A 143,475-nucleotide genomic window follows, 5' to 3' on the forward strand; every position below is an offset into this window, starting at 1 on the left:
AAGGAAATGGTCACGCTGTTGGAGACAAAGCAGGCCAAAGGAGAGTCTGAGAGGGGCTGGCTGGTCGGCCCGCTAACAATGGCTGCGTGCTCGGAGACCTTTAGGAGCACGGGCCACACAAAGGCCAGAGAACCCCCGCCCCTTTCCCCTCTCCCACATTGCAATGGAGCTGGCATTTCACACGGGCCTGTGAACAGCCATTCAATCAAACTACTGTTTAACCTGACCCCTGGCCTCCACTCAGACCTGGATGAGTCTGGTGGGACCTTTTTAAAGGTAACTGACCTTTAGGCTGAGCAGGCCGCCACTCCATACTGTCACTTTGACATTTTTTAAATTGTTGCATCTACTAAATAGAATACTTGATAAATATTTTGTTCCGTTCATAAGTGTCCACCTCAACTGTATGGACGCACAGTGTTGTCTACTAAATAGAATACTTGATAAATATTTTGTTCCGTTCATAAGTGTCCACCTCAACTGTATGGACGCACAGTGTTGTGTGTGGGATAAATGCTTTTGTGCAATAATTTTATACAAATTACATATGAACAGTCATTTTTTCACATTGATACGCTGTATGTGCTATACACTTTATATTAATATCCATTTGAATCCAGTATGCCTTGAAATAGGAGCGAGCGCTGCATGTATGGCGGCAGTAAACTCAACTCACTTCACGATAAGCAGTTTGGCAGATTGCAAAGAATTGTTTAAAAAAAAAAAAAGACATCAGCTTTTTGAATGCCATTTATTGTTAGTATCTTACAGCTGAGCTAACACAATGGAAAATGCTTTAACGGGCTTACACGTAGCATCAATAGTTGCAGTTGCACAACCCTTTATGCAACTGATATTGGAACACAAATGGTTGCACAACACGTTAATATGAGTCAGTCATATATTCTGTATCCTCTGCATTAAACAAAAATTATGGCAGCTTCTGAGTTACACTAGTTTTGAAACCATTCTTCGTTCGTGTATGCATGACAGCATTATACTGCCCCACGGTGGCCAAGACGTGCATACTTGAAGGATCGACTCAGTGAATCGAACTGAACCATTAAATTACGATGCACAAACAGTTTCATTCTTTACATTCCACTTAATTATTGTTGGCATCTGGCCAAGACCATGTATGTCCAAATTTGGTCAGTTTCATACTCTTGGACAGTCCCAACATGGGTGTGTTATTTTTTGGAATAAATGACCAATTTTGAGTGTTGAAAATGGCTTGCTGTGTTTGACAATGCAATGTTAATGGCTCAACAAACATGCCATTTTTTATTTTATATCATTTTATTTTTTTTGCCATTTCCTGAATATAGAGTTTTATTTGCTTTGTTATGAAGCACAAATTAAAGTATTGTTTTTTGCTGGAGAAGTCAAATATTTTTGTAGCCTGCTTTGCCCATTTACTACATATCGCATACCACCGAGCAACATCTTAATTCATTTATTTATTTATTTTTTAGTATTTACTTTATTTAAATTCTTACTCAATTGTGCTCCCTGTATTTGTTTTATATGGTCATTTATTACCTTTATTTTTAATACGAGTACCATTATTGCTGTTCTGAGAATTGAATTCCCCTCCCGGGATGACTAAATTATCTACCGTATCTATCAATAAGGTGTCTGGAGATTGGCCCGAGCAGTAAATGGCCCCCTCGAGAACAAGAGACAGCGGCAGACCCCTCGTCTGGGTCAACTACCCTCGAGCCGGGACTTCATGACCCTCTCTCCTTGTCAATGAGCTGCTCCTCCCCGGTACCTGTCCGCGGGTCGGATCAAGGTGTGGGGGCCGCATATCAAACAGGCCGGGGGCTCCCTTTGATGTGGATGGAAACACAAACACTGATTTGAGGAGAGTCGTAATAGCTTATTTGTTCCCTTTAGTCATTCATTGAGCTGCCGGTCGCATGTGTATGTCTTCAAAGGGAGGCTGAGCGGCATGCATCGGCCCGGCGGTACAGTAGCCGAGCGGGCCCTGAGAGCGGCCCGCTTGTGGGAAGGCCATCTGGCTTCCTGTTCCTTTAGATTTGATATTGATTTATTGGCTATACATGGTCAGATAAGGAAAGGTGGGGGGGACACCAGCTGCCACAAGTTCTCCACTGCATCCTGGTAGACAATAGGCCTCCTGGTTATCTACATCCTGCTAAATAGGTGATGTGTCATTCCTTGTTAGGATTTACAGCTCAACTTTGTTTTTTTTGGTTGGTAGGTTAGTGCTGTCTCCAAACTTTTACTGAGCCAAGGGACATATTTATGGTTAGTGATGTACCATGAGATTTTTACCAATGTAAAATGTCGCAAGAAATTGACAGTATGTCTCTTCTGACATCTATTGGAAGAGTATTTCATTGTCACGGAACATCTTTTGGACTGACACGAAAATCCTCATGCAAGCCATTTGCCGTTTTCTCAATTGCAATTACTATTGGTATCATTTGGCAAAGCCTCTTTGGCCGCCCAGAAATACGTGCAACATTGTGATACATCACGCCACATTGATGGCATAGATAAATGAAAAGTGATCAAATTATTTGTTGAAAATAAAGTGTTTTGCACCAATTAGGTGAAGTTGGGTAGATTCCCACGGCACGGATTGACAGCACAGTGGTTGGGAATCACTGTATTAGTTCAAAAAGAGCGTCGACTCTAATGAGGTGCAAAATGACATTGACTAATCATAGGAAGCCCTGACGGCCTTTCACAGAAACCATATTGAAAAGTGGTCTCTTTTGCATAACATGTCTCCCATTCCTGCTAAGTGAGCCGGGAAGATTGAGGGAGAGGGTCACGCAGGGTTGTTGGTAGAGGTGTCAACGTCAATTGTGCTTATGCCTGATTTTTCTCACCAGCGCACCACCCCCAGAAGAAGACACACGAACAGACAGACTGTGGTGTCACCATGCCGGTTTCTCCGTGCGACCCCCCCCCCCTCAGCACCCTCCAGCCTTTCTTCATTCTGCCCCTCCCCTCCCAACACAAGCCTGTGATGTGACTGTCTCAGATAATGAGGTGAGAATTTTATTGCTGCCCTCTGTGATCCTGGCACCAGTCTGTGAGGATGACAGCGGGCCTAGAGAATCCCCCGTCCTCCTAAACCCACAGGAGCCCCCGCATTGTGGTGCCGGGCACCCCCTCGTGGCCAATACTGGAACCGAAGAATTTATCCCGGTGAATCTCAAAGTCTGGTGCTCCCTCTAGTGGTACACAGAATAATCATTACAGTTCAGTTGTATTTAACATTTTTGTGTTTCATTATTTGTAAATTTCTATTGAGGTGTGATTTATAGTACCTACATTTTTCATTTTACTTGTGAGGCACAACTACACGTTGACATTTTGGTGCTACTATGAGGGTCAAGTAGGCTTCTAGTGCACTACACGTGTCTACAAGCTTTGCCTTCTAGTGTTACTAGGGTAGGGCCGTTGTTTATTCGTAAAGTTTAATTGCATACTAGTAGGTCAATACTCGCACTAGTAACAGAATACTTACTAGTAAAACAATTGTTCTACTAGTACAATGATTTGTCTTATTCGTGACGACAAAGAATTTTCTGGAACATGTACTAGTTCACTCTTTGCCCTCCCTAGTATTCAGTGAGCATTTAGACTATCCTTGATGAAGAGGCTACTAGTATGTGACATTTCTACTAGTTGGGCCAAGTAGTGTGCAGCACAGTAATTCACAGGAAAGGTTCAGTTGCACACTAGCAACCCAAACGTGGCACTTGTAGTCATTCTACTAGAGCCCTGAATTTCAATTGTGAGTGTAAAGAGCGTAGTGCTACATTTACTAGTATGTTCTTTATCCTCACTTGTCAGACAACTAAATGTTACTAGTGAGGCAAAACTGTGGACACTACTTGTCCTACAAGTGAAGCACTAGATGTTCATAAGTAGATTTGTTTAATGCCATTAGAAGCACTAGTGACACGCGGTTGTCAACTAGTGCACAGTTTTACCTCACTTGTAAAATGTAGTTGCCCTGCAAATATGCCAAAGTTGTTCATTCTATTGAGGACAAAGAGCGCACATGGATTTTGAGCTGGAAATTAAGTATTAAGAGGCTACTAGTGCATGATACATATCTAGTAGTGGGGGCATATTAGTATTACTAGTGTAACAGTAGTTTCCTGGTTAGTTTAATTGCATACTGGTAGGCCAAACGTGGCACTAGTAGTGGTGCTATTGTTTCTAGTAAGGCACAGTTGTTGTGAGTATAAAGAGCGTACGAGAACATGGATTTTGGAAACCAAGGATATGAAGTAAATGCTCAGGCAACTTTCCAGTGTGTCCGACACTTAGCGGTTAGCGCACTTCAAAGTGAGACATCAAGGGGGTCGACTTGCGCATGCCATGTGGAGAATGACAATGCCTGGTGGGCCTGAGCGACGTGCCGCTCCCCGAAAACACAAAGGCTCACGGTCTGCTCCCGCACTGAGGAAATTCTCATTCAAGAGCGCGGATATACATACAGGAAGGCCGCGGCCTAACTCGATTCTATACAAAAGATGAGGGACACAGGAAGGGCAACGTGCCACACATACAGACAGACTTTAGACATGATTGTCATACTGTCATGTTTGATTATTAAAGTTTTTATTGATAAGAAAGGTTACATCACAACACTTTGCCTTCATCAAGTGGATTTCAATCAGTGGCGGGCGGTGCATATTGACCGACTTAATCCACCTATTAATACCACCACTATTCATGAGTAATTAATGCAACCGAAAACATCCTTACAGATTTCTTTTTTTAGACAAAACTAAGAAAAAAATGTTTTCTTGCTTTTTGTCAAAATGAAATCCATCAATCAGAAAATACTGCAGATAGGAGGTTTTGTCTTTCGGCTAAAAATTTATTGTAGCCCATTTGCCTACACTTGCCACAAGATGGCAGTAAATGACAGCTTTAGTCAAAATGAAACTCCACAACTCACTTCAACATCGTTCCTTGGCACCAAGATGCCACGAGAGGGAGCCAAAGCAATATTGTTATTACACAAAACTACAAATAATGATTATTTTAAAAAAGAAAAATACAAAAATGGGTACATTTGGAAAAGGCCTGACCACAAATATGCAGCGACTTTTTTCATTGCATTAGTTCATTCACCTGAGTCAGCGAGACAAACTCCGCGGCTGCTCTCAGATCTGTCTTTCGTGGCGGCATCTTCAGACTCAGACTGGAGCTTATGCTGCTTGGGACCAGGTACTGTTGTGATGTGGCGTTAGCTATTGTGGTCCTAGTACCGGACTCAATGGGTTGACTTCTAATAATAATAATAATAATAATAATAATAATAATGCCTTTATTAGTCCCACAATGGGGAAATTCGAGATTCGAACCCAGGCCTCCTGGGGAGACTGGGTCCGGAACGCGGCGCCTTAGACCACTCAGCCATTCTGCTTGCTTTCCACCACTGGAACCTGTAGGTGGTTGTCTCTGAGGCCTATGATTCAGGCTCCTGTCACTTGTTTGCTGTGGATTCACACCAGCTAGGTCTTGCTAGCCGCTCTTGCTTCTAACCGGACATCCAGAAAGCACTCACAGTCGCTCACCGGCTTGCTCAGTCTCTCTCGGTTCACTTTATGCAACCTAGCAATTCTATAAAAAATGCAATTCTGTATAACAACACACGACCATGGCATGCATATCATCTAGATTCTAGAACTTTAGAATCCACATTATTATCTAAATACAATCATGTGTGCAGATGGCAACAGACGTGTTTTGCCACCTGAACTCGGCTGTAACAAATTTTTCTCCGACCAACCAATCAGAAGACGCAACGATGCTGATTTCAGCGAGCGCCATCTGGCCATGTGAGACTGAATTTGAAATCTGATTGGCTAAAGAAATAGTTGCACCGCCAATATAGTTTGCACTACTGATTCTGAAATCCCTGGGCATATCAGATTGCCATGGCAACACATACAGGCTGATATCTGATTGGACAGAAAAATCTCACCTCCATACACACGTATTGGAAGCAGTCCTACTGAAATGAAGAGAATAGACTGCTGGGAATAAATTAATGCAATTTCACGTGACAAATACTTTTATTCGCATTTACTGCTACCGTCATTTTGAAACAAAACGTGGGGTGGGTACAATGCATGCATGTGTAGTAAGCCCCTCCCTGCTAAGCCATCCAGCGCAATGATCTCCATCTGATTAGGCTCTCCATATGGAAAGTCAGGATCACACACATCCACCCCCAGCGAGCAGCGAAAGGGCCCGGCTGAGGTGGCCCGCCTCTCATTTCCTCTGGTGGGCCCTGTTATTCTACAAGTCTTTTGTGGAGGGGACCAAGTGGTGCGGACAGAAGAAGGTGGTGACACTTGCCAAAGGTGCGGAGAAAACAAACAAACAAGACGGCTAATCCCTCCTGATAAACACACAGTGTCCCAAATATCTAATTTGAAGGCACAGACAATTTCACCCCGAAGAGGAAATCATGAAATGAGAATTAAACTCATACTGTCACCATCATTAAACATGTATTAAGTGTATTTTTACAAAAAATAAATAAAAATGAATAAAAAAAAATAAAAATAAAAAAAAGTAAAACTACTCACCATTTGACGACACCTGTCTTCTACACATAGAAGTGCAATACTGACACCTAGTGGAGGTTCTGTAGGCATTGCTGGAGGGGGTTACAGTATACAGAAAATGGATGGAACAGAGGGTGTGGCACTTCACCTTGTGTTTAAGAAACTCATTTCAGTGATTTGTTTCTAAATAGATTAAATGTTGGATTCAAATTAATTGAATATTACCTCACCTTTATTTATATTTCTGTACATCTAAAGTAATGGAACATACAACAATTTAAAACAACATGTTACAACAATAACAGCTAAATAAATAAACACAATGTATTCATTTTTAAATAGACAATGTGTTGAATGTTTTGATTTTTCAAAGTTCATTCATTTTAAAAACTCGCGATTAATTTCAATAATATGCAAAAAAAATGTTCTGTCACATCAATGTAAATATAGTTTTATATAATTGTAGGTCTGGTCATTGCTCACTATATTGCATGGTTGGTGCCTCGCCATATAGGACATTGACATTTCTTGGGGCCATCTTTCTGCTACGGAGACTCGAAATAATAATAATAATAATAATAATAATAATATTCCCTTTATTAGTCCCACAATGGGGAAATTCGAGATTCGAACCCAGGCCTCCTGGGGAGACTGGGTCCTGAACGCGGCGCCTTAGACCACTCGGCCATCCTGAAAGAGACAATTACCAGATTACAAATTTTCTGGCTCAATGAATACAGCGTGAGTAACATATACAATGCACTTACTTATTACGTTGTCACTTGGTGGAATACTAAAAGTCGTTTGTGATTTTGCTTACACCACTGCTGAAGAAATTGGTGATAGGCTTGCAAAATGTCATCTCTCTGAGGCACCCTAATGTGCGTGCTTCAAAATGCAGGTGTTTGGAACAAAGGTCATGGCATTCTAATAGTTGACCACTAGATGGCACTAAATTGTGCACACTGTCCCTTTAATATAAACAAATATAGTGCTTAAAACGGCATTATTCAAATGATTTTAATTCAATTTAATTCATACATTTATCAAGTTTTGTATTTTTATGTATTAAAATAATTCGATTAAAAGTACAAAAAAGTCACACAAATAGTAAATCAAAATTTAAAATATTAAAAATGTAATAAACTTGCAGCACGCCAACTGTGACGCAGACTTTGCCGCATGGCGCCCTCTACTGTAGCCTTAACGCCACTCCGGCTCCGCTGATAAATGACGTCATTCATGTAGTAGGATCCGCCTTGGCCAGCGGGCTCCACAAATAGATGCCTGATGTCTTCTAAGCCGTGTAAACAAAGCGTTCGGATAACCAAAACCAGTTTCGTCTTCTAAGGGCAAATTATCAAGTTATGGGCACGGTTAAAAAGGACAACAGGTTGACAAGTTCGCAAAGCTTCTCATGCGTTGGCTTTGCCGGTTTATTCAGTAAAAGCGCCACGTCGCCTTTGGAAGTGGTGAAGATTAAAAGTCAGGTGGGAACATTTCACTGTAAAAAAGGCTTGGGACAAACATTTGTCCTCATCTACCAAAATGAGGGACTCAAAGGCTTTTGGAAAGGAAATCTCGTCTCTTGTCTTCGCTTGTTCCCCTACACCGCAGTCCACCTCACAACCTACAGAAAGTAAGTCGGTTCACTTAAATGGCATTAAAATGACAACTCTTTAGTCAGTGCGCACATAATGGTGGTTAGGTTTGACTCTTAAGCTTCTACTTATAGTTGTTAGTCACGCTAGAAGTTGGAGGTGACGTTGGTGTTGCGAACAGCGACAAAAGTACGGGGTTTATCATCTATGCGATTGACGAAATGCACGACCTTTGATAAACTTTGTATTTAATTGAGTAAAATGTATTCGTTTTTCGTAGAATTGGTTTGTTTTGACGTTGAGAGATCCTTCCTGTTTTCTGAGCTTCTGTTTTTATCGTAGCCAATCAGAGGACTTTATTTTGTCAGTCGATACGGTGCCTTCGTTCAAGGCCCGGATTTGGGCCCTGGGTCTTGACTTGCAGGTAGTCTGTTGTGGGTTTAAAAAAATTAAAAAAAACTTCCATTACTTTATAATTTTTGACGAATTGAAGACCAAACGATGTTATATTTGCCAAATTGGGTATTTGATCGAATACGAACCAGCATGTGATTGCATTCATGATTAAACGCGCTTTTGGTTCTTGGGATTAATTAAAATGAGTGCTTTGAACACGAGAACCGTTCCGATACTTCTGACCAAAGTGCCATATGTTCTAAGACAAGCACATTTGTCAAATTTTAATTGTGTTGAAAAGTAAAACATCATCTGTACCTTAGAGTTTGAAGTCTATGGATGTAGTGTCGCCTGAGAGGTCACTAAATGGGAAAAACGTATAGCAATTTTCTGTAGTTAGGTTACAATCGGACAAAACGTGACGTATTGGCAACCACATGGCTGATAAATAAACACTGAGGTGAATACGAATAGAGTAGTGGTAGCTGGTATCTGTAAAGGGTAGTGAAAAAAAGCACACCTGTCAGTTAGGACACGTGATAGTGCAAATACATCCACCCATCTGGCAACGCAGTCAGTCAGTACAAAGTGTTCCAGGAAAACAAGACCCAAACTTCGCTGTATCAAGCGCATTGTATGAGTAACTGTTTTACTCTGTGGTCACTTATTATTCGTTTTTTTTTTTTTTACAATTGAAAACAGTTCTTAGGTTTATGTATTTATAAATATATTTAATAGTATATATATATCTGTTTGTACATGTATATATCTGTATATGTATATGTCAAATATACACCTATTATAGTATACTATAATATACAACCTATTTTGGTTGGTGGTTGTTTGGGGAAATAAGCTTGTTTTTATTAAGTAACTTTCAATTTGTGTCCAGGATAGTTCACCGACACATGGATGAACTTGGCTTCATCTCCCAGGCAAGGGCCATCGTCGCAGGCGGGCTGGCCGGCGTAGCCGCCGCCCTGGCCACGTACCCCCTGGAGGTAGCCGAGACTAGGCTGATCATCCAGAACAGCAGGGAGCCTTCTTATGTCGGCGTTGTTCACACACTGGCCAAGATCCACAGCACCGAAGGCCTACTTGCGCTCTACAGGGGCTTTTCCCTCACTGTTTTAGGTATGCAGACACCAGGAAAAAGTGAAAGACCATTAAATATGCCAAGGAAAATCTCCAATTTCACCGAATTGATCCTAAACATCAAATTTATTTGGTATAGATTATGTATCTTTGTTTGGACCAAACTATGCTAGTGACATATATAAGGACAGAACAATTAAATGTTCTTCTATTTGACAGAATTTTCAATTGAACTGTCATTCCATCTCTTGCCAGTCAAACAATCAAATAATACCGCATAGAATTTAGCTGACCAGGCTAAAATTTCACATTTAAGTAAAGTGAGACAAGATCCCCTGCTTATTGTTGTAAATATAAGGACAGATTGCTGCCACAAATAACCAAAATCTGTGAGTGATTGATGTCCCCTGCACCAAAAGATTCAGAATTACTTAAATATTCCATAAGATGGGAGCAAAGCACTATGTTTTTCTAAATGAAGCACCCTTTCTCCCTTCAACATTGTTCCTTGGCACCAAGATGACATTTGCTACCCTTAAAAATAAATGGTTTACCGATGATTTAATTCAGATATGTACTAGAAGTGCTCGTTCACATGCAAATGCATTAAGAGCGCTCCTTAAATTCCACTAACAACCCAGACTAAACTTGGCTCCTCCCAGACATAGAAAGTTTGTCTCATTGTTTTCACATGAAAGTGATTTCCCGCTGCTGTATGTGCTTCTAGGCGCATTTCCCTTCTCCCTGGGATGCTACATCGTGTACACGAATGTGGACAAAGTGTGGCAGGAACCTCCTTTCCGCTTCTCGCCTCTGCAGAACTTCATCAATGGCTGCCTGGCAGCAGGAGTGGCACAAACGCTCTCCTACCCTTTTGAGACTGTCAAACGCAAGATGCAAGTAAGTCACTGAAGTGGGGGCGTGAGGAATATTTTTCCATGTCATTTCTCTTTTTATTTTTAAATACCGTATTTTCCGGACCATAGGGCGCACTTTAAATTCCCAAATCTTCCCCAAAACAAACGAGGCGCCTTGTAAAGCGACGCGCCCATTATATGGACTGAGCAGCACTCTCGACCATCAACTCTTCTACTCATTGGGCTGTTTGGAGTGCATGTTACCACACCCTGCTGGTCAAAGTCTGAGTCATCTATACTTCGAATTGACTGTGACTGATACATTATGTGACTATGGTGTTTGGGTGATGGTGTAGGAGAAAGCTGGACAAAAGGGCAGCTGTCCACAATGTTGTAGTCTGTCTTATCATTTATGTTATTGCCAGCAAGAAACGTCCCAGGTTTAGACAGCAGACTGCAAAAAGCCCAAAGCACAACATGCACATCTGAGTGGCTCCCAAGAAGCCATTGCTGTAATTGGCTAAGGCTGAGTGGCTCCCAAGAAGCCATTGTTATAATCTTTTTGTGTTATTTTTATTTCTTTTGGGTATATAGATGATATAAGAGATACATGTTTTGTGTTAATCTTATTTCTTTGTTTCATTGTTTGCTTGTATGCTGAGTTTTTTTGGTTTTGATTTGAAACCGTGACTCTAAGGAGTGTGGTGACCAGTGAAGTCCCTCCCCTGACGTTGTCTAGAAGATATATTGCCATGACACCTCTTATTGGTTAGAGTCAGTGTTATTGGCAGTGATTCCTTATAGTTTAAGGACATCTGTCATTGACTTGGGGTGATACCTCTGGCAGCCATCCCTTAAGGGATTGAGTATTGGTGAGCTGGCATCAGCTAGCGCGAGGAGCTGAACTGAGTTAGCGTGAGCTGCGCTAGCGCAAGCTGAGCTAGTGCGAGCTTGCGCCTTGTAGTGCGGTGCGCCTAGTATATGCATTAAAGTCAAGTTAATATTATATCATTAAATATGGAAATAGCACCCTCAACTGGTGTTGCGCCCTTTGATGCAGCGCATCTTATGGCCGTAAAAATACGGTTAATAAAGCTTTGCTGTGATTTGTGTGTAGTGATAAATTAATGTTAAGAAAAATAATTCATCATGCAATCGATTCCGGCTCGGGCCTTCCTGTGTGGCGTTTGCATGGTCTCCCCGTGCCTGCGTGGGTTTCCTCCGGGCACTCCGGTTTCCTCCCTCATTCCAAATATTATTGTAAGTAACTGTAATGTTATGCGCGATTTGACTATCAATGCTGCTCTAAAATATTTGAAAATTTAAAAAAAATCTATGATGATTCAATTAAAAATAATTGCACCTACGTAAATAAAGATTTTAAAAATGAAATCCATCTGTTCTGTACTTAAAAATGGAATACAACTGAACCTTACATTACTTAACAAATGTACTGGGTACAAATAGATAAATAAAGAAATAAATTGATCATTTTCAGCCACTTTCATTGTGTAGAGTTTGAACATTTAATTTGCCAACCACTAGAGGGAGCCTTCGCACCACATCACTTGATACTATCCAGACAGCTCCTCACCTTTTGCCCCCTTCATATTAGGTAGAAAAATATGTGTATCGCCTCTCAGTCAGTTCCACTTCAATGCAAATTTCACTATAAGCAAGTTTAATTAAACAAATAAAAAATAAAATAGAATCACTTTGTTGCTTATTTTCATTTTGCATTTGATTAATAGTTCACCATAATATTATAACTGTATTTGATCTGTTCAGCGTGACCTTAAAACTTATTTAAAAATAATATTGTCAATATTCGGCATGGCCATACGTTCAATTAAATTCTTCAGTTTTGTTATTATCATAACATCTCAAATCCAGTGGTGAAGAAATGCCATTTTGCTCCAGTGTTTAGGAGTCAGTTTAAGTTTAACACTGTAAATTCACTGTCCCGTAGAAATAGCTCAACACACAGCCACGCATGTCTAAACTGCAGGCAACAAAAGTAGGTACACCACAAATTGAAAACGCCCAAACTGGGCCCAATTAGCCAATTTCCTTCTCCCTACTTATATGTGACTCATTAATGTTCCAAGATCTCAGGTGTCAATGAGGAACAGATATGTTACATTTATCACACCCAAACGCTCATACTGGTAACTGCAAGTTCATGAGATGGATGGAGGGGTTCACTGTACTTATTTGCAAGGACACGAGGGAACAATGGCGACCCCCAGGACCGGAATACTACATCCGGTTCCATGCGCGTGCTATTATTATTTGCTGCTAGCAGCTGGGAATGCAAATGCATGGTGGGTCTGCAGCAGAAGCTTTAGATAAAACATCTAAAGATAGATGTTGACTCTCAGCAGCGGGCCAGCCTTATGTGCACAACTCTGGAAACGCTGTACGTGCCTTACAAAGGGTATCAAACTGCTTTGCAAAATTGCATGGGAAGCCATGACTAAGACACACTTGTAAAACAACTGTCTTACTGGTAATGTTTTTTTCCACCAGTAGTGGCCTTCAAGCACACAATTAAATCGCACTAGTAAATTACTGTACTGCACTAGTAACACTCCCAGACACAACTAGCAGGCATGAGCCCCACACTAGTAGCCTTCTTATCAATCCTTGATGTCCAATTTGAGGTTGGTGCAGTAATATGCTGCTTATCCTCCGTAGTAGGACAACATCGGCATATTAGTCAGAAAACCACAATTCATGTTACTAATTGCACTCGTCTTGGGCGCTACTAGTAAGAATTCAGCGCACTGGTAGAACAACTTAGTGATGTATTTTTGTTTTTTTTGCCTTACTTTGCCTTATGACATTTTTTCACTCAACTGGGAAAATTTTGACAAACTAGGTGGACGGCAAACCTTTGCACTAGTGGTCAATTGTGCTACTAGTACTACAAGATATGTTTTTGTTTGTAAAATTAAGACTTTATTCTCGTCTTACAACTTTTATTTTCGCTCTACATATTTTTCACGTAATTGTTGCAAAAAACAAACCAAAATTAAAAAAAATAAAAATAAGAAAGAAACATTTTTGCTGTACCTTCCACGGGTACCTAACTAGCATTTATGTCAGGGGAAACCATTGACCGTCAAGTTTCTCGTCTTTAGCCCTTTTCAGTTAATGCGTTTCACCACAATGCAAATAAAATAGTAAACAATACTGTTGAGTACTTACAAATTCAGAAAAAAAATATATAGGAAGTGAATGGATGTCTATTGATGGCTATGCATTTTTAATATTCATTCATCAGGACTTGTGCTTGAAAACATTCAGTGTTGATAAATCCCTTTTTAAAAGCGTCCTCTGAGTGTTTGTTCCCCAAATCCCGTGTGTCAGTTTACGATGCCGGCGGGTTCCGACTCATTTGCCTGCTTCTTAATGAAAATGAACTTGTTTCTCATCCGGTTAATGACCTCAGACGGGGAGCTAAGATCATACATTCCCGAGCTATAAAAAGCTCTTTTCCAGGTTCAAGTGGGTTAACGATATGGAGATTTTCCAGAGCAATGGAAGTAAATGAAGCGTTTAAATCGACTGTGTCTCCGTGATCCTCTGAAAGATTATTACGGCCATATTTCGCAGCTGGAAGTCGTATTGGGCCTCATCAGGATAACAAGTGGGCTGTGGAGGAAGGACATTATGTGGTTGCTAAACTTCTGGCTCCTTCTGTCGCTCTCTTTGCAGGCGCAGAGTTCCCGACTGCCGCATTTTGGTGGCGTTGACGTACATTTCAGAGGCGTGACCGACTGTTTTGTACAGGTGGTCAAAAATAAGGGCGTCCTCTCACTCTGGAGTGGCCTCACCGCCAATACGATAAAGGTACATAATTACTTGGCTACAACTGCTTAATAGGCCGGCGGCTTCATTGGCCAATATTAACTTTTTTAAAATTGGCCAATTGTTTTTTTTTTTAACCTTTTTTTTTCTTTAATTAATCAATTGCTATAGAGGTAAGAAAAGTCACAAAATATTGTAAAAATCTTTTTAAATTGTATGCAGGTCAGAAGTAATTCTCAAGGCATAAAGAGGAAGTCAACCTAAAAATGCTCTTTACAAGAAAATGTTGTCTGCAACCACCACTAGTCTAAACACGACAATCTGATTAATATTGCATTTATGGAATACGAGTTAAGCACTAAAATCTACAATTTTTTGTCCCATCTCAGTGGGCAGCCATTTTGCCACATCGCTGAATATGATGAAAATGAAAATGACGGAAACGACCAATGATGGCACAGCTTCAGAAAACAGATTAGCCGTGATTGGTTGTTACCTGAGCCCTGAGCAACTGTGATGTCATTTTTAGTCGACAGAAGTGACAAAAAGATCGCCCCCTGAGATGGCTAAAAACGGGTGGAAAGTGCTGCTTAACTCATATTCCACAAACGCAATATGAATCAGAATGCTGTGTTTAGACTAGTTAAGGCGCATAGAACATCTTATAATAATAATATTGCCTTTATTAGTCCCACAATGGGGAAATTCGAGATTCGAACCCAGGCCTCGTGGGGAGACTGGGTCCTGAACGCGGCGCCTTAGACCACTCGGCCATCCTGGCAGCCGCTTCTTCTTGTGAAGAACATTTTTGGGTTGACTTCCCCTTTAACCTTCAAGTTTTAAGCATGTCCCAAGTTACTGTGGTAAAAGTCAAGTCAGGTTAAGTGATGACTTGAGTTAAGCAAAGTCATATGAACTTGCTCCGTCAAACTGTGTTATTCATGAGGCCTGCTCCACTCCATGTTGAGTAGAACTGTCCGTCCAGCGCATGCACGTGTTGGTGAGCGTGAGATTCCGCGGAGAGAGGGGAAAGGGTGCCACAGGAGGGAAAGCTAGAGTAGCGGCAGTGTCCGCATGAGAAACAATGCAGAGCGAGTAATTAATAGCAAGCATATCACGAGTGAGGTGGGCAAAGTTCGCCTCGGGAACAGCGTGCTCTACTCTCCGATTTCAGCCGCAAATGTCAAGGTGGTTGCATGGGCTTTTACAACTACAAAAGTCAAAGTGGAACTCATTTGTGTGAATATGTCGACCCCCCCCCCCCCGCTCCTGTCCAGTCGTGTCCTGTCCTATTTGCTGTCACTGGGCAACAATCTGAAACAAAAAAATCTGTTGGGTTAAGATTTTTATGATGATAATTAAAATTGGCATGCTGATTATTATTATTATTATTTTTTTTTTCTGGCAAGTTTTTTTTCTCCATAATTTACTCTCCAGATAAGCAAAATTCCACAGATTATGTTACGAGTGGCGTCACCTAAAGCTATGTGGTAACTTGCTTGTGCAGTCACATTTGAGACAGTGCAGTGAGAGGTGTGTGCAGCTCCCATATATGCCAACTTTGATGGTATCATTTCCAGATTGTACCCTACTTCGGCCTCCTCTTCGTCTGCTTCGAGCTGTGCAAGCAGGTTTGCCTGTACCGCAACGGTTACATCGTGTCGCCACTGAGCAACACGCCGGCGCCCGGCGTGGACCAGAGCCTCAGGCCGGCTGAGCTGCAGGAGGTGAAACGCTACCTGAGGAATAGGCGCTTCGGAGCGACTGACCAGTCCACCATTGGAAACCGCTGGTGAAAACCTCCACGGGGGAGGAAGAATGATGACTATATTTTGACATTGTTTGCAAAAATACACCTGCACAAGCTCACAGGATCCAATATAAAAAGTGCCTTTACGGTGACCCTGAAATGTTACAGAACCAGCTGTGATGAAAATCTGTGATATACAGAGACCACATATTTCTCGATAGTTTTACCTCTCCCACTCATGCGTTTATATACTGCAGAAACCCACAAAATCAATCACTTAATAATATGCTAGATCGCAGGGACACGAGCGATAATCCACAATCCAGGGTGTTCACTGTACAAGAATAATATCTGCTGTGTTTTGAGACGTATTCATTCATTAATTTGTTACTGTGCTTTTTAGTTATTATAACACAAATTTACAAATGGACCCTACTGTGTTTAGTTATGAGCTCCTGCATTTTCACACAACTTCTAATTTATTTTCTTATTAATGCTACTTTTTATATTTTAATTTGAATGGGTTTTCACTTATCATTTTTATTAAAAAGAACATCTCTGCCTGCGTCAATCTAAAACTAAGTAATTATGAAGACAGATTTTTATTGGAGCTCGGAAACAATTTGCAATAATTGCCTGACATGGCATAATTACATGATGTATTTCTTCTACCTCTTTTTCCTGTCAGTGTTACAAGGAAGAACGTATATATTGTTTATATAGCACCTCTCAGACTCACTAAGAGGGTTAAAATGCAGTCACAAACAATGCAGTTAATACAAAAATAACTACTCCAAACAATTAAGTCCTACTGCGTTCAGCTGCGTTTTATGTGTTTTATAACCTCCTTATTTCAGGGAGGTCTGTTCAGTGCCACATCAGTGATCTTACACACAAAATCATCCCCAAATCTTCATGGAAGTGAGTTAAATGTAGGCGAGAGTGCTCTTAATTAATGCCTTCTGATTTTCTTAAAAGTCAAGTGCACATTGCCACATTGCATCATTCCTCTTGGTTACTACAAAGGGCTATTTTAGCATCATATCGTGCCACTATTGTTATTTATTTAGGTTATTACAGCAAACAATAACCTAAAAATGCTCTTCATTGCTGTAAATGGGTGCTTGATGAATATATGAGACTGCTGTACAATGTTGTGTGCGATAGATGATGTTTTGAAATGAATACTGACATTCTTTGGATTGATGTTACTTGAATCAATAAACATAATTTTCATTTCAGGACTGAAGTTTATTAGGGCAGTGATTCCCAACCACTGTGAGAGAAATTATGCAGTTTCACAATAATTGGTCTGGAAATTGAAATTTACTATAAAAAAATATATATATGTGTGTGTTCAACTCAACACAGATGAAGCTCCTCAACTCACTCACTTTTCATAGTTTCTGAGTTTTCAGCATGTAACAGAGGACATGGTAAAAAAAGAAATCTACAAATAATGGCGAATCCACACTTAGTGGAAACTATAAGTTTTGTCACATTTTGTTTAGTGGTGTACTATGAAAAATCTTACCATGTAAAATATGTGCATAGGCTCCATAAAGGTAGGCTAAATATGATGAGTCTTGGTAGGTTGAGTTGGTTATCTTGGTGCGTGGCTTGATACAAAAGTGGTCCGAGTGACGCATGTAAAGTGTGTGCGTGTGTGCAGTCAACTGATCCGGTCATGTCATCTACAAAACACACACACAGACTTTTCTGAGCGACAGCCAAAGGGGTGTAACAGATGGGGTGACCTTTATGCACCATAGCAGAGGCCTTCAGCTGCTCCTCGCTGACCAATGACATGGCTTTGAAATAATCATGATCACAAGTTTATATTGTATTTTAATCATTACAGCACAGGAAAGGAAGAAATCAGTTTGCGCTGACGAAATATTCACAATTTGCATGCAAATCAAAATACTGTATCCTAATCCTAACCTATCTTGATGCACTAGTGACTAATACAGATGTGTCACCACTCTAGTTAAGTGAAAATAAGGACATGGAGCATGGAGGAAACAGTCAGACTGCACTGAATGGTATAAGGCCGACACGATTGACCCTTGACGTCATGCTCTCGGCCAAACATCTTAAAGGTTATATCAACACATGAACGCTGAATGCAACAATGAACACTGTGTGCACGCGCTCGCGTGTGCGTGTGCGTGTGTGAGTATACGTGTGTGCGCGCGCGAGATGCATGACTTAATGACCAAATTTTAAAAAAATGTCTTCATTCTATTAGGTTTTTATATTTTGCAATGTGTACTATTTTAATTTAATATGAACACGCAAAAATGTGTGTTTTGGGGGGGGGCAAGTTTTAGGTAGTTTCTTTTTATTTCAATATTTATTGGTCACTATTGAAATTTAAACTTCCATAGTTGCATTTCGTAACCTCAAAACGTACGTCGAATGTCGATGGGGCGGAAATTCCCGCCCACTCTCCTTTGCTCTCCGCCAATGAGCGTCAAGAGCGGAAGTTCACGTTTTCCCTCGGGCCAGCTGTTCTTTAAATCTCTCCTGCTCCTCACAGACTTTGGCCATTTCAACTTTGGACGGCGAAGGGGCAACTGGACGGCGACTATTTATTGTTTTTTTTTGTTTTTTTTTGTACATATATTTTTTTCTTTTTTAGTTTTTGAGAGCCGGAAGGATGAGTGAGCAAGCTATTTCTTTCGCCAAGGACTTTTTGGCTGGAGGTATCGCCGCCGCCATATCCAAGACCGCCGTTGCCCCCATTGAGAGGGTCAAACTTCTGCTTCAGGTCAGCTTCATTCCTTAATTTAAATTAACTAGTTTTATAGCGCCAAATCGCAAAAAGAAAGTATCATTTGATCTATTATATTCCACTGCCATTCAACAGTTTGTGAACATGTCAACCAGCCGTGATGCCTTCAGGAGCTCTGCTGCGCAGGAATGATTAATTCTGTGTTTTCCCAAAAATAATTGCTCAAAGGCACATCTTTCACATTAGAAATATTTCTCGTAACACATCTTAACTAAAATGCCAAAGTTATGTTGAGATAATGAATAATAATACAGAAATAATATTAAAATTATATGCTGAAAGTAAACTTTTAAAATTGATCTTCATTGGAGACATGATGTGCCATCAATATCAATCAATTCCCCTAAATATGGCCACGGATGGAGAATATCTTGGTTGTCCAAAATTCTTGTCATCGAATATTCGCTGGTCCATGTTCTTTTCTGTTTGCGCTCCCTCTGATGAATGGAAAGATGCGTGTGAAATCCAGCTTGATGACTGAATCTCTGATGATGTTTGCTTTTTTCAAAATTCCAAGACAAACTCAGAATTCCCAATTGATTCATTTTCCTTAAAATGACATATTTTACAGATTATTTAATTCAGAAAAGTGCATGTGTTGTGCATTTATCAGAATCAGAAATCCCTTTATTGTCATTGTACTCAAGTGTGCAACGAGATGATACATTGATATCAATTGTCAAGCAAAAACAAAGTTTGCTAGCAAAAAAGTGCAAATGCGGCAAAGCCTCTCCTTTACTTTCACTAACACCCCAGACCAAACTTAGCTAACTCTAACCCACAACTTACATCAGTCAATATGTATCACTTAACCATACTTCCCTGACACCAATTACTAAATTCCCACAAGCCTGGTCTTTAGTGGCATTTGAAAGAGAAGAAAGAGGCAACTATGGTGACAGTTGCAAATAGGTTAGAGCGGGCGAATAATAACACAAATCTCTAAATTCCTGATTAACTGAATTTATGAATCACTTAATTCACGAACAGCTAACAGGCAGGGTGTATTGTTTATAAATAAAAATGATTTGGACCAATTATGTGAAATTGGGCGATTTCCCATGGGAGATGTCTTCCAGCAGAGTGGTTGAGAAACACTGGATTTGCTTGTTATGTAATGCTCCATCCATGGTCAGCCTCAGCTACTGTCAGACCAAACATAGAAAAGCAGCATGAGCATAAACATTCACTGTGCCCAGCTGGAGTGACCTGAGAGTTGGCTGCAAACTAATAGACATTGAAGGCACGACACATTTTATTTTATCGCAGCATTCATACACATGGCAAATCCATAATGCAGGGATGTCGGGATATTTTTTACTGAGGACCACTTACAGAAAACTTGAAGAACCAGGGGAGCCAGTCCAGCTTTTGTTTAGGAAACATCCTGAAACTAATTCTAATTATAATCAATTAAACATAGTTCAAGAAAATAATCTAAATCTAAGCTTGGCATTATCGTTGACAAAGCCAACATTTATTAATGCACTATTAGTTTGATATCTACCTTTAAAGAATATGTGTTGTCCTGTAGCATTCAGCTCTGCATAAATATAAATAGAAATAGTGTGGCTTCTTATCAGTTTATTTACAATAAAAAAAAAATCATGTGACGAATGATTCATTAACTATTTTAGTATATATTCAAAAATATATTTCAAATGAAAACATTCAATTGTTTTGCAGTTTTCATTGTAATTTTGAAAATAATAGTGTGTTGCCTTTTAAGATTTAAACCTTTTCACACATTTAGATACTGGCTGTGTAGTTATTTGAATTTGGAATAAAAAGAAAAATTAGATTTAAAAAAACGTGCTGCTAGCCACAAGTTGGACTTTGTCACCGCTGCCAAATCTCTTTACAGAGGCAAAAAAATAATGATTAACCTCAAGATTACTAAAAGGATGAAAATCTAACCTAACTAACCCTTAATGAACAATAATGTTTTGGGCCACGTTTGGAATGCATTGCGGGAGGAGGATAGAAACACTTCACTTCTTCTTCATGCCGCTGGTGATTCTTTCAAAGACTCAATCCTCGAAGGGTCCGAAAATCTCAAAAGGAACTAAAAGATTTTCATGCATTGTTATGTTCAAGACCATTCAAGACTTTGTAGATTAAGAGTAAGATTTTAAATGTGATCGCAAGAAGGTCACTGCAAGGTGTTGGATTAAAATGAGGATGAGGAGGGGATGAGAGGGTGAGGTGTGAATAGTTGGAACGCTTGCTTTCCAAATTGCACTCTGGCACGAAGACGCAAAAAGTCACATGAGACATGTGAAGGTGCCCTTGACCGGCGCAACGCTTTCACACTCACGCATGGCAGACGCCACATACCTACCTTTTTTTTAACATCTTAACGGATTGCTAGAATGGAAAAACAAAAACAATTAGCTATCTATTAAATTGTCATTCTGAGGTCGACCAAATAAACATGGAATAAAGTTGTATTTTTGATATTCACTAATTTAAATATGAATCATCCCTTGTTAAACTATGATCATAAAAATACCCAAACTATTTCTTGGAAAAATACCGCTTCCTTTTTATTCTGACAAAATACTGTCTTTGTTCCAACAAACATTCAGACCATTTTCTTGAAAAGATGAAACTGTATTCTCATAACATGACAAAGAATATTCTCGAATAATCTCAAATTAAATCCTATGGGATTTTGGAGCCCATTTGAAAAAATGTCTCCACTAAACGTGGTCATTGGGCCCACTAAATTTGAGAACTCCCAAACTAAGTAGAGAATACCTTTTCCGCTCAATAAGAATATGAAATAAATTTGTGTTCTTGAAATTCATTTATTCAAATATGACTTTCAGATGTAGTTTGACTCTTTAATTTATAATATTTTGACTTTGTGTTGGAAAACCCCAACTGTATTCTTGTAGGATTATGACTTCTTATCTTTACAAAATACGTCTTTGTTCTTTTTGTCATCACAAATCCGATGTTATTCAAACCATATAAGAACTTTTTTTATCAGAAAAAAATATGATTTTGTTATTGCCACTTGATGACTTTTCTTCTCAGCGTCGTAACCGTTATGCTCCGCCCACAGGTCCAACATGCCAGCAAGCAGATCTCGGTGGACAAACAGTACAAGGGCATCGTGGACTGCGTGGTCCGCATCCCCAAGGAGCAGGGCTTCCTCTCCTTCTGGAGGGGCAACCTGGCCAACGTCATCCGCTACTTCCCCACCCAGGCCCTCAACTTCGCCTTCAAGGACAAATACAAGAAGATTTTCCTGGACGGCGTGGACAAGCACAAGCAGTTCTGGAGATACTTCGCCGGCAACCTGGCGTCGGGCGGCGCGGCAGGGGCCACGTCGCTGTGCTTCGTCTACCCGCTGGACTTTGCCAGGACACGTCTGGCCGCCGACGTGGGCAAGGCCGGGGGCGGGCGCGAGTTCAAAGGGCTGGGGGACTGCCTGGTCAAGATCACCAAGTCGGACGGCGTCAAGGGCCTGTACCAGGGCTTCAGCGTGTCCGTGCAGGGCATCATCATCTACAGGGCCGCCTACTTCGGCGTCTACGACACCGCCAAGGGTCAGGCGACTCTCTCTCTCTCTAGCTGTCTATCTTGTGACTGTCTTGCTACATCTGACTATCCCCCCCCCCTATCGTTATTGTCTTCCTCTATTTATTCATCTCCCCCTTGCCATTTCCAACCTTGCATATGTCTCGTTGCCAGGCATGCTCCCTGATCCCAAGAACACTCACATTGTAGTGAGCTGGATGATCGCTCAGTCGGTGACGGCGGTGGCCGGTCTGGTGTCCTACCCATTCGACACCGTCCGCCGTCGTATGATGATGCAGTCTGGGCGCAAAGGAGGTGACTTACTTATGGAGCGCAGTAGTTTACTAGTATACTCTTAAAAACAGTTGGGTTAAAACTAATACAGTTTTTGGTAAAAAAAAAAAAAAATGGACCAATCCATTAATGGGACGACCCAACTTCTGGCGTTGTTTTGCACAAAACATAATTTTTGACACAAAATTGTGTTTTTAGGGTTTAATTTCAATGCTATCAAATACATGCTCAGAAACCTTTTAGCATTTATTATTTGATATCCTTGACAAAGAGGCTGGTCATTATTCTTTATTAAAAAACACCTGACTGAAAAAAAAAAGTGGTGGTTTTTGAGATCTGTAAAGAATTGATGGAATTACAATTCAATGTGAAGAATATATTTTGAAATTGATTTGATTAGTCGTAATTGTATTTTCCTTCCCTGTAGCTGACATCATGTACAGCGGCACCATCGACTGCTGGAGAAAGATCGCCCGTGACGAGGGCGGCAAGGCTTTCTTCAAGGGGGCGTGGTCTAACGTGCTGCGAGGCATGGGCGGCGCCTTCGTGCTGGTTCTCTACGACGAGCTCAAGAAAGTGTTGTAATTGTTTTCATTTCCACTCTCGCATATCTTGTACATTCGGATGGACTGCCATGCTGCAATATATTTATATGGGACCAACTAGTATTTGGCTACTAGTTGTGCCGGGGGGTGGGGGGAGGGGTTAAATCGGCTATGCACTGTTGGCCCATGTTTTTGTTTTGTCGCCTTGTGTATTTTGGCCCACACCTGAATGTCGTCCGCTTAATGCAGGACCTTTGCCTGAAGAAATAAATAAAGGCAATTTACTGAGTGAACATCCCGCCTGGTGTTGTTCGTTTTTTTAGCAGGCCACGGCACATACGAAAATGACATTCGTTGTTTTATTTCAGTGATGTCACGGGATATGAGCGAGTCAACTTATAAGTTAAAAGACGGTTTTTGTGCTTTAATTTTCAAGGACAATTTTAAGATCCGATCGCTTTAGTGTCAAAGTGTTAAGTTGGCGTCAGTTCAGTAGACAGAAAACAATTCTTCAAAAAAGAGGCTTCCGAATGCTTTCTAACTCAATTCCGCTATTTTAATGCTAACACATATTGGGGGAAAAAAAGGCAAAAATATTGTCTATATGCTTTGCAAAGAAGAATAACCGAAGCTCACCCGGGAGCTGTTTACACGATATAACAGTTAGCTGTCAAAAACTGTTTAATTTTTTTCACCTTAGATTTAGTGGTCATCAACGTATGTTAATAAATTCAACAAAGCAAAATCATGAAAAATCTTTGACTTGTTGCTTTATCGCCTTTTCTGCATGCGGCCCTTGCAAGTCAATGTTTGGACACCCCCTCAGTGTGTAACAACATTGGCACACACAAGTTGTATTTGGGGATGACCCAAAATCGGCCGAGAAGGTTGAGCCGCCGGATTGTGTGACATCCAAGACACTTTTGCACCTGTCAGTTTGCCAGAATGTCTGAATTTGCGCCGACAGATTTAGAGTCACGAGTGGCAAGGTCGAGATTACTTCGCTGCTATGTGGTTTATTTCACACTTACGAAATGCACTCTTATCTCCTGCCAACCTTCCATCAACCTTGTAATTTTCGTTTTTGCACATACTACTATTTATATAAGCGAAAACATTTGTATCCTAGATATCCTACTTGTCCTCTGGTGTTCCGCAAGGCTTGATTGTTGGTTTGTTTATTTTGTTTATTTATCCAGTGAAGTCAATTGTGAACATCTTTTTTTATTAACAATGCCGACCTGGCAGAAAACCATCATACGCATCCTCCTCCATCTCTGTCATATATTCTGTGCGACATCCATCCTCAATCATATGGATTTTAACACGTATTAATCTAAAATGTTGTCTATTTTCAGTCTTTTTAAATCGAATAATAGTTCAGTGTCTAAAATAGTAATTAGACTGTCCAGCACTCAATCTCTGTCATTTCCTGCAAGAAGAGACATACAAATTGACTCCTTGAAATTTTGACACGGATATTGATGTAAAACACATCTATTTTAATGATCAAATAATTAATTTCTATTATTTACAGTAAGTTAAGTCACCAATACAAAATGAGATGGATAAATGAAAAATGAAACAATACATTTCAAATAATCTTTTGAGTGGAAAAATTAATGAAATAAATATTATTGGAGTGATTACGAGATGCTCGATGGGCCGGATTAATGAACGGAACCATGTTTTGCCAAGCTCTTCTTTAAGCCTTATGAAATGTCATATCACGTTCCAAAAATGTCTTAATAAGGCTGAATAGAATCTTGACTGTATAAATGAGTAATCTGATCTCTATATGTCGCACTAATTGAGGACATGGCCTCATTTGAGCAATTTTCAGTACTACGCTTCTCAGGCGTAACATTTGACCCGCTGAAATTAGGCCAGGATGTTGTTTGGATTGTTGCACGGGAAAGTTTTTATCCCGTCAGGTGATGACAAATTAACCCCACAACCCCTGTTGCATGTTAAATGAGATGCTCCTGACTCTCCCGCTCTGAATTTGCTCAAGGACTTGAGCAGATTAGTAAAGGAGACGCTTTGGCCAACCACGATGTCTACTTGGACGGCTTGAGAGGTCACACGTTGCCAGCAGACTTTAAATGTGATCCCAATGGAGCAAAAATAACATAACAAAACAGTCTTTTTAAATTGATGACAGTGTGAGTTTTCATTTTTTAAATATTGATGAATAATTGGGCTCCAGTAGAAAGGGCACTTTTTTTTCATCCAAGTCAAAAGGCACCACTAGAATCCATCCATGCACGTGCCTGCTGGTGAGGCAAAACTACCCAAGATGTCAAACTAGACATCTTTGTGATACTAGCGCTACGAGCGAAACACTAGACGCTTATAGTAGAATTTTATACCCAGAATTTTCATTCATTTTTCACAATTTTCTTTCAAAATAAAAGCCGTTCAAGCATTTCTTTTATATCTTACTAGGGTGCTGATTTATCTTACCAGTGAGAACAGAGAGTGTACTAGCACATGGACCTTAACCTAGCATATAGGATAAGTGCTTTAATGGCCCTTTGAAATGGATTATAGCCGCGTTGAAGAAAATGTTTTACTCATGTAGGGTTATTAAAAGTCCCCTGCTTGTTGCGTAACGTCAGCTGTTAGACAAGAGTTGCGTCACGGGTGGGCTCGGCTGGGTCATGACCGACCGAATCGCTTTCCACTGTGCAAGGACCACATAGTGACACGGTGACATTTGTTTCATCCACGACATGTAGTAAAAAAAAAGTGGACATGGTGATGTGATTTTTTAAAAATATACACAATTCTAATATTAAGCGGTAGTTAATGGATGGAATTCTAATATTTATTCCATGAACTTGTAAGAATGTATTCCCATTTCTCTTGGCTGCGCAGTTTGCAGTGTATGGATGTAGAATGTATGTAGATTTTAGATTTTTTTTTTTTTTGGGCAATCATATTTCAGCTACTATGTGTTGACATGTCAATATAATTTGCCCAGGTAATGCATCAATAAGGCTGGCCCATCTAATTCAGATTACTTGTATATTAGCAGTTATCCTACGATCATTTTTGGGGGGGATGCCCTGTGGCATCAGGCTGCCTCCCACAGGTCAATGTTGGTATTACAGCAGTTAACCGGCTTTTAATCATGTACTCGTAGCCTGTTTGGCTTCACTAGTAAAACAATTCGACGCCCTAAAATGTTTTTTATTCCACTGCAGTGTGCCCAAGTCGGTCTACAGTACTCGTATGTGGAATTGTCTGACGAGGGGACAAAGAGCATCTTAGTACATTAAGATGGGTATCATGGATGTAGTCGTGTATATGCTCAAAAGGCTGTCGGTAGCTGGCGAGCATCAATCTAATCCAATCTGAGATCAATTAATCCAAATGCTCAAAGGAGCTCTTGCAAGGATCTTAGTGTATTTCTCCTCCTGGCAATTATAAAATAGATTTTTAAATGAGTGTATGGTGTGAGTGAAGACTCACAGCTTGATTTGTGCCAGTTAGTATTGCAAAGATTATCTGAGGTGAAAATTAGGGGGAAAAAATTGGATCTCTTCTGAAGCATTTAAAGACTGAAAGTCTCGGTTGTACATTAATCCTCTGCGAAATGTAACTACACTGCGTCATATTGTTTTCACAAACATGGGAAAAGTAAAAAATAACAAGAAAATGTATGGTTTATGTAAAACGGTATCAAAACTTTCCACTGGTCTATTGTCTGGTCTATTCCGCTGGGGGTCCCCCAGTGAGATTTCTTTGTATGGGCCCCAAAATTGCTGGCTGCGCCTCTGATAGCGCATTTCAAAACTGCTGTAACCGCAACAAAGTGCTTAACATAGAATATAACAAAACAAAACAAAAATTCAAAAATAACAAAGATGCTTTAACTTAATTACTTAAGAAGCGTGCTCTTAACTTGTGATTCAGGACAAATATTTTAAATGAAAAAAATCTCAAGGCACACCACCAATCAAAATTGTCACAAAATGGAGAGACACATGACAATTAAATACTTTTTCCAGCGAATGGAAGATTCTGTCTGTCACTATAAATTTCTGGATTACAGAGATGGAAAAAGACACATTATTTGTTAGAAATAAATTATCTATCTATCTATCTATCTATCTATCTATCTATTTTAGCTGATGAAATCTTCAGTCCGTAGTTACACGAAGTGACATGTAGGTGGCGCCTTCACCCTGAAGCAGACCTGGCTCAGCCAATCACAGCCCGACATTCAAGTAGCCGGGTTGCCAAACTTTGCTGCTTCTCCGCCGCCTGTTTTGCGTTTTCCGACTTGGGCTCAACAACGTCGTCTCTTCGCCACCTGTTTTCGCCATGCTGCCGGACCGAGGTGCCAGCATTCCGATCCAGGTTGGCGCTCGGGGCCGAGCGAGGCCGTGGTGAGGAGGAAAAGGGCGAGAAGGACGAGGAAAAGATGTTTGGATGGCGCGTCTCCATCGCGGTGACGCTGGGCCTGCTTTGGTACTTGACCGATTCGGGTCGAGCTCTGGCTCAGTATTTTGTTTGCTTCTTCTTTCTTTGCATTTCCGCGCCCGTTTTGCTGGCCAACAGCGGCCGGGAGAACAGCACGCAAACCGACGACGAGCCTCTCCAGGTGAACGGACAAATGCTGCGAGTTGTAATTTACGGTTCGACTTGACTATGGTGGCAAGTAACGAAGTAAAGGAGTGTCACAAGTGGCAAAGTACTCACCTTGGACTTGAGTAGAAGTACACGTTCAAAATATCCTCAACTTTCATTCTGGAACACTTTCACAACTGAAGCTGTAGTACAATCATGCATCACTAATGAGAGATGCTAGAGCTTAAGTTGTTAATTGACTTTTACATTTTCTGAAACGAACAGGTGCTAAACAGATCTAGCTTCAGTCTTGATTTATACTTCGGATAATGTTAAAATCACACAAAATTTGTGTAAAATCTATCCTCATTGCTTTGCTAATACCTTGAACTGATAACCAAAAATATTTTAGCTAATGATAACTGGAAAGAAAATGATATTGGAGTTGTACTTTTTTTCTTTGTTAGACTTTAAAAAACAAAACACTATCAGACCCAAAAAATAAAAAGACTAAAAAGCAAAACAAAGCACTAAAACAACAAAACAATTTTCTTTTTTGGGCTGGCTAATGATACTGTATTAGCAACAAATCATTCTTCATTCTTGGAGCCTACGTCAAACATTAATGCAATAGATGGGGAATAACTTGCTTCTCCAATTTTGTTTCCATTGCAGTCTCATGCTTTGTGGTTAACATTCTATATTGTTGCTGTCCCTGTTTTTAGACACCAAAATCGCTGTCAAACCTTCAAACGGCTAAAAGTACAAGCCTATTTTCACAAAGTAGGAGTAGAAAAGTACAGATATTCAGTATTAAAAGGGAGAAAAAGCAAAGTCGTGAGAAAAATAAATACTCAAGTTAAATTCAGATAAGTGAAACATTTACTCAAGAACTTATCACCAGATTACTTAAAGCAGGTCTTTGGTGAAATTGTCAGTTTGTTGGTCAGTTGAGCCATTTTTAAGGTTTTGGGGGAAAAACAAGTAAAACACAATAATTTCATCAGATAAGAAAATCCCAGCTGCCTTGATTTTGTGACAGTAAATTCAACATATCTTAGACTAATGGAATCATGAAGTGTAGATCAAGACCCTCATGAGTTTTTCTGTTCCCCAGGAGACTTTTGCTGAGCGTTTGAGTAGCAACTTAACTGCAGAAGATGACAACCCCGGGGGCTCGCTGGGCTGCCACTACCCTCATGTCAAAAGATCTCTGCAGCATGGTGGGTGTAATGCAGTTTTTTTTTTTAACTTTATTGAGCGTGGCTAAACAGGTTATACTAGTAAAATCTGACGCACAAAAAGTATCTAAATTGAAATAATGACAATTCTGCCTCAATTTACTCACAAATTTGCTTTGCATTGGTGGGCAACCATTGTTTTTAATGACGCTTTTTAATCTAGTCGGTTTGGTTCCCTTCTAGTTGTGTTATGGCAGCAAATGCAGTGTTATGTTGTGACTTGACACATTTTAAGGAGGTCATGTTCCTAATTAGGAGGAGCATCAGGCAAGAAAAAAGGGGGAAAACCCCACCTACCAAAAATATGGATCATATTCATAGATAAGCTTGAGCAGGAAGTAACATGCCTGCTTTGCACGCTTCACTGACGCGTGTTTTCACCGCCTTTAATAAATGTCTCTTTACGACTCGGCTGCAGAGGATGTCGTAACTCTGAGTAGGAAATAAGGGAGCTTGTAAGTTGCCTCGATTAGTGTACTTGTAAAATCATAACACTTGTGAATTTGGTTTGTTCTTTTGTCCTCGTGATATAGTTCTGCGCACAATGCGCGCGTGTGTGAGAGAGATGATTTACAGGGAAGTGTTAAGAAACTCACCTTATATTTCATTTGTTCATTTTTGATTGGAAAAACTCTATGATGCATTTTTTCCCCCCAATATTCTGTAAAGGAATCGTATTCTTAATACACAATATTTTGGACTTGTTTACAAGATCTTGGAAACTAGCACCACTATGAGAATCTAAAAGCGCATATTAATCATTTATTGTATTTATCACACCCTGGACTGGTTGCCTGTCTGGTTCACTTATATGCCTTTCTGTGACTCTTTCAGTCTCTTCCTATCTCTGTTGCAACCACGCCGTGCTAAGCTGATTGCCCGCAATGGCTAGACTTGATCTAGTGGCAGCAAAGAAAATGCCTCGGCAACAGCCACGCTTTCCTGCGTTTGTCATGTAACTCAGCCTGAAACGTGATGCTTGATATCAAGAACTGTTGTTTTTTTAGTTCATACATAAAAAAAAAAAAAAAATACAAATACTTCACAGTGCATCCGCGTTTCTTAGATCTAATCAGGAATTCGAGGCACAAATTCACTTTGAAAGTTGGAAGCAAAGAATGGAAAGTGAGACCATCCTAGCTTTAAGACTTTAGGTTGTTATTTATCGAACTTTAAAAGCGGCATTATTCACTACACTTAGTGTATTCTGTGGTCTGTTATGCAATAGCTGTATTTGATTTGTGAATGGTCATTTTTAAAATATGTTTTAGTTTTTACTACACAATATTTACCATGATGTTTTTGAAATCTTTTACGCAAGAAATTTACAATTTTCCAAAAACTAATCATAAAACCAATACGAAAACAAATAAAAGCAAAACTAAAATGAAGCATTAAAAAAAAAAGGGAATACAAACTAACAAGGCTGCTCTGAAAAGTAATTAAAACTAATGAAAACTAAACAAAATACAAAACTAACTGTAATGAAAATTCCCAAACTATTCTAACTTCGGTCTCCGCAGTGTTCCAGTGTGCCTACGCTCGGCTGGTGTTGCCATGGTATGACGTTCCCGAGCCGTGCGAGCGCCAGCCGCTGCGCCGGGTGCTGGGCGGGGAGTTTGATTTTGTCATCGACAGCGTGATCCAGCACACGCGGGACTTGGACGTGTGCCAAGCGGTGGTGGGCTCCATTCGCATTCTTACACAGCACTTGCATGACGCCAAGCAGCCTGACAGGTGAACAGAACCTCATTGAATTTTTGCGGCCGTCTTAGCATCGCCTCACGAGGTTATCCGTGATCATTAACGTGGTGTTTCGCCACCTTTATTGAGCCAAGGCACATATTTTACATGAGAACACTCTCAAGGCACTCGACAGAACATGAATGTCAAAGAAACAGGATTCAGAGGTTAATTACGGAACCTGGCGTCAAAGCACTACATGTAGCTCTGCAATTCACTTCAACATAGTTCCTGGTCCTGGCACAAGATGGCACTGGAGTGATATAATATATTATTTTTATGAATATAGATTTTCAATAAGTAAAGTAGGATAAGACCCTTCCACCCCCCCCAAAAAGCGAACTTTATCGACTGTATGTCATCATTATTTCAGTATGTATACAGTTTGTGTATTTGATTCTGGAAAATTTCAAATAAGTGCCTTGGAAACATGGCTCAATGAAGAAATGTGCTCTAAATCCAGACAAATTAAAATCCAAGTGTCGCTTGTCGTGCTGGAGGCTGTGCTGTGCATTTTTTTTGTTTAAAAAAAAAAAGAACACCTCCAATTATTGCTGCCTCAGCTGCTCTTTGCTCTCAATAATGTGCCTATAAATACCTCCGGATGTTTTACCGTCCATGAATAATTTACCTCGCTTTATTGGATTTTACCTGCAGTGATAGCTGTTTTTCCTGCAAAAAGATGTTTAAAAATTGGCATGTTGGAGATTTAGCATGTGATTTTTCACTTCCGCGCTGATAAATAGTATTGTAGGCCAATTATCAAACCCGGGATGTTTTTTCCCCCTGTGCTTTTGCTTTTCTTGTCATCAGGGAAATTTTGTTCAGCTGCCGTGCAGAGGAGATGGCGCTGCTCCGTGAACTCTCGGACGCTCTGGTACGGAACCTGCTGCCCGAACGCCTGTGGGGCCAACAGTTGGTCCGTTGTGCCTTGAGCGAGATTGTTGCATTAAAGGGTAAGGAAGCTTTCAAGGAAGACGGCCTCACACAAACACTCGGATTTATTTTGTTATATATATTTTTTAATGCTGTTTGTTATCAGTTAGCAGGATTACACACATACCCTTTTATGGACAGGTTGACAATATGACTTTTTAATGGTTGGTGCAGTAAACGCATACTATTGGCGAAGATAAGGTCCGAAGATTGTTCTAAATAGTGAATGCGAGAAATTGACGCTCCCCATGAAAATGTTCATAATTGCCTTTAATGACTGGCAGCCGTTTTCAAAGCAGAATTTCCCATAATGCCAGCTATCCACTGAATATTGTGGCCTTTAACAATATAAGCAAAAAAAAATACAAGAAGGGTAGAATCTCCTCATTCACCAGAAAAAAATGTTTACTTTATCGTTTAAATTTTTTCGCAATCTCAGTCAATGCAATTTCGAGTCACCTGTATTAGAATCAGAATTCCCTTTATTGTCATGATACTCAGTGAAAATCATAGAAAATCATCTACACAATATACACAAATATGCATAAATACAAAATTATACTGGACAGAAAGTAGTTTCTAAAAACTTGAGGAAGAACTGCCCCCCTCACAAAACCTCTTTGGTACCCTTTCATTATTACAGCAATAGCTTTTATTGTTTTTAATTATATGAATGCATTTTCTGTCATGTCTGTTAATGTCACTGTTCATTGTTAAGAAAATGGCTGATCAAATCGAAATTGCAATAACTGCCAGAAAAATCGCAATACAAATTTTTCCCAAAATCGGTCAGCCCTACCATACATATACATCATCTTTTGGAGTGTCACGTGCCAAAACATGTCCGACTTTTCTTTTCTCTCTTTCAGAGGTGCGCACGCCACTGAGTGTTATACGCTATAGTGTAATCCTTTGTTAGTGGATTTAGTTGGTTTTTTTTTTAGCGCTTTTGGCGTGAATTTGAAGCTTTTTTTTTTTGTCGAAGAGTCTGTGTGCACAGATTTATTATCTCCCTTGAGGGCTGTTTTGTCTTTTAATACAACAATATAAAATCTTATCTTTTGCAAGTTTTTGCTATTGCACTGCATTTACAATGAATGCTTTTTATGGCCATAATTGAAGAATTATCGCCCAAGTGCAGGCTGCTTCTATTCCTGTTGGCTTGCAATCAAAGAGGTATTGATGAGAAATTTTATTCATATGCCATATAATTGAGTTGGCAAAAATTGCACGGCAATTTAGTCCAACATTAATGCTGTTTCTTTCAGTTGTAATTAGCCAGCATACATTTGAGAGGACTTTGATTAATTGGAGCCCATAAAAATGTGCCACTTGTTGATAAATTGTTTATATGTCTATATGTATAGTCTGAGTTGTCACTTCACTCTCGTCTCACTTGTTTATTCCACACAAATGATAAGCTACCGTAAAATGAACTATTGATTTCCGGAAACTGCATTTGTTTTAAACTCGTACAGACAAATATCAAATGACATGAATTTGAATTATGAATGAACTTGGAGCCTCGATAATCTGTCCATTGGGGCTGGTTGATTGTATTTTCTTTTTTTTTTTTTTTTTTCTACCCCCGGCAAAGAATTTGTGTTTATTGCTCCAAATGAGCAATAAAAAAAAAAAAAGAGGAAATGAGCAATTTTTTTTTCTGCGTCAGAAGGTGTTCACTGCTGGCGCCAACAATGTGACGGCAAATAAAGGATCTTTTTGGTGACTTGTATAACATCTCTTTGAGGATAGGAAAAGAAGATTCCCTCGCAGAGCACCAAATCAGAGGGAACGTGTGCTTGCTTCAAGCTGTTTATTTGTCTCTTTTAGTTTACTGTTTAACTGACGCATAAAATCAAAGAAAGTTTGATTTAAATATTTATTTAAACATCATGTTCACCCACATAATGGCAAAACACCATCGGCAGGTTAAAGAAAATTTGCATAGACGTTATAGTGATTAAACCTTACAAGATCTGTGACTTTATACGTTAAAAATCTGTAAAAATAACTATATTGATGTAATGGTGGTGCAAACAAACAGTTAGAAATTTAACAAAGTAAAACCTTTCTCTGTAACTGTCTTGTCTTGAGTCTCATTGGAGGGTGCATATCAACTATGAAGTGTTGGTGTTTTTTTTTTTTTTTGCTTTTTTTTCCACTCTCCTCAGGTTTGGGCCTGTTGGTGACATGGCTGTCAGACCCCGACAACCTGAACCAGCTGGTGGTGAGCCAGCTTGACAGCGTCTCTACTAAAGGTTCTACGGAAGAACTGAGTGCTTCCGACCCGGAACAAGCCTCTCTGGCCTCGCAGGAGGGCGACAACGCTCAAGTGTGAGTTGCAACTGTCATTTCATGCACGGCTTGATTCCGTGCATCGTTATCGTCAGTAAGCGCACAAGCGAGCGTGTGTGGCAGTGACTGCCTTGTCTCTTTTTTAGGAACTTGGAGGGAGTGGAAGTGTCCACCAGCACCAGGACGAAGTGCAAAGGCAAAGGTCTGTTTGAAGTTTGGAGCGCTTTGGAGCGTTCTTCAAGCTTTTTATTTGTCACTCTCAGCTGAGATTTACTAAACAATCCACACAAAATGTCCATGAAAAATAGGAGTCAACCTTTAAAATTAAAACATCAAAATGTTGAACTAAATTTTTTTTCAAATGAGTCTTCCGCTACCTGAAATTTGCATAAATCTTATGGACATTAGCATAGATGTTTCTTGCGCAAGTGTGAAGTTTGTTTACAGCACAGACATGAGACAACGGCGTTGCAAATCGATTCTTTTATTTATTTATTTTTATATCGATGCATATTTTGAGCCGATTATATTGATATTAAATCGATTTTTCGGTGAATCTTTACATCCCTAGTGAATACTGTATTGTCTCTCGAGGTGACCGCGACTACAATTTCGTAGGGGGCCTTCTCTTCCTTTTGTATTGTATTGTGCTTTCTAACCTAAATCTAAAATTTCAAAATGAAGACATTTTACATATTGACCTACTTCTTCCCCATTGCTTAACCGATTCAAGCTTTTCCAGTTTTTAAATTTTCAGCTCATTCAAGACGTGTACATATCCATTTACCACATTTCCACGGTAAAATTTCACATATTTATCTCCTTCAATGTTTCTTGACCAATTCAAGCCTTTCCAACTTCAAGTCTCCAATTCTACAATTAATGAATTCAATTATTTCCAACATATTTGTACAACTATCTAGCATTCGAGTGTACTTCCTCAAAATTACTTTCTCTGTTTTGGTATAGATTTGCTTGACGTGGAAATACGAGGACGTGGTCTTAAAAAGAATGAGACATCATTGTCGTGTTCTTAATGTATAATTTGTGCCACATCCACTTTGAAATAGAAAATGGCATTCACACCGACAAAGACTGAAGGAAATATTTTCAGTATTTAATGAATAATTGAAGAGTTTCTTGTTGTTTGCCGGTGACTTGCGTGTCTCTATCTGGAGCAGACGATCTGTTTTCGAGATGGGCCGTATTTATGTTCCATTGCTCCTTTTTGTACCCGCGCTGTGCGACAAGTGCTATTGTTTATGTGACAAAGCATCGAACGAGCCGTTTCTTATCACTGCCTGTGTTGTTTGAAGTAAAGGCATCCTACGCTTGAAGTCCTGTTGACAAGCCGCTGGATGTGATTTAATGAAGCTTCTGTTGTTTTTAATTGTATGCTCCTAGCTAAGACTGACAGTTATCAACAACAGATTAAGTGATTGAAGGAATATTTTTCATTAGAATTAAATCTTGACATACCAGCCGTATGTTAGGATATAGTAAGATGGTCACTTGAATAATTGTTGAAGCCAATTGATTGTTTACATCCCTGCATGTATTCTGTTGGGCTAGACGGTAGAGTTTATACTTGGTACTGTATAAACGGCAGTTTTTGGACCATGGTTTAGTGAATTTTCGCTATGTGTTTTTTGTAAAAAGCCAACTATTTTTTCCCCTCCCCAAATTATCTCTATTTTTTTTCCCCCCAAATGTCAGCCAAAGCTGCATTTTTTTTTTTTCGTCTACTGAACAATATACTGTTACTTTCAAGTTCACCGTTATTTAAATGACATCTCTTTTGAATGGTAAACTGTCTCTTATTCCTTGAGTATTTGTACGCGTCTTACAATAATACACTTCTAACAAATTTGTGCAAATTAAACATAAAAATGTAAATTCAAAAAAAAATATCTCTATATAGTGTTTTTTTTTTTTTTTTTTTTCATCATGTGTGGAAAAATTCAACTCCAAATCAAAACGCACTGAATCCAACGAACGATTTCATTAAGTGAACAAAGCACACATCTTCAGCCAAGGATGACCTCTTCAAATCTTTAAATGTTCCCACTGTACGCTTCGCAATCATTATATCTGCATACACACTAGAAGAAGCTTGGTCATATTGCTGTTTTTCCTTTTGAGTACGGCACATGGTTCAAACAGGACTAGCACTTTAAGAAGAATAAGATATACCGTTTAATAAAAACTTGCATGTTTGGACAATCTTCAGATACATTTTCGGAACAGGCAGCTAACTCCTTTCTGCAATTGGCTGATGTCTCACCAATACAGTGGTTGCAAACATCTACGAGTACAGGAATGACTGTACTATCCAAGTCAAATATTTAACTGCTTCTTGGGTTCCCAAGCAAACTGAAACACATTTGAATTGAGCTACAAATCAATGTCGCTCTCGTGGTTGGATGAGAATGATGGGCAAGTCACGACAAGAATTGATTTGACACCCATTCCAACTTTGTGCACATTTCATTGAAGAGTTGCTTTCAAACGGGGAGATGGCTTTGACATCAGGAAGAGCAGATGGGGTCGTTATTATTATTCGGATCGTGAACGCGGGGACTGGTTTAATCAGCAGCCGTGTGGTGTTGTCTTTATTTGTGACATGTTTGTACCAGCGGGCCTTTCGTGCTTTAATTAGTTTCTCTGTTGTTTGTCCAAGCAGCTAATGTCAACTCATTTATTCGTCGTCGTCACGCCACCGCGCCGCACACGGCATCGATGAGTGAAATAAAGCAAATAATGATACGGTGGTAATGAGCCTTGTACATATTTATGCAACACCAGCTCGAGTTTATATGATGTGGACAAACAAGCGCCCTAATGAGATGTATTTGTACACACATCATGAGCAAGTCGGGTTGTTTATCAGGCATCTTGCTGCAAAGTTATTACGCATTGGAACACATTTATTGCTGTTGCTTCTATCAAAGGTCGAAATAGAATTCATTACTTATAATCTCGATAATAGAAGCACAGGAGCCGCTTCTGTTCCCCCCACCCCCACCCTCACTTTCGCATCCGTAAAAGTTTTCTAATCTGCGTCGCTCCCCTTCTGTCAGGCAACAAGTTGAAGGCGGGCTGGTCGAAATTTGTGGACAAGATGAAGACCAAGAAGGCCAAGAAGAAGAAAATGAAAAAGCTGGAGCGGGAGCTGGTGATGAGGATCATGGCGGCCCAGGGAGACGCAGATAACGAGGACGAGCCCAGCAGCCGGGAGGGCTCCGTGCACAGCCAGCAGGACTCCGACCGGGTGAGGCTTCCCCATCATTCCCCACTCTCTAATCACTAGATCGGGGATTGGGATTTGACTTTTTAGGTGACTAAAAATCCCTTTGTAGGGAGTAGGGACATTTCTGTTTGGTATAATGCATGTCTTGGCTCAATAAAGGATGTGAAACATGGATGTAGGACACTCTAATAGGAGTCAGGGAGTCATTTTGTGATCGGCCGACTCATTGTTGATTTGTGGCCAAACCCCATTAGGAGGACAGTGATCTGGAGAACTACCTGACAAGCGTCCAAGAGGACATGATGGAATTCAAGCTGTCTTATGAAATGTGGCGCGTTGGCCGCTGGGCTGTCAGCATCCCTCATGTGAGTTCTAAATATCACTGACAGTCTGGAATGTCCTGCGGGGGCCTGTTATTTGTCAGCAGAGGCTCTGTGAAAGCTGTCCTTGGAAGCCCGGCTTGAGTCGGTGTGTTCATATACATCCCGCCTCTCTCCCGCTCTTCCTGTCTGTCTCTCTGTCTGTCTCTCTCTCCTGTCTCTCTCTCTGTGTTGCAGGCTGAAAGGGAAAATGAGGAGCTAATCTTCACGGTTCACCTGGAGGAGAGGGACAGCCCCGAAAACCTCCAGTGGGACATCAAGAAGAAATACACGGATGTCATCTATTTCAGAAACAGGTGGCAGGTAATTTGGCATGCTACAGATCTCACTTTTAACACCAATCAGATCTCTTTCTTTAGTCTGTCATTGGAATTAAACCTCATTGTGTATTTCAAACTGAGAAAAAGGAGCATGAAAAGGAAATCTTGTGCTTTTTATTCCCACCATTCAAATTGCAATTCTTCATACCAAGCGATTGAGCACCACACACCTACCGACAGGCTGCAATGGGAAAAACTCTGACCCTGTTTAAGGTTTTGAGGAGACTTATACAATATACTGTACTGTATTAGTTTTTATTGAACCACATAAACATGGTGTGATTGTCAAGGTAAAAATGCATTGCCACAAAGACAGCAAACGGGTGAGAGTGAATTATCATCGCATCACCGTGCGGATATTGCATTTGTGCTTTTCAATGTCAGAGGCTCTCCACGCATTGCTTTCTCGCCATAGGTACAAGTTATGACTATAGTTTACCAGCGAGTCAAATTTTGAATCAAAGTAAAACCAATCAGCCAAACATTTGTGGCCAACTGCCTGACAGAAATTTGCTAATGTGCCCACCTTTGGCATCATTTGATGGCATCTTGCCGAGCATTTATTTTTAACTGAGGGGGAATCTTCATCTAGGGAGGACATTGGTATGTCTAATAGAAAAAAAAAGTGCTTTGGAAACATCTTGTGGCATCTATCGATAATTACAAACTTTGGGACCCATGTCAATAACTCAACTTAGTTTTTTTCATATTACATATTTAATGAGTTTTAGCATTCCCTAAGCTCTTCCCTCCATTTTTGTGACCGTCAGTGGGAAATGTTTAGTCATTCCTTCATGTTGATTGATGCTCGATTGTTTTTATTTTTCCCAGGACTCCACAAGCTTGCCCAGTATTTTGGAGGTCAATGAGCTGGAGGTCAGTGACGAGTCCAAAGAAGAAGCGAAAGTCTCTGTGGAGCGCTTTCTTCAGGTGAAAAGAAACACACAAACAAACCTCAAAAAATAATTAGATGCGTGACTCCTGACACAACATTTTGATGTTTGCCTTGCCAGGAATTAATTTGTGACACCCTGATTGGACACACACTACCAGTGTTCCAGTTCCTCTGTCCACTGGACAAGCTGCTGAATGAGGAGCAGCATTACGGAGGCGTGTGGGGCTTGCTGAGCGGCTTGGCTTACTTCCTGACACCTGGACAAGAGGATGAAGAGGTAACATTGTTCATTTCAGTTATTTCATGACAACTGCGGTCCAATGGCCAAGTTTGTGGTAAAAATGTACCTACACGAACAACCTGCTAAAAATTACGAAAAATAAAATAAAAATAATAAAATATTTCCCCCCCAATATAAATCACCTTAACCACTCTTGCTCATAACTCCACTAAACTCAACTTTGAAAATGAATTCTTTTACTACTACAGTATATTGAAACACACTTTATTGTGGCCGTCGCGTTCCAAACTCACCTACTATAGGTGTAAAATATTCGAATGTATATCAAAAGATTTGTTTGTGTATTTTTGTTTTTACCGCTCCTGCATACTAAAAACACTTGCTTAAGTATTCCTTAGCACCTCTTCTCAATGTGACTGTCTCACGCTCTTTTAACTTGCATTGTAGTGTTGTTCGTATGTGCTAAATGATGGTAAATAATAAGTTTGTAATAGATTGGGCAAATGCTTTTTTTTCGCCTGCACAAGCTCATCAATTCCATTACGAGAGCACTCACACGCCATAATCTGGCTTTGTAAAGTAAAAAAAAAAAAAACTCTTGACAATGCAAATCAAACATCAGCATTATCTTTGCAAAGGCCACATTTTTGATGGAGCTCTTGTATTGTCAATCTCATTAAGTCCAGTATTCATTGTTTGTTTTGCGCAAATGACTCGCAGTTGAGTGACAGACACTGTTCAATTTGTTCTGAACAAGTGTCTTACTTAGGAAGAGACTGCATCAAAGAAATCTAAAGAGCTGCTCATGCATGGACATTGTTTTTTTTTTTACAAAAAAATGCTTTTATTGTCCTTGTGAGATCCCACCTCGTATGCACACAGCGAAGAAGCACTGAAGGAAATTGAGTGCATAAAAATACAAGCAAATAAGCTGTCATATTTAGTGATGTCTGTAGGGGATAAGCCGTCCACGATGTGTTTGCATATTCAGTGGGCTGCGGCGGGAAACTGCACTGAACTGCTTAAGTCAAAATGGTTTCATCTCCAGTTATGAAGCCCCGATATTGTATTTTAGATCATATTTTTTAGGGTGAGATGCAGTCATCCACATTAAAATGCAGACATATTTTTATCAAATCAGTTTTTTCTCAGGAATAAGTTAAAGTAATAGAAGTTACACACCGAAGAGACTTGAACTAAAATACACTGAAAGTGAGTGTTTTTAAATAATAAAGCGTCAGTGTTTTGACAACTAATAAAAATGGAAACGTGAACTCACTCCTCTAAACATCAGACTTTTCTTTTGTAAGAGCACAATAAATGCATTTGAAATTTCATTTTAAAAAATGCAAATTGCAACCTCTACAATTCAATTCAAAATAAAATGCATCAATCTGTTAATAGAAAAAATATAATGCATGAAAAGAAGCAGGTTTAATGACTAATATTGGAAGCATATTTTGCTTTAATTCGAGCATAAAAGTGCGAGTTGTTTCCTAGTGCACGAAGTTTCCTCATAAGTAACATGTAGTTGTCCCACTAATGTGCAGTCGTAACCAGTCATTCCACTAGTGTGCAGAATTCTTAGTCTTACTTGTGAGGAGGATCAGAGTCCTGTAGTACACAGACCTTAAACGGGATAGCAAGGATTTCAATGGCTTTTCCTAATGAGTCACAATGTCTCTGTTTTCAACTCTGCTGCTTGAACCCAAATTGATTATATTCCTTCCAGAGCACTACCCCGCCGACGGAAGCCTCCAGAGAACTCATCATTACGTCTGCAGAAGGTTTGGGGAAATTCCCCGGCGCCACCGATACAAGCTGTGTCGCTAGTGGTGTTTCCGTTCCCACCATCGTCATCTCCTCATGTGAGACACCCGAGGAAGACGACGAGGAAATTGAAAAGGAACCGGTCCCGTCTTTAAGCTCAGACTCTTCCAGTGGAAGCTGTTCCCAGGAAAAAGGGGAGGATTCCGATAATCCCTTAACGCACTTTAAAATGATCCTCAAGGGACTAACCCGATCCAGATCGCAGGAGTCGCTGGCCTCAGTTAAAAACCACATCGACGAGGACCCATCCCTGTTGGAGTACACTGCAAGCTGCAGTCGCGAAGGAGACCTTCACGGGGAGGATGCCTCCAGTAGCCCATCGTGGTTGCATTTCAATGCCAGGTCGGCAACCCTTTAACTGCTTGCTTTGCAATTTTCTAGATGCCACACAATGGCGGCAAAATTTTATACTAAAATTGTTTTTGAAAAAAACTCAAACTAATAAAGACTAAACTAACCACCCGAAAAGCTAATTAAAACAACGTAAAACAAATGAAATTAAAAACTAACTATAATTTAAATTCCCAAACTATAATAACAGCCCTGGTAACAATACAAATAGCATAGCATCAGCACCGTCTGTGCATCTAGCATGAACAAATTGCACTATTGTTTTTTGTTCTGAATTTCCAGTGAGTATAAAATGCTGACTTTGTTGTATTTATTGGGAAGGGCTAAGAAGGAGAAGACAAGCCCCAGGTTGTCCTGTGGGACTAACAAATCCAAAGGGAAGGAGCAGGTGGTCTCAGCCAGGGGGGACGAGTCGCACTACACCAGGAGTCAAGGCACCTGGGAACAGCTGGAGGCCACCAAAGCCATTTTTGATCTGCTCAAAGAAATTTCAGGTTTGTTCCTTTTAACTGTAAAGCCCACCGCTGTACTGTCAATAGCGCAAACATTTTTATTGCATGCGATCTTCAGATATGCTGCTCCTTGGAGGGGGTTATCGTGAGGCTCGTTCAGTGATTATTGAATGGGCCGAACTGTGAAACACAAATACAAAATGAAAACACTTGCAAGGAGCTTCTGTAGGCCTCAACTCACACACGATGATTAAATGAGCATGTTTGTGTTGTCACTCACTTTGCCATGCCACTGCACACGTCATACAATTTATTATACTTTACCAAACTAGTTTGTCTTTAATTTATAAACGCTTTAATATTACAAACTCATCGTACATTTACCTTAAAAATAAATAATTAGATTTTGCATGCGTGCATGAAAATGAGCCTTCACATGCAGTTAAGAATCACTTGAACATAAAAAGCTCAAAAACCTCTAAAGGTGACCTTAATTTGACCTTTGCTGAACCTTTGAATTTACGTCTGACAGTCTACGGTTTTAGTACTCAAAAAGTGCTAAATATGCAAACGGGGAGGTTCAACAAATCGCTTGGGTGTATTCGTGAATGTTGAACCGTGACTATGCGGGCGATCCCTGTAGCTCATTTACACCTCAAAGGCACCGCAAACGTTTAGTCAGCTTGTTACTATTTATAGATGGCTTGATGTAAAACATGTTGATTGTGGAAGGTTTTGTTGGCCTCTGGCGACAAGCGACAGTTGGAAGTCAAACAGCGTCAAGCTGTGCTGTCAAAAGAGAGTTTGCGTAGGCGTAATTGCGAGTTTTGTGTTGAGTTTTGGTGACTCGCGCCATGCTGTGGTAAACCACCAAGAGGTGTTGGCTTTTCTGTTCAGTCCTAAAACGCAGGGACAGTGATCCTTGGGTACTACTACACTTGAACTACTATTGCTACTTTAACACAGAAACAGAGCATACAACAATACTTAAGGAAATATATTCTCTCTGCTGGGAATAACAAATATTACTAGTAGGTACATTCTCTGCCTCTTTCTATTGATATTGATTACGTTCAATCGACAACCAGTGCTGCTCAACATGATGTGGCGCAACATGGTACTGCACTCGAGGCATCACGATATCCACTAACCCTGTTGTTGTCTTCATAGGAAACTCCATTCTCATTAACATATTTGACGCCATTTTGAAACCCGTCATGCCCATTTTGAAAAAGTGAGTGGAGTCTCGACCTCCTGCTGGTTGCATCCCGCCGTCTATTGACGCCGTCGGTTTGTGCAGGAAAGTCAACTCCTTCCTGAACAAGATGAACCCGAGCGAGGAGCAGATGGCGGCGTATATCCAAACCCTGTGCGACAAAGCGTGGCCGCAGACCCCCGCGGCTGTTTCTCCTTCAGCACAGGCGCCGCCTCGCACTGATGACGAGAAAAGCGAGACACGCGAGCGAGCCCACAACCTCATCAGCGCTCGCTGTAGGCGCCTCACTGCCCCTAATTATGCAAGATCAGCAATCACTACCTATGTTTGCAATCATTCACTCATTCCTCATTTTTATATCGTGGATTATGTGTATCGATGGAGTCGACTCAAAATCTTTACGTAGTGATTAGAGTGGAAATAATTGAATGGTTTCAATCTTAATGTGATACCCTCCCTCTTGTTAGATTCACACTATCTGGTCCTCAAGAAGACGGACATGGAGAATGTTTTTAACCTCTTTCAGGACGCTGAGAAAAACAAAGCACTCGTTTATGTAAGTAACCGTTTTTTTTTCTGGTTTATCAAGAGAATGATGTTTAAAAAAAAAAAACAAATGTGCAATGTAAATATGATCCAATACTGAAACAATGTGTGCTGCAAGTCCAAAAGATTACTCGTAACCGAAGCTAAATTGGGCATGAAAGTGCAAACTGACATACACTACATACTAGCGTATGACCGAAATATATATATATTTTTTTTGGGGGGCGGGTTTGTTGCCGTAATTTTGATAACAGCCTAATTGGCCAATTATTTTAATTTAAAAGTATAAATAATGAATGGAAGAGCTTTGTTAGGATTTTGAATTACAGTAAGCACAGTTGACTGTTTTACAATATTTTCCTTTCCTCGATTGTCCTCGGTTACCTTTACAACAGCGAGAAAAATCAGCAAAAGTTAGCAGGTTTTTTTTCTCATGTTTTTATCTTTGTCTCATGCTGCAAAAACATAACATAAAAAACTGCCAATTTTTGTCGATTTTAAAGGAGATAATAGTGGTCAGCCGAGTGATTGGTCGGGCCCGAATAGATACTCCAGTACTTACGCTATTCTAATTCTATTCTGTGTTGAGCCTTCAAATGCTAATTGCGGTTTCTGATCCAATCAGGAATGTAATATTGAAGTTTATTGCACATTTTCTAAAATTTTTGTTAGGTTCAATAAACAACAGACAAAGAAGGATGACAAGAGACTTAGAGTATTTCTTGTGAATGAGAACGGAACAGCAATGTGCACAGTTACGATCTGATCTCCCTTCCGTTCTGAACTGAAGCACATTCTGCTGGAATCCTCCTTTTTTTTTTTTTTAATTTCCTTAGAGAGGTCCCAAGTTACAAAGCTGTTGCTGCTCTAAAGGTTGGGGGAGCACACACCAGCAATGTGATAACCTTGACGCGATACAAGTCATTGCACTGACAATAACGCAGACGTGTTTTTCTTCTTCAGCGCCAAAAGTTTCAACAATCAACCACTTGTATTGTGTAAGATGTTCCTGCTGCTCTCCTGTGGCAAGGACACGGCTCCTGCCCTTGCACCTCCGCTCTATTTCCGACAACTTCAATTTACATGATTCAATCAAGCTTACTTTGCTGAATAAATGCTTTACAATAATATAAGCGTAAATATGGGATAGCTTATGCACATTCCTTCAAACATTTTTTTTTTTTTAGTATTCTGGTGTGTCCCCCCCCCCTCGGTTTTCAGATGCTGCTGTCATTCCTCCTGCGAGAATTATTCCCTCACGAGCATTCCCTGAACCGGAGTGCTGCCGCCCTGCAGAACGTGACCAACCTCATCGCCTGATCTGTGAATGTCTTTTTAGTGCTGTTTTTTTAATTATATAATGTCTAATTATTTATTAAACATTTTGAAATGCCTTAAACTTTCAAACCAGTCAGCACTTTCTGATTATTTTTTACCTCAAATTAAACGAATGTGAATTTTGCATCAGGTTTTTTTTAAAAATGAATAATAGTGGGATTGCTGTTGCGACACGGTGATTTTTCAGCAAAAAGAAGACATTTCATTTCTTTCACTTTTTTGTTTTTTTAAGAATATTTTGGTGTCACTTTTTCACCCATCAGTCGGGTGACTTTTTGTATCCTGATCGGCAGGACTTATTTCCACCAAGAGATGTTACAAATCACAGCAGAAAACTTGAAAAATGTCAAATATGAACTGTATTGAAATGTCATTTTTAATAAAACTGAATTTCAACTATTGTTGTTGCCTTCATGAATTATATTTTGAAATTGAAGACAATATGGTTGGAAGTGATTACTTAACCTCAGGATAAGGTCGTTGTCACGGTTAAATTGCAATCCAATTAGAATTTGAACCACATCACGTTTCTTTCGTGCCACTGCCGCCTTTGGTTTTGATGCGAAAAAATCCATTTGACATGCCTCATAGTTCACCAGAGGAAACATTATGATTTATTTAGCACTTTTCATACCCATAGGCAATCCCTATCCAGGCGAAAAGTGGAACAAATGGTATGAAAAAATACAAGAAGTGAGCCCGCGTATGGAAGGGAGAAAACGAACCAAAACAAAAGCTTGCATAATTAATGAGCCAAGCATGAGCTCTTCTTACAGTTTGTTCCGACACTGGACAAAACCTACTGGCAATGTTTGATTTTTTTTTTCTTTCAGTCAGGAAATCCCTGGGCCAGTGCAGTCGTGTTTACGCTTTTTAATTATGTAAATGTATGAGATTTAATTGTAGGATTATTTGGGTTCAGGTCACTGGAGGGTGATTATCACAAAACAAGTCATTATTCATTTTTTTATTAGTTTTTGTTTGTTTTGCGTCTGTGATCAAGCAAACAAAATCCCAAGTTGCATTTGTAGACTTTCTGAGGGGTTCAAGTAATCATGTTCATGCTTTTGAAGTGTTCATTTGTTTACATGAATAATGATTACGTGAACTTTCAAATGCAGGTAAAAATTAATCACACACAGCGGTGTGTGTTTGACAGTTTAAGTCTCCATTAACATAAGATCCAATTGTCAAAACGGAACGTGATTATACAGAGCTTTTTCCCTTAATTAATATGTGGATTATTTTCCACAAAAGTATCGGAAAAATAAAAGAACCAAAAACGATATCACAATAAAAGCAAATTCAGCCACTCTTTCCTTTTTGGGCCACATGCAGATTTTTTATTTGTAACTTTTTCTCACACGCTTTTTATTTGGGCCGTGTTTAATTTCATTATAAAAAAATAACCAACGAGACATTAGAAAGCATTTAAATAAATAAAAATAAAATAGAGGAGCAACATTGACAAATGATGAATGAATCAATAATAAAGATTAAATGCCAAAAATGTGCAGTAGTCAACCCTTCCTTAACTCTATGCTTTAATTCAAATAACTGAATTGATAGAATTTAAAAGTGGTCAGTTTTAGTCAGTGGCATTATTAATTTGAGGCGTTTCAGATTTTTTAATTTCCCCCTTGACATTCTAAATTTAATACCAATCAGTGAACCATTAGAGAACGTAGCATGTATAAACACAATCTCCCAATCTTTAATCATCACCATCATAATCATCACATATGCCCACTTCATCTCCCAATAAATTAATTATATGTCCAGTGATGGGTTACTTAATGAAAATGCATGCACTTTTCATTATCAGGTTGCGTGACTGACATTTCATGAGTTCCAATGCATGTCATATTACATGAAGCACTCAATAGTGACCATGGAGTACAAATGTGCACATGAATTTAAAGCAGTCTGCGTTGAAGGTGAATAAATCTATCAAATTCATCTCTTGTCCTCATTAGGGTTGCGGTTTAGCTGGAGACCATCACAGTAATGACAGGATGTTTGAAACAGCCTTGAGAACTGCAAGTGTTTCCACCACACTTGTCCATGTTACACAGAAAACATGTTGCTTTTTGGAGGGTCATGGAATAGTCTCAAAAGAGCGTACGAATGTTCATACATTGAGAATTACAGTGAGCAAAGTCAATTATTTTCATTTTTCTAACTGAGTGCAGAAAAGATTTAGGGAAAAAGACATAATTTTCAGATGACGAATGGGCTAAACCGAGATTTAATTCGAATTTTGACATACATGGGTCACTCAGCCCCTTTGCCGATTCATCACGGGGCCAGCTGTAATTTCCAAGATGGCTACGCCCGTGAAACCAGGCTTCAACCTCTCACATAATAAACATCAAAAACTGTGCTTTAACGTTGACAGAAGACCCATAAAGTAAGTAATGCCTTAGTTTGGGTGCCAAACTAACTTTATTCATCATTTTTCATGAAATACTTTTGGATTTGATTGCTCAAGCACTAGAAATCGGAAAGTTGCAACTACTCCTCCCCGCCTGCGAGTGGCGGTGTAGAAACGAAAGACATTAAATAGATGAACGAAGTGCTCATCCAACATGTCTGCTCCCTGAAGAAGAGACAGAAACAGAAATAGAATCATTGTAAAGGCACGGGGTCGTCAAGCAGGTACGTCACCTGCTTCGGATTGTCTCTTTTGTGCCGTACTCTGCTCGCTTTTTTATTTTATTTTAAAGCATTCGCCGTTGGTTCATTTATTCGCGTGTAGTGAGTGTGACGGTGACGTCCTGCGTGTTGCGTCCCTTTGTCACATGTAACACAATTCTCATACTCACAGAGTATTAACATCTCCATCACCACATTGAAAAGTGTTTGAGCATTTATATATTCCGTATCCTCCATTCAAGGTCGTGTACTAGTATTTTTCCTCACGACCCAGAGAGTTCAGCACACTCAACGACTGTGACTTGCTAGTAACGTTTTCGCCACTACTGGTGACCTACTAAACCGCAATTACCATTTACCAGTTAACTACTGTGTTGTACTAGTAGCCTATCACGTCCAAGGCGCGTGCCACGCACTAGTAGCTTATTATCAATGATATTGAATAGTAGATGTTCGAGCGGAGCCTTCCTTAAAGCAGGAACAGTTATAATTTATTCATTTAATTATTTTTTTTTTTTTTAGGAAATCGATTTTAAAGCAGAGTTGTGTAAATAGTCAAAAGTTAGTTTGCTTATATTAATTAAATGTAATAGTTAAGAACAACATTTTTATTTCTAGTCTTTTCCTTCCATTTCCAACTACAGTTAATGTTGAAAAAATCTGAGAATTGAAGGAAAATTCTTGGTTGAATTCGAAAGAAATAAGGATTTTTGTGGCTAGGATAGGCGCCTGAACGCCCGCAACCCTCGTGAGGATGAGCGGCTCGAATAATGGTTGGATAGTGATTTTCATATCTCAGTTTATTCACAAAGGTATTTGGAGGGCATATGATCTGAGCCATAACTTATTCTGTTGTATAAAGAGACTACAATAAGCCTCTTGGTTCGAGATTTGCCTAATCATAATTTTTTGGACATAACTTTGTTCAACCTATCCTCTGTGTGTTGAGTAAAATATTGAGGCGCCCATTTGTTTGTTGTATACTCAGGCCAAACAAACAAAAGTATTACTTTGGCGTCATCTCATGGAATATTGGCTTTGTTGTTGTTGGGTTTAAATCGTTGATCATATTTTTTCATTTACTCCCATTATGCTGGTGGTCCCAAAGTGTTATTCTTTACCAAATGGTGAATTTAACGACTTAAATATTTATTTTTGTGACATTGGTTCATGATTGTGCACATGCTAGACACACGTTGATGCTTTATGATCCTCTCCATTTTATGTTTAAGTGCTTTGCTGAGTGTCTTGTGGAATCCATAGACAATTACAACCTCCTTTTTGGGGTGATAGGGGTGTTAATTATTTGTGGATTTTAGCAATTGGGGGAAGTGCTCTGACCCAATCCTCTGCAAATAGCTTATTGAGTAGCACCATTTTTTCCTGATTTTTGACTTTTCTATAATGTCTTTTTAATCTCCGACTGCTCTTGTGTTGTTTTTCTTCAAGGGAATGTGCTATCTTTTCATGCCATAGCCTTCTAATTTTTCACCAATTATCAGAAATCGCCCTCCATACACACACACACACACACACACCCACGCACACCTTGAATGCAGCAGTTCTTTAATGAATACTGTTAAGGTGAGCAATTGAAATCCTAAGAGGAGCGGCGGCGTATTTTATGTCGACTGGCGGCGGCAAGCATTTAAAAAGTTTATTAGACGCACTTGGAAGATTGAAAATGCACTGGGATGAGGCCAACAGGCAAAGCGGTGAAGCTTTAATACGTGTCGCTGGAGGACCCTGAATGCTGCACCTCTGTTATTATTGTTTATGCTTCACAAGGAGTTGAATACACTCAAGGCTTTTAAGTCGACCTCACTCGATCTCGTGAATAACACTATGGAAACATGGTTTCAAGCAATGATAATCAAAGCATGCAGTGGGCCTTGAATGCAACGCTTCAAAACCTTCTTCTTTTTCATCATCGCCATCAAGCCGTTAGACAAGCCAGATATGGCCTCCCCGTATGAGCATTTATTCTGTATCCTTAAAGTTTCCTAGTACGCTGTTTGTCCTCACTAGTAAGACAATTTTGCGCACTGTGAGAACATTCCGCAAATGTTATGGAATTCAGCGTTCTATGAACTGGTCCGTGGTGGAAAAAAGGTTGGGGACCACTGTATCAGTGTAACCTATTAGTTAGGCTACTAGTGCAGTAATGACGTTTCGCACTAGTAATCCCCAATTTTTCCTCTTAGTGTGCCAAGAAGTACTGCTGAAAACAGTGTCATTTGCGAAATGAAATGTACTTGAGACTTTACTTAAAATATTCGTGTCTAATAAAAATAACAAAGCTCCCAGAATGTAGCCCTGGTGCACACCACTGGTATTGTACTGTTGCTGTTCATGAGAGATGACTTACCAATGGTTTACGACTAATAATTGTTCCCAATTTTTTGACAAAAAAAAAAATATATAAATGCTGAAGAATATAGTGTTCGTTTTCAAACCACTTTTCATGCCTTTGGGGCTGCTGTCACATGTGGCCTGGTGCCTGGTGAAGAAGAACTCCTCCGAAGAGGGAACTTGATAATGTCAGAGGCTTTGTGTAGCCCCGAGATGACAGATGCCTCTCCAGAGAATTGAGTCATTGAAATGGGCCGCTGGATCACGCTTCATCTAACGCCGTCCTGCCTGAATATGTTCAAGCGTAGATAAACCCCGCTCGCTTCAGTTTCATCTTCATTTTTTCCTTCCGAGTAAGTTGTGCACCTTGTATCAATCTGTTTCCACGTGCAGGATTTATTCAGCTTATCCTGTCATGCATCACACGTTGAAGATGGCGACTATATATCAGCAACATGTTCATCTGCCTGAAAAATGCAGTCTGCAATGAACACTCGTTTATTATGGTGACACATTCCACGGAATTAAACTTTAATTTCCGATATTTTTAACCGAGCCATGTAATTTTATTTAATGAAAGTCTACTAGCTTAAAGCTATTATATATGAAGAAGTGTCCATGATGGGCTAATGGAAAATAGCATAAATGTGACGTTAATTCTAAAATATATAGTAGTGTGCTTTAAAAGGTGATAAAGTAATGACGTAATGTAGTGTAAAGAAATGAAACCGTTTTTGTCACATTTTATGCTCCAATTCAATAGACGTTCTGCACCTTCTGTTGTGCACACTGTGGCCACCCGAGGGCAGTATAACGCAAACAGATATACTGCACATGGAGACGGTTGCTCAGCTCCTCGGTAAAACGGAGCAATTGTCTTTCTTTGCAGAGGATGAAGAATATATTCCTTTGGGATAGCATAGTAATGATGCTACACGCTTCTCCGTGATGTAACATTTAGATGACATATTTATTTACTTTACATCGATGTTGCCATACTTTGAAATAATTGTATGCAGGCTGCTTTAAATGATGTGGCAGGTATTGAGTTTGACACCTGATATTTGTTGATGTTCCATGATCAAGGGTGATGGTTGACTTTATTTTCTCCTTTGAGGCATTTTCCAGAAAGTGTTGTTTGAACTACACTTTTCGGTGCGTTCAAATTTTGGTGGTTCAACAATCTTTAGTTTTCCCATTTGAGTGAAAGATGTGTCAGGAACCCCCCCCCCCTCCCTATGCTGCTACTCCACTATAGTTGCTGTTTGTCAAATATGATGGCGGGGGAGAAAATGTAATTCAACGAAGGCAGTAAAGAAAATAGCCTCCCCAGTGAGATCTGACGCCTGCATGGCTGCATCCTTGTTTGCACTCGGTATGTGCTCATGGGCGCCCAAGTGTTGCCGCTGTAGTCAAAACTTTTCACACAACTGTGCCGAGGAACCATACACTCCCTAAATGTTTTATTAACCCCTGCCGTGGTTTCCTAACAAGTAGCAAAGCAGTCAAATATAATTATACACAATGTGCACAAAACGGCTCTATATTTTATGATCGCTTTTTGGACCCGTGCAGAAGATGATGAGTTCAAGAGGGGGGGGGGGGGGGCGACCTCCGATAATGTTTTTATGAAGCCACGCTCAAAAGGACCCGTAAAACCAATTTTGCCTTGTGCCAAAATGTCTATTAGTTCAATCATGTTCCATTAGCTTTCACAGTGGCTCGAGAGGCAGTGGCTTGCAACAGAGACACTGACAAAATGTCCTGCCTGACAGCGTAGTTGGTGAAAATATAAATGTTTCTCGGTGTGAATCATAACAATGGAGTGACCCGAGAGACTGAACAGCGGTGGAAATATCAATCAAAATTCCAATTGGTCGAATAATTTAAAAAATTGATATTAACACTTAAACACTTTTTTTGTTGGACTCTATGCCTTTCCGGGTAAGGTAACCAATGTATTTGAAGTCTCTTTTAGTATGAGCCAGTGCAATCCCACACATTCCATCGGGACTTTATTACCAGGTTCTTCTTTTGAATATAGATGAATATCTAGAGCGCACATATTGGCCGTGTAAGAACATCTGCTTTGTGTGATTGGAATGTAAATAGTAGTGCGCCTAGTTTGGTGACATAACATTTTTTTAGCTGAATAAAGTGGTACCATTACTCACGAATCATAAAGTAGACATTTCTAGAGGTTCAGACCAAGCCTTTGCCTCAAATAACGAAACTTCACTGGTATTTGCGCGCAAAAAGGTTTGTAATTGCGTGTCGCTGCCACAAGATGGCAGCAAAACACTTTTTCTGACAGACAAGGCTATGGCCTGAACTAAACTTCAACAGAGGTCTGTGACCCCAGAAGACCACAAGATGGCACCGAAGCACTAGTTTTATATTAGACATGGCTTTGGCCGGGGCCTAAATGTTACCCCCGAAATCCAATTTGCTCCTTTATAGTCTCATTTATTGTCTCACTTATAGTCTCATATACTGATTGACTGGCAGCTCTTTTTAAAGCGGAATTCCCCATATTGCCATCTGCTTATAGGATGATCTTTCAATACCCACAAATGTTGTGTTGTGTGACAGTCATAAGCACAACGCATCTGTTGACTCCTTTTTCACCAGATGACAGTTGTTGTAGTGCTTTCCGTTGTTTAGCACTCAGCAATGATGCATGGGTTGGTTTCACCAAAAAAAGCAGAGGATTCAAAATTTGTGTGAAAAGAAGTGTCGCGCAAACGAATGCCTTTGACAATGTTTGGTTTTTGCGACACATCACACAAACAACCAAATCAAGACTAAGAATACATTGAAAAAAAAAAAAACACTCCGTGAGCAGCACTGACTTCCCCAAGTCAAGGTACCGCTGCATATTGATGAAAAGTAACAGTCGAAAGGCGCCAGAGATGGAGGGTGAAAGCAGGTCTTCTCAACCGGGACTCTTTTGAAGAGTTGGTTACGTTCGACTGCCCTTCAGCACCTGCCATCCCATAATCAAAAGCCTAAGCTCACATCCACGTGATGAATGCTAACGCAGTGGAACAGCGCATGATCGTCTTTAGCGCCCGCCGCCGTTTACAAGCGCTTTCCCAGAGGCGCCACCGCCAATCACGAGCCGCCACTCTCGCAAATATAATCCTTTCTTTGGTCAGTGTGTTAAAAGCTCGTTGCCCTAATTAATAAACGCCTGCCCTCTAAGCAAACGTGACTTCCCAGAATCCCCTGCTGCCGGCAGACATTTAGTATTCAAGGCTCTCAGTCAGTTATTGTGTCTCTAATGAGATTCAAGCATTTGTGCAAAGATGGGCAGGGACACGGGATTGCTTTTATAATTTTGTTAGTTGTTATTTTCCTACCGGTATCCAAGGACAACAGCTTGTCTCCAAGGCTTTTTTACCCCTTTCTTCTCCTCCCCATCCCCTCCTCCTTCGTTCTTTCACTGGCAAGTCTCAAATTTCCACTATTATTGTGTTGTGACTCAATCCACCCATTTCACTTGTCTTAATTCCCTTAAACAAAAATGTATTTGGGAGATAACGACAATATTGTGCCACTTTTCTTACCTTATCAATAAAATGAATTGCGGCGCGTAAATGGGTTCTTTTGGGCATGATTTATTTAAAAAGGTGACGTCTGAAATGGAATATACTGGTGATACTGAGTGGGGATAAAATAAATGTCCTTGAGCAAAATGCAGGATTGTCATTCGATAGGATAAAACAGAATGTTTTTACCAACGGAACTACAGTGAACCCCCATTTATCACTTGCGATAGGTGAAAATTTGCAAAATGGAGATCACGTAAAGGAACATGAATTCTCTCTAGTATTACCCCTCCTACATGCTTCTAATGCATATAAAGTGTGCTTGCTTGAAGCTGTTTAGCTGGTTGTAGCTGCCAAACTGCTGCTTGTTGTGACGTTAGTTGAGTCACCGCCAGCAAACGACTCGTATCTTGAAAAAGTCCAGTCAGCTGTATCTCACCGCTGCTTATCTAAACACCCACATTTTTATTCCAAAACATCATTCAGGAAGTCCATTACAATGCCAAATGCCATGGACGGGCTAACCGGAATTAAAACAGACATCACCGCGATTGTAAACTTTCTATGAACTGCTCTGGGGACAAAAGAAATAAATAAATAAAATTACAAAATTCTGACATGTGCATCGGTTGCACATGATTACATATGATTAGCCGGCTAATGAGTATTAAATTCAATTATCCAGGCAATGCATCAACATTGTTACGTGCCGTTACTTCACTGTCACAAACGATGGGAGTTTGCAAACTTGGATGCTGGTCCAGAAAGACGTATTCTCTTAGTAGCTCAATGCTAGCTTGCTGAGACGACAAAACGGGGATGGATTAAAAAAAAACAAAAAAAACACATCTTCGGTTCTGGCCACGGTATGGCGAGGGGAACGGGTATTTTCAACTAAAAAGGAAAATGCGGCTTTGTACACTATAGATAAGTTTTCAAATGGATGAATATGGGTTTTTTTCTAACATATTTTGGACAATAAAGTGTGTGGAAATACGTGCACTCCATTTTTAAATTGTATTGTTTCCATTTGTTGGACTTTGACATGTTTTGGGGCAAAAGTGCAATGAGCAACCCATTCGAGTTGATTTGGAACGTGTTTTTTTTTTTTTTATTGTCAACACAAAGCGTGCATTTGGAAATTAGGGTGATCGTCCGAGCTCCAGAAAAATGTCATGAAAAACGGTCCCTTCAAAAAAGATGAACAGCGATACAGTGAGAGTTCCCTTTACAGTACATCAATCGTAGATGCAAGATAATAGAGATTGATTATTCCAGCAATTTCACTGTCACGTTTAAGGAGGGAAAAAAAAACAAAAAACCCCCAGCTAATCTATATTTTTAATCTTTAAGGCAGCCTCTATTGATGAGTTTTGTAAGTATTTCATACAATGTGGATGAAACTTGCGCCGTGTGATTATTAATGCTGCAGAGCTGGGAAGCAAGTTTTATTTATTAAGCAGCACAGCTGGTTTCACCCCCATTACTTTCATGTTTTTGCTTTACATTTTGAGTTAGTCATCAGACAAAGAATTGGGACACATCACTGGGAACACACGCTGAGCACAGTGGACATCATCTCACCGGCCGAAAAGACTACTTTCCTTTTTGAGGCAGGGGGCAATTTTGTCCGTGTGAGTGGCATGTGGATTTCAGTGCTGTCCAGACCCCCTGAGGAAGCTTGCGGGGTATCCGGTCTTCAATCCACTGAAAAAGAGTGAGCAACAAGCTGTCTTGTCTTCCCCTTTTATGGATTTGTCCTTAAAGGTAATCCTTAATAGAGATGAAAGGGTAGGAATTCTTTTTCATATCATGATTATACGTTGTAGTGAGCTGGCAGCCAATTCAGGTTGTACCCCCTCAATGTTAGCTAATTTATTATAGCCTGCGGTCGCTGGTCACAACAAATTATGATCCTTCCACAGCTGTTCAAGGAGAGACACATTGTTCCCTTTCAATTGCTTAATTGAACAAACGGTAAGAATTTGAACACGTACTAAGCATGTTCGTAAATGAGCTGCGTATGACCACGATGCATGTCGAGTCACTCAACATGCGCACGTGCTAATGAATTAGCCAGTTAAGTGCTGGCCAACTCTACACTCTTCTTCACCGACGCCCACGTCACTCACCAAACCATACATGCTCAATGTCGCATTTACTGCTGTAGAACAGGACCTGCACCTGAAATGTACGTTATTATGTTTAGTAATGCAAAATCATTTTTTTTCCATTTAATTGATGGGATAATTTGACCCAAAAAAACAACCATTGATAAGTTTGTTGCCACTTAGAATTTTTTTTTTTATTAAGAAAATAACTATCGCCCCACAAACGTTTGACCTGCCGTGTATATACTGCATACAACATTGTTTGATGCCAAACGTTGGAACCGTAGTGGATATTAGCAGCTTGATGTGTTTGCACATTCTAAATCAGGGGTGGGCAAACTTTTTGATTGGCGGGCCACAATGGGTTCTAAAATTTGACAGAGGGGCCGGACCATGAGGCGATGGTTGGAGTGTTTTGGTAACCTCACTTCATCAGAGAAAAAAAATACTTGTAATTTTAAATGAAAGTGAACAAAAGCATTACAACAAAATATGTCTTTGAAAAACGACAGTATTTAGAAAATAAAACATGAACCAGGTTTATTCATTTAATTTTTTTCAAGTTTGGCGGGCCGGATTAAAACGTCTAACGGCCTCATGTGACCCCCGGGCCATAGTTTGCCTAGCCCTGTTCTAAATGATAAAGGGCATCAACCGAAACAGATGTTCACATATCTGCAGTCTTGTAAAAACTGAAATACGTCCACACTCGTACCCTAGTTTTCTGTCTAGGTGAACAAATATCATCATTATTTTTGCTTCATTCTGCCATGTCTGTCGTCATCTTTGCTGTCTTATCTTCCTTCTCTTCTGCCGACTGCCAACTCTGACAAATGTCAACGACTACATTTTCAGGACTCTGCCGCGAACAAAATATTTTCTTGGTCGTTAAATTTCACCTGAATACACGCAATTAAGTCAGTTTTCCATAATTACGTATGACCCTGTCCTCCTTCAAGCCTTGTTAGATTTTATAATGCTTTTGGATTGCTCTTGGCCGTTTCATTTTTTTAACCCTTCAAATTCTTGCACAGAGTGTAGGGTGGAAAACAACATCGCAAAAGTCATTTTGACATATTCACTGCTCTGTACTACCTTTTTTCTTGTCATTTTGCTTATAGTTTAGTATATTTACAATCAGCAGTTGAAGCGTCCACTTATTCAATAAAAGCATAAATCTTCTCCATGTGTCAGCTGAGGCTCTGTCCACATCTTCTAATCCAAATTGCATCACTCCTGTGCCGTCTGCCATTAAACGCCTCTTTCAGAAAGAGAGAATATTGCACAGAATTGATCACTTGTCCAATGATGACTAAATGATGTCGTCTGGTAGAAAACAAGAACGTGGTTTTCACAAGTTTCAATCGGTCAAAAGTGGCCACGGGAGAGCCAAAAGGTACAATTTGATGTAACCAGTATATTATTGATATATGTAAAAAGCAAAAGCTGGAGATGGCAAAATCTGACACAAATCCATCGTGCGAAGATAAATTACATTTGCATCAACACATCTTGGGGAGGGGTGCGATTTAGGAAGCATGGTGGACAAAAAAAGGCCAGCAGTTGTGATGATTACTGTTCTAATTAAGATTTAATGCGACAACACCTCCGTTCTTTTGGATCTAACGGAGAGGTCGTGTTTGTTCGTTCAGGCAGCCGTAAAGAGATGCAACGAGATTTCCTCCCTCGACGTCGCTCACAATTGTGCCGACGAACATCTGTTATCTTAAAGCATCCCCATGACTTCTAAATAAAACAACAGATTGACTTTGGTTGTTGGTCTCCTTGAAGTGGATTCGAAAAAGCGCCTAATAGCCCAAACAAGACGCAGCGGTAAGCCTCACTAGTGCAATTAAGCTCGCCGTTTTAAATTACGAGCTGATTAATCTCTCCAAAATGAGCCCTGTCCTTGAATTGAGCTGCTCTTCAATTAGTTTTTCCAGCAGCAATAGCTATTACGCTTGTGTGAAAATCCTTGTGCAATATTGTCCGTCGCTTGTAACGAATAGCTCGTAAAAAAAAAAGAAAAAAAAGAGCAACCTGTGGAGCAGAGCGCCCTACGCAAAGGTTTGTGCCGCGCCGAGTATATTGGCGACAGGTGCTGCGTTTCCCCGGCCGCCATCTCATTTTGCTGCTTTTATTGACTTGTTTACTTGGATCTTTCTGGCACCGGCGGCTTGACAATTGACTGGGGAGAAGGGCTGAATGATGTGGGAAAATCATTCACATTTTCATTTGGAGGTACAAAAAGGAGCAATTGTGCTTTGCGGCCGCACGTGCTGAAATCCATTATCAATGTTTCACCTTTTTAAGAATGTGAAATATTGCGGGATGAGTAACACGTCAATATTTGCGCTGCACTTAGTGGGTTGTCCCCGTGGTGTTGCCATATGGCTTGCACTGCAAATTACTTTCTGCAGAGTTTAAAAAAAAAAAAAAACACACAGTCAAACTTTCTGCCATACTGCCTCAGCGTTTTTTCCGGCAGCACTACAATATCACCGTTGTCAATCAATCACCTGGAATGTCCAAATATGGTCAAATTCACATTTTCTCACAAATCGAAACAAACGACCAGTGGCTGTGTGCTCTGTTATTTTCACAAATTGATCAAAAGTGTTGTAAACAGCTAGCAAATCTATAAAACTTTCTTGGATGCGTCAAATGTTTGGAAAATGTGATAGAACTCCTCCTCTTCCTGCACTCTGTGCTGCATTATGTTGCCTCACGATTGACAGTCCGGATATTTTTCGAGAATAGCAAGTTAAAATAAACACAGTAAAATAAGCCTATTTTGTTTAAAAGGTTTTGCTGTAACTCTTTGTTTCAAAAGGAACTAGTGAGCCACGGCGGTAAGTGAATGACGATAGAGTTTGGGAAGATGATGTAACCAAATGTTTGAGAGGTATTAGCACATAGAGGGGCGTGGCTACTAATGTAATAACTCAGTAATTACATTATCTTGAACATTATTATGGGAAGAAGTTATGTTAATGCTGGTGCACAACGTTATATGATAGCACTGGAAGGCATAATACCAAATCCAACTATTCAAATTGCCGTTTTTTCCCCCTGTAAAGTTGTTGTTCTGGAGATGTGAGCATTCTGGTCAAGAGCAGCAATACGCAATACGTCACTTATTTAGCGTGTTCCAAAACACAACCATTTAAATCCAGTTTTAGTTATATTTATTTACTTTAAGCCAGCATTTATGTCCCTACGACTCTGGCATAACCCTGATTTGTCGTATTATTGGCCTACGCAAACACGGTTGTAAATTCATAATGACAAATATTTTTGGGGAAAAACACCTCCATTATTTAACAATAAAATCCGTATGTTCAAAACAGTTCTTAAGTAGATCCAAGCTCCCACTCCCCCAACTACTCACGTTCATGTATCGTGAAAGTCTGGGTAGATGTTGTTGTGTGTGCTCCTCAAGATAACGAGAATCCAACATTGTGTTCAAACACAAAAAAAATATATATATTTATGTTTGCACTGGAGAGGGGAAGCTACACTGAGTACAAGGACAATAAAGCATTCTGATTCTGAGACATTCTGCCCTGTTGTAGTAGACGCATTACGTAATGTGCAGCCACATCACTTATTTACTGTTTGCTTTTCCTTTCATGGACTGAAAAGCATGTGCTCCAGCGATGCTTTTTTTTTTTTTTTTTTTATAAAAAAAAAAATAATCTGCAAGGAGATGCACTAAAAAATTTTTTCAAAATACGGTGTACTCTGAATTTCTATTCATCGCAGTGGCTGCGTAACAGACCTGCCTGAGAAAGGTAAAAAAAAAAAAAAAAAATTGGTGGTAGAGAGACCGGATCCAAATAAAACTTTATCACCGTTGTACCGCTCCCAAGAAGTTATTAAAACACACTTTTAAAGTGTTCCTCTGCTCTGACTTTCCCGCTGTCAAAAAATGGGAAGCTGTCTTATAACATCACTTTGTGGAGAAAAAAAAAAGGAAAGCACCTCACTTGAACAGTTCTCCATATAACAGGAAAAGCATGCTTGCTTCAAGTCATTTTTCTTAATACTGAGATTTAACGATAAATAGCATAGAAGTTGCGTTCAGTACGAAGCGTCAAATGAATGCAATTTATATTTAAACACACACTCAGCAGGAACACATTACACAAAAAATTACAAACGGATATTTCCACACAAAAATGTTCGACTAAACCATAAAATTATGTCCAGCACAAGTCTGCTAGCTTAACGCTAGCATATTTTGTTTGTTGCTAACATATTTTTATTTTTTTTTTCACAAAAAGCTGTTTTTCTCATGATATTTTTTTTTCTAGAAGTAAGTCTACTCATCTGGTAGGTTTGCTGTTTATATTGTTAGAGAACACAATATTTAGTGGGCCGCGAAAGATGTGTCAAAATGTTGAAAAACGGCCGGCAACATGGGGAAGTCTACTTTGAAAGCGTCTGGCCGACCGTTTGTTAGCGGGGTTCACTGTGTCGGTGAAAGCAATGAATTGTTGAGCAACCAAGAAAACGTGTGGGCGTTGCTCACTAAAAGCCTCGCAAACAATCGATGGCTTCCGTTGGACAGAGAAAAAAAACTCCACGCCATTAGAAAGACTTGCCATCAACTCTTTGCTAGAGAGACAACAGCATTTTTTTCACCTCCGCTGTTGTTCATAAGGCGGTAATTTATACGTCGACATTTCCATGCCTCGTTCATCAAACTGGTTTGGACAAAGTGCATTAACTCTGCACTTTCGCTTCACGGACGACCTGGCGGTAGCTGGCCGGCAATTGCCACGGGAACATAGCGTTGAGCCTAAAAAGAGTCTTATTCCGTTGAGATTCCCGCCGCTTTGATTGGATTCTTCCCCTGCACAACAGCTCTGATTGATGCTTATTTTGCAGCCTCAAAGCATGTTCGTCGCAAGCCCTTTATCCCTTCAATGTAATGTTAATTCCGCCGTTCCAAAGCGTGCTCCGAGTGCAGTTGCGCGCCGTCTTATGTAGGTCACCTCTTTACCGCTTCACCCGTGACGTCTCGTTTCATTTAGCGCCACGCTGACTGAACCCCTCACTTTTATCGCTTGCACTCTCAATTGGAGTTGCGTTAAGGCCCTTTTCCTATTCTCGTTTATTCCCTTAATTCCCATTTGGAATAAAATCGGGTTGAACAATTAATCAAAGTCCTATCGACATCGCAATATAGCAGAATGCAATTTTGAAATAACAAAGGTTGCATTTTGGAGAAGAGAAAAAAAATATTTCAGTCAGTCAGTAACCTTTTTTTTATATATATATTCTCTTTATTTATTTATGTTGTGTCTAGATAAATTCAGTGCTTAACAAGTGCAGTCCAAATGTTTCCATATAATCTTTTCATGAAATATAGATAAAATAATGGTTTGCATTATTTTTGGAACCTGATCGTGATTTAGCCCTGGGACACGCAAAAGATTTTTGGATATTTTGCAGACCCCACACATAAAGACAAAAAAAAAATCGTGCCTTTAACAGATTTGGTCGTATGGTGTGTCGGGTGTGCACGTAAAGCTTATTTTCATGTATTTTATGTTCATTCTTTAAGAATTAACGGAACAAATCCACTCTTAACACACCTCTGACATGAGGAATATCTTGTTGGACAATCTTCTAAAACAAAGTTGTTGGGCATTTGACGTCGTTGGTTGAGAAAAAAAAAATATGTACGAAAACCGCCCGATTGTCTTTGCGTGTGTGTACCCAGCTTTAGTGACTCGTGTTTACGTTTCAGTTATTCAGTAGAATTTTGTCAAAGTTGTCATAATGAACTCTTAAAAGGCCGCTTGTCCTATTGTTCAGTAAGTTTAGAACACTAATTAAAGTAGATAAAAATCAAATAAGCCTTTTAAAGTTCATATCAATTCATGGTTTATTAGCTTCTATTTTGGCTTCAGCCAAAATATAACTGAAACATTTATGTAAAAAAAAAAAAAAATCTGATATTGTTTATTGTAAAAAAAAAAAAAATCATGGAAAGAAGACATTGAAAAGATATTTAGGTGAAGAAAAACTTCAAAATTGTTCAGCCGTAGACTATTTGATGTTTCTCCGCACAAACCCTGCAGATTGGTATTTTTGCCCCACTTTTCTTTCACTGTGATGTTTATTTCCTGCAAGTTAGCGTTCGACACCTCTGCGCGGTCTGCTGGCAGACTTGATCCGAGCCGCCGCACACTTTTTTTCACTCAAGTAGCTGAGTTGCTAAATGGCGGCCGTGCGTTCGCATCTTAAGAAAATTCTCTCATTGTGTTCTCACCTGGAGTTTTTGTTGCTTTCTGTTCGTGACTCAATAACAGTAAGCGGTCCCATGCATCACGCTAGTCGCCGCTCCTCTGTTGATCTAATTGGATCCCCTCGGTTGCCCATGATGAAACATCACTATCACGCTTTGCCCCTCAACTACTTATTTTTATTGAATGCCCAACACCCCCCAAATTGCAAGGCTCAACCTTAAAACTTCTATTTGTCCCCTGGCTCCCATCATTGATCTTTTCTTTTTTTTTCCCTCGCTTTCTCTAGCCCCTGCTTTTTTTTTTTCGTACTGGCTGTGCCTGTAACACTTTGATTCCATCAGAGGATTACGAGCGTGCGTTTATGTGTTCTGCCTCCCTGGAGAAAGGCCACAGGTTCAGGCTTTTCTCTCCGCTCGACTAATTGACTCCTAATTTGCTTTTCGAAGTGCGATGGCGGGAAAAAAAAACCTCCCTTGGGTTCAGGCATGACAGAACTGACACTCATGCTGCCTTCATATGTTGGTATTGTTACTTCAAGGGACATTTACACGAGAAAAACTGAAACATTTTCACTTTTTGGCTCACAACAACAGGTTTTTAGACACGTCAGTTATTTGAAATGCTATTATTGTTCCTGATTGAGTGCTTAAAATACTTTTAAACCAATTAAATCATACTTGTTAAACACACTAAATGTATTTGAACAAGCATAAAATGTATGGAAAATACTGTGCATATTGTAGAATCTGTGTAAGATACATGCATGTGCCTTTAAGAGGCGGGGCCTGTTGGCCTGGCTCATAAAGTTATCATGTCTGCATGTGAGTTGTCCAGTGAGAGCAGTGGTCAACAGCATAACTGTACGAGTCGTGGCATTCTCTAAGTGACCTCACTGAGAACAAATCTTTGCAAAGATCTTTTATTCTAGATGAGAAAAGCTGCCTAAATTAAAAAAGTTGCCTGTATTGTGAGGAAAAAAGTCAACATAAGTTCTTAAAGTTAAATAACTGGAAGAAAGATATTTTAACACTTGAATTTCAAAAACTCAGCTTTATTCTCATATTATTTCTTTTATTCTGGAAAAGACATCCATTTTCTTTAAGAAAAATCTGTCTGTATTCTTGAAAAATGCATTCTTTTGTTCCATAATAAAGCTTTAAATATGAACTATTAATTAACAATGGGGGGGGGGGGGAGCATAATTTTTAACCTGGATTTAAAAACATGTACTCTGTTTAATTTGCGTGCAGCATAACATTTAAATGCCGCTTCACCATGTTTGCTTAGAGACTTTAGCTCCACTAATAGACATGAATCTGCAAAACTCAGAGCTCTACTGGGTTTATATTCAATCAGCATTTCCTGAATGTATTCACGGCCCAAACCAACTGCTGGTGTAATCACTCTAAACCAGGGGTGGGCAAACTTTTTGATTGGCGGGCCACAATGGGTTTTAAAATTTGACAGAGGGGCCGGACCAGGAGCAGATGGATGGAGTGTTTTGGTAACCTCCCCTCAACGGAGAAATAAAATACATTTAATTTGAAATGAAAGTGAACAAAAGGATTACAACAATATATATGTCTTTGAAAAACAACAGTAATTAGAAAATAAAACATCAACAAGGTTTATTCATTTCATTTTTTTCCAAGTTTGGCGGGCCGGAATAAAACGTTTAACGGGCCGCATGTGGCCCCCGGGCCGTAGTTTGCCCACACCTGCTCTAAACGGTAATATTAGTAAAGTATTAACTGCATACTATATGTTTTTGAGTTTACGTGAAACTTTCCTGAACTCAAACAAAATAACTTTCCAATTTTAACTTGACGGTTGTGGTGTTAAAGTTACCTTTTATCCTCCCACGTGCTTGACACTTAACCCCCCGCTGTTGGAGTTTAGCTGTGACACATCTCAAAAAACGAGGTGAGGCGTTTTTGGCATACGCCCCGCGGGTTTCAAAGTTTTCAATCCCGCCGTCTGTCTGCGGCATGTGGAGAATCTCACGCTGCCGCTTATCCACACCTCTGCCACCTCGGGCACCTTCAGCCTTGAAGACAAAGATCTGTTTTTTTTTTTTTAATTACTCACTCGCTGCAGCAGGATGGCAAGGCGACGCATTCGCCTGTGGCTTTCGCTATTGACGTTTTTGAAGTTGATGATGTTTCAATGAGCCCTGCGTGTAAATCAGTTAGTGCGCTTATGTTATGAAGCCATGCTAATTTGCTGTGCTGTCATTTCAGTGGCTGCGTTCTCTGGTTGTCTCAGCGGCCAGCTGGAAACATGTCAAAGATCTCCAAGGCGGCCAGGGCCGTGAAGAAGATAGATGCAAGTGGCGTGATCAGGGCTATCGTGAGGTCCGGACAAGCCGCCCCCGGGCCACCGCTGGGCCCCGTCCTCGGACAGGTAATCTTTAATTCTTGTCTAATCAACAGGGATGTACTGAAGTCCAGTGAACCCCCGCTTAATGCACCAATATGTTCCTGACTCACTCACAATCTGTGAACTATTTTAGCCTTGCGGCACACTTTAAATGTTTTCAATTATTCCTTAGCACTGACTCGCTTGTCAAGAACTGGAAGACTTGTATAACATCTCTTTCAAGGAAACAAAAAGACTAATTTGCTTGCATTGTTCCCTAAATTTAGACTGACTTCTGGTTTGTTGTTTGTCACTCCCAGTAGGAGTTAGTCTAAAACGGATCCATAAAACTAGATTGTTTAAATTGTATGTCTAAACACCGAAGTGTGAAGTCAATAAAAATACACTTTGGTTTAACATCAGCTTGCTAAATGCAAACATATAATGCAAAACGCCATTGATGTTATGGTAATTATAAAGCGCATATAGCGTGGCTTCATTAATATACGGCAGTTGATCTTAACTGTGGAACAATTTTCAGTTTTCCAATTTTGCAAATCACACAGTTGTCTTAGCCTCCACTTGGTCCTCCTTCCATAGCGCTCTCCCTACTGCCATTCTTATTCCAGTCGCACATGTTCTTTGTGCTGCTGTGTGCCTCCATCTGACACAATTCCCTCACACTCTCTGCACCCGAGACACAAATGGCACCAGTCCGTATTCCTCTCGATACACTATACTTGACACATTAGAAAACCACTCTCCTTTCAACTACCTGTCTCTCAAATGTTTTTCCCCATTAAAACAAATGAAAATGCTCCATCACTACCAGAAAAAAACAACAAACAAAAATTAGAACATAGCACATGAGAATATTGTACATTATTAAAATAAAAAAAAATGAAAATTATTGACTAATAACCTAATTTAATGGGATAGAACCGATTGTACATCATGATGTCAATTGGCATTGCGCTGCTCAGTCTACGGCGTGCTTTGTCCACAAGGGGGCGCTATCATTCACACATTCATTTATTTGACGATGATCCTTTGATGACATTGGCTACTTGAATGGCTAAGATGTTTTATGCACGACAGTATATTTTGTGTAATGTGATTCTTGTGCAAATGTCTTTTTTAATGATATTCACAACAAGCGCTTTGTAAACTTCTGCACTATGTACATGCAAATGAAAATTGCATTACATTATGGTAATTTTCTTGAACATTTTGTGTCATGTGTCATGAATGTCATGATTAGACTAGTGAAGGTACATGGAACATTTTATTGCAAAGATTTTTGGGGGGGGGGTTGACTTCCCCTTTAATGTACTTTGGTTCAATATAAAAATTTTAATTTTCTTTGTTTCATGTTTGGTTTTAAAGTATACGTCAACTGAGTGGAGTGGAAATGTCGTGCTTGAAGCTTTCAAGAATTATTCATGATGTGTCAAACTTTTTGCCACCTTCATAGATGGTGTTCTGAGGCCAAACTTTTGCAAGCAACTCAAAATAAAAAAATATTTCTGAGCGAGGGAACAGTTAACCCATATCTCATCAGGTCAGGTGGTTTTTAGCGGCGCTTGTGTAGAATTATTTTGTTTGAAACACAATCCGGGTGTAGTGAACTGAACTATACTGCTTGCTGCACTGATTTTTAAAAATTTTTAATTTTTAATTTTTTTTTTAAGTGAGATGAATAGCTGCTGAAACATCAGCCCGTCACCCAGACAGACCCGTCAAGCTTTTAGAGCATTTTGGGCTCTTTTACACTATCACTGTCAGAATTTGTTATGCCCTTCCAGCCACTGTGAGACGGGCTGCGTAAAAAGCACTCAGCCCTCATCTGTGGCTTTACTCCTTTAACAACTTTGTTGGCAGTTGCGCCAAAACACAAACAAACCCAAAAGAAAAAATAGGCATCCTGCTGTGGACCATTTGTGCTGCACTGACCAAACATCGTTATTTTGTGCTTGTATCTCACAGGCAATAGGGTGGATTGAATTTTGTGTTGTAAATTCTCTTTGAAGAAGACAAATGTACTGTAATAAGGAGTTGCAGCTCTGCTTTAATCGCGTGCAATTTGCACCGCTTTTATCCCTGTTGAAAGACACACTAGTGTGGTCACTTTATTAGGGGCTTCTGCAGTCATTGCCACTTTTATGAAGCTTATAATGTTCCTGTTTTTATTGACACTGTCGGAAAGGTTGTAATTCTTCTTTATGTTCGTCAGTGTGGCCTTAATGGGTGGAAACGTTGCTCCGGAGTGAATTATATTGAAAGGTGATCCGCGCTCGTGCATGAAAATGGAGTGGACAAAATATTAGGAACAATGTAGGGTGAACCCGATACAGTATGAATTTAATCTCATCTTTTCTTCACAGTTGAATGTAAAATCTTGTTTTTTCCTGGCGATAATTTTTGCTCCACTGTTTAAAATTTTTAGTGATTTATTTGCTGCAAGAATAACGTCAATAGCCTTTCTTTTGAATCAGATTAATCCCTTTTTTTTTACCTGTGTCCCCTTTCAAAGGCTTGTACTGTTGATCCCAATTTGTTTCCCTTTTCCCCATTTCACCGACAACGCAACACCAGAAAGTGAATGTCATTTTGAAAATCACATGATTTGAGGTTAGTTTGTCATGTTTTTCAATACACACCGTTCCTTATACCAAGTAAGAAATGGGTGCTTATGTGACAGCAAATTGCTTCGGCGAGCATCAAACTGCATGGTTCAAAGGGCACAATTCCAAATTCATTTTTTTTTACTCTCATTTGGTATACGTGCCCCTGCTTCTGCACTAACATCATAAAAACATTAAATACAACATTCATTGTAAATCCAAACTACAGCAAATTCATTTGAAATATTACACATTTGTGGTGTGGCCATCATTGAATAAGATGAAAAATTGCAGCCATTCAAGTAATGCGGGCGGCGGTTTCCTTTATTGAAATCAGTGAAAGGGAAGAGACAGCACTGGCCATGCGATGTTTATATATTTGTTTATTATTGTTTACTTACTAAGTAATGCCACTGTCTAGTGTTGACGCTCGTGCAGTTAAAGTATTTCCATACAATTTGGAAGTCTGCAAATGTGAATTGCTTCAAGGGATGTGTGCCACTTGAAATGTGCTGTACGTGGAAAAAGACGACCCAAAAATATTGCGTATTAGGATTACGATGAACGTTTGTTACGTGTGATTTGTTTCAGGCCCTTACGTAATAGGTGAAAATATGCGACTCCCACAAGCTTTAAATGCATTTCAACTTCATAAACACACTCAAACCTATCAAAACACACTTTTTTTGACGTATTCCTTCGTGTCTCTTCCCACTCTTTGCTTGCACACTTCTCCAAATAAGAGGCAAAGGCCTCTTATTTGCACTCTTATTTTATTTAGAACTGTGCTTGCCTCAAGCTGTTTTTACCACTTGCAGTTGGAGTTTACGATAAAACTGACACATAAAATAAGAGGAGAAAACATTTTCATATCTAAACACTTGAATGTTGGACCAAACCAAAAATGCTGTCAAATGAAAGTGTGATGAGTGTGATGCCAAGGATTGTAAAGGAACTCCTTAACTTTTGTCGTTGTTTAATCGGGTTAATATGCATAAAGATCTTATTGTACCGAGTTGCGTTGCTCATTTATTTGAACAAAGTTACGCCACGCACTCTCTCGTTCTGTGTATGATGCATGCCCAAGGGCACGTTTTGGTGTTTCTTCCTCGTTTGTTTGGATGCTTCTTCTTCGTTGGTTTAAATGCTTCTTCGTATTTGGAGGATGCTGCGTGCTGCCCACAAGACGCACATTTCTGTGGTCAGGGAACAATGAACTTCACTATATTAGGACAAAACCATAATTCACGATTCTACATTCTGACCTGCTGTGAGAATCAAGCCTTGGAGTTAAACTTGTGCTTGATGCTCACTTTCGTTGGCTCCATATTCCTTGTGTGTTGCGGTTGTTTTCGAAGATGTTTGGCCTCTCATTGGAGCGGACTCCATTGGTTCATGCACAGAGTTCAGATTGGGCAGCTTGAGCCGAAGTGGAAAAGCCAATGATTTATTGTGAAAGTTTCTGTAAAGTGTTTGAAATTTCACATATCACAGAGAAGAGTTTTGTTCACAACCCTGACGAATCTCGTCCATTGAAGTACTGTATATACAGTTATGATCAGGCATCAATATCGTAAAAAATGAAGCTTTTCTCTCCGCTTTCATGGGTTAAAACCACAACCCCGCTCAACTGTCAACTGCCAACTTGTTACTAAATGCTTTTTTTCCCCCCTTTAAATTGCGCCCTCCTTGCTCCCTCCATTTTCTACATGATGTGCGCGCACTCACAGCCGACAACAAGGCGCTCTAAAGCAGCCACGACAGTGAACCATTCAAAGCAAATAAGCATTTTCCGGGCGTCGGAATAGCTAGCTGGATAACTGCGTGATGCAATTGGCGCCGCGTAACTGCTGATGGCAGACTCAAAAGTGTGCCACGTGGCGTGGTAGCCTTGAAACGACAAAAAAAAAAGGGAAAATTGAAATAGTTTAATTGTATACCTCCACACTTCATTGCTGCAAAGTTATTAGTCTTTGCATGTTCATCTTAAACGTGTGACAAATTTCGAAAATAATCTCTAAATTAGCTTTCTGTCATCTTTAATAAGTTGTTTTCCATTTTCATGTTTTTTTTTTTTATGTATGATTTACGCAAGAATATTTAGCTGATATTTTGTCAAGTGGATCAATTAGCATAAGAAATCATCGTTTAATTGTTTCCCACAGCCGTTTACCGTATGTCCCTTGCTCATTTTGGTTAGTTTGGGCAAGCGTGTTCTATCATGCTCGTAACATAAAACTGACTGGAAGAAAAACAAATTAAAGTTCCCTTCTGGGTTTAATATTATTACATATTTTTTTTAATTTTTTGCCCCCCTCCACCTCCACCCTCTCCTTACATTCTTATTCCAGTCGTATCGTCTTCCTCCTCCCATTCTTATTCTGGTCTCCTTTGCGCAGGTGGGTGCCACAATCTGCCACAAATTCCCTCACAGTTTCTGCACCCGAGACACAAATGCCTCCTGTCTGTATACATCAGCCTCCATTTTACAAGTCAATGGGCCAAATGAAGTTGAAGTTGGTTTTACTTTTGTTCTACAAAATGTCTTCATTAATTTGCTCTTGGGGGGGGAATAAAGACTGCTTCATTGTCTATTGTTCGCGCAGGCACCACGTAACGTCACACTGCCAATTGCAGAGACCAATCAGAATGCCCTTTATTGTCATTACACACACGGGAGCAGTGTGCTTTTAAAAGCGTCTCTTTCAGGTGAACTTTGCTTTGCTGTGAATCTTCCTTGTAGAAGTTGAAATATTTTCCCAGACACTTTTAGCTCAAGACTCAATTTTGAGAGCTTTCAAGCTTGTTTGGTTTATTTGGTGAATCACATAAAAAAAACATTCAATTGAATTTCCCTTGTTGTACAAACTGGTCAATGCGAAAGTAAGAGCTGGAGTTGTTCAATACTTGACATTTCAGTTTGGTTAGTACATTAGTTTCTAATGTTTTATAGATGGTTCTGATGACAACAACCAAAGAATATAAAATCTTTTATTCAAGCCAAAAATCAACCCATCCATCTTAGATTCGCCTTTTGGCAGCAATTGAAATGTAATGTGTGAAATGGAATATAGTACGTTTAGACAAATCTCATCAGATCCGGCTTAATTAGGTGTGCCAGCATTCAGGATCTGAATCAGATTGTAGTTGCCTTGGCAGAGGCCTCCGCTCTTGTCACATCTGCCAACAGATTTGTTCTTTTGGTCTTAAAATCAGAATGTTCCCTAATTGTTGCTAACCTACACTAAGGCAGTTGTGTGCGTGCGCGCGTACATGTGTGTGTGTGTGTGTGTGCATAGATGGTGTGTGTTTGTGTGTGTGTGTGCGTGTATCTATAAACACTATACACTATTAGCCGAGTGTGGCCGAATTGGAACGCTCCATTGAGTGGAAAACGCGTAGAATAAAACTGCGCGTTGCAGTAACGTCACTTACAGTCGAAAAAAAATCCTCTTCCAAAAAAATGTGCAGGTCTTCTCATTCCCACTTCAGTCTCTGTCAATATCCCGACTGGTGGTGCTTTTATGCTGTGCGTCCTCACCATGATCAGCAAAGAAGCAATGCGCAGCGTCCTAACCGTATAATCCATGTACCTCTGCTCAGATCCACATTTCTTCGTTCTCATATAAATCAGCTACAGAGAGGTTAATCCTTTCGGGGCCTTGTCCTCCTTTAAAAGATATTTATAGTATTAAAAAAAAAAATAATGCTTTTTTTGGGGGAGGTTTATTGGGGGCTGGCAGTGATCAATGACTTTTCAAGTCATTCCAATAGGGCAAATTGATTTGATACACTTGTAACATGAGTTACATTTTTGTCACGGGATGAGTTAAATTTGTAAATTGAAGTAGCACTGTCGCTGTCTGTAATCATGTGCTGACTGCATGTAGGAGTGTGACACTACTCGGTGTCCGAGTCGTTTGCATCAGTCCCCTGCTGGCTCGCTGCCTACTTTGAAGTCCTCTCCGCAGTGTTGACAACGTGCGCTGTGATGAAAGATTTAGCTGCCAGTCTGTCACTTCATGTGGGCGAGCGCCGGAAGGCGCACGGTGGCTGTCGCTGCGTCGCCAGGGAAATGAGGTGACGTGGTTGCGAGTGCGCTGCTGCATTGAACAAAAACGTGCGTTCGGCGAAAAGTGATCAGAGTGTTTTTGTACAAAAGTGATGCGTTTTGGACTCTTTTATCGTTGTTCTCAAGGCGGCTCACCTTGAGTGTGAGTCAGTGAGTCACAAGTGTGTGTGTGTGTGTGTGTGTGTGTGCAAGTGTCTGTGTATGCTAGGGCTGGGCATTTAATGGTAATTTAATTGTGATTAGATTTTGGCTTCTCATGATCATAAAAACATTATAATTGAAGAAAAACAATGAATGTGCCGAACAGCGTGGTGTGTATCCAAGATGGCAGCCGTTGTTGGGGCATCTGGGGGGGCCATGTTCGTCCAATTCAACTTGTAGATTCAGGTCGGGCTGTCGGGCATGGTGTGGTACTAATTCTCACACCTGAGCAGAAGGCCGTAGTAGTTGGCGTCTCCGTCAGCTTTTGCGGTTTGTTATTTGGTCATTTTCCCGTCCGATGTGCCGACCTCTAGGCCGACGCGACAGCTGGCCACGACGGCCGATGTCGGATTAGAGGCCATTAGTAACACATGCAAACGGGTAATAGAACAATACGGACAGACTCATATGCTTCGGACTCTGTAAAGAATTTGTACTTTTTATTTTAAAGTATGGCTTCGTCCATGGATGAACCATGAACTTTTGTAATCGAATAATCGTGTTCTTCGTGATTTCAATATCAATCAAAATTATTGTGATTATTTTTTTGTTTCCATCAACACCTTGCCTTCGAGTATTCATATTACTGTGTATGCGAGTGTGTGTGTTGCATGTGTCAGTGTACATGCGGATCGTTGTCCAAGTCTTTGGTTGTGTGTCCCCCTGTGTATTTGTGTCTGTGGCTTTGTGTACGGCCGTGTGTGAGTGCGTGTCTGCGCGCAGCAAACGGTAAACAAATTGCAGTGCGCCGGCCGCAGTTTTGCTTTAAGCGGTGGCATCAGGTCTTAAATCTTTGGCCGCCTCCCTCTTAACCCTCCTTGGCTTTCTTCTCCTTGCGTGCAACTAACCACTGCTGACAGGGGAAGTGCACAGGTGTAGGAAGCACGTCCACTGCTAGGCAAATTCAAACAAACGAGAGACGTAAAAAGAAGGAGCAGTAGAATAAAAAAAAAAAAAATGACAGTTTTGGCTCTGGAGAGCAATTACCGGCTAGACTGAAATTAGCACAAACGACGACAAAGAAGAAAAGCGTCTGGGAAAGGAATGGAAGCACAAAGGGACTCAAAGGTGTAAGAGTCTACGGGGAGCTGGGGGAAAATACTGCAAAGTGTATCCAGAGGTTAGTAGGCACGACCGATTAGAACAGGTAGCTGCTTTTGTGGAAAAGAAAAGCATAAAATTACCCAAGAGGGAACACATCTAAGAAATGTGAGACGCAAAGCGTATCGAAAATGTTCCTTTCAAATGGAGTGCGAGCTCGATGAGATACCGGCTTGATGGGAGTTGGATGCCGTTGATTTGCACGACTGAACCCTCGAAGGTGTACACGTCGAACTCGAGGCCCGGGGCCAGTTCTGCCTCCTTATATCATTTAACTCATTCACTGCCAGCACAGTTTGTCATATAGTCGTTAAAAAACATACTTTGAATGAATGATCCATAGATAGGCAGAATGCAAAATGGTGTCAGCTGTCGGTGACAATTGATCACTCTGATTGGCTGTTAGCAAGCTAATCAGAAAGTAGACTATGAGAGAGGACTCAAAAGCAAAGAAACAGACAGGAAAAAAGCATTAGCTAAAAAAATTCATCTTGCTTTGTGTGTTGGACAAAGTTTTGTGCATGTGTGCATTTTGTTTCACGGAAGCCTGTGGCCGTGAATGGTATGATTAAAAAAAAACGACTTTTCGGCCATGTGCGCTGTGTGGACAAGGCAGCTCTTGAAACCTGTGAGTGATGAAATTGCACGCATTTTCATCAGAGGGCTGCCCCATAGTGAGTCCTCGTGTCACCCTGGCTACCCCACTGAAAAGATTCTGCCTCTTTAGCGGATAAACGTCTGCAGACGCTCAAAATGAATTCCCCTTTTTCCAGCCGTGTGTGCTCATTAGTCTAAATATGTGCTATGAGCGTGGCCGGTAAAGCAGTGAGGCAATAACTGCCCATATTGTGACAAATGGCCCCACTTGAACCTAATGGGACCGTTAAAGCCTGGAAGAGGTGCCGGCAGGGCGCGCCGATATGTGCGTGACACCGTCGCGTCAAGACTTTTGTCTGCAGCCTTTAGCATAAAGGCGAGCGCACGAGAGGACACTCGAGGATTCCGAGTGAATTCGCCGGCGTAATTGTGATGAATGGCGGCCTTTTGTTAGCGCGACATTCTGCCAGGGAAATGGAACCGGCTTTTTCTGGCGTGTTGTATTTACATGCTGTCGATTCACTCTCTCCTGGGTGTATGCTGTGTGTGTGTGTGTCCGCGTGTGTGTGTCATTTACCTGTGTCTCTGTGTTCATGTGTGTCCAGTGTGTATATTTGTGCGTGTGTGTGTTTGAGAGTATTAGTATTTGTTTGTGTGCCCATGTGTGTGAATTTGTGTCCATGTGGGCGGCCATTTGTGCAGGTGTCCTTGTCTGCCTGTGTGTTCATGTGCGATCCGTGTAATTGTCCATATTTTTGTTGTTTTCTTGTTTGTGGGTGTTTCAGACAGTGTTAGTGTTTGTGTGTGAACGTGTCTGTCCGTATATAAGTGTGGTCCGTGCTTGCCTGCATTTGTCTATATTTCTGCTTTTTGCCCACGTGTGTGCGCATAAATGTCCACGCCGCTTTGTTTGTATCCGTGTGTCTCAGAGAGTGTTTGTTCATTTGTGTATGTCAATTTGTGTGAGTCCGTGTATATTACGTGTGTGCGTGTCCGTCCGTGTGTGGGTGTTTGTGTGCATCATGAAATGGAGTCTGATTGACTATTAATAAAGCTCCGAATGTGAAAGCAAGTAGGCCCTTATTGGCCTTGAATTATTTTCAGTACTTCCTTTGTGTGTGAGGATGACAGGCTGCCAATACTTGCCCGCATCATGCCCCATGAAGTGTCAAGGCGAGCATGAAAAATGTTATTTTTCTCAGATTTCATTCCATCTTGGAGGCGTGGAGCCCACAATGGCCACGGACTTCTTAACTGTCAACTATTTTCCCCCCACCGGGTCCACTCCAGTGTACTGAAATACTTTATAGGTATACTGCTGTAAGCCATAATGCTCTATGATGCAAAAAAAAATAACCCAGCAGTTTAGTCGTGATTGTGAGTGATTGGCACCTCCTCCAAAAAGATTTAGTATTGCCTTTCGATGCCTGTAAAGCTTTTCACGAAAGAAAGACCCTCACTCCAACACCAAGAGGGCGCTGAAGTAATACTTTTCCATTCCTGTATTTGCTACCAGTCGTCATGTAGCTGTAAACTAAAATGCAACAAACTAAATCCCAATATTTAAATAAAAAAATAAGCCCATTGTGATAAAGTTGCTGTCAATTCAGTTTAACAACTAAGTTCATGTTCAAATAAATACTTCATGCAAAGCCATTTAATGGCTGTCATTTTATAAAAAAATTTTGTCTCCATGTTGCAAGCCGAAATTTGAGATACAAGCGAGCTTTTGTAACATCACAACTCAAGTGAACCACAAAAAAGGAACAATGAACTCATTCACTCCGGTGGATGTTTCTGTTCGTCTGCTGGAATCCAACCGTTTCCTGCCACCAACTTATATTTGTCGAGTACATTTTTTTCAATGGGTCGGCGTGGAAAAGGGTCTCGCGCAGCTTGTCGGTGAAATTAAGCTTTGTAAACCACTGTTATGTCTAACAGATCCCTATAGATGGCGATGTTGCATCACTTTGGATGAAAGATGATCATAGCCTTTGAGTTGAAAATAAAGGTTAGGCAATTAATTTCGGCTTGTCGCGTCTATTACGTGGGAGAAAAATAAAAAATATCGGAAGTCGGGCAAGTTAAGGAACCTCACACTCAGAGTATGTACATGTATGGTTCATGGCGTGAATGGTGAACGCCATGTTAGAAAGCCGCAGATATTCAACTCGAGCCGTGCAGTGAGTCACAGCGTGCTTCCTATTTATATATCTATAAATAAATGATGATTTTTTTTTTTTCAAAAGCCCATTTTCAGACTTGTTTTTTCCAATTTTGAATATTTCCAAATTCTCCCATTTTAGCTTCGAGTGGAAATGTTTCATAAATGTTAAACCTGTTCCAAACGCTATCAAGATTAGCACCAAAATGTAATCAGGTTAGATTAGGTTCCAACCTTCGATGTCCTGCACTTTGAGTTGTCCTGTTAACTCAAATGCAACTGAAAAAAGATCCTGCTTTGCACTCAGTAATTCACAAGCGGTAACGTTTTTATCGCAAAACAGTGCTTGAAAGTCGTCCTTTATGAAAGTACTATCTTGCTTTTGTTTCTATTTCTTTCTGCTAAGTTCTTAATGGTGATTGCCAACAAGCACTTCTCGATTATTGGAACTGACTTGCAACAAAACAATCTGATCAATTTTGCAAGCAAGCTCATTTTGTGTTAGTAAAAAAAAAATAAATAAATAAAAAAATTGCTGTGCTAAACAGTCCTTGTGCGTCAATGGCAGGAAAAGCGACATCTTAAATTATAGTCATTTCTGCACTGTGGTAGCTAGCCGATAGATCAATCAAACACGCTGACGCCCCATCCCATTCACCGCCTGGAAGAAAAAGAGAACATTTTGCCATTTCCCCAAAGACCTTCATTTTCTTTCTTAAACTGAACAATACAAAGTGATTTAGCAAAACACAGTTGAAGACTTCTCAGCAAAGAGACATGATTGAATGTGATTTTTAGATAGACAAATAAGTTAATTGCAGCCGTCTTCCCTTTCCCCACACAATTACTTGACGCAGATTGCAAATACACGAACAGTTTAAAAAGCATTAAAAGTTAGAAAACTCGGACGAACAGAAAATCCCATCTAATAGCATAATTGCCCAAATCATTTTTAATTTACCATCGGTGCATCAATAATTTTATTTTCCTTTGTTTAGATTCCCCGTCAGCCAGTTCATCCTAAACCATGAAGTTTGAATCGTAGCAACTCGACTCTTCTTGCTTCATGATTTTTTTTTTATGTCTTTGTTCCTGAAAATATCAGAAAAAAGAAGACAGGCAATTATGCTATTAGGTTAATGAAATTGTCGCTGTCGGGCAGAACCCTCGCATCTCCAATGTGGAAAAAAATGTGATCTAACTTGAGTTACCAAAGTCACCACATGCTTCAATTGATTTAATACGCTAGAAAATCGATCCAATAGCGATCCATTTGAATACAACAGGCTTGGTCAAATGTATACAAGCCAACTAATTTCACTCGTCTAAAAAAAAAAAAAAAAAAAAAAACATCTAATCCAGGGATGTCAAACTCTTTTCTTTTTTTTGTTTTTTTTGTCATGGGCCACTTTGTAATTACGGCGACACCAAATTAAAGTTTAATCATCTCGAATTTATTATGGCATGTACTCAACCAATTGATGGATTACTAGTTTTGAAATGAGAAGTCACTGATAATATTTATTTATTTTTTGAGTTTGTGTAAAAAAGGTAGCCCCAAAAAAAAAAAAAAAAAAACTTGCTAAGTGTCAACGTTATTACAGAAGATTTAACATTTTGGTACATATTTTAAGCAAGTATCATGGAAGCTGACCCGCAAAATGATGTGGCGGCCCAGATCTAGTCCCCCGGCCTTGAGTTTGACATCCGTGATCTAACCTTTCACTCTTGAGTTGCAGAGCCAGAAAAGTTGAGTTTCTCGCTTCTCCGACACTTTAGCGTTCACATGTGAATTAATTTGTCATTATTAACTCCCTTTTTTTTTTTTAATAATGCGTAAAAATAACAGATAATGTGGGACAGACCAGTAGTATCTAGTCGTGAAAAAATCCAACCATATTTGGACGTGCAAGGTTTCTGCACAACGTCAACCCTTTGCAGAGGAATGAGCACAAGGAGACATACATTCTCGGAAAAATCTTTCCAGTGTGAAGTAGATTCCGTGTTGACGCCCACAAGCAAACAAACACAGTGATCCAAGTGTGCATAAATCCAAGCTTCACAGCATCACATCCATTGTGTCCATCTGTTTGGCTTGTCAGGGTTTTGGCCGTGGGTGTGCATAGATGATGCACACTGTACATTTGTGCGCGTGTGGGAGTGCATCTAGAGTTCATGGGAGATGAAAGAGGGTGCCAAGGGTGACTCTGCGTGTCCCGGGCTCACGTGGGCGAGTGCGTGGCTTTGAGAGCGAGACAGTGTGTGAAAGTGAGCCGAGGAAGTTTTCCCTTGAGGCTGGCCCTCTCCCTGCTCCGAGCCCTGACTCTGCAGCGTAGATTCTTCGGCTTGACCTCCAACCGCCGCCCCGGCCCCCCCTGGACCGCGGTCCTGGCTGTGCCTCTCCCAGGCCGAGCTCAGCTTTACCACCAATGCCAGAAGGTTCTTGCCCAAGAACACCGTGGAGACCCTGGGGTCCCTGTACCACAGCATGCCTGCGCCCCTCAGTCCCAGGGTGAAGATGTTGATGGTGACCAGGCTGAGCCAAGGGTACAAAGCCTCCTTGCGGGGCCCCCTCTGTCCCGGTAGGCCCGTGGCCCCCAGTTCCGTGAGGGCCACGCACGGTAGCAAAAGCAGGAGGGTGTAGCAGTAAAAGAAAACCAAGCCCTCGGCCCAGATGGGCAGCCGTTGTTCAGGGCCCGCCGCCCCTCCTTGGGCCTCCCACAACCCGGCCTGCAGATCCAACACATCCAGTAGGTCCACCACCACCCACAAGAGGCGACCCCGCACCTCCTGCTTCCTCCGCTGCGGCGCCATGTAGTCGGCCCCCGTGAGGATCAGGAACAGGGACGGAAGGCAGATGGAAAGCAGAAGTGTCAAGACCTTCCTGGCGAGCGGGTCGGGCGGCCGGCGCTCCTGCCTGTAGTTGTGGCAGACGAAGAACAGCTTGAGCTGGAGCAGCGACAGGAACAGGAACCAGAGAGCGTTGGCGAAGCCGCGGCGGGGCGACCGCGCCTCTGACACCACCCCTGCCGACACGAAGCGCAGCGCCAGCAGGAAGCCCGCGTCGCCCAGCAACACGGCTACGCACTGCCACACGCTGGGTCCCGGCAGCCCGCGAGCTCCCAGCATGCTTTGCTCCAGCAGGTAGAGATCCACCACCACCATTGTGCTCACTGTGACCAGGGTGGAGACGCACACCTGGGGCGTGGGCACCATGCCTGGAAAGTAACAGTTGGCATATTAGTTGAGGTCAGGCCTGGTACTCACACACGGGGATTTTTCAAATCTTTCAAGATCCTTTTTTTCTGTGACAGAAGAAGTGACGACGATAACAGTTTTGTTCGTATAGTGTGTGGTTTGAGCAGATTATCGCAACACAGATCACCAGTAAAATGATTCTGTTCCTCCAACAATCTGGAAGCAAAGTCCTCCAAGGCAGAAAGCTCACACATGATCCCACAACAATATGTTTTTTATGCAAAAAAAAAAAGGCGCAAGATTTCTTCTTTGGTTGATTACGTTCACGGAATCATTGACTCGCAGAGATGTCGGCTTTCCCCACACATATGGAGATTTTTGGACGGATTTATTGAACATGCTTGAGATGTAATTAGTGTAAAGACAGTCGGCCAGTTTTTGTCCGTATTTCCCCCCCTTCCCGTCCATTGACATCAAATGTCTTAATCTTATCACTTAAGATTATCCTTCAGTGTGAACTGTGTTAAGAGTGATTTGTCCCGGTAATAGGGTCAGAAGCGGGTCAGGCCGACAAGCTTAAATATTAAATGTGTCCGTTTCCACTCAAAAATCTTTGTCTGTTTGGGTAAGTCGAGTCTCCCCAAGTTAATGACTGTGAACTGTGAGGTTGAATGGAATGAAGCCAATCGGAGAAGCACTACTTAGTGGCTTTTCATTTTGTATTTGTTGGTTTGACTTTGTGTCCCGTTCAACAACCCGCTGAAAATGGATTCGAATCTTAAGGGCACGTAACTGAAGTTGTAGCATTTTTTTCAAGACAATAGTGCACACCTAAAAAGAGGTTAGACAACACAGGTTACACAACAGTCGCTGCCTGAGGCTCACCACTCACGACATCTCATTTAGCAGCCAGCTGATTGGCTGAGGCTGAAGCACTCCCAGAATGCTTTGCAGCACTTGGGATATGAATGGCATGAGAAAGTTTTGTGTTAATTGTATTCCTTTATTCGTTGTTGCGGTTGTTTCATTGTTCGCGAGTATGCTGTTCGGTTGATGTCGGATGATAGTTTTGGTTTTGGTTTAGCACCGTGATCATACATTGTGTGTTGAGTAGTGACTTGCCTACATCGGCATTGTGTGATCAAGCGACTTTGAAGCTAATATGTCTGCTTGCACTGCTGTTCGAGTTTTCACATCATATCTGAGGGGCTGCGCGGCAGCGAGACTGACTGACTGACAATGACGAGAGGGAACCTGCCGTTTTAGATGTTCATTTTCTGATACAGAAGACAACGGGTTGATGGATTTGGGGATGGGGACTGATCAAAAAATCAAGTCAGTACATTGTTAAATACTTCCATAAAGTACAACCAAACTCAGTTTTGCTTCCAGTGCCTTTTTAAAAACGCATGCTAGCATGCATGCTAGCTCACGTTTTAGCGTGCATGCATGCTAAGGTATGTTTTGACATGCCCGCACCCAGTGATACAGCGCGCCTTATGTAGCCGTTAAATACAGAAATAGCTGCACAAAGTGCCGCACTCATAGTCAATCAAGGTAGCACTTTCGCCAACAGACCTCAATAAGCTTAAAAAAATATTTAATTTCTGGCAAGAAGCACCTGCAGTAATCCAGCAAGAGCGGCGTACGCAGTGGTTGTTCTAATAATACTGGTCTGAGATTCTCTTCTCACGTCATTTATTTTTTTTTTTTAATGAACCAGATGAGCATTAAAATCCCTTTGACAACAACAATCTGGCCAGGCAAGGCAGGTACACATTGCAGGCAAGTTATTCAACACATTTGCATCTTTTGAAAGAGCCGCTCCAAGTGTAACTCGTCCTGGTAATTTAAAAAAATGTCAAAAATCTGTTTGTATTTTGGTCTGGAAATGTTTGTAATTTGTGTCCTTTGCCAAATCCCAAAAAGCAAACAAGAACAGGGCTGCTGGTTGCTATGGTAAACAATGTTGTCTTGCCAGCGCCTTCTCATCATTGGCCTGCTGTGAAGATGGTTAATTTTCAGAAATATCCTTCCTTTCATTGCTTCCTGTCTGAGATATTACGAGTACTGCGAGCTGTTGTTTCACCTGCAATTTGCTATCACTGTATTCATAATTGATTCACTTGGCTCCATCCGTCTGTGTCGTTGCTTCTGTTATCTATTTTGCCAGCGGTGGATAGCAACAACGTACAAATTTATCGTTACTGTACTGCATTTTAAAGCAGACATCACCTTCTACTTCTTGTTTTTCAATCTCCATGGCTGATGATGTGCGGTCAAAACAGGGTAAATAGAGAGTGATCAATTTACCCGCAATTGAGATCTTGATTGAGTTAATTTGTGTTTATTTTTTATTTTAATTTAATTTTTTTTAAAATAATATAGCTGTGCCAGGTTATCAAAGTGGCTATTGTGTATAATTGACTGTAAAATGTTATTTTTACTTTTGTCCCAAGTGACGATTAAGCAGTACAGAAACAGGATGAGTGGGTATTTTTTTTACTTTTACCTAACCTTGAAGCAGTGCGACATATTTTCAATTTACATACTTAAATATTTTACAAACATGCGGATGTACTTTTTCTACTTAATAGATTCTGTATTTCTTTTTTTTTTTACTTTACCTCCACTTTATCCAGTATATGTTTAGCTTTTCTTAAATACAAAATGTGATTACTTTTGCCACTTCGTTATTCTGCTGCCATCTAGAAACCTTCTTGTTCCAAAAAAAGAGCGACAAATAATTTTTTTCCGTCCTTAGCGGCCACGCTGCCGCTCGCTGCATAAACCTCACTATTGATTGCGGAATGAGCAATGATCATTGGCTTTACAGTGATATCTATCCCACGTGTCTTTATCATACGGCGCAAAACGGACTACTGCACTGTCCCCGAGGGTGTTAACCCTTCACACTGATCGTTGTGATTATAATAGCGGACAGTGAGCCCCGCAGACGTGATGCAGCCAGATGCTGTCAGTGCAATTGCAAGCCTCTGAGTAACATGCGCCATGGAAATATGAGTACAGACGACTCCGGTTCGTTGAAGTGGATACATTACCGACCCACGTGATTTGTGAAAACTGAGAGAGTGAGACCATATTAAAACAACGGCAAATAATAGGTTAGTGTTTGTTGAAGTTTGTCTTCAAACAGCTTATGTTAACAATAGTAGAAAGCTCTGTTGCATTTTATAAGTTAAGCCATGATGACTTCCGGCGACCGTGTTGCTGATTCGTGGGTTTAAAAGTCCATGAATCCACCAGGATTGTACCTTTGGTTCACATGCACTGCGGGATTTTAGGATAAAAATGAAAATTTAAACGTAGTTATTAGCCAATGTTCCATTTTAATGGTCCGCTTCCGGGTTCGTAGATCACCTTCCTCTCACAGCCTGCAGCTTGGTATTGATTCTTCATTTTGTGTTTGTTGTGTAACAAGTATTTAGAAGCTCCGGAACCACATTGGGTGGGATCTGAACGGCATAATAGAGGAGTAAATCACCTCAAAATAATATTTAAAATAATAATAATAATATTTATAGAGTTGGATGGCCCCTCCCTGCCTCCCTCCTTGAAACAGTAAAAAGGGGCTTTTGCTGGCTCCTCTATGCCATCTGACACATTGAAGATAACTGAGAAACTCAGCTGAGTTACAAAAAAGAGGTTCGAGATCTTCTGTGTGCGAGTTTGAAAATTAGCATATGACTCCAAGTGAAAGATTAATAGGCCTCTTGGCTTTCTGCCTAATAAAGTGTTACTGCATGATGTTAATAGTTCATAAATAATCTCCAAGGGAGAGGGGTAAAAAGACACCAACGCAGATATAAAGTGACTTCCACACGCTTAAATGAAGGCGCTTCTTCAGCTTGGCGCGGATGAATGCGAATATATTCATCACAGTCGGCGTTGGAATATATCACAGACTTTTTTTGGGGGGAATTGTGTGAATCAAAGCGAGGAGAAGTGTTTAATCTGCTCGTAGGCCGGCTGTGTGGACACAAGCGGATCACGCCGGCGGTTTCCTCGTATCTGATTGTCTCCGAGCCCTTTTATTTCATCACCCTTTAAAACTTGATTATTGCCAGCCTCAAATTGGATGAATTTGAAACATCGCCCAGAGGGCGAGCAAACCTGATAATCTGCAAGATGGCAGGCGGCGGTTTTATGTTTTTTGTTGTTGCGTCGCCTCTTCAGTTATTCCACCTGCACATTATACACGGTGGGGAAATATCCCACTTGACTGACGGTGTTTGTGTTGCGGTGGCGTGTCAGTGTTGTGCAGTTTGTTGTGTTGTGAGCGGGGGAGCGTGCTGATGGCCCACCTGTCCACCGCGCTCATCAATCACGGGCCAATTCATCACAGAAACACCCTCCTCCTTGTCTGCTCGGTGACAGTGCTGTTGACAAGGTGAGGCAACCAATTTCGCTTTAAGCATGAGTAATGGTGTGTAGGCAGGTGGGTAGGGGGCTGTTATTATTGGGCTCTTGTTGATCTTTTTCTCTTACAGTCACAGAAAGACATGTTCCTTCATTGTAATACATTTTTTTTTTTTTTAATTCATGAACCATAGTTCTGTTCTTCCGCTGATCCTTAATAGGGTGACTGGTGAGCAGTTGCCTAGCCCACCTGAATTTTATATATATATATATATATATATATATATATATATATATATAATATGTGTATATATATATATATGTATATATGTATATATATATATAAGTGGGTTCAATAGTTTCATTTACAAAAATAGTGCTTAGGTGAAATCTTGTGGCATCTTAGTGCCAAGAAATAATGTTGAGGTGTTTCAAAGTATTACTTTGGCAACATTTTGCAGTACCCTGGTGTGAAGAAACTATTCTTAGGCTTATCATGAAACCAAACGGGATGAAGGGGAATCGTATAGGTACCAAACAAAGGCTCCCACTATAGCGTTGTTTTAACAAATTCTAGGACAATGTGTGTCATGATGGCAAACTAATTGAATTAATTAGTGACCACGCAGGAGGTTAATCTTTGATGAGCCATCACTTCCATCACACAAGTTCAAAACATCTGTTGACTTCTCAGGTAGCATCCCTTGGGGAGATGTTTGTAGCACTCACAGTGTAAAATGTGATTTTCTTTGAGCCCCTTCTCATCAAGATCACCAACTGAAAAATCTATTAAAGACACCTGTTTCACACACGCCTAGGCAATGAGCAGAACACGGGCGTGCGTGGCAGATAGTAAAGTGGAAAAAAGATTGAGTTACCCGAACCATTCGTCTTTGCACCCCGGTGCTCTCTCCGATGCTTCGGGCTTGATTTACAGCAAGCAGTGCGCGGCGGTGGCGGCTCGTCCGAGCAGAGGCGCTGTCTGTGACCAATAAAGTGTCTTTTTATTTATTTTTTTTGGTTTTATTGCCGCCGATCAACCCACTGACGGAGGCTCACGGTCCGAGCTGCGCGTCGAGCCTGGCTGTGGGAGTGTGCCACAAGCGAGTGGAGTTTATCACAAGAGGAAGAAGAAGAGGAAAAGCGAGAAGAGCATCTCCCCCGATGCAGATCCGGCATGGCAGATGGCTTTGCGGAGGATTCGAGAGGAGACTGATCCAATCACCACGCCGCAGTGTCGCTTCGCCAAGTGGGGCAGCGATGCCGTGCAGAGCCGCCGAGCGAGGTGCGTCCGGAGTGGAGCAGAAAGAAGGACGGAATGGAGGAAGGGAGCGCAGCCGCGGCGGCGATGCGCAACGCCTCCCACAAAAAAAGAAAAAAAAAGAAAAAGAAACCAGACGGGGGGGGAAAAAAAAGAAAGTGGCGTGCAGAGTGCGTGAGTTTGGCCCCGGCACGATGTTCATTTGTAAGCGGGTTACGTGCTCCACTGAGGACCACCCACACGAGCTTCCCCCTGCCCCTCCTCCCGCTTTATCCTCTCCCCCAGACCTCAGCTGTGGGAAGTTGACTCCGAGGAGTCGTACGGAAAGCCGTTGGAGTGTTTATCCTAATGACGTGTTGGGGTTTTTATCTGGTGAGGCACTGATATTAATGTCACATTTACAAATTTGCACGTTGAGTGGAGTCGCTGCTTTCCAAGTCATTCACTGCCAAGTGCTTTCAGAGCATTTTTCGACTGAGTGTTCAAGAGCCACGGAGTGTTGTCAGAGGTCGAGAAATCCAAGCTATTATCGCTTGATAATGCACAGATGTGAACTGAAAGTCATTCCAGGTCGTGCAGCATCATCAACATCATCAAGCTGAAAGAGAAAATACGAACATGTGCAATGCTGTTATATGGGCAAAAGACGCCTTTTATTTTGATTCTTTTTTTTTTTTTTTTTTTTCAAATAATCCCATCAATATTTCTTCTTAGTTGAGTATTAATCGTGCAATTTTGGACATTAAAAAAAAAAAAATCAACACTGTATTAGCGGGCGTTTTCAAACTTTTGACAGGTACGGTACGCCAAATCGACCAAATGAATTTCTGCCTTTTTTTCCATTTTAAAGTCATCAGCAGGAGAACTTTGGAAGGATTTACAAAATTCAGCCATTTCTACATAAACCGAAGTTGACAAGTTTCATTTAGACAAAAGTAGTGCTTGGTCCAATCTTAGTAAGACAACGGACTAGTCCATTTAGGAGGAAGGTGGAATTTGTAAGAACGACAATTAAAACTAAAGCAACAATATTCGCTTCCAATCGAAGAAAATGAAACTAATCTGCTTTTATGGGGACGTCTTAAAAACTGAGCCCAGCCAAATTGCCTGTTTGCCAGAAAGCCTTGCTATCCAACTTTGTCATCACTACTAAGACAATTCAGCACTTGTAAGATTTTTTTTCCCCCACGGCCGCTTTCCCTTGCTGTACATTATGCCAATTCTGCATACATGTAGAACATCTTTGTTACTTGTCTGCCAAAACTGTTCAATAGTTGACCTCTGGCCGCTAATTCAATATTCTTGATATCCATCTTAAGGTCCATGTACTCGTACACTCCTTATTCCTCATGACAGTAGTAAGTAAATTTCAGCGCACAGGTTTGAAAGACTAGGTTGCACTAGTAGTGTAAAGTCAAAGACATTATTCTTCAGTCGTTTTACGACTGCACCTTAGGCTTCTCCGTCGCCGCAAATGAGTTCATTTCATGACCACAAATTGCCATTTTGTGCACGTTCAAATCTATATTTTGGCCACAATTGAATTTTTTCTCCCCATGTCTGCGGCGCCATATATTAGTTTGCGCCTTTTTCTTCTTCTTCCTTTTGTGTAAATTAGCGGCATTATCAAGGAGCAAGCCTCCCCATCTTCAAATGAGGCGGGCGAGGAAGTGGAGCGAGAGATGCTCGTAGCCTGTAGACGCATTTAGAGCAGCAGGCAGATGATACAAGTTTAATTAGAGCGCCTCCTCTTCACTCACTGCAAGCTGTCTTCATGCTGTGTGCCGCTGCAGCCAGCCCACTGCACGCTTCCCACAGCAGCTCTGAGACTTTCACGGGCAGATGGGTGCAATTGAACGCAGCATTTTAAAAGGGCGGGCGGCACACTGGACAATTGGTGTGCGCATCTAACTCGGAGTGCTCGGCTTCTGCGTTCGAATCTCTTGCACTGTGGAGTTTTTACGTGTTCTCGCCCTGCTTGCGTGCGTCAAGCAAGGTTGGCTTGAATCATTTTATTTGTCACTTCCTGTGTCAGGTTTACTGTAAAACTAACCCAGAAACCGGGTGAAACACGATAAACAAATTAGCATAGATGTTAACTATGATTAACCTTAAAAAATGCGACTTTAAGTCACATGGAGCTGACACATAAAAACAGAGAATACAACATTCCGTTTTTCTGCTCAGTGGGAACAATGACTATGACTGGAGTATAGATGGGGACCTTCTCTGCCTCTTCTTGCTCTTAATAACGCCGTATCTCATGGTACTGCACTGAAGGTGTGTCACCCTCAATTCCGACTTGCCTGAAAACACCCATAAAAGATTGCTAAAAATGTATTTGTGATTGGTTGTAGTGGGGTTTCATGTATCCGTTGTGTTTGTGCGGTAGTGCTGCTAGCATCACTCTCCAACTCAGAATGTTTTGCCCTGAGGCAGTTTGGGTGCCCGGGCAGCGCTTAGGTAGCATATTAACGTCTCTCCATCAAGCAGTCACAATATGCACCCTACATCCTTTGCTCCCTGAGCCAACTCCTTCCGGTCTCTGCCGCCTTGTTGATGTGTGTCCTTCTTCGATTTCATAGCTTTGCTGTGTCCGCCGGGTCCTGTGGACTCATCTGCCGGCATTTCACTTTGCACTTAGAGTAACAGCACAACACTTTGAGTGTGCTGGGCTTGCTTTTCGAGTGACCTTTAATCAGACCAGTGCGAAAAGGGGACGGTGACTCATCCTTCTTGTCACATTCAGCAACAATGCACGCCGTCGGCTTGCCGACGCGCTTCTTCCATTCCTCACACTTGTGATCGGGGAGTGTCTGTTGTTTCTCCACTTCTCTGGACTGACGCTGCTCCCTCATTTTCCGCTCCCGTGGGTATGGTTGAAGGTCACGCCTGCAAACTTGATCTCCGTCAAAGGCGAAATGCATGGCGGCAGATGATGGACTTGGAGTTTTTCCAAGTCTTCGGTCATCCATGCATCCATTATCTGTACCGCCTCTCCTCACAAGGGTGGCGGGGGGTGCTGGAGCCTATCCCAGCTATCTTTGGGCGGTTAGGCGAGGGACACCCTGAACTGGTTGCCAGCCAATCGCAGGGCACAGAGAGACGAACAACCAGCTGCGCTCACACTCATACCTAGGGTCAATTTTGAGTGTCCAATAAATCTGCCATGCATGTTTTTTGGAATGTGGGAGGAAACCGGAGCACCCGGAGGAAACCCACGCAAGCACGGGGAGAACATGCAAACTCCATACAGGAAGGCCGGAGCCGGAATCGATTCAGTTGTGAAAACAGAGCCAAGGGATCTGTTGTGATCCCACAAATATGGCATACTATTTATGTTTGATACAAGGAAGTCTAAAGCTCACATGGTGTGTTGTTTAAGTTTTTAGTGGTGTTTCCAACCCCTAAAACCGAACCTCCTCCCCTCGGTCAGCGTTGAGTTTCAGGTGACTGTCGTTCAGGCTGCTTGGCTTGCTTGCCGCTGCAGCCTGAACACGTGATTAATCATGTGAGGTGGCCAGAAGCACAACACTGTGTGGGAGACCTAATGGAGTTGAAAATGGAATATTTAGGTGTGCGATGCCATCCATTTTGTTTCCCTCCCCCCACTGCCATCCAAACAGGACATTCTTCTGCGTCTTCTTGGTCGCCTCTAGCTAGTGTTGGCTTTTATGTAACTTTGTTTCAAGTGTAAATAACCATCATGTGGAGTCTTAGTTTTGGTGGGTTTAAAAATTAGCCACAGGGTTTGCTCTCCATCTGCTTACTTGTTCATCAGCTTCATCACACTTGACTGCAGACTGGCAGTGAGAGTGTTTTTCCTCAGTTTTTTTTTTTAGACAGAGCTGCCAATTTCAGTGTGGAAAATCGGGTAAAAGGCATGTCCAGAGTGAACTGGATTTTTTTTTTTTTTTTGTGCTGCGTGCGGTGCCGTCTGTTGGCCCTTTCCAGTTGGCACCGCGTGGATAGCATGAGAGCTGATCAGATGGATGACGCTCTGGCAAAGGTTGGTTGTGATAAAGTGGCGGCCTGGCAGGTGGACCTAAGCCATCTCTTAAAACTCCCATCATGCCACATTTGTGCAAACCACCAATACTATACTGCAATACAATATAATATCATACAAGTAATCCATGTTTGAGCAGTTCCCAATATTTATCAGATGACATAAACCTAACAAAAAGTAAATACAATTCATGATACTCACCAAAGGAGCAGAATATTAAATTTATTCAAATGTACATGTGGCTTGAAATGTATTTTGCTTGGTGAACGTTTTTGCTCTGACCAACAAATCAGAGGAAGAAAAATGCTGTCTTCAAGGTCCTTAAATTGTGATTGGTCAATGATTCATTTTTGTTGCAGACCAAGTTGTTGTTAAGGTTTCCCTCAGAGGGCCGTTACGACTGTGAAGCCTTATGAATGTTTAATTGTCTCATCATATTAATAAATATGAACAACAAATTGATCAATAGCTCATTTTAAAGTCAGAAGTCAAGGATGATAGTTATAAAAGTTCACACATTATTCAATAAATAAATCTTCCTGCATTTTTATTTATTTTTTTTACAATGCATAAATTTACCAATTATTATTTATCTATTTATTTATTTTTTGAGTAAAAAACTGCATTAATGCGGTTAAATATTACAGACTACTTGATAATATAAATGATTGGTTTGCACCAAAGCTTTTCTGTGATCCATTTTTAAACAAAACAATCTTACTCAAATGAAGCTGACCTCACTATTTTCAATCTTCAGGTGACAAAATGGTGTAAAGGAAGAGGCGGAATTTTCCGACACTTCTCAGACTGTTGAAGAGTGAACGGGATTTAATAGATTTGCGCTCAAGATATTTTCAACTCTTTAAATTGGTTAATAATGGAAAGCGCTTTGTTACAGCTCCAGCTGTTGTGAAATGCGCTATATAAATAGTTGTATTGTATGTGTAAAAAAAAACGGAACAAAAAAAAACTGCAATACAATAAACTAAAAAAAATATGTCTACATGGGCCAAAAGTATCAATTTCAGAAATTTTTTTTAAATTGACCAAATTTGGACCGATAATTGCTTCTGATAGTGTTTAGGGCTACGGAGGAGGCCTTTACTGTCCGTGACCCCTCACCACAGTGTAAAACGAAGAGTGTAAGGCAGACTAAGTGTACAAGGTAATGAAGGTAATGAATGAGTGTTTCCCTCAGAGGGATTTAATGACCCTTGCCTCCCACCACGCTCCCAAGTCCTTTAACGTGGCGGCCTCTCTATCGCGGCAGCGCTCCAGGTTGCCTTACGGCGCAATTAATCCCCCGTCTTCGTCTGCCAGGGGCAATTAATCCCGCCTGGAGGCCCTTCTCCACACGCGTGCCCTTTATCTCCATGTTTGCCACGCTTCCATAAGCACAATACATCCCCTGACCTACCCGCTCCTGTCTCCTTGCCATCTCCCGCCATCTCTCAGGCAATTTCTGTTGCCGCTCAGTTGGCTGCGATGCGGACACACCTGCGACCACACGGGGCGAACGTTTCCCATTCGTCAGCTCTCCCTGGCAGCTTAATATGCACTCGCATCCACTCTTCAACAGCTAGTCCTGTCGGCTTGAAATGAGGTGGCGGCATTCATGCATAAACAGTACCCCCCACCCACCGATAACCCCCACCCGCCCCGGACCCTCCGCCACGCCGCTCAGCTCGCTCAAACAAACGGCCGTTAATTGTTCAAATGTTTACACTCGCCGGCTACTTGGTTGCACCTCGGCGGTTCCTCTCGGGTCGCCCTCCCACCGGCCTCCCCGAGTATCCCCCCCCCCCCATCTCCAAACCCCCACACTTGTCCAAACGCCGTGCCACTTGAGTGCGTCGTCTTGTTAAAAAGGCTTCCTGAAGCTGAAAGGCCAATCACATTAACACCCGGGGAAGTGTCAAGAAAAGACTGCAGAGAATTTGCCGGACGGTCCAATCAAATATAGTCAACCCCAACTATGGGGCAGATTTTTAAACCCTTTTTATTTTTTTTATGGGTTTTTACACATAACTTTTCAGCCAAACCACTTAATAACGTGTAATGGCTTAATGCTAGCATATAATGCCAAACACCGTAGACTAGCCAATGAAATTAGCATCGCGCTTTTGGTAATTATAGATTGTCAAGCAACTGCTATTTCAACACACCTCTGCCCTCCACATACGTGTTTGGCAAGTAAGTTTTTTTTCGGCTTGCGAGTAGGAGATTGAGAGGAAGGGGTGAATCTCGGCTCATCACGTAGATTATGAGGGAGAGAAATGCCAACACGGAATTAGGACAAAATTAGGCACCTCCCACTCAAATAATGTGTGTTTATATGGTATGAAATGATTATATTTCATCGGAGATAGAAAGTCTGTGTGGTGATCTTGAGAAAAGCCAGTTCATGGAGTGAATGACGAACAGCATGTTTAAAAAAAAAAAACAAAAAAAAACGTTCTCTTACGTTCTACTTGAGCCATGCTGTGAGTGAGCATCGCTCACTGCACATTTCTCAGTTGTGTATCTCTAAAACCAGTAATTATTTTGCCATCAAAGAGCCCTTTCAAAAGGCTTTTGTTGTTCCAAGTGTCACAAAGGCAAACATTCTTAGGGTCAGTCACTTTTCTGTTTGACATTTCTTTTCACAATAAGCTTGTTATAGCCCGCTATATGAGCAAAATGGGCATTGGCTTTCTTTATTTTCTATTGTCACACAGAAGGCCAGCAGGGAACAGTCAAGAAAAGATTGCAGAGAATTTGCAGAAAAGGTCCAATCAAATAGGCCCTTTTTTCCGAACTTAATTGCAAATGTGTAATTGCCCCTGTGATTGCGAGGAACAAAAGCGTGGGCTGCAAGGATCACGAACACATCACACAGCAATTACTCAACGTTGTTGCCGTTGGATTTAATGGCGTGGAACATTTTTACGAGATTGATGTTAAATCCCAGCGCGGGCGTGCGATTTTCAAGGTCCTTTTCAAGACTCGTAGACGCAAACTTGTTGTCCTTGTCAAGCCGCCATTGTGCGAGGCCTCGCTTCCCGTGATGGGTCGCAGCCATTTTTCTCCCGGAGATCACGCCGCCCCGGTCAGTCATGCGGAGAGGATTCATCCAGCAGCTGGAGCTGCGGGATGATTAGATGCTTGAACGCGGCGAGGCGAGTTAGCCATTTGGCCGGGCCGCCATTGCTGCTTTTGCCACTTCAATAAATGTGATAAGAAGTGCAAGAGTCAACCTTGAAGCGGACTTTCTTGACACGCTCGCCATCTGCTACCTTTAAAGGAGCATTTGCAACATATCTTACTTTTTGTCTTGACTGTGGTCACTCTATTATGTAGCCAGCCGCAGGCCAAAATGAATGTCGCGCATGCGGTCATCAACAGCGGCTGACAAACCTGAATCACTTAATTAAACTATTACTACCCGTGTCTGGTGAATATCTTTGTTGGGAGCTCACGGCAATTTGTGTGTTTCAAAATGCGATGCGGTAATACTTTGCAAGTCCACATCTGAGACGGCTGAAATATAATGCCGTGAAAAATAACAATGTTGCTACAAATAGAATAGAATAGAATAGAATGGCTTTTATTGTCGCTATGTACAGAACATGTGCAATGAGATCGAAGGCAGCTACTTCTGTAATGCAGACATGAACAATTTGGATAATGGATGCACAGCAATATGAAATATTTACAACAAAAGATAAAAAGTAATGCCAGAAGATAACGAATGGAATTGTGCAGTATAATTAGTATTGCCCAATAAATGGATTATTGCACGGTGTTCAAGCACATTAAATATTGCAGACACATTATGGTTGTTGTGCTGAAGTTGGTGAGTAATATTTTTTTTTCTGATGTCCTTTTACTTTGACAGTCATTTTTTTTTAATTCAATTTCTAAATTTAAATGTGTTTTATTTTTTTTTAATATTGTGCTTTCACGCATGAGTACATTTCACTTCATATTTTATTACTTTTACTGAAGTACAAGAGTTGAGTCACTACTTGAGTTTTACCCGGTATTTGTACTTCTACTCAAGTACAACTTGTGAGTACTTTTGTCACAAGTTTGCTAGGTTCCCCCCAAAACCTCCCCCCAAAAAATAAAATTCAGCTGTTCTAGTAGGCTTTTTCTGACATTTCTGTTGCCACATCCTACGGCACAAGCCACAGCTTGCCGAGTGACCTTCCATAGCATCAGAGAAATTTCATTGTGAGTCGACCCTTTCACCAGTGGTTTTCTGAAGCTCGCGCTAATCTTCACACCCAACAAAACTCACTGCGGCTCTGATTACTGTCTATGTGGCCATGCACGTCTTTCTTATTTTCCCAGAGTGTTTGCCTTGTTTGTCCGAGCCCTTTTTAAGCAGCCGACTTCTGTTGAGAGTCATTTTCTCCGTCTATGTTTAGCAGTGGCGCTCCTTTGTCTGCGCTTGAGCACATTCACATGCATGGGACCGTTATCTCCAGCTCGCCTGGTCGGTGCGGGGGGACTTTTCTCGGCTTTGTGCGGCATGAAAAGGAAGCGTCAGTATCATTAGATGATGCCAGGCGTGCCGAATGACAGGGATGAGGTAGCTACTGAGTGAGAGATGATGCCCCAAGCTTTCTTCAATTCACGCGCTGCTTCATATGAATCTTTTTTTTTTTTAATTAGAACCCCCGCCCCCTTCTCCTTGTTGTTTACTCGGGTAATGTTGTTTTATGGGATGCGGAGTGAGGGAAGGGCACATATACAAGGTAGTCAGGTTGACGGGGGAATTCGGTTAATAAGCACAGCAGGGAATGGTAGGTAGAAACAAACAAGGGCTCTGGGGGATCTCATTATTTCATTTTATTATTGCAAATATATTGGGGTGGAAATAATTATGGTGACTGTGAAGCAATAGGGAACTTCATTGTTTGCCAACCTTTATTGACTTCAATATTTTACATTAGAAAAGTCTTGTAGCACAAAACCAAAAAAACATGTTACAAAAAGTAAATACCGCCGATCAAGTTCCATTCCATACATACAAGCATCCATTTATAAGATTCGTTTATTTGTTTGGACCAGTACGTTAGAAAATAATGATCGTCGTTGTCCAAAGTATGAATGTTTGCCTCTCAACTATAAAAAGTTTGCGTCCACTGACTAGTTCAGAAATACGAAAAAAATCTATATACATGAGTGGGATGCTGAAATTTTAACGATTTGAAATATTTTAGTTTAATTTAAGTCTCTAAACCAGGGGTGGGCAAACTACGGCCTGGGGGCCACATGCGGCCCTTAAATGTTTTAATCCGGCCTGCCGAACTTGAGAAAAATTAAATGAATAAACTTTGTTAATGTTTTATTTTCTAAATACTGTGGTTTTTCAAAGACATATACATTGTTGTAATGCTTTTGTTCACTTTCTTTTAAAATTAAATGTATTTTTTTTTCTCCAATGAGGTGTGGTTACTAAAGCACTCCATCCATCTGCTCCTGGTCCGGCGGCCCCTCTGTCAAATTTTAGAACCCATTTTAGCCCGCCAATCAAAAAGTTTGCCCACCCCTGCTCTAAACTATTAATCAATTGTCAAAATAGGTGTTGATTCATTTAATAATGGTCTGTATTCTTTTCATTTTAAGTCAAACTTTAAAATCTTTTTTTTTTGCCTTACCCACGATATCTTTATTTATAATTAAGTATCAAATGCAATTTCTTCTGCCACCTCTGCCCATACAGTATCAGTATTGCTCAGTACTGATAATATGAAATCATTATTAGCATTCATAACGTGCTTTTGAAGCCTTTAGTGGACTTAAGAGAACTTTCTAGGCCATTAACCTCAAATGAACGCCTCCTACGCCCTGTCATCGCGGAAACGTGTTGGGATGACTGACTTTTCATCAGATCCTTGATTAGAGTCGGAAGGTGCCTCCATTAAACTTTTTTTTTTTTCCCTCTCTTCATCTCAGAAATGATCGTTTCAATCACTGCGTTTGGATGGATGGCGAGCTGGTGGATGGGGTGACGTGGGGTGAAGGCCAATTTAAATTGCAGCACGAATAATTAGATTCATTATTGGACGTCGCCTGTTGAATTTCCGCGTGTGGCGAGGAGGCACGCGCGCGGGTTACATGTTGACTTAATGTCAGCCATCCATTTTGCTTTCACTGCGCTTGGGCTGCAGAACGGGAAGCTCATTCATCACCGGCCTAGTGTGGCTGTGGGCGCTCGCACAACCGAGTGACAGACGCACACATAAACAATGCAGCACACACACACACACACGTGCATTGCACTGTGAATTTAACAAGGGGCCTTATATCCAATATAAAAGTGTCAGCCACTCAAATGACACACACACACACTTGACTGGTGACATATATGCAAACGCAGCCTGTCACATGCACATTTCCTCGGCTACCCGTGTGCACGCGCGTGTGTGCGGTCTCACCTGTCAGAAGGTTTGTGATTGATGGATGGCGGCGGCCTCGGGCAGTAACGGGCAACATGCAGCCTCCTCCTCATTCATTTTAACCCTCATGGCGTCTCTAGTTTTCATACACACATTGTAACATGTTCCAAGTCAGGTCAACTATTTCTTCATAATAATTTTCATGATGAAATTTTTCAAATCTACTGTCCTATAGAAAATATCCAGATTGATGGCATGCACCGATTGCCATAATTATCTTTTATTGAACACACTATGGGAAATCTAAAATCCATTTCAGTAGACAAAGTCGGTGTAGAACCTCACCAAAATAATGTGTAATTGTTTTTTTTTGTGTGTGCTTTGAATGCAAACCATTACATTTATTCTGTTTTTATTTCTGTCAAATCTGACTTGAACAGTAGTGTATATAAGCCTTTTCCTGTTTTTTTTTGTTTTTTTTCTCTGCCCACCCAGAGAGGAATCCCCATCGGGCAATTCTGCAAAGACTTCAACGAGAGAACCAAGGAGATGAAAGAAGGCATCCCTCTTCCGATTAAGATCAACGTGAAGGTACGCGTGTCCTCCAAACACCACTTGACCTCCTTTCACTTCCCGCCCCGCCCTGACCCGAGCCGCCCACCTGCGGCATCGCTTAATTCCGGGAGCTGAAGAACATTTACAGAGCGCTTCCATTATTCATACTCGGGCGCAGACGTAAGCCTTTTTTTCATTTGCATTCATTAATGAAGCAATACCCAGAGGAGGGCGCAGTCAGGCGGCATTAAGTGCCAACAAGACATGCCAATGAGTGAAAAGAGCTTGTTCTTTGCCCCCCCCCCCTCTTTACCACCATTCTCTCATATCACCACTCATTATTTGACTTGACACCCTCCCACCTCAAATTCCACTATCCAGCAGCATGTGAGCTACTTAAAGCTCGTCACTGCCACCTACAGGTGATGTCAAGTGCACGCGTGCAGCCTTTGCCAAGCCATCCTTCATTTTATGTCAGCAAAATGCCATGATACCACCCAGCAAAATAGGACAAAAATCTATGTACTGAAATTATTATCATCTCGTATCATTTTACTCACAAACTGACTTCAAAAGTCAGTGCAAAACCCGCAGAGTATTGTGTTCTGTGACATGACAAGTACCAAACCTTCCAAAAATCAGCAGCTGAGTTGCTTCTTTATCCAGAAAAACAATTTTCTTTCGAGCTTTTTCTGTTCCTTTGTAATCAGGAGTACAACATGGGTTTGTTTCACCAACAACACTGGTTTCTGATCAACAAGCTGAGAACATTTACTTTTTGCCAAGAGTCAAGCAGACCAATGACTTTAACGTGAGTGTTTTTAAGTGAAACTTAAAAGTGTAAATGAACAAAAACAAGTCTCCCTAATGGCATTTGATGGCAGAAAAACAAAAAGAAACATTTATTTACACACCTACCTTGAGTGACATTGACACACCACATAAGTGGCTTTTTTTTTTTTTTTTTTACATTCACTCCACAAACTGCATCATTTTTCTCTCTGTGTCGCGGGCCACTTTTTACCTACGGCGTCACATATTTGCATCACATATACACACACTCATTGTGTTGACATTCCCCCTTCTTCATAATTGACGTGATAAGCCAATATTCGTCGCATAATTTGTGTTTTCTACTCAAAAGCACAGTAGGGGGATAAAAGTGACGCAATATCGCCATCTATACGGGGATCTGTTAGTCATTACAGTGGTTGATCAACCTGAATTTCACAGACACAAGACCCTCTTTGAGACCTATTTGTTTAAAAAAAAAAATGCACTTGATGAATGTCGACGTTGGTGGTGGTAAATGGTTGGATTCCGTTTGACGAACACAAACGTCAATGGCAGCGAGTGAGTTAAAGCAGAAAGTTCAAATCCCCCAAAGAGGCTGTCTCAGTATGCGGTTCCATCTTCAGTGTCTGCTATGAGACTCAACAACACCGTCGTTAAAAACAACGCACACCACACGAGTTGACTGTTCCCCGCTAATGACGACTGCCGCTTTCTTGTTGACTCCTGGAGGTGACACCTTCCGCTAATTAGCTTAGCCTAGCATCAAGAGCAGAAATCTGGGGATTAGCCGCCGCACCCAGCACTTGTTGCGTCTGTTTCATCCTCAAAAGTGCACGCGGGCCTAATTTCTTGTGGAGAAAATACAAACATAGTGTCAGAATGACTGCGCGGGAGCCGACATTTGCATGAATCCACCTTGTAGTCTTTTAGTAATGACTCTTTTCACAGCACTCGTTGTTACAGTTGTGCATATTATGCAGATAATCGTTGCACAATTTTTCCAAGTGACCAGTAGCAGTTCATGTAATGCAACTTTATAGTTTACAATTATGCAAAAAGTCCTTGAGCGCTTTAACGCGTCTATGTTGCGCAATATGATCAACGACAGTTGTTCAAGTATGTAGAGAGCTGAAGCTACAATGATCCGCGCGGTAATAATGCCGCACAGGGGGTGTGCAAAGTTGGCAAACATTTGTGAAAGGCCACTATAAAATTTGAATCAACTGTTTAGGGAGTTAATGACGAGAGGGAAGCTGCTGTTTGAATGTCTGCTGGTTTCCATATGATTTGAGGGTTTATAGTTCGTATACCATTCATGCTCATTTCTGTTAGCATATCGATGGTGACTATTTGGTGTTTAAATATACAATGTTAAATAATGTTTTAAGTGTCAGTTTTGCAGTAAACCTCATGACAAAAAGCTTGAGGCAAGCACGCTAAGCCTCTTTTTTTAATAGAACAGTGTGAGTGATAGTCTTCTACTTGCTTCCTCAAAGTGCTGTTACACGGTCGTCTCCCACTGACCGAGTGAGACTGAGAATGGGTGATAAGTAGTGCTTTTTTAAACGTGTGTTCTAATCAGCTTCAATTCCCAATGTTTAAAGCATGTGGAATGTGTAAATTTATTTAAAAAAAAAAAAATCTCATCAAAATATATGGTCTCTCATATTGCAGATATTCCACATATCACAAGTGAGTCCAGAATGTTTCCCTCGCCGTATCTGAATATGATTTCAAGCCGTATTTTCATCTGACAATACTGAGGCCTGCAGCTGCTAAATTAAAGTCAAACTTCTCAAGGACTTTTTGTAAACTCAAGCAGTTTTTCTGAAGTTTTAAAGATGTTTTTTTTTTCTCTTTTCTCAGAGGCTTTGTTTTGTTTTAAGCAATCTGTGCAAAAAAGAATCTTCAATTATAACAACTGCCAACCTTTTGTGTCGGCAGCCTGACAGGACGTACGACCTTCACATCGGTCAGCCCACCATCTCGTACTTCCTCAAGCAAGCGGCGGGCATCGCCAAAGGCGCCGGAAAGACAGGTGAGACGTTTGCATCCTTCGCTCACGCCTCGAGGGCTCACGCTGCCTTTTGAGCTCGCCTCGACTGATGTTGCTTTCACAGTTCGGGCAGCTCCGACGGACCCTCATCTTTGCAGTAAAGAGAATGGCTAATCCCTTCTCCGTTCAGAGTTTGACTTCTAACGGCCAGCTCTACCCTGCTGTCCGTTCGCTCTTGTGAGAAATACAAAAGAGAAATACAGTTAACCCCCTTTTTTATTTATTTATTTATTTTTTTTGGCGAGGGGATGTGTTCAAGACAATCCAGCGATTGTTGTAAAACTGCAGAGAGAGACTAGATAAACATATAAATGAATACTGTTCATTGAGGTGTTATGAATCCCAATCCTTGCCTCGTTGCTGCAGCGGGACTTGAGATGAATAAAGACTCTCATCTCCTCTCTGAGATCATCAGTTTGGCATTAATATTAGTCATTCTATGCAGAGGATAAAGAGTATATTACTGTGGATGTTGTTGCTGAACCATTTATGTTCCATTCGTTGCTTGAAGGCGGAAATAAAATAAATGAATGAAACCCTTCACTGTAACTTTAATGAATACAAGTCAATAATCCAATCTTCATTGCATTTGAAGGGCACGAGACGGCGGGCTTGGTGTCGGTGCGAGCCGTGTACGAGATCGCCCGTGTGAAAGCGGAGGACGAGTGCTTCAAGAGGAGGAACACGTCGCTTGAGAACGTGGTCAAAAGCATCGTTGGCTCAGCACGCTCGCTTGGCATCAAGGTGGTCAACCAGTAAGTGGCGCCGGTGTGGCGCGACCAATCATATCAGTCGACGCCAGAAGCTTCAAGATTGGTCAAGTCATGTCAACATTTGATTATCTCTTATGAGCCTAGGCAGAACTGCACTTACCCACGAAACAGACAAGGCAATATTTATTCTAAAATGATTGCGCAATTTTTTGAACATCAAATATATTTGTGCATAAAAGAAAAAAGTGGTATATTCTCGAGATAAAAATGTGAACATGGCTTAATGTCATACATGTTTGTCGATTACACAAATGAACAACACACTGCAGTAGTTCCTCTTCCCTGATGCCCCCCCCCCCCCCAAAAATAAAATAAATAAACAAATAGAAAGCCAAAACCCAGCATCCCCTAATCCTTCTTTTTGTTTGTGTGTTCAGCCTCTCCGCTGACGAGTACAAAGTGTTCTTGGAGCAGCGAGAAGAGAAATTGAAGGCGGAAGCAGCAGAGGCGGCTGAAGCTGCGGCTGCAGCTGAAGCGCCTCAAAGCAAGAAAAGATAAAACGTCGCTTTACTGCAGCTCTTTACTGACACCTGCAGGCCATGTGTGGTGCAACACTGTCGCCCATGGGAAAAAACAGATCGTCTATGTCCTACTACACTCTTTGGCCTCATTGGTAAAGACATTTTTTTCTCCCATTTCTGCACAATAGCGCCAGATGCGAACTTGTAGAATGTTATAATGTCACTCATTGTAAATTAATACACAATTGACCTCATTAGTAAGATGTAGAATGCTAACGTCCAACAAGTAAACAAGCAGCGTTCCATAAAGCTGTTTGAGCAGTACTAGTAATGTTACTAATGCAGCACAGTAGTTCACTAGTAAAGTTTTAATGCCTACTGGGAGAACAAAAGTGGCACTAGTTGTGGTTAAAAAATACATTAATTTTTTTTTTGTTCTTTCTTGTTTGCTGTATTGTCTTACAAGTGAGGCCAAAGAGCATACATGTGCATCGGGATTGAGTTGGCGATATCAAGGATTCAAGATTTCCATACCTGCCCATTCCTATTTATACTCATTGTATACAAGTACCAGCACTTGAATAAATCAATTCAACTCTTTGGCATGTTTCATTGGACTTGAAGATTGGGGTTATGTCATCTGTCTTCCGGGCTCCAGCAGCATTTTGGACCAGTTGGAGATGCTTGACTCCAAAGTAAATTACAGTAATCTAGCCTACTGTCACTAAGTGCTGTTGGGAAAGAAAACATATGCACACACAACTCAGACGTTGAGGGATCGATCCCAGACCTGTGTGACCATGTCAAAGTGTCCTTGAGCAAGATTCTGATCCATCAGTTACTTCAGAGCAGTAGGTGGATGAGGTGACAAGTGTGAAGTGCTTTGAGTACCAAAGGAAGAATCTGAATAATTTTCTTGGCCAAGTGTTGAAAATATTTACGTACTGCAGAGGTACAATTGTGCAGTAATACCCCCCCCCCGTGATAGCTGTACACGTACCACAAATGTTTTCCACATTTCAGCCTCAAATTTCAAAGGACTGTTAATTTTTTATTTTTTTTCGGTGGGGGTGAGGGGTCGTTGTGGGGTGGGCAGACTTTTTTTTTTTTTTAACCCTGGCATTTGGTGCAGTTTCTATTTCTATCAGAGGATGGCAGCAGTCGACTGATCCACTGAAGATTCCTCATCTGCTCCGCTCTACTGCGTCTCAAAGGTTAGTCAATTAAAGTAAACATTTTTAGAGGAACTGCACAAGAAATGTGGGTTTACTTGCAAATGCCCTTCGTTGTTCAACGAAAAGCAGCACTACAGTAATCCCTGCTATATTGCAAGTTGATCGGTCATAGTCTTGTTAAAGTAAATTGGAATTAAAAGAAACACCAACAAAATATCTCCAGTGTGTTTTTTAAAAGTGTGTTGAAACAAGATTCAATGTGATTACAGCAGCTAGGAAGGATAATGTAATTCAGTTTGAAAACTTTAGTTAATATTATAACTACCATATCTATTTTGTATACAATTTCTGCTTGCAAAGTTGTTGTTCGTTCTACTGCCTTTACCAAATGTTTTAAAGATGTGTTTTAATAAGTTCACATTCGTTAATTACAATTAATAAGTCATCACTGCAAAATTTGAGATAACAAAAGAATTAGGAATCCACAATTCCTGTGTACTGCCCTGCTAAAAGAACAAAAAAGAAAACAGCAGCATATTTGCTTGTCAAAGATGCTGCTGTTTTGTTTTTGATCAAAACCAGCAGGAAATCAGCAACATGCTGATCTTGCTCGGCGACCGTAGCTCATTTTGTGATGCAGGTCGACTAGTTACCGAAGGTTCGACTGTTCGATTCCCGCTTGCCCTTTTGTGCTGATGACACCAGCAAGACTCGCATGAAAACGCATCAACATCCTCCTGGGTCACAATTTGGTAAATGTCTTTTTATTTTTCACAAATCTTTGCAATTGATCAGTGCATGCATGTAGGTATTGATTTTATAAATTACTGACCAATGTTAAGTGTTGAAAATGCTTGTCTTTTTTATTTTCGACAGGGTGGCATGTGTAGAATTATTGATTCAACTCGTGTAATTAATTAAAATACTGTGAGTTACTGAAATATAAAAGCTAAAATGAAGTTAAATAAACTTATGTCAGCCCTAAAGGATTTATTGTTGCCGACAAATGCTGCAGAAAAAAGGAATCTCCTCATTCACGTTGAAATAATTCCCTTCCACCAAAATGCCACAAGATGGCGCTGTCTTACAAACGTTCCCCTTCATCCTTGCAGCGACTCTTCTCTCACAAAACGGCTCTCAGACAGAAACCTTCTTCACATGACATCGTCTGCACAATGTGTAACCCAGCTGCATTCTTCTATCGCCCTATGTCTCCCTCTTTTCCAAACTCTTCTGGAAGAAAATGTTCACTCTAACCGTTTCCATGCTTTTGGCAAAGTCCACCACTAACTGCCTCTCTATGTTCCTTTCCTGGAAAGCAAATGTTCTCAGCATTTCTTCGCCACGCAATCCAGGGTCTCTCCCCGCCTGGGATGCTCAGAACTATTTTGTCTAGTTTTTCTTTCTCTTCTAGTTCACATCCTACCCACATTCTTAACCAATGATGACTTAAAACAGAACACCTTCGATGTCAGATTTCAGCCTCATCACTCGATCTGGCGCTCTTTTAACTTCCGGGACTCTTCTTTAAGATATCCCCTACGACAGCCGTAGGCAAACTACGGCCCGGGGGCCACGTGCGGCCCGTTAAACGTTTTAATCCGGCCCGCCGAATTTGAAAAAAATTCAATGAATAAACCTTGTTGATGTTTTATTTTCTAAATACTGTGGTTTTTAAAATACATATATTGTTGTAATGCTTTTATTCACTCTCATTTAAAATTTAATGTATTTATTTTCTCCGATGAGGTGAGGTTACCAAAACACTCCGACCATCTGCTCCTGGTCCGGCCGCTCTGTGAAATTTTAGAACACATTAGGGCCCAAAAAGTGTGCCAATCCCTGATTTAGATTGACTTCCAGGATCCTTCGCCATACTTTCGCAAACGAAAAAACCCAGGTTCCCCTTTTTGGCCAATTTTTAAATCCATCTGCTTGCGTCGTGCCAGATGCAAGCGAGCACTAAGCCAACCTGAGTATTTTCGTATTTCGCCTCCCTTGCTAGGACGGCTTGAGAGGCCAACAGCGAGTAAACATGGTCTGGGGGGTGGCATAGGAAAACAAGAGAGAAGATGTTAGACGGTGGGGGAGAGGGAAAGGAAAAATGACACTGTCAGCTCTGGCGCACTTGAAGTTGTACTGGTGTACGTCCAGCAGTAATCAGTTATATTCTCGTGAAAATGTTTGTTGCTCGTTTGCCACTTGGCCTGATTCATTCTGCAAGGCGACAATACGGCAAGCATCCTAAAATGTGAGTCTTGCCACCCAAACATTCCTCTGAGACGACAATAGGAGGACACATTCTAGGTCAAATCCGAAAATTCAGATCCAATGTTCGTTTTAAATGACCAATTTGCTTCTCCAGTTGACTCACCAGCGATTCGTGCGCAGCTCTGGTGAAAATGAAGCTCCTCAAGTCTCTTTTCATGATAAGTAACTCCTAATAACACCGGGCAGTGTTAAAAAAAAAAATCTGCCAATTGGCGAATTTGAGAATGCTGAACCACAAATATGAGTGTGAATTCTGTATTTTTACTTGATTACTTCCCACCGCCGTTGTGCACGTACATTGATGCATATGTGACACCGGTGTTATGTAACATTTGTGCTTAATTGAAAGGGCGGGAATGCTCCAACAGTATGTTAAACGATTGGATTGCCTTTGCAGCCTCACTTTGTCCCACTTGCCTCATTTTACTGTACCTCTAAATTTAGCTTCCCCACACTCCCCCTTTTGTCTCCCCCCCCCCTCCTTCCTCTCCTCTCCCCTCCTCCTTCTTACGTCACTGCAGACCCCCCTGGCCCGATCCGCTGAATGGATGCTGAGAATAGAGCATGGCACCGGAATGCCTTTATATGGAGCCCTCCTCGTCGCAGGTATGCTGAGGCAATGAGGGGATTTGTAAAAGGAGGCGTGTGCCATCATCATCATCAGCAGCGTCAGCGTAGGAGGGAGGGCGCACGCCGGTACCCACAAAGCCGAGCTCGTGCGTCACTCTGAGTCAGATGGCGTCTCATTCTGTCTCGTCACGCATGTGCGTCAGCGCTGTTGCCGAGCGAACCTCGCTCGGGGGGGAAGAAAAAGGAGGGCTGCCTTCGACGAGGAGGGGGATGATGATGACGATGACGAGGATGCGGGTGCTGATGCTGAGGAGCAACCGACGACATGTCGGCCATAGAAATCTCTCTCCTCGTACATTTCACGTGCACAACCTTGAAGAGGAACGACATGCTACGTTCACACGTCGCACAGCACAAAAAGAGCACTACTAGAACAACTCGTCTTTACTAGTAATGAATTTTCACTTTTGCTGTCCTGTGTTTTCACACACTCGTCGCCTCCTCATCAGGGATATCAAATAAATGCTCAATGGTTTCTCATAAAGCCAGATGAGCATTCATTTGATGTCCTGTCGCTAACTACTGTGGTTTAATTGTATTGTAGTAGACCACACGTGCCACTAGTTCAAAAACATTACTAGTAAAACCGTCATCCGCTGCTGCCCTGATTTGCCTTCCTGCTCAATGTTCAAATAAATACACAAAGAGCTTTCCATAAAGCTGCTTGAGCATTTGATTCAATAAGGTACTAGTACATCCTTTCGCCTCACTAATAGCGCAATTCAGCGCACTAGTAAAATGAGAATGTCTTACTTCCACTACAATAAGACGTTTCTGCACACAAGAGCGTATTAGGAGAATGACTTGGGCACATGTTACGAGTGAGGAAAAACTGCACTAGTTGACATCCGCTTGCTACTTGCAAATTTCCTAAATGCTCATCTTGAGACGTAACGACACCTCCGTTGCATTATAAGTGCACTTTATTATAAATGCATTTGTCCACATTCAAATACACTTATAAGCAACACAATAGAACACTGGTCCACAATGTCCAGTCTGCAGTTTTGTATACTTTATATATTCATATTTGATGCCATAGAAATCTCTCTCTTCATATATTTGTTATGTACAAACCTTCATAGAAATGTTTACAACCTTCTGGAAAAAAAACAATATATTCAAATGTCACACATACAGTAATACAAGTGTACACGTGTATATACGTATTAAGTTAGCCGTTTAATAGCTGGAACGTAGGAATCAATCCTTTACTTGACCGTAGACAACTCTACGTGAGCGTGTCGACACCGTGGGAATCGGAGCGTCCTCAAGCCGTGTCGCTTGGTAAAGTCAGAGAAAGAAAGAAAGAAAACAAGTAGCACCCACCCCGTTCGCTAAAAAAAAAAAAAAAAAAAATCGATTGTGCCTCACTACGAAACCCCCACATGTCACTTTGTCCCAAGAAAAAGGACAAACATGATAAGTACGTTAGCGGCTATAAGCTGCCAGCATTGCAAATAATCAGGGTTGCAAAATTGCGGGAATTTTTTTCATTGGAAATTTTTCATGGGAAGTATAATGAATTAAATAAATAATTTACAATTAAATCACGTGGGAATATATATATATATATATATATATATATATATATATATATATATATATATATATATATATATATATATATATATATATATATATATATATATATATTTTTATATATATATATATATATTTTTTTTTTTTTTTTTTAGCACAAAGGACGAGTGAGCTTCAGATATGCTGCCACTTGAGTAATGTGGGGAAAAAAATGGAAGAATTAATGGACAATGAGAGGGACCACACTGTGTTGCAAATAGCGAAAATCTCCAAGCATTTGGCCTGTAAGAAGCAAGGATTTGAGGTTTAAGCAAAAAAATAGACTTTCCATGAACATCTCCCTCCATTCCAAAATGAATTCCCATGAAGAATTTACAATTTCCTATTTTTCCCAAATTAAAATCCCGTGGAAAATATCCTAGAAAATGTCCACCCCTTTGCAATCCTGCCGAATATAAATCCAACACTGATCCGTCCGACCTGAAGAGTCCACATTCAGAGTCTAAATGTACACAACGAAAGAGCGCATTGGCAGCATAAGCCAGCATCTCTTTACATGCTTTTTTTTTTTTTCCAGTTGTTTGTTGCACATCACAAAGGTCAACACTAGTTGAGATGGACAGACACATATGGAATGTTAAAGGTTTGCAAGCCGCACACTCAAAATCCAGAAGTCGAAAGCGTGCGTTCAATTCCGAATGTGTTCAAAATGTCACACCGGAGCACCTTTTAAATTTTGAGATTGCTGCACGTCAGGCAAAAAAGTGCTAGAAGTCATAAATCAACTCTGTTAAATAGCTTTTTTTTTTTTGTCCATGTTCACAACAAATATTTTTCACTACGAGTGAATACAAATGCATGTCTGTAAGTTAAACAACGCTTAACGAGTTCAGATGGCCAATCTGAAGCGGCAGACACCACATGGACTCAGGACTCAGTCAGTCGGGCGTCCATGTTGTTCTGGTTCTGGTTGTAAATGTCGCACCAGCTTTACTAGTATACAGCGTCATGATGGAACAAAAAATAGAAAGCCCATTTTTTGTTCTCGGGAGAGACATGTAGGCGTCAGTCCTTTATACATTATGTATATTTATACACTTAGGTATGTTTTACTTTGCAGTAAAAATATGTCTCCACAAAATATGACAATATGCCATACTTGATGAAGTAAGTCACAGACTTATTTTAGAACGGAGAGATGCTTCCACTCCCATCTGGAAGACAAAAAAGAAGAAGAAACAAGTCAACTCTGTGCTCATGTTTGGAAAAGGAGGCTCGTTTAGAATTCAAATGATTTAACATGTTGGAAAATAAAGGCCTTTTCACACTGCACTTAGCACCACGCTGCGCACCTTCAATGAACCCATTAGTTTTTTTGTGACAAGGGCTCAAGAACCGAACACTGTATGTTCAATTTGAAAGAGCTATCGTGGTGACATCAGAAGGCACATCCAATTGGAGGGCTGGCGGAGTGATTTCAGAGTGCAAGCACGTCCAAATTTGGGCAAGCCTGCATCGGGAAGCTGTCGTCCTTGCACGTTGCCAAGCGATGCGCACCCGAGACACCAATTTCAGCGTTAAAAAGGCCCTTTGATGATTAACACTAACCTGATGTTAAAGTTATTACAAAATCAACTGGAGCCATCCCACCGATGACAAATATACACAACAGTCTAATCAGTCATGAGTCACTCTTAAACAATTTAAATACACTACTCGCAAGGACTATTGAGCTATGAGGCAAACTTTCCAGATGAACCTAAAATGCAGACCCGATATTTGTGAATGTAATTTGAACTTCCTGTTGCAATTCTTGACGTTAAGTTTCTCATTATCGAAAAGTTTCAGTGCATTGAAAGGTTGGAGGAAAGTTGACCTGAAGGTTCTACAGCATTTTCGGTAAATCCGGAAATTGCACCTCAAAGTCTGATAACCCTAACCTTTTTTTGTAGGAGTATCAGTCAAACGAACGTTACGTAAGAACATAAAGAACTGAATCTAACCATCCGAATCTCACCTTTGTGGAAGCACGGTGGCGATGGATGACACTGGAGTTGATACAACTCAGGTTGTTGCCCTAAACCAGGGGCGATCGAGGCACCTGCCCCAAACATGGGCTCCAGCACGGCCAGTTCCTCCAGGAGGGACTGAGCGCAGGAGGCGGCGGCTGCGGGGGACGCCGCCGGCGTGGTCGAGGCGACGGCGGCACTGGCGGGACTTGGCCTCGGCGAGGCGGTGAGGATAAGCGGAGGAGAAGCCGGTATGGAGGAGCACGAGGACATGGGAGATGACGCCACCTCCATCTCTGCGACATCCTCCGCCGGCTCCTCCTCCATGGCGGCCTCGTCACACTCCCCGCACCCGTCTGCCGAGTTAGATTGCGCCGATTGGACGCTACAGAATTGGCCTGCTCCCTCAAACCGGGAGGCTTGGTGCCAGCACACTGGTGTTGGAGGAGAGACCGGGCTCGAGGGGTCCGGGATGGGAATGGGTGATGGGGACTCGGGGGGTACGTCTTGGAGGAGGGTGTCTAGGATGCTCTCTTCAAACAGAGAGGTGTCGTCCTCCAGGAACATGGGAATGTCCAGGCCTCGCCATGCTTTGATGGGATAAAACTCCCGGAGCGCTTGGACCGAATCGATCGTCTCGGCGGGAGCCAGGAAGGGGGACGGAGGGTTGGACATGGGGGACATGGAAGGAGGGGACAACTTGGACAGGAGCGGGTCCAGATAGAAGCCCTCAGCCAGCGAGCTGATGTGCTGGGCCAGCAGGGAGATCTCCGCCCTCTCCTTCTCCCGCTCTCTCTCCAGGGAGAAGAAGGAGAGGCAAGGCTGTTTTCCGGGGGACGCCTCGGGGGTGAGGAGCCCTTCGGGCGGACACTGAAGAGGCCCCAGTGGCACGTCCACGTAGAGCGGACCCCGAACTTCTGGAAGGGTCATCACCGTGCAGTCGCCGTCTCCCGGGCTGTCCGGCGTGGGGGGCAGTTTCTCATAAAGGGCTCCACAGCAGGGATCTGCAGCGAAGAGCAATTCCGTGGAGGAGGTGGGAAGGCTGAGGGGGAGCTTGGTGGACAGAGTTGTAGGAGGTGCAGGGCAGGAGGCGGTGGTGGTGGGTGGGGCCGTGGAGGAGGCGCAAGCGGCCATAGAGGTGGTGGCCGTGGCCGTGGTGGCGGACGGGGGTGGCGTGGTGGTGCCGGTGGGGTCGAAGCTGAAGTGGGGCTCTTCGAACGGGAAGCTAGCCCCTCCAATGTGGGGGGTGTACGGAGGCGTGCACACAAACTCTTTGGTCTGCTGAGCTTGCGAGGTGGGGATGGGTGGGAGCGGCAAGGGGAGAGCCGGCAGAGGGGGGTCCAGCTCAAAGGAGGGCGGCATTAGGATGTTTTGGGTTAAGAAGTCCAAGTCGGACACCGTCTCCACCATGACCGGCGTGGGAGAGGGGGCCGCCGAGGGGCTGCGCACACGGGGAGGCTGGAAGAAGGCCTCCTCCTCCAGGGAGGAGATGCTGGAGCGAGGTTCTCCCTCCGTCTGCATGGCTTCGGCCACCGAGCCGGCCCGTTCGTCCGAGGAGGCCACGCTGCAGCCTGCCGTGCTGAAGTCGAAGGACTGGCCCGACAGGCCGCTGCTGCCGGGGGTGAACACCTGGTCGGGGCTGGACAAAGTATCGGGGGACTGGAGGCTCTCCTGTTGTGTGGGGGCCGAGCTCAGGACCAGGCTGAGCTGAGTCTGCTCCGTGGTCAGCTGTTGACGCACTGACCAGGCTTCCATCTCACTGAAATGAAAAAAAAATGGGAACAACATAAGTATCAGATAAAGTGTTCATCCGCATCTTGAGGTTTCACTTCAACACAGATATTTTTGTGGGGGACTGATGCCTTTTTCAATTCTATTCTGTCACTATTTATAATTTTTATTTTGCTCAGACCAACCAAAGCAATAAAAGCAAGATTTGCAGACCGTTATTTAGAAAAAAGTAGCGCCCACGTTGTAGGTACTTGGTGCCAAGGAACTACGTTGGAGTGATTCATTTAGACAAATGTAGTGCTTTGTCAAAATCTTAATGTCAAAGATCTATATTGAAGTGAGTGAAGGAACTTAATTTTCATAAAAGTAGTGCTTTGGAACTATGTTCAACTAAGTTGAGGAGCTTCCTTTAGACAAATATAGTGCTTTGGCACCATCTTTTGGCATCTTTCTGTCAAGGAACAATGTTGAAGGCAGTTGATGAGCTTCATTTAGATAAAAGTAGTACTGGGCTGACATCTGGTGGCATCCTGGTGCCAAGGAACAATTTTGAAACTAATTGAACAGCTCCATTTGGACAAAAGAAGACATTTGATGCCATCTTGGTGCCAAGAAACGATGTCCAAGTTAGCTGAGAAGCTTCATTTAGACACAAATAGCGCTTTGTCACATTATTGTGGCATCTGGGTGCCGAGGTACTGTGTTGAAGTGAGTTGAGGAGCTCCATTTCGAAAAATTTAGTGCTTTGGCACCACCTCGTGAACGTAGAAATTAAGCTATGCAATATTCAAAATGCTCAAACATCTTTCCACAGATGTGAGATTTTGCGCAGGCGGCGCATACCTGATGACGTAGTTGCTGCTGGCAATGGGGACGTCTCCGGTCTGCAACCGAAGGACCATGTAGAGCCAAACCCACGTCTGGTCCCGAGCCTGCACGCGCACCACCATCTCGCCTCGGCCCTCTCCTCCCTCTCGCACTGGTGAGTCACAGCACAACTTCGTAAGCGCCTTCATCGTCCTCGTTTTTTTTGTGTGTGTGGCAACAGTAGGCGTGGTGTTCCCGTCAGCGCGTACGCGTGGGTGTTTTGTGCGCTGACACTTACGCAGGCTGTGGTGCTGAGCGGAGGCGTGTGCCAGATCGTGCGGGTGGAGGAGGCCGTACCAAGATCGGGAGCGCAACGCCGCCACGTCGTAGCCCAGGTAAGCGTGCACGCTGCGGGGGGGGGGGACACATTTATTTAAAGGACACATGCCAACATTAGGCTGCCATTGGGCAGAAACCTCCCAGCTCCAAATTTGGTCCGCTTCATATTTCGTACAATTCCAGACTAATATTCATGCTGGCTCAGCAAGCACGCAGATTTACTGAAAAGTGAAGCTTTTGGAGATACGAGGTTTCCACCCGACACCAACAATTGGATAGCCGCTTAACAGTCAATTCAAGATTTGGATACAGCTTCTCAATTTTGGAGGGGAAATTGCTCCTCCTTGTAAATATGCCTGGCCTGTTCCTCATTTTCCTCATCAACTCTCATTTCCTCTGCTGTTTTAGTTTTTTCTCAGATATGTTTTCTTGAAAATATATATATATTTTTTGGGGGGGTAAACAGTCACTTTTCCCCCCCAAAAAATGTAAAGCACCTCAGATAATACAACTTTTATTTCTATTCCTTCCTTTCAGTCCTTTCTCAAATATTCGTGGAAAAAATGTTTGAAGGACAAACTCATAACCTTAACGCCAATTACACAGAACGACCTTTTCATTATAGTTCCGTATATTTAATTATGTTGTCTGAAAATGTGTCCACAGATTCTGTTTACAACGTATTTTTTTTTTTTTTCAAATGCACATCTTGAGTAGTATGACTCTGGAAACTGTACTTGTTTTCTTCAACTTGTATGCAGCAACCCCCCCACAAGCAATTTATAATAATAATAATTATTATTTATTTTTTTAACGTGACTATTGTTTCTGAAGTAATCCTTGTAGCTCGTACCTTTCATGTGCAGCATGCAGCCTCAAGTCTCGGCCGTGCTGGGAGTAAAAGCCTTCCAGAAAGAGGTTGGCGTCAGCCACGGGAGGACCGCTCGATGTGCTCTCTGGTCCGGGGCGGGTGAGATGGCTCTCCAAAGGGGAGCAGAAACACACCCAGACAGGATTGGAAGTCCAGTAGGATCCGGCGGCGGTGCCGCTGGCAGCTGGCACGGACAGTCGGCGAGCTCGGATCAGAACCAACTTGTTCCCGGCGCTCTGCCGGCGCACCGACTTGGAGGTGTTGAAGCGACAGCGGAAGAGACAATCTGTGACCGGAGAAAAAAGGGGGGGAAAGCGATGAGAACTCAAAAACTAACGTTTACTGGCACACACGGCAATCACAGATCAAAGCCACGGGTCTCATCTTACCCATCTCGGGGGAGGCTGTGCCTGACAGATTATTCTTGACGGTCAGATGATCCGAAGCGTCGATGATGTCATACACGCTGTCTCCTTGCGCCACCAGGTCCACCTGACGCACACGCAAGTGTGAGCCGCTGAACTTTTGGTAGACGGCCAGACGGTCAGACGAGCGAACGCACTCACCATGGAGTGTCCCAGGTGGTCGGAGACGGCGTCAGACAAGTAGAGCAGCTTCCCTTCTGCAGTGAGCAACATGAGGAAGCCCGGCAGCGCCTGCATGAGGTCAGACAGCTCAGCCAGGGACAGGAAGCGGGTGCTCGGCTCCACCGATGAGCTTCCCGTCTCTAAGTTGAACAGCAAAAAAAAAAAGAAACACTTCAGGGGAGCGTGTTGAGGTTTCAGCATCAAGGACAGTGACGTCATCCACACACAAGTCTGTCAACGTACATCAGCACAATCTCCAAACAAAACACTTTCGAATCATAATCATGATGGATGGATGATGCGGGATACAGGAAAATGGAACGAACGCGAGAGATTGTTGGCTTGGTGCATGAGAAAATGAAGATGGGTAGCTATATAGATGGATAGATAGATAAATAGATAAGACTGTTCCTATGTTTTACCTCAATAAAAGAAAGCCATATCGAATTACTGTAGTGTTTTTTTAAGGTGCTGTCAGCACCGTAGAAAGCGACTATCGATGGAGCGTTTATGTTTTCAGGACCATGGACAGCGTCGGTACGCTGCCGCCCAAAAAACACTTGTTGATTCGATGCCACGCAAACTGAACAAATCGGGCCAAACAACTGCAATTTTTCCCAAAAGGAGCATTGAAGAGACGTTCATACTCAACTATAGCGTGTGATTAAATGGCCTCGCCCCTTAAAGGCACACATCAACACTTGAGTCGTTTGCGTGTGCGTGCGTGCGCCGCGCGTGTGTGCGAGAGAGTGTACGTGAATGTGCGCGCGCGTGTCTGTGTGTGTGTGACTTTTGCCTTACTTGTACTTTATCTTTACATTCTCAATGTTTGATTTGCTTTGATATTTTTGTAACGGGTTGCTCTCGTTTCAAATCATTTGAATTGATTTTTTTTTTTTAAAACCATCTGCTAAATTGCGACTGGATAAAAATAATGAAATATGCGTCGTCTTACCCGGCGGCGAGAAGAAGACGGACTTCCTGGTGTACATGCACGCGAGCGACATGATGTGCAGGTAGGACAGCTTGGCTTTGTCGGCGTCGGAGATGGGCAACAAGTCCTTGAGGTTGCGGATCTCGGCGTTGATCTGGTCCCGTCTGGCCTTAGAGGCTCCTTTGGTCGAGCGGTACATGCTTGTTACGGATGGCCAACCAAAAATCTAAATAAAAAAATGGAAGGGCAAAGGAAGTCCCGCTGCAGGGCAAGCGCGCGCTTGCGGGTTATTGGATTTGGTTCATGGCTGGGCTGCGCTGGGCTCGATCCGCTGACAGTGTGTGAGGGACTCTGCTCGCAGGTGTCTTATATAGCCTGAGAGCGAGGGGGGCTCCCCGACGCGACCGCCGACGTAACAAGGAGGGAGGCAGGGAGGGGGTCGGATGGCTCATCCAAGTGGATGCTGCAAGCGCGGAGCTCCTCTGGCTCCCTCCCTCCTTCCCTCCTTTCCTCCTCCCTCCTCGGCGGTGACTGCGCGCGGACGTCAGCGCTCGCCTCTCCCCGCCGATGACGTCGGGATGAAACGGGGAGCTCCGGCCACGCAGAAAGCCAGATTTGGACAAAACCGAGTAAGGGGCGGGGCCAGCGTAAAAACGTTCAACGGAGTCACCGAGTGGGGCGGGAGGGAGGAAGGGAGATGTGCCGCATCCAAAGGAGAGGAAGACGGTTTATATGTGAATGCATCGAGGCAGCGTTTGGCTCCTGTATGTGCAGCTTAGCTACCGTCTATCCAGTTTTCCTCCCATCATCTCATCGTTGCTGTTTTCTTCTTTTCTTCTCTCATCCATCTTGCTTTCACATCTGCTTCTATCAGTCTGTCTTTCTCTCAATCTGTCTAGATCGTTCTGCAGTCTGCTTTTCTGCACTACTTCCCTTGTGTCCTTTTCGACCGTTTTTTCTTTATCTACCCGTCCTTTTTCCTGTCATTCGGTCTTTGTATCGTGCTGTCAGTCTACCACTCTGGCTTTCTGTTTCTTTTATTCTATAACTTTGTACCATTCTGTCCTTTAATCTTACTGTCATTCCGATCTTTTTATCATTCACTCTCGCTCCCTGTCCATCTTTCTATTGCCGTATCATTCTCTTGTTCTGTTTCTGATGTCGGTCATTTTTCTCAATTTTATCTGTCTTTTCATATCTATCTATTGATTTGATTTTTTTTTGTTTCCATCTCCTCTCCATCTAGTTTTTTTTATCTTTATCTGTCTTTTTCCTATATCCTATTATCTATCAATCGACTGCTCTCATCCATCCATCTTTATCCATCCATCCACATATGCATCTCATGAACGACCCCCGTTGCGAAAGTATTTGGCCCCATTGAACTTTTGAACTTTTCCGCACTCTTCAAACATAAATGTATATATTTGGATTTTTTGGGGGGAAGAATCAACACCAAACAAGAAACAATCTTTGAATGAAAAAAAAATTAATATGCTATTTTAAACAATTTTTTTAGACATTATTTTGCCACACTCCACATTTCAGTTTTTTATTTCTGTAAAAAAAATTAAAAAAAAAAAAGTAAAATTTTATCGTATGAATTTCGTTCCAATTCACGATTGTGTCCCAACTGGTAATTATTCATCACACAAAAAACATTTAAAATTTGACACATTTATATTTGAAGCCCGAAATGCAGCAAAAGGTAAAAAAAAATTCAAGCCAAGCGGGCGAATACTATCTCACTATCTGGCTGTCCATCCATCCTTCTTTCCTTCCTTCCTGCCATCCAATTCTATCCATCTTCATCGCTAACGTCAATAATGAACGTGCAGTCCTATATATGCATCCATTGTGATGTTGAGAATGCATGAATGAAGAAGGAGGAACCAACTCACACGTGGAATGAATGGAGGGATAAACGGATGGATGAAGGATGAATCGAAGCATGGATGAGGCGCATGCAGCATCCTGCAGACATGTCTGCGGTGCATTCATGGGAGTGAGAGAGAGAGAGTTGGGTGGGTTAAAAATAGATGGAATAGATGCATCTTACGGATGAGGTTCACGCAAGCGGGGGCTGCTGCATGGCGCCCCCTGCAGCCACACTCGTGCTATTTATAGATCAGGAGGAGCACTTGAATGGACAAAAGGGAACACAAGCTCAGTTTCTAATGAGAGAGAGGGAGCTGTTTCTAATATTTTGGTTGCGTCAGCTAACTATATCATAATAATAAACATGTAGCTTTAATATCCGTTTATCAGTGTCAATCCAAATTGAGAAGTTTTTTTTGTAAACAAAATGCTGTTGGAGCTCATTATTTAGGCGTGTTGTGTCTGAAGTGGTCGTATATAGTTTTATTTATTATGCTTGGTGGTTCAGATGCTTCGTTTACATTGGCGGGCCACAATATTAGGTACGCATGCAGTGACAAGTCTCGCCATCCAGCTGTCACACTATCCATGCATTCTTTTATCATTCTAGTCGACCTCCCATCCATCATCCATCTTTCGTTTCATCGTTTGAACATTCGGCTCCATCTCTCATTGTCGTGCCCATTATGTCATTGTATCCATCAATCCATAGTTTATCTTTCTATACTTTTAAGTGAAAACCTTGGTGGCAGCTTGACTATTTTCACCATTACATGTGTTCCTAATCTTGTGTCTGATTCATGCTTCTTCTAGCGACTTCCGCAGCATAATTGTCAATGTTATATTTCAGCATTTTGTGACAAGAAATAACACATTTTTAAAAAGTTTATTAGCTTTTTTTTGGGGGGGGGGGCTTTGGCTACTCAGCTTCCAGTATGTAATTATTGTCATTGTCTTTGAGCTCTAAAAGGTGCAATTCAATATGCATAAAGCACTAATAATATGCATCATGATGTGTGTTACTACGTGGCAATGACATCAATGAAGTCCTAATCAAAGGTTGAGCTCGTTCCGACTTTCAATGGACCCAAGATGGGGTGAGTCACGCAACACTCGTCTTGTTTCAGAAACAGAAATAACATCACAAGTGCTCCTAATTATATGCGCTGCTCTATTTTTTGCAGGGCCTCCTCTATGGCAACATCAGCATTATTATCTGAAGAACAGATAAAGGTCATCTTATCCAATTTGATTAGGTGTATTGTTAAACCCTTGTTAATCGGGGAGGACATGTCCCAGAATTGCCGGTGATACTTTTGAAACTATTTGCTTGGTCTCACTCACGCTGTCAAGATTATATTGTATAAAATCACACAATCAGAGGAGGTGTGGGGTACGTCCTCTCATTGAAACAACAGGATATGCGCGGCGTGCGGCGACCTCGACGCTCACAGGGAACTCGATGAGCAGCTTTTGGTTTTCAAATTAAGTGTTTTCACCGAACGTAAGCGTAGTCAGATATACAAATGTTTAAATGTATGGTTTTAACATATTCACATAAAGTGTGAAATGCCATAGATAGGCTAATGGAAATCAGCTTCAATGTTAAAGTAAGTCTACACGTTCAAACAACTTCAACTCTGACGGAATAGACACCAACACTCACGGGAATACATTTTCTCTGCTTTGTAGGAACAACCAACATCTCTGGAGTTTAGTGTGGGACCTTCTCTGCCTCTTTATGCTTTTAGTCATGCAACATGTCTTTCAGTAGATCTCAGTGCTGTCTGCCATTGGGGCTCACCTCTGCATTCCAAGTTCTTATTGACACGGACGGAAGTGTTAATATGTCTGAAATGTTGGTAAGTACTATTACAAACCTGTGTCCACTGTCCCTAATGAAGTGGCCAGTATGAATGTCATTTTTCACAGCTCGTGACTAAGCACCCATTTTGTTTTGTGGCTGACGTAAGCCGCCGTGGTTATGCGTCAGCGGGTGAAAAGCAAAGCCATTTGTGCGTTCGACACGGATGCCATGCGCCGTCGTTGTTGCGCTTGTCATGATAATGTTTTCCATTGAGAGGTCGCCCCGTCCGCTCGCCCGCCTTGTGTGTGAAGAGTTTGGTCTCCCACACGGCAAATGCTGCACATTCAGTCCAATCCAATTAGACGACAGCCAACATTCACTGGCGGGTTTTCATTCTCCGTTGTTCAGATGCTCGTCGGAAAGCATTCACGGGCTATTTCATTCACGCGTTTCACTCAAGCTATCATTCATCAAGCCACTGTTTCGATCAAGTCTATCAAAATATCAACCGTATGTTTTTACTGACTGTATCCGTGTACCAACAATATCAGTGGACCATGTCGATCATTCTTTTAGATCTGTCAACCTGATGGAGTGGTCCACCAATCGCACAATCGAGTTTATTGGGGGTTGCGGAAAATGAATATTGGAGGTTTCTCAGATTTTTTGGGGGGCAATTTTGTAGGTCCAAAAAAAAAAAAAAAACTTCTTTCCTCACATAGCGGAAATCCACCATATAGTTTAAAGTTGTATTATCATGATTCACCACTAGATGGCAGACAAGGCCTAGTTTCTTATCATGCGCTATACTTTAACCTGTGTAGGCCTAATGTTTTTTTTCTTTATCAATTTTCAGATTTGGAATGAGAAGAAGGATACTGAATAATATTAAATTTTGAGGGAATAGAGTTTTGTGAAAAATGCACAAAATGAGATCTTTTGTTTGTGAAATCCTTTTTTTAATTTTATTTATTTATTTTTTTTTTTAATGAATATGAGCCCTTTGCTGGAAAATCAAATCCCGGTATATTCTTATTTCATGATTGTACAACCCCTTTGTTGAGAACAGGATCTTTTATACATGCATTGATAAAAGTATTATGAAAACAGAAATAAACAGATTTAAGAAACTTTGAGGTGCATTCCAAAATAGCATTTTTCATACATCTGATTAGGAAGTCCATTTAAGTAGTAGCGCTGATGAAAAATGGTGTCTCTCTCCATTGTTTAAATTGCTCACTCGTGTTCTACCATAGCTACATGCATCAACCATCGTTCTGTCTATCTAGCTTATGTAATTTTATGTAAGGAAAGCGGCCACAAGTCAGGAGTTATTTGAAGGCTGCATGAATTTAACAAGAAACTTCATTGACTTTTCTGTATCTTTTGCGAATCTGATGCTATTTGTTTGCTGCTTGTATGTGGAAGTAGGAGGTGTTGCTAGGCGACAGATTAGCTCCTTCCACCCCTTTTTTTTTCTCCAAGAAACAAAGTGCAGATCTTGAAATCCGTGGGTGTAAAAATAAGCACAGAGAGAAAAAAATATCACCTTGCTGGAACTTATTGTCTGTGTGTGTGCTGTCCCTTATGTCTCTTTTATGCAACTTTGGCCCAAAAATAAACCACTCGTGGATTTATTTATAACTCACAAAATCCAAGCCAATTCTCTACTTCAAAGCCAGCCCCCAACTCTTCATTCTCATTTGCTGACTCCCACGTGACTCACCAGGCCAGGCCCCGCCTTTTAAAGTCACACACACTCAAAGTCAGCGCATGAGGCTGGTTGACCCCACATGGACAGCAAAGGTACATGCATCTCACATGTACATTTCATTGTTTAATATCGCAAAATGTGTTTTTGCATCTCTGGTGAGTAGTGAGTTATTTACATTTTTGTCTCATATTGATGGTTTGTATCTTTGCGACAAGATTGTGTTGGACTGTTGTAGTTTTTTTTTGCTTGTGCACGTGGCTTGAACACAGTTGTCAGTTCAAACTTGCATGTTGTTGATGATGATGTGTGTGTGTGTGTGTGTGTGTGTTCTGCCAGGGTCGTGCGTGATGCGACGATGACTAAAGGTGAGCGAGAACACTCTGCTCGCTCCAAATCTTTGCACTTTTGTTGTGTCCCTCGATATGGCGTGAAAGTCACACCTGTTGGCAGGACAGCTGCACGCCGCCACAGCCAAACACGGGACCGCCATCGACGTGTCCGGCGTGTGCGCGTGCACGTACCAGTCAGGAACACAAAGTGCGCGTTGATGAATGAGTGTGAGAAGGACGCAGAGAGAAGGAATGGGTGACTAAAGTGGCCATGGACAGTTTGAAATATGTGAAAGCAAGAAGAAGATAACTAAAGTTGTTTTCATTCCTTCCAAACAATTTGAAACCAATGAACATTGATTTTTTTTTTTTAATGCACATTGTCAAAGTGTCTGAGATGTTCCCGCCCACGGAAGTCAAGTTTTCAATGTGCAAGCGGTGAATAAGAAGTACACCAACACCTCCTTCATCCTCCTCATCTTCCTCCTCCTCCTCTTCATCTTCTGCTGCTGCGTCTGTGTAGCCTTCCACCTTGTTCTTTGTACTTTTTCAATAAGCAGTTTATTTTTAGCCGCTGGGGCCGACGAGGAGGAAGGCGGGCAATGCTCGCCCAATGTTTTGCATCGGCGTGAGTGTGGGTGTGTGTGTGTGTGTGTGTGTGTGTGTGTCAAAATTATTTTTAAGATTATAAATTGTTATTGGCCTCTGTTTTTTTTTTTTACTTTAGCATCTACAATACAATATTAAATTAGACAAGTAGATAATATAGTCATATACGAATACACAAAAGATTTAACTATGCTGAAATTAATCAAATTTAAGAAAAAAAGAATTTAAGAAAAATCTACTGTTATAATCATAAAATTGTAATTCATAGTTTTTTTTCATGTGTTAAACTCTATGCAGTTCATTTAACTCAAATCAATTAATAAAATACTGCAATTTAAAAACATGTTGAAATATAAATTAGCTTGTTTCGTATTAATAATATTCATTTTAGCAATTACAATAAATAGAAGACAGAGAGAGAGATTAACCAATTACTATCCAGAATTAGCTAAACAAGGCAAGGCAGCATTTTTTTTTTTACATAGCATTTATTTTTCATAGTGTTCAGTGTGCTTCACATAATGGAGAATACAACATTTAAAGGCATTTGAAAAACAAGAATATAATACATTTAAAATATAAATTGTGGGAATAAAAAGTATCTTACTAAAATTACTTAATTACATTCAAGAACAAAAAAATAACTGCTCCCAAAAATAAAATACAAAAATACAAAGTACAAAAATAATAATAATCTAGATATCAATTAAGGACACGTTCCACTTGAAAATCTTATATTAATCGCATGAACAGGATCAAATAAAAATGACCAATGTAAAATGAAATCATGAAGTGGAAACTCAGAATAGGGGCTGATCTAACTTCAGTGGACAAGTCAAAATGAGGCTCAGTAGCGTCCATGGCCTCCTCATGCCTGTTTGTTCTGGACAGTCTGTGATGCAAGGTGCAAGATGCAATGTTCCTGAGGTGCTCAATTGGATTCCGATCTGGGGAACAGCAAGGCCGGTCCATCGCCTCAATGCCTACATCACATTGGAATGCAACTGTTTTTGTGCCACTGACTCGGGTATACATAACAGCGCACACACGCACACTCTCTTTGGCTCTGCCCGTTGCCACAGTGGTGCTGATGCAGGCGTTGCCATGGAGACGTCACGTCGACATCTTCCATGATGAGAGCTCTCCTCTTTTTCATTGATACCGGCGGCTCCCCGTCCTCCGCCTGCTCCATTATTTAACACTTTCACGGAGAGAACAAATGCGCGTCAAGTGTTGTTTTCATCCATGCACTGCAAACACACGCGGAATATAGGTACAGTATGTATGTACATGTGTGTAGTGTGTAGTGCGTTTAAGAATTGCATGTGTGTATGCTTAACTAAAAGGACAAAAGGTTGAGGCCAAATTGTGGCACTCGGGCAAGTTACTGAACCCCCAGTTGCTCCTGATGCTGCGTCTTCAGTGGATAAATGAGTACTGAAGGTAGAAAAGCGCCATACAAGTGACAGCCCATTTAACATTTACTCTCTATGAACTTACTGAATCACTCACACAAAATCTCTAATTACTCACTCACTCACTCATTTATACTGACTGACTTACTTGGTAGTAAGAAACTCATTTACCCGCTAACACATTCGCAAGTAACTCACTCACTCACTCACTCACTCACTTGACTGACTTACAAACTAGTAACTTATTCACGAGTAACTCCCTCACTTACTGACTCACATCTATTGCACTGACTAATTCACTACTAACTCACCCTCAAATAACTTCCTAACTCACTAGTAACTCCCTCACTCACTCATTCATACTGACTGACTGAATGAGTGACTCAATGAGGGACTGACTGACCGACACTCACTCACTCAGTTACTCTTTCACTCACTCACTCACTCACTCACTCACTCACTCACTCACTCACTCACTCACTCAGTTACTCACTCACTCACTCACTCACTCACTCAGTTACTCACTCACTCATTCTCGCTCTCACTCACTCACTCACTCAGTTACTCACTCACTCACTCTCACTCTCTCATTCACTCACTCACTCACTCACTCTCGCTCTCACTCACTCTCTCATTCATTCACTCACTCACTCACTCACTCACTCACTCTCTCTCGCTTTCACTCACTCACTCACTCACTCACTCAGTTACTCACTCACTCATTCTCGCTCTCACTCACTCACTCACTCACTCAGTTACTCACTCACTCACTCTCGCTCTCACTCACTCTCTCATTCACTCACTCACTCACTCACTCACTCTCGCTCTCACTCACTCTCTCATTCACTCACTCACTCACTCACTCACTCACTCACTCTCTCTCGCTTTCACTCACTCACTCACTCACTCACTCAGTTACTCACTCACTCACTCAGTTACTCACTCACTCACTCACTCACTCACTCATTCTTGCTCTCACTCACTCACTCACTGACTCAGTTACTCACTCACTCGCTCACTCTCGCTCTCACTCACTCTCTCACTCACTCACTCTCGCTTTCACTCACTCACTCACTCACTCACTCAACCCCACTCACTCACTCACTCACTCACTCACTTGCTGGTGGTGAAATGAGTGTCATTCACTTGAATATCTACCAGTGATAGTCAGCGCCGTCCGACTACTTTTAGCCGGCTGCTGCACTTGTATAATATTTGTTGTTGACACTGTTGTTAAAGCTGTATATGTGTGTGTGCATGTACATGTGTGTACGTGCACACGTGTGTGAGTGTGTGTGTGTTGTCCTTTGCCAATCACACGTACTCTAATTCTTGATTCATGAAGAGTGACGATGTCCGATGCCACTTCATCATGGTGATGGTCATCCGCGCTATTTTGGACGGGCGCTCCAAATAGAAGCAAGCAGCACACTTGAGTCAAGCAGCGCCGAGCAAACAAGTTGGCAAAGCAAGCCTTCTGTTTGATCACGTTGCTTTGCCAAATCATCAACTTTTCGAGCATTCGTAATACATAGTCATGTTTTGGAAAATATGAGGTGTGTACACAATGATGCTTGTGCAGCTGTCCAATTCTATCATGAATATGCCAGCCTAGTTCCGACTAATTTCATATTAAATATTTTTTTTTTTTACAAATCATTGATTAGTTATTTTTTAAAATCATTTTACAAATTATTTAAAAGGTTGTTGGTATTTTTTTTCCCCTCGTGGGTGGACGTCTTGGGCAGTATACAGTATATCGGGGATGTGCACCCACGCAGCCATAGCAACGCTTTTTTGCCTCTTAGCAACCATGTTTATGTAATGCGGAAAGGAAGCCAAGGTGGAGGTCACAGCGTTTATATAAATAGTTTTTTATTTAAAAAAATTAAAAAGAAGTCAGGCGCACACATAACAAGAGATTGTCAATTTGTGTGCGTGCATTTGTGTGTGTGTGTGTGCGTGTGTGCATGCGCATGCGTGTGCGTGTGTATGTGTCAGGATTTCTTCACCTCTGTGGACAAGATTTTTTCAAAAATGTTTGTCAAAAATATACCACATTTTCCTTGAAAAATGTTTGTGTTCATTAATTCTCAAAATATGTTTTTTCCCCAGGGTTAGGGTTAGGGTTAGGGTTAGGGTTAGGGTTAGGGTTAGGGTTAGGGTTAGGAATTTGGTTAGGAGGTCTCTAAAAACACCAAAAGTGTAATATTCGAACCAGGGTCGCCTGTACACCAAGCAGTGTCATTAACCATTCGACCATCACAGCTGGGTTACACACAAGGGTTTAGAAAAAGGGTTTATATTTAAGGACAGTTTTAAGATTGTTCGGGTGAGAGTTAGGGGTTTCATTTGGAGGTGTATAAAAACACCAATAGTGTAAGATTTGAACTAGGGTCGCATGTACACCATGCAGTGTCATTAACCATTTGACCGTCAGGGTTAGGGTTAGGGTTAGGGTTAGGGTTAGGGTTAGGGTTTGGAATTTGGTTAGGAGGTCTCTAAAAACACCAAAAGTGTAATATTCGAACCAGGGTCGCCTGTACACCAAGCAGTGTCATTAACCATTCGACCATCACAGCATGGGTTAGGGTTAGGGTTAGGGTTAGGGTTGGGGTTGGGGTTGGGGTTGGGGTTGGGGTTGGGGTTGGGGTTGGGGTTGGGGTTAGGGTTAGGGTTAGGGTTAGGGTTAGGGTTAGGGTTAGGGTTAGGGTTAGGGTTAGGGTTAGGGTTAGGGTTAGGGTTAGGGTTTGGAATTTGGTTAGGAGGTCTCTAAAAACACCAAAAGTGTAATATTCGAACCAGGGTCGCCTGTACACCAAGCAGTGTCATTAACCATTCGACCATCACAGCTGGGTTACGCACAAGGGTTTAGAAAAAGGGTTTATATTTAAGGACAGTTTTAAGATTGTTCGGGTTAGGGTTAGGGTTAGGGTTAGGGTTAGGGTTAGGGTTAGGGTTAGGGTTAGGGTTAGGGTTAGGGTTAGGGTTAGGGTTAGGGTTTGGAATTTGGTTAGGAGGTCTCTAAAAACACCAAAAGTGTAATATTCGAACCAGGGTCGCCTGTACACCAAGCAGTGTCATTAACCATTCGACCATCACAGCTGGGTTACGCACAAGGGTTTAGAAAAAGGGTTTATATTTAAGGACAGTTTTAAGATTGTTCGGGTGAGAGTTAGGGGTTTCATTTGGAGGTGTATAAAAACACCAATAGTGTAAGATTTGAACTAGGGTCGCATGTACACCATGCAGTGTCATTAACCATTTGACCATCACAGCTGGGTAGGGTTAGGGTTTGGGTTGGGGTTCGGGTTTAGGGTTTGGGTTGGGGTTCGGGTTACATAAGGGTTTGGGTTAGGGTTTAGGGTTAAGGGTTAGGGGTTAGGGGTTAGGGTTCGGGTTTGGTGCAAGGGGTTAGGGTTGCGGTTTAGGGTTAGGGTTAGGGTTAGGGTTAGGGTTAGGGTTAGGGTTAGGGTTAGGGTTAGGGTTAGGGTTAGGGTTAGGGTTAGGGTTAGGGTTAGGGTTAGGGTTAGGGTTAGGGTTAGGGTTAGGGTTAGGGTTAGGGTTAGGGTTAGGGTTAGGGTTAGGGTTAGGGTTAGGGTTAGGGTTAGGGTTAGGGTTTGGAATTTGGTTAGGAGGTCTCTAAAAACACCAATAGTGTAATATTCGAACCAGGGTCGCCTGTACACCAAGCAGTGTCATTAACCATTCGACCATCACAGCTGGGTTACGCACAAGGGTTTAGAAAAAGGGTTTATATTTAAGGACAGTTTTAAGATTGTTCGGGTGAGAGTTAGGGGTTTCATTTGGAGGTGTATAAAAACACCAATAGTGTAAGATTTGAACTAGGGTCGCATGTACACCATGCAGTGTCATTAACCATTTGACCATCACAGCTGGGTAGGGTTAGGGTTTGGGTTGGGGTTCGGGTTTAGGGTTTGGGTTGGGGTTCGGGTTACATAAGGGTTTGGGTTAGGGTTTAGGGTTAAGGGTTAGGGGTTAGGGGTTAGGGTTCGGGTTTGGTGCAAGGGGTTAGGGTTGCGGTTTAGGGTTAGGGTTATGGTTAGAGGTTCGGGGAGAGGGTTAGGAGTAGGGTTAGGAGTTTGGTTCGGATGTCTATAAAATCACCAAAAGCGTAAGATTTGAACCAGGGTCGCCTTTACACGAAGAAGCGTCATTTACCATTCGACCATCACAGCATGGTAACCAACACGGGTTTAAAGATAGGGTTAATATTTAATGTCAGTGTTAGGTTAGGTTTTGAAGGTTATTGTTTGAGTCTGGGTAAGGTTTTTTTTTAGGAGGTCCATAAAAACAACAATAGTGTAATAGTGTAAGGTTTCAAAGTCAGATTTTCATTGTATAAATGATATATTTGCAGTAAAGAAGTTGTATATTTTCAAGGGAAAAAAATCTGTTTTTCACGAAAGAAATTATTTTATAAAAATATTCAGTTTTATATTTTGTAAGGGACAGTGCATTGAATAATTTTCAATACAAATAATATTTGGGGAAATTAATGCATAAAAACTGCTGAATATTTTTGACAAAAAGTACATCTAAAAATAAAAAAAGATATGAGGTTGAATACTTGGGAGAAAATAGGACGTATAATTTTGAGGGGGGAAAAAAACTCATCAAACAGATTAAAGTATCGTGTTTTTATTGGGGTTCAAAATGTAAGACAGAGAGAGAGAAAAAAAAATACAAACGGGATGATCCAATGTCGCAAACCTAGGAGGCATTAAGAAGAAGAAAAAGAACACATTTGAAGTTTGTGCTGAGCAGATCACTACAATAAAAGGAAGAGACACAAATGGGATGCACACGCACGCACGCACGCACCCGCACACAAACACACACGCGTCCCACTGATTTATCAGCCTTCAGCAGACGACTTTCAGCCCAAAGTCCATCAATGTGTGTCATCAGAAAACCGTTTTAAGCATCTAGTTCATATCGTTGATATCCTCTTAAGGTCCATATACTAGTAAACTTTTTCCACACACTATTAGAACGACTAGATCACACTTCTGCCTTCCTTTACTATATGACAATCCTGCAAACGAGTAACAAGAACTTTGGCCTACGAGTTAAGTACAGGCTACAAATGACTAGTAAGGCGCTAGTTTGAAACTCTCCGCTACTAGTAGGACGAGTGACATTCTAAAATGATACTGTACTAGTTACCATGGAATGCTTCATAAGTAGTCGTGCCTCCTTTCAGCTGTTTGAGCATTTAGTCGAGATCCTTGACAAAGAGGCTACTAGTGCGTGACACATGCCAACTAATTGGGCCTTGCAGTATATCTAGTATGGTTGAAATGTGTACTAGTAGTAGAAAAGAGGCACAGTTGAACTAAGTGTACTGAATGGTCTGACGGGTGAGAATGAAGAGCATACTAGTGCATGGACCTTCTGATATGACGGCTTTGGAATACATGCTTTCCGTAAATCTGTTTGAGCTTTTATAGGTTGTGCTTTAGTTTTCATTCCTAACTCAGTGCACTAGTAGGAAATGCTGAGATGGATTTCCATGTACGTGATGTGCGGAAACAACTGAAAAGATCCGAAAGTGAAATGTTTGCACAGTTGAAGACGACTTGAGAGTTGAACACTGCCTCCTCGTTGCGTTTCTGTCGGTGCCTCGTTGTCGTCCCTCCCGCCTGCAGCGGGTGTCTGTTGGTTTGCGGGCATTAGAAGGTGTAGGGGCCGATGTAGATGGAGAGTCTGAGGGCGGAGCTGCTCTGGTAGTTTCCCTGGTAGCTGAGCAGCGGGTTGACCGACACCATCTCCAGGTCCAGCGTGTACTCGCGCGGGCCCGACACGGCACGGGCCAGGACCAGCATGGCGCTGATGTTGTTGATTTGCTACATGGGAAAATAAAGCACATGCACACAAAAAACATTAAGGTAGCACAGCATGCCGAATATTGCGTGTGAGTTCATGGGTTCGCTCGTAGGTTCGTTCTATGCAAGTGTATTTGTCAAATCAATTTATTTTGTTTATTCACCATCAAAAAAATGTATTCAAAATATGACACAAATATGACATGACATTTTTGAACTACGTTTGATAGAATTTTGGTGTGTCAGAACAATCTGTTGAAAATTTGCTTTTGAAAATCACAGAGATTTTTTGACACGGAGTTTGAATTTTTTTAACAAACTTTTTACAACGAGATTTTTTTCTGACTTTTTTTTAGTAATTTGATAGTAAGGAAAGTCAGTGTTGGAAATTCAGTTTTATAAAAATTATGCGGATAAGAATGGATTAGAATTTTTGAACAACATTTTTTCAGAATTCTTGCGCTAAAAAAATATTTGTTCAATTATTTTATGGTAAAAATGGTTATAAACAAAAATTGAAACACTGATGGCACAGCTATACTTTTTTAATATAGTTTTTGTCTGAAAAATTTTACCCTAAAAAAATTCCGAAAAATTTTCCAAACAATAACCCAGCTTTTTTTCCACTCCATTTTATTAATCTATTTTTTTCCCGCAGCGCATTCCTTACCCTTATGTAAAAGTCTCCGTGTGTGTCGCCAGCGCGAATGCGGAAAGTATTGTAGGCCCCCGGGGAGACGCTGGTGGCCTGAATCTGGAAGATGTCAGATGGCACGGAGCGCTCCGACGTGATGCTCATGTAGCGATGCACGATGGAGAACGGCAGATCTCGGCACGCCGCCTTCGTCACGGGACACACACAGCGGCTGCGCGCGCACACAGAATGAAAATACTGCATTAAAAAAAACATGCTTTGATAGGCAGCAGAGGTTCGTGAAGCTTGCTCAAAATTCTTTCCTCTCTGACTTTTTACTCATAAATGTATTTCTTTTTTTTAAATAGGCCCTTTTTTGAAACCTCAAATATACAACTTTTAATACAAAATTAACAAAAAAGAATTCTTATGATTAAATAACTCTCACAAATATATATGCAACTTTCTAAAAATGTACTACTTTTTCCTAACTATACCACTTTTTTGAACTCTTTAGAAATAAACAACTTTTGTTCTTCAAAGAAATACTTTTTTCCTCAAAAATGTTCAACTCTCACGAAATGTTTTTCTTAAAAAGATTTAAACTTTTTTCTCATTAGTCAATGATTTTTTTCCCCTTGAAAGTATAAACGATTTTGCATTTAAAAATATTTCAAATTAAGATTTTTAAAATGTCAAAATACATTTTTATATACATTTTGTTTCTCAGTACATTTTTCATTTTTTTAAAATTGTGAAAATATTCTTGATATGAAATGATGATGAAATTTTCTTTATTTCCTTATTAAAATTTTATCCTCAACATTTTTTCCTCGAAATCTACAACCTTTACCGCCAGAAATTTGACTTGGTAAAAGACACCATGCATTTAAATTGTTCTCTTGAATTGAAAAGAGCAGTTACAAAATCCTCCAGCAGAGGTCAGCATAGTTTGCGTTCCCAAATTGTAGGGCTCAAATTAGAACTGTGGTCTGAAAGTTACATTATGTTAAAGTACAACAAACAAAGACAAAAGTTAAAAAAAGATGCACACCTGCAGGATAATTCATTAATATATAATATAATATAATACAACATAAAATAACCTAATCCAAAACGCCATTTCTACACAGGCCAAGTTTTATTTTTATTTCATGCTGTATTTGTGTTTTTATTTGCTGAATGATTGTATTTTCCTCAAAATTTGGTACGTTAATGTAAAATAAGATTGGAAATGGTGATTATTTATATGACTATCCCTACAATGCCTTCTTACAGTCTTTTTCATATTTTGAAGTTACAATCTATTCATTAAACACGTGAAAAAAAATCCACATTTGATCCTGATTTGAATGTGTGCATGTTGACAGTGTCTTCCACCTGTTAGCAATTCAACAAATCAAAGTTGCATTTTGGGATTTTGGGGGTGGGGGTTGAGGGGATGCATTTTGGGCAGGGGGGGGCAGTCAACGTGGAGCTTGTGCAGCTGGAGTGTGTGAGCGGACGTCTTGGTTGTTGAGATTATTACTGGGAAATGAAGGCCAACATATTGGGAGCATGTGTGAGAGGAGGCAGGCAGGCACTCACTTGTCGGACACCTGCACGTACGGGTCCAGGCATCGGTTGGCGTCCACGCACTGGTATCGCCCGTGAATGTTGACGCACGTCTGTGTGTCCGTACACTGATGCTCACCTGTTTCGCATTCGTTGATATCTGAGCAGGCAGGCAACAAAGTATGACTTTAGTCCACTCAAACTTTTGGGATACATCCAAGTTTTTTTCCCCTCCAACTTTTGTTCTTGACTTTTTTTCTTGAAAATATTTTTCTTCTTTTTAATTGAAAATTCTTTCCCAGAAATTAGGAAACTTTTTTTTTTTTTAATGTCTTTCAAAAACAGATTTGAAACTCTATTCCTGAAATATTAAAGTTTTTTCCTTGACTTTTGACTCAAATATAAAATGAAGAATATTGTACTATTATAAAAAAAGAATTAGATTATTGTGATAAAATAAAATAAAATAAACATTCAATATTCATGGAGAAAAATATTAAACTTTAAAAAAAAAATCTTTAAAAACATTCCATTTAAAAAAAGAACAGTTTTCAAATCTTAATTTGTTTTTAAAACAATTAAGATTTGTTCTGCTAAAAAAAATAAAAACAAAACATTTGTTTAAAAAAACTATTAAATATTCTTCTGTCATCTGAAAATGTTCAAATTTCATTTTTTTTTCAACTTTCAAACTTCCTAAAAAAATGTTTTAAATAAATAACATTTTGAACCTTCTAAGAAAATATATAGATTGTTTTCTTGAAAACTCTTAAGCTTCTTTCTAAAAGATATATTGAAAATTTGCCGTAGAAAAATTTAAAAAAAAGCTGTCTTTATACAACTTTTTCCAATTCAATATTAAAAAAAATTTAAACCAATATTCAGCTTTCTTCTAAAAAAAATATTTAGAAATTTTTCAACTTCCTCTGAAAACATTTTTTTTTTTGTGTCTTTTTTTGTGCAATTTTGCAATTTGTTGTGTGCACTCACCCTGGCAGAGTCGCGTGCCTTGTAGCTGGTATCCCTCAGGGCACACACAGGAGAACTTTCCAGGCTGGTTGACGCAGCGATGCTGGCACAAGTAGCTGGAATAGCTGCACTCGTCCACGTCTATCACAGTCAATGCGCCGTCACTCAAAACTGAGTCGCATCCCACGTACGTCACACCTTCTCCTGATTGGACCACTCACCGTTACAAGCGAAGCCATCGGGCGCCAGCTCGTAGCCGTGCTCGCAGCGGCACAGAAAGGTGCCATACGTGTTGTAACAGCGCTGAGAACACGGGGCGCCCATGTCGCACTCGTTCACATCTGAAATTAAATGACGTACGCTCAGCCTCTCGTTTCAACAAGTAATTCAATTTTGGTATTGCTGTACGTCCGTACACAAGAAGGAAGCTGTATGTCAAGTCACGCTTTGCCCAATCACACAAACCTCAAAGGCTACTGATCCTTATGAAAACTCAAGTGGAACGTTGCCACTCACCGACGCAGGAGCGGTTGTTTCCCGCCAGCTGGAAGCCAGGCTCACACTGGCACGTGAAGGAGCCGGGAACATTGACGCAGCGATGCTGGCAGTACCTGTATCTGCACTCGTCGATGTCTGGCGGAAGAGCAGAGAACGGCCCATCGTTAATCACTAACATTTTTTAGCCTGCTCCAAAAAAAGAAAGAAAGAAAAAAAAATATAAAGTCTTGCCGCCTCACCGATGCACTCGGTGCCCACTTTGCGGTAACCGTCGGGGCACTGGCAGGTGAAGGCCCCCAGGGTGTTGATACACTGCTGGCTAGGCTGGCAGTCATGCTCGTCGCGTTCACATTCGTCCACGTCTGCGCTTGGAAAGAAACTATGCTGGTCATTTCAACACTCAACCGCCGTTATCGCGGGGGGTACATACCAAACACAACCACGATAGGTAAATTTTTTTTTTTTTTTTTTTTTTAACAAAATCTTGCCACACACTTCAAACACATGTTTTTTTAAACTCAATTCTAGTGTCATATAAAATCACTTTCAGGAAATGAAAGGAAGACCCTCTAACTTGAGCATTTCTTTATATTTGAGGCACATTGCCGTTGCTTCATGCTGTTTGTCACTCACAAACGGCACTTTATTTTTTATTTTTTTAAAGATTTTGTTCCATTCTTTAGAGAAAAAAACATTTTCTCACAACTATTACTGCTGCATATTTGGGGACGTTCTTTAGGCTCTTCTTTTCGGGTCTTAATTGCACTGCCTCAACAACCAGCTGAGCTCAGTGCTGCCCCCTATTTAGTGGCAAAATGTGGTAGTACACTAAAGGCATGCAACTCTGGATCCACATTTTCATGTGTTGTATCTTTGAGAAAACGAAAAATGACTGTTAAAATATATGTGACATTATGTGGGTGCAAAAGATGAAATTTCATTCCAGCTAACTTATTGCTAGTACTACCAGCCACATTTTAAACTACCCTATTTAAGATCGAGTGCAGATGTTAAACAGTGCCCCCACAGTTTTGCCTCACTAGAAAATTCCACTAGTGGTGGAAACAAACATTTACGAGGAAGACAATCATTCTATTAGTGTGCTAAATTGTCTAATTCCTGCGGACAAAGAGTGCTAGTTCATGGATCTTCAGCTAGAAAACAGAAATGGAATAAATATGCAACCGACTTTCCAAGAGATCACAGGGAATTGCTGAAACAAAGTCCCGAAACATTTGAGCAAGAAGTGGTTAAAAAGCAAAAAAGTGGTTATAGTTCTATTTTTCTAGTTTTATCGGCTTTTTCATGCAACTCAGCAGCTGTCGGCGTGTGAAAGCTACCAAATTCCTACATACTTTGTGTGGCCCCCAGCACCCCAACACACACACACACACACACGCACACGCAACCCCCCCACACGCACACGCACACACAACCCCCACAGACAACAATCACACTCATTGACACCCACCCAGACCCCACCAACACCTGCTCTGGCCACTTGCCCCCACTCCCCAATGCCCCCCCCCCTATAAATACCGGTCCATTTCCACCGTGTCATCCACAATGTGGACCACCTGTCCACAGCCACACTCACCCACGCAGCTGTCTCCCTGAGGCTCGTAGCCCAGGGGGCAGGGATTGAAGGCCTCAGTGGGCGTGATGGGAGGCTCGGGGGCCGGGATGACTGAGGCAGAGCGCGGGAGGCACAGGTAGCCTCCGTAGTGGTTGAAGCATTTCATCTCCCCTTTGCACGCGTCTGGGATGGTCTCGCACTCGTTGATGTCTGCCGACGCATATGCAAATGTTACACCAAGGTAAAAAATCTGCGAATACGCAAATTTGCAGGGGTCAAACTGTGAATAGGCAGGCCGACAAGTTTTAAGTGGTAATAGCAACATTCACCACTAGATGACAGTAGATGAAGTCGCGCTTACACTATCTCTTATACCGCCTGATTTGGAATGATATATAAGACAAACACAATACCTCTATAATTGTTTTTTGAGTTGATAGTTGAGAAATAAAAACATTAAATGAGTTCTTAGACTTGTTCATCAGTTTTGTGTCATCCTTGAACGGTAATTTACAAGAGTGTGGTTATTTTGTCATTTAGTTCAAACGCTTTTTTGTTGGGTAAGCACACTGGATCTTTTATACATTCATTGAAAAATGTATCATCAAAAATTAAATACATGTATAGTGAGCATGATTACTACAGAGCAAAACTCAAAGAAAAATTGTTTCGGAATAAAACTGTTTTTTTTAAAAAATGGCCATGAACGCACCGAATCAATAAGTCGTAAAATTCAACAAGGCCTGAGGGTTGCGAACAATAATAATAATAATCTTAATTGTAACTTCATGCTTTACCTTTGCAGTGCTCTGTATGAGGGTCCCAATGATAGCCATCCGTGCATTCCTAGAAAGAGCATAACTAATCAAGAAGCAAATAAAATCAACAACACATTGAAATGATAAAAATATCACCTAGTAGGCCATGGATCAATGAACGGATTAATAATACTGAATTGTAAATATGGAGAATTTAATTCGATGTATTAACAAATACTGGAGAACTGCTTTATAAAAGATGTCTTATATAATTGTGCACAAATTCATACATATAGTATGTTTACTGTGTCGAGCTGAAAGGTAAATATGGGACTTGTGACATTTTAACGATACAAATGTCACCTCAATATTTACTTTTTAGATGTAGAATGATCATATGACTATTTTTATTATTTTGGGCAAAATATACCCGTTGAGATTGATGGAAAGTAAAACTCGGCCAAAAGAAATAGGGGCAAAATATGCCCTCAAGTTGCCAGCAAAAAGGGATCTTTGTGAAAAAGTGTGTGTGCGTGAGTTTGTGTTCATGAGCAAAAATTTTGAGTAAATGAAGCAAAACAAAAAAAAACATAGGACAGGTGTCACAAGCCGAGCTACAGTATAGAGAGATAAGTGACACATCCGTACCGTTTGGGTGTCAATTTCTTTGGGCGGCTGTGAAATAACGCTGTGGAGGAGCACGCACACGCACACGATTGACACACACGCCCCCTGCATACTAACCATATGAGACAAGAATACACATAAACACACACACGCGCAAGCACACAGCGATGAGGTGGGGCGAGGCGGTTGACTTTGGATGGGCGGTGCAGTCGCTCAGCATCTGAGGGAAAGAGGAAATGACATGAATGATGTCACGAATCCAACTGAATGGCGCCATTCAATTGAGGCCTACTGGAAACACACGGCAGAACTAAAAGCTAGAAGAAGAGGCAGAGAAGGTCCCCTAATAATGCGAGACGTTCCGGTGATAGTTATAGTTCTCACAAAGCAGAGAGAACGTGTGCTTGCAAATATTGTTGCATGATGTGTTCGCATGTATTCAGAAATACATCAATGCTAAGTTCCGTTAGCCTGTCTATGGTGTTTGCCATTATGTGTTAGCATTAAGCAAGCGTTATGTTTAATTCATGTCAGAATTATGAGGGGGTCCTTGGAAAAAAATTCTCAACAAAAGTTTGCCAACCCCTGCACTTGGGACTGCACAGAAAGCCCTCTGTGTCTTTAGCCTGGCAGACTGTAACTGCTTGCAAGAATACCTTGGCTAGTTTACAGTCAGTCACACAGAAACTCTCTATGGTGCTTCAATGTTCGGGTAGAGTGGACCTCCGCTATTCACCCAGCATAGGGAGCAGCCACCAACATCCAATTTCTGCTAATAATGGCCACGCCCCCCCCCAAAAGTGATTATCACTTTTGTGACGAGGCGATTGCCTTTATTAATGTCACGATGGTGAGTCACAAGCATGAGGAAGAACTTTGCTGAAGCCATGGACTTGTTCTTATAAGTACCAGCTAATGTTTTTTTTTCAATTCTAGGAACAAATGAACCCAAGGATGCCGTACGTATATAGAGTAAACAGTATTTTGTCATGACAATGGAAAAAAAACCAAATCATTTTCATTCGTGTTTTTTTTCAATTACATTCTAAAAAAAAATCATGAGTAGGTGCGGTTTTATGCATATAAAGGAGGGTTACGTTCTGGAAAAAAAATCCATATCGGGGTGAATTCACCATCCTGATGGTATGGTGTAAGTCTTCCTTTTCTGTTCAGGGTGGCACTACAACGTTGTATAATGAAATATCTTAAATACTTTTTAAATATATATATACATATTAATATTATTATTATGACATTGTTATTACATTATTATTACGTTATTATTATTACATTATCATTATTACGATGATTATTATTGTTATTATTATTATTATTATTGTTATTATCATTATGTGCCTTGCCCATGACTCGCAATCAGGTGGGATAGGCTACCCTGAAAAGTAAAAGCAGTATTGAAAAAGCACGTTTTGTGCATGTTTTCCATTGACATCTTGTCTTTGCCGATTGGCTGTGAGAAACCACCCGATTGCACAACCTTATAGTTAAAGCGAATTTACTGTGGACGTACGCCAAGTTACTAAATATGGCTCCTTGCCCTGCCAAAGGGCCACGCGAGTGCATGCCAAGCAGCTGAGTTTGAACGCATGACAGGGAGTTATAATCAGCGGCAGCTTGCTCACAAGACAAAGTGCAGACCGCAAAGGTTGACGTGGTGGACCCCCTCGCCCACCCTTCCCACCACCCGCGCCATAGACAAGAGCGTGACATCACGGGCTATTTGTGTCTTGAGACGCATAACATACCAAGATGTTTGCAGTACGTGACCTGACTGGACCGCGCTGGTGGGAAGTCACTCAGTACAAACACTTGCTTACTTTCCTTGAGTCAAGTTTTTAGCTAACTGTACTTTACGTAGTATTTCAACTAAATACTGTATTATCAACTAACTACCCAACTAAACATGAAAACAGAGAATTATGCATTTTGTATTCAATTATTTACATAGTTTTGCCTAAGGAAAGTCTGCTTAGCTTAATGCTAACAAAAAAATGCAAACGGTCATTGACATGCTAATGGCTAGCATTGAACGTTTTAGAAGCGTTTGAATAAAAAACGTGCAGTAATACTTGTAGACGGATCAAGGGCATATGTTCTTTATGCTCGCTGAAAAATGACTCTTATTAGCATAGCTGACTGAGCTTAGTTGACGGTCTCTGTGTAAATACTGCCCCCACGTGGCTAAGGCTTGCACGCCAAAAGCAGGAGAATGAATAAATCATGATGCAACACCTGCATGACCTGTTAAATTCTTCATTTTATTCTGTTGCAACTACTGTACATGTTTTTACTATTTTGCTATTTTCATTACTGAAAAAGACATTGCAAAAAGTTTTGTCTTAAGTACATTCCAGAGTGGGCAATTTTTAACTTTGACTTCAGTACTTCTTTTATCAGTCTTTTTCTACACAAGTATCTGCACTTCTGTTTAAATACAGCGTGTAAGTACTTTGGTCGCCTGTACTGGACGGGCCGAAATGTGATGCAAAACGACCAAAAACAAAGTGACCAATCCCTCTGGGATGAGGTGGGTGACTGTGGCTGGCGGCGGACGTCTGGAATGCCCGCGGTGAGGATGTGGCCGCCGCGTCTCAGCTTGGATGCTCTGGCACGGCCGCGGTTCCCAGAGTATCATTTTTCTGGGAAACCCCCCCATGGGCCCAATAAGGCAGGGTAGGGAAAAGTATGACCCGCGGGCGACATACGACCCGGTCCATTTTGAACATTTACATTATCAAGAGTCATCAGTCAATATTTGTTGCATTTAATTCAGCTGTTTTTTGTTTTTTTTTATGGGAAATTATTTTCTGTTATTTGCTTTAGTAATTATTGTGTTCTTTGTATAATGCTCCAAGTCACCACAAGATAGCGCTAAAGTCTTGTACAGGAATTGGTGTCAAGGAAGTATGATAACGTGATGCATTTCGTCTGAGAGACTTGCTTTGAATATTTGGAAGGAGCAAAGTTTAAGGTAGGTGGTCAGCGGAAGTTACGGAACGTTTTAGCCGCATGTACAACATGTACAACCCAAAAACAGAGAAAGGTGAAAGTCAGACAACATAATTTGTATATATGTCGTTGAGAGTAAAATTCATTCTTACATAACTTCATTCAATTTTTTTTTTTTCAACCTAAGTGAAGGAGTTTAATCTATACTCCTACTTTTTACAGGGACTTTTTTTCACACGAGCATTTGAAGTTCTACTTAAGTAAAGCGCATGATTACTTTTGTCGCCTCTGGCAAAGACAAACATAAATTTGATTTCACAGCAGCCCAGCGGGACTTGAACACAATCCAATAAGGATTGGGGTCCTGACCTCTGCGGGTCCATTTTTAAATTGTCAGTCAGCCCAATTTAACAGGCAAAATGTCAGCTAGCTTACACAAGCGACCACCTGTGGACTTGGAAAAACACACAGGGGGGACCACACGCGGACACGCGCCTCCACATGAGCGGGCCTGATGTTGTTCTGCTCGGCCGGGCACAGAGAAGCCCGAGCACGCCCTGGTACCGCTGGGAACGCTCCACCTGCAAAATCCAACTGTGATGGATGGCGGTGGGACTCGTGAGAAATTCTCTTCTAGAACCCAGCGCCCAGCTGTGATGCTCCGCCAGTCTCGACCTGCCAAGTGGGTCAGAGGCCTGATTTGTCATCGTGTTGACAATAAGGAACAAGACAACGGTTTGTTGCCCTCTTGATGCTTTTCTCAGCTAAGGCTGCAAAGTGAACTCCGGATTGGCAAAGGATCGGGACAGAGGCCTGACACAAATTAAAATGAAACGACATGAAGTTCCTTTTCTCATTAAATAATTGCTTGATTGATTTACATTAATGAATATATATATATATATATATCAATATATATATATATATATATATATATATATATATCAATATATATATATATATATATATATATATATATATATATCAATATATATATATATATATATATATATATATATATATATCAATATATATATATATATATATATATATATATATATCAATATATATATATATATATATATATATATATATATATATATATATATATATATATATATTATATATAATCATTTCACACAATGTGTCATCTTTTGTCTTCCATTTATCTGGTTTCACAAATGATTAATTTAACTATATAGGTAGATAATTATAAATAATGAAAAGTAACAATTAGAATTTTTTTTCTTTACAATAAGCTGTTTTAAACAAATAGTGATATTTTTTTTCTACTTTGACCCCCTCCCATTTCTCTTTTATTTAATTGTTTACTGTAACAGTCTCATTATTTTCCAGGACTGTGTTGTTAACACAATCAATTAAATTTTAAATTAGAAGACATGGAAAATGTCAAGTTTAGGTACACAACTCAGAGTATTGTTCAATCGAAAAAAAAAATCTGTTACATCTGAAGTAAATTTGCAGTTTTATACAAATATCTACCAAAAACAACAAATCCATTTATCAAGAAAGGGTTTGGCTTCTTTGAGTTTGACACCTGTGTTTTCCGCTCGTGACTTGGACGTATGTACTTGACCCGGTTCACCCTGCAGTCGGCGCTTTCCTACGTGACGCGGACATGGTGACGACGCAGTCCAATCGCACTGCATGTCTACCCTCCTATTACAGCCACTGAAACGTGCAGAGCCAAGGAGCCGACTACAGTGATTATGGGGACGCATTACTATACTGCCGCTCCAAAAGTAGACCGCTGGTGCGCTCATGTGACATGTTAACAAAGAAAGGAGGTTCTTCTCATCTCTTTCCCAATTACAGCCAGGTCATAAACCACCATTCATTCCAGCCACAGATATGTGGGCCATTTGTAGCCTAATACACTAGTTTCATATAGTTTTTCAAGCAATGCGGAGAAACAAATAAAAATTAATGTATTGTGCTGCGGTGTTTCGGGTCGGGGTCCTATTTGTAAAGACATCACATTAGATGATTCTCAAGTAAATGCTCTTTTAACGATTGCCACCTTACTACTTCCCAAGGCTGGGGATTTTTTTTTTTTTTTTTGGCTGCGCTTTGAATCTGGAGCCTGTTAAACCGTAACACCGACACCCTCATCCTGGCCAATCGTGATCCTCTCTCATCTACTAACAGCTTCACACATGTGCAACAAAAAAAAAGAATAAAACTCGGCACCTCCTATATGCAAAGTGCCAGGCTGGAGGGAGGTATGGTGTATGTAAATTAGAGAAAAAATTGCTATGGTTATTTATGATTATATTATTATTCATTTATGTTTAGTTTAAATTATTGACTGTTGAGAAAGTACTCCATCAATAAAGTTCTGATGAGTTGAGTTGAGTTTGTCATTTCCAAATTCAGCTCTTTAAATATAGCAATTATATGCTGTTCACATCTAATTGCACCCTTTGGCTGTATCATGGCCCCTTTTGACCAATTGAAACCCATGAAAATTAAAAAAAAATGTTACTTCCCTGTTACTTATTAGAATGAAACATACAATTTGGGTGTATTAACCCATTGGTTAATATGAGTTTCCTGAGTCAATGGACTTCATCAGATTTTAACAAGAGGAGATACCCTCAGCTGACCATGAAGAAGAATTAGATTTGAGTTTAAGAAGTGGAAGCGCCCTCTACTGGCTGTAAAAAGACTAGCATTAGTAATATGTACTGTATCATGACAGCAATCATTTTGGAGGGTGATTTAACTTTACACATAGTGCAAACAAAATACATTTTCAAGAATGTCATGACAAAAATGCCCTTGGTGGAATAAAATCTTTGATGAAAGATGAGTTTGAAATAAATATGTGAAAGAAGAAAAAAAAAAAAAAAACATTCAACAAAGTTACATACCACGTCCGTTTGTGGGCAAATCTAATCATGAAGCTGCTGAAAGAATTGTACAATCGAACGAGGCCTGAGGGTTATTACGCATTGTTGTCAACTATTACAGAAAGTCAAGCAAACTCACCAGCAAGTCTCGCTTGAGATGTGCGTGTCGTGTCGTGTCGGTCGGCCTGACCCCGGCGTGTCCGACTGCGGGGAAGTGGTCCCTAAAGCTCCGAGCGGTGCACCCTGAGAGACTGAGTGGGAGACAGCTGGAGCAGCTGAACACATGCAGAAAGGAGAAGGGCGGGCGAGCCAGCCAGAGACACAGAGAGAGAGAGAGAGAGAGACAGAGAGAGACAGAGAGAGACAGAGAGAGACAGAGAGACAGAGAGAGACAGAGAGAGAGAGACAGAGAGAGAGAGAGAGAGAGAGAGAGACAGAGAGAGACAGAGAGAGACAGAGAGAGAGACAGAGAGAGAGAGAGAGAGAGAGACAGAGAGAGAGAGAGTAAGGAGGGAGTGGACCGCCCATTCGTCTAACCCCCTTCTGGCCCCCTGCGCAGCCACCCCGCAAAGCCACCCATTTCCCTGACACCCCCCCCTCTTCAGTCTAGTGATGCGAATTCCTGGTCTGTGGCCCAAATACCCGAAAATCCGTCCAAATGGCGAGCGAACAACAACTTCACAGATTCACACACACGCGACCCCCCCTAAACCGCCATCCATCCCGCTCCAACAACACACCTGGTTTCGTTTAAACTGAAACCCCCGCAAAAGCCCCAACCAAGCTCTCCCAACCTCCTCCCATTTTACCCCCCATACACCTATATTTACCTCCCCAGGCCTTCTTTTTCCATGAAGCAACTACAAAAAAAAAAAAAAAAAAAACCCTCTTCCAATCTGACGTGCAGGATATTTATAGCCAGGGAGCAAGAGAGAAATAAATGGAATGTTGACAAAAATTAGAGAGTGGAAGAGTGAGCGAGTGAAAGTGGAAAATGTGTCTGCTTACTGGACAAGAATGAATCTTTTCTGCCTCGAAATGCGTTCAAACAAAACTACTATCATTATCACTCTCCAAGTGTGTCGCTCAATGTTTGTACATGACTAATCCGTTACGCCACTTGGAATCATTTCTGGCCGTCCGGAGCTTCATTCCCGCAAGAAGCATGCATGGCGTCCCGGTATGTTGCAAAGCGCTCTGGATGTTGCTTAACCCACATTAGAGTAGTTGACGTGTGACTCAAGACGGACGCCACCGGAGGCTTCATTCCAGCACATTATGAAATATTTTCCTACGCAAGGTTAACTTGGCTTTTTAACCCTCAGGCCTTGTTGGATTTTGGAACCCTTTCAGCTGGTTTGGTGCCAATTTTCAACACTTATACTTTTTTTTTGCTCCTAGTACTAGATAAAGTTGTTACCTAGAATTAGTTGTTGAATTATGTTGTTCTTAAGGTTAATTCATTGATGGTGGGATATTTTTTTTTTATCTGCAATCAAGTCCTTCAATGTACTTTATGCAGTCCGTCACAAAGTGAAATTAAAAGTCTGTTTTAGCTTCTCTCGATATGTAGCTAATAACGGCCCACGTCGTCTACTTGGCCGACATTTATCATTGTATGTTAACGGCGAGTTTCACGACGTAATACCGATTGTGAAAAACGCTGGTGCACACACTTGTTTGCCCATGTGTGATGTCACGTCAGTTTGTGCTAGCATGTTATTTAGGCTCGTATGCTAGCTATTAGCTAATATTATTAGAGGAGCCTCATGAGAAGGTGGCAATTAACCTAACTACAGAACACAGTTGTTTGAATAAAATTCATGATCGTATACGTGCTAGATGCATGGTGTTGATGCTTTATGAACGTCTACTTTTTAAGTACTTTGTCGCGGAGATTGTAGAATCTACACGCAATTACGAAGCCTTTTCGGAAGGGCCGCGAATAGCGAGGGTTGAACAACTGAATTCTTAGTATTGTTCAGAGAGTTAGTGTTTAAAGTGAGCTTCCATTTCTTACATTAGAAGGCAATTTTTTTTCCACGGTCAGCAGAGGCTATCTCCACTTTTAAAATGATGCATTTAATTTGCAGTATGCTCATAAATGCCTTTGTCACAAACATGAAATCGATTTTACCCAAACTGTATGGTTGAAATAGTAAATAATTAAAACGTGTTTTAATGAGTTTCAATTTGCCAGGGTAGAACCAAAAGGTACAATCATGTAAATAACACATCATTGATATATTTAAAAAGATTACGTTAAAAATGACGAAATGGGACAAAAATCGACATCCCAAGGATGCGTCATTACATTTGCATTAAAACAGTTAAAATTGTTAAAAAAAAAAAAAAAAGAAAAAAAAGACATGGGGCGGACACAAATGGCCAGTATAGCGCCCTAAAGGTTTTAGTAGGTTATACTCGCAACAGCATTGTTTGTGTTGCCAAAATGACAACGCCTGCTTGCTCAAAGTGTGTCTTTCCAACGTGTGTGTTTGTGGGTGGTGGCAGCTGTCATTACAGGAGGACCTTGTTAAAAATCACGCTATCGACCCCCCTACGTGGACCAACTGTGCGACCCCCCTGCAAGCTCCCTTGTTTCCTTGACCACACACGCACGCAAACATCCCACAAATTCTCAGAATTAAATCAAACACAGCAGAATGCCTTCATCTGCTGTCACTTTTAATATTCACGTGTGCGTTATATTACTTTCTGGCTCTCATCTCCATCCAAGGCCCCTAAATTTTGCTGCGTGGACTGATTCAATGATATCGCAATTTTAGGAGGCAATGGAGATAAAACAGGGCGCTACTCGTAGCAACAACATAAAACATGATGACATCTTGATGTAAATACGTTCTTTTATTTACAACGTGAATATAGAGACAGCGAGAGGAGCCGTTTGGAGGCTTGGAGTCATGCTAACGGGCTCGGACGGCTTGGGAGAAAAGAATTACAGGGAAGCAGTAAGTGAGGGTGTGGAAAGCCGTTTTAGCATTTATTCCATGTCCTTGATATCCATCTTATAGTTCATGCACTCGTATGCGCTTTCACCTGACTAGAACAATTTTGGCATACTAGCGCTTTCCATAAAGTGGTTTGAGGTTATATTCGATATCCTTGATAACTTTGTCGTGGATCTAGTGCAACACTGTATCCTACTAGTAAGATTTACATGAGTGCTAGTTGGCCAAAAGAGGCACTAGCTGTGGAAAAAAATGTTACAATACTAGTAAGAGAGTCGTTCTACTGGTGTGATAAACTTTAAAAGTAAAAAAAAAAAAAAGTATTGAGGACAAAATGTGTATTAGTCCATATGTGTGAAGAGGAATGAAAGAAAGGTACTACAAAGACTATATACTTGGTGTTTTTTTTTTTTTTAATATTGGTTAGCAACGCTTCTGTTTAGACCAGGTGTGGGCAAACCAAGGCCCTGGGGCCACATGCGGCCCGTTAAATGTTTTAATCCGGCCAGCCGAAAATTTAAATGAATAAACCTTGTAAATGTTTTATTTTCTAAATACCGTGGGTTTTTCAAAGACACATTTATTGCTGTAATGCTTTTGTTCACTTTCATTTTAAATTAAATTTATTTTTTTCTCAGATAAGGTGAGTTTACAAAAACACTCCATCCTCCGGCCCCTCTGTCAAATTTTAGAACCCATTGTGGCCCGCCAATCAAAACGTTTGCCCATCCCTGGTTTAGACTGTCGAATTGAGATTTCTTTTCACTAAACAAGGATTTGAAGTCATATCGATGTGGCAACTAGCAGTGGGAAAAAAAAAATTTCTGGTACGACAGTTAGTTATTCAACAAGTGTGTTGAATTGTCGTACGAGTGAGTAAAAAAAAAACGTGTAGTGGTGAATGAACCCTCAGTTGGACATCAAGGATGTTGAAAAAATGCACCAAAGGCTTGGGGCTGGTTAAGATAAGCGCTTGGGCTGAAAGTGGAGAAAGAAATTGAGTGGTGGTGTGGGGGGGGAAACAGCTCAGTCGTGATACATTTTGAAGATGCAGCTTTTGATGACGCCCATGTATCTGTCCCACACAACTTGATGTCTGATATGTAGAGAGAAAGAGAGAGACACAGAGAGAGAGAGAGAGAGAGAGAGAGACAAAGAGACACACACGGGAATCAACCTGAGAGCAAATCTCAAGAAAAAGTCCAATTCTAGTAAGGTGAGCGAGGCTATTTTAGTCCACTCAGCAACGCAACGCTTGTCATGAATACCTCTTTGTTGGGCGCGTAGAGGTGCGGGCCTGAGCTGGATTCCCATTTTAGTATGTTTACATGAAAAACAAGGTTCAGCGGAGCTAAAGTTGAATGAGGTCATACGATTTGGAATTCCGCTCAAGTCTTTGGGGAAAAATACAGTGGTACCTTGATTTAGAAGAGTAATTTCTTCCGTGACCAATTGAAATTAAATGGCATTAACCTGTTTCGCCCCCCCCTCCAAAAAAACATTACAACTTTACTCATTATGTGTTTTTATGTAGATTTGAATATAAAAATTGCACTGTTGTACAAACTGTACAAAAAAAAAATAATCAAACCTTAGTGCGGTACCAAGTTGTGCCTCAACATGCTTCCCAGTGTTGAGTTCACATGAGAGACTTGCAGCATAAATAAGAGCAAGAATAGGCAGAGAGGGTCCCCCACTTATCTCCAGTAATAGTCGTCGTTCCCACGGAGAAGAGAGAATGTATGACTGTGATTATTGTTCTATGCGCTGTTTGTATGTGTTGCCACTCCATGTGTGTGTTTGTACAAGTAGAAGTTTGAGTAGCAGTTCTTTGAAGGTTGAGAATTACCAAAATATTGACACTTATTACCGAGTATATTGTAGTTCGCATTAAAACAGCAGCCTGTTGTTATGACAGTGGAACCCGGCTATTCGTGTGGTATAGTGACTGTGCCGGCAGTTTTAACACAAGGTTGTGAAAATCTGTGTATAACGGGCACGTTTTATAATTGGGGGTTAAAAAAAAAAATTCCCAACAAATATTTTTTTTAATAAGCGAGGATATACTACCAATAAGCATTTCTCAGAAAAAAGGGGATGTTCCCCCAAAAAACTAATCAATAAATATTGAGGAAATAAATGTACAAATAGGTGACTCTGAATGTGCTGAACTGAACATTTGCTGGGGTCCACTGTATCTGGTTGATTGAAGAATATGTGTTTAAAAATACATTTTTAATTCTCATTTGTTTTACATGTATATACAGAATTTCAACTGGGAGTGACAAATAATAAAGCTACACACTTAACCACTCTTTTATATAACTGTTTGAGCAAGACTTTTTTTTCCTCAAATGGATGTTATAAGGGTCTCTCATTACTTGACAAGAGAATGAGAACAGGCAGGAAGGAATGCATTAAAAAATTTCTTAATAAGTGGAAGTGTGTTTTATTGAGTTTAACGGTGCATGATTTATACTGCGAGTAAAACAATAAGAAATATCTGTAATATAAAAATATGAATATAAAGGTCTATATGTCAGAATTTTAGCGATGTAGAATGGTTCTGAAACATATAACTTGCGATAGACAGGGATTCACTGAACTATTTCATTATTTCTTGCAATTTCACCGAAATGTGAGACACTTGCAGGTGGTCCAGTGTTCCAGAATGGTCAACCTTTAAGCCGTAACTGTAACCAGTTTAAGGAATGAACGATGAGACAGGGTGACGCACAACTTGATGGCTGAGCGCCAA

The 143,475-nt window shown here is 41.2% G+C and overlaps 8 protein-coding genes across 11 annotated transcripts in view; 4 read left to right on the forward strand and 4 right to left on the reverse strand.

Moving 5' to 3' along the window:
• Positions 1-7,771: 7,771 nt before the first annotated feature.
• On the forward strand, positions 7,772-17,331 carry slc25a43 (solute carrier family 25 member 43). Its single transcript, XM_088292406.1, has 5 exons — positions 7,772-8,217; positions 9,468-9,709; positions 10,398-10,570; positions 14,248-14,382; positions 15,921-17,331. The coding sequence occupies exons 1-5, from the start codon at positions 7,946-7,948 to the stop codon at positions 16,134-16,136; spliced, it is 1,038 nt and encodes a 345-aa protein (XP_088148532.1). The 5' UTR covers positions 7,772-7,945; the 3' UTR covers positions 16,137-17,331.
• Positions 17,332-18,623: 1,292 nt separating this feature from the next.
• slc25a5 (solute carrier family 25 member 5) lies at positions 18,624-23,410 on the forward strand. The gene is made up of 4 exons (XM_088294387.1): positions 18,624-18,863; positions 21,958-22,444; positions 22,590-22,730; positions 23,137-23,410. The coding sequence occupies exons 1-4, from the start codon at positions 18,753-18,755 to the stop codon at positions 23,292-23,294; spliced, it is 897 nt and encodes a 298-aa protein (XP_088150513.1). The 5' UTR covers positions 18,624-18,752; the 3' UTR covers positions 23,295-23,410.
• A 4,040-nt stretch (positions 23,411-27,450) lies between these two features.
• Positions 27,451-45,270, forward strand: LOC148338620 (uncharacterized). The gene is made up of 17 exons (XM_088294950.1): positions 27,451-27,866; positions 28,950-29,055; positions 30,597-30,810; positions 31,630-31,772; positions 33,927-34,089; positions 34,197-34,252; positions 37,131-37,321; positions 37,555-37,665; positions 37,858-37,983; positions 38,832-38,930; positions 39,014-39,172; positions 40,869-41,308; positions 41,639-41,811; positions 42,940-43,003; positions 43,070-43,260; positions 43,453-43,541; positions 44,753-45,270. Exons 1-17 carry the CDS (start codon positions 27,687-27,689, stop codon positions 44,849-44,851), a joined length of 2,604 nt encoding a protein of 867 aa, XP_088151076.1. The 5' UTR covers positions 27,451-27,686; the 3' UTR covers positions 44,852-45,270.
• Positions 45,271-47,383: 2,113 nt separating this feature from the next.
• Positions 47,384-99,392, forward strand: mrpl11 (mitochondrial ribosomal protein L11). Its single transcript, XM_088294157.1, has 6 exons — positions 47,384-47,527; positions 64,039-64,201; positions 94,648-94,743; positions 97,447-97,540; positions 98,154-98,313; positions 98,709-99,392. Exons 2-6 carry the CDS (start codon positions 64,079-64,081, stop codon positions 98,827-98,829), a joined length of 594 nt encoding a protein of 197 aa, XP_088150283.1. The 5' UTR covers positions 47,384-47,527; positions 64,039-64,078; the 3' UTR covers positions 98,830-99,392.
• On the reverse strand, positions 75,615-83,511 carry tmem265 (transmembrane protein 265). Of its 2 annotated transcripts, none has more exons than XM_088294064.1 (2): positions 83,372-83,511; positions 75,615-78,133 (listed from the first exon to the last, which is right to left on the reverse strand). In XM_088294064.1, exon 2 carries the CDS (start codon positions 78,129-78,131, stop codon positions 77,082-77,084), a length of 1,050 nt encoding a protein of 349 aa, XP_088150190.1. In that variant the 5' UTR covers positions 78,132-78,133; positions 83,372-83,511; the 3' UTR covers positions 75,615-77,081. The 2 variants fall into 2 exon arrangements, with proteins under 2 accessions (XP_088150190.1, XP_088150191.1); XM_088294065.1 differs by having other exon boundaries at positions 83,378-83,505.
• Positions 99,393-104,549: 5,157 nt separating the features above from the next.
• npas4a (neuronal PAS domain protein 4a) lies at positions 104,550-112,014 on the reverse strand. Of its 2 annotated transcripts, XM_088295156.1 has the most exons (8): positions 111,710-112,014; positions 110,734-110,894; positions 110,557-110,659; positions 110,150-110,453; positions 109,256-109,365; positions 108,994-109,129; positions 106,428-108,178; positions 104,550-105,624 (listed from the first exon to the last, which is right to left on the reverse strand). In XM_088295156.1, the coding sequence occupies exons 1-8, from the start codon at positions 111,885-111,887 to the stop codon at positions 105,596-105,598; spliced, it is 2,772 nt and encodes a 923-aa protein (XP_088151282.1). In that variant the 5' UTR covers positions 111,888-112,014; the 3' UTR covers positions 104,550-105,595. The 2 variants fall into 2 exon arrangements, with proteins under 2 accessions (XP_088151282.1, XP_088151281.1); XM_088295155.1 differs by having other exon boundaries at positions 108,994-109,365.
• Positions 112,015-124,086: 12,072 nt separating this feature from the next.
• efemp2a (EGF-like fibulin extracellular matrix protein 2a) lies at positions 124,087-138,028 on the reverse strand. The gene is made up of 11 exons (XM_088293845.1): positions 137,885-138,028; positions 131,927-132,125; positions 131,318-131,366; positions 130,542-130,730; positions 129,184-129,306; positions 128,963-129,079; positions 128,668-128,787; positions 128,468-128,587; positions 127,511-127,637; positions 125,960-126,155; positions 124,087-125,310 (listed from the first exon to the last, which is right to left on the reverse strand). The coding sequence occupies exons 2-11, from the start codon at positions 132,023-132,025 to the stop codon at positions 125,137-125,139; spliced, it is 1,314 nt and encodes a 437-aa protein (XP_088149971.1). The 5' UTR covers positions 132,026-132,125; positions 137,885-138,028; the 3' UTR covers positions 124,087-125,136.
• fibpa (fibroblast growth factor (acidic) intracellular binding protein a) overlaps positions 133,631-143,475 on the reverse strand; it is a 15,093-nt gene continuing 5,248 nt past the window's right edge. Inside the window, exon 11 of one of the 2 annotated variants that reach the window (XM_088293846.1) lies at positions 133,631-135,547. In XM_088293846.1, coding sequence (XP_088149972.1) covers positions 135,304-135,547 — 244 coding nt within the window. In that variant the 3' untranslated portion in view covers positions 133,631-135,303. Of the gene's footprint in view, positions 135,548-140,594; positions 141,814-143,475 lie in introns of those variants that run through there. The other variant, XM_088293847.1, reaches the window with a different exon arrangement.

This window comes from Idiotropiscis lumnitzeri, chromosome 4 (assembly GCF_059441095.1).
Source record: "Idiotropiscis lumnitzeri isolate Australia: NSW breed Sydney's pygmy pipehorse chromosome 4, RoL_Ilum_1.0, whole genome shotgun sequence".
In the NCBI taxonomy this organism is placed as follows: Eukaryota; Metazoa; Chordata; class Actinopteri; order Syngnathiformes; family Syngnathidae; genus Idiotropiscis; species Idiotropiscis lumnitzeri.

What these genes read in the sequence shown, in the direction of transcription:
- slc25a5 (XM_088294387.1), top strand. Translation starts at nt 18,753, where the DNA reads ATGAGTGAGCAAGCTATTTCTTTCGCCAAGGACTTTTTGGCTGGAGGT. An exon ending in CGTCTACGACACCGCCAAGG is followed by an intron (nt 22,445 to 22,589) that starts GTCAGGCGACTC and finishes TCTCGTTGCCAG; the next exon opens with GCATGCTCCCTGATCCCAAG. An exon ending in GCAGTCTGGGCGCAAAGGAG is followed by an intron (nt 22,731 to 23,136) that starts GTGACTTACTTA and finishes CCTTCCCTGTAG; the next exon opens with CTGACATCATGTACAGCGGC.
- mrpl11 (XM_088294157.1), top strand. Translation starts at nt 64,079, where the DNA reads ATGTCAAAGATCTCCAAGGCGGCCAGGGCCGTGAAGAAGATAGATGCA. An exon ending in TGGGCCCCGTCCTCGGACAG is followed by an intron (nt 64,202 to 94,647) that starts GTAATCTTTAAT and finishes CTGCCCACCCAG; the next exon opens with AGAGGAATCCCCATCGGGCA. An exon ending in CAAAGGCGCCGGAAAGACAG is followed by an intron (nt 97,541 to 98,153) that starts GTGAGACGTTTG and finishes TTGCATTTGAAG; the next exon opens with GGCACGAGACGGCGGGCTTG.
- efemp2a (XM_088293845.1), bottom strand. Translation starts at nt 132,025, where the DNA reads ATGGTTAGTATGCAGGGGGCGTGTGTGTCAATCGTGTGCGTGTGCGTG. An exon ending in TCATACAGAGCACTGCAAAG is followed by an intron (nt 130,731 to 131,317) that starts GTAAAGCATGAA and finishes ATGCGTCGGCAG; the next exon opens with ACATCAACGAGTGCGAGACC. An exon ending in AGTGGGCACCGAGTGCATCG is followed by an intron (nt 129,080 to 129,183) that starts GTGAGGCGGCAA and finishes CTCTTCCGCCAG; the next exon opens with ACATCGACGAGTGCAGATAC.
- npas4a (XM_088295155.1), bottom strand. Translation starts at nt 111,887, where the DNA reads ATGTACCGCTCGACCAAAGGAGCCTCTAAGGCCAGACGGGACCAGATC. An exon ending in CACAGCCTCCCCCGAGATGG is followed by an intron (nt 110,454 to 110,556) that starts GTAAGATGAGAC and finishes CTCCGGTCACAG; the next exon opens with ATTGTCTCTTCCGCTGTCGC. An exon ending in CTGCATGCTGCACATGAAAG is followed by an intron (nt 109,366 to 110,149) that starts GTACGAGCTACA and finishes CCCCCCCCGCAG; the next exon opens with CGTGCACGCTTACCTGGGCT.
- slc25a43 (XM_088292406.1), top strand. Translation starts at nt 7,946, where the DNA reads ATGGGCACGGTTAAAAAGGACAACAGGTTGACAAGTTCGCAAAGCTTC. An exon ending in CACCTCACAACCTACAGAAA is followed by an intron (nt 8,218 to 9,467) that starts GTAAGTCGGTTC and finishes ATTTGTGTCCAG; the next exon opens with GATAGTTCACCGACACATGG. An exon ending in CTGTCAAACGCAAGATGCAA is followed by an intron (nt 10,571 to 14,247) that starts GTAAGTCACTGA and finishes CTCTCTTTGCAG; the next exon opens with GCGCAGAGTTCCCGACTGCC.
- tmem265 (XM_088294064.1), bottom strand. Translation starts at nt 78,131, where the DNA reads ATGGTGCCCACGCCCCAGGTGTGCGTCTCCACCCTGGTCACAGTGAGC.
- LOC148338620 (XM_088294950.1), top strand. Translation starts at nt 27,687, where the DNA reads ATGTTTGGATGGCGCGTCTCCATCGCGGTGACGCTGGGCCTGCTTTGG. An exon ending in CCGACGACGAGCCTCTCCAG is followed by an intron (nt 27,867 to 28,949) that starts GTGAACGGACAA and finishes TCTGTTCCCCAG; the next exon opens with GAGACTTTTGCTGAGCGTTT. An exon ending in AAAACAAAGCACTCGTTTAT is followed by an intron (nt 43,542 to 44,752) that starts GTAAGTAACCGT and finishes CTCGGTTTTCAG; the next exon opens with ATGCTGCTGTCATTCCTCCT.